The sequence below is a fragment of the Mytilus galloprovincialis genome, chromosome 7 (assembly GCF_965363235.1).
Source record: "Mytilus galloprovincialis chromosome 7, xbMytGall1.hap1.1, whole genome shotgun sequence".
Taxonomy (NCBI): domain Eukaryota; kingdom Metazoa; phylum Mollusca; class Bivalvia; order Mytilida; family Mytilidae; genus Mytilus; species Mytilus galloprovincialis.
The window spans coordinates 50,255,049-50,363,832 of NC_134844.1; the positions used below are offsets into that span (position 1 = coordinate 50,255,049).

Below are 108,784 nucleotides of genomic sequence, written 5' to 3' on the forward strand. Positions count from 1 at the left end.
ATCCGTCAACCTGGAACTTATCAATTATTGGTAATATTAATCATTTGGAAAACAAAAGGTCCTGGAATGGAGTATTTTTTAATCAACAGCATTGTGCTATATTGGATATGTAATTATTATATAAAATTGAATTCTTTGATTTGTCGTTTTTACCCAATGACTGCTGACAAATTGGACCTCGTTATTTTAGTATTACAGATGTTCCCTATGATATAATATTTCTTATTTAAATGCCAAATTAGAGTTTTTACTCCATTTTCACGGTCCACTGAACATAGAAAATGATTTCAGATGGGGCGTGTGTGTACTATGGACACATTCTTGTTTTATATATCTATACTTCTAAATCTAAAGACCGTTTTTGTGTTCACCTGATAAATGTATAACCGAAGAAAGCTACAAGTCAAACTTATATATAAGGGTATATATACTTGATAGGGTAAACTGAAAATTTCACCCCTTTACATCTAGAATGGTAAAAGTGACGCCAACAAAATTCAAGCTTAACTTGTGTTTTGTGGTTATAAGCAGTACGTATAAGTTTCATAAAATTTGGTTCAGGCAAACTAAAGTAATTTATATAAGAGAACAGAAATCAATTTTTGAATCATGTATGGACGTACATACAAATTAGGGACGTATGCGTACATACTTACAGAAAAAAAAAAGGATAAACTCCATATGTTTAGGGAATAACAATAGAAGTATGACTCAGGAATAAAAAGTTCATATACACTAGATTCATACAGTCAATGTTGATCTGAGGGGCTTATAACCCCCCAACACATTTTAGTTGCTGCTGTGTAATTACCATTGACAAAATGATTGAGGCAATGACATTTGAGATTTTTGTTTTAAGCCATTTATTTGATAGACTAGTAATTATTGTAGAACTGTAGTTAGGACGACACATTGTTGATTATAGGTCAATCTTAAATAATCATACTGCCCCAGGAATAAAGTGCGAGGATAAAAAGTTCTGGATCCGCCACTGCATTGTTATTTGCACTAAGAAAGTCATTTTGCTAGTACATGTACAAATGTTATTAAATCATTTTAATAATTTCTACAACACTTGTCTTTAGCTTGATCTCGGTCTTGATACACTGAACTATATTCTCAGAAGTAGATGATGACTCGGTTGCTTTTAAATTATACGGATGCTATGATACTAATTGTCATTAAAACGTTTTTCTGTTGTAAGTTTGATACACTTGCGCATGCTGAACGAGTGAAGGTCCTTATATCCACATTGGAATGTGAAACAGTTAGTATTTCAATAACGGAATTAAAAGTTTTCAAATGATTTTTTTGCATCAAAACTTTCAGATCGATGTCAGTTTGACAAAAGCAATGCACTTTTCTATTAAAGCTGGTATTTACCTTTACTCATTCTTGGCGTGAGACCTAAGCCAGTTAATTATTGATTATTTTATATTCTATCACCTGTGTATTGTTAAAAGAAATCAAACCATTATCATTTGTCAATTATCCGTCAACTTGGTAACTTGTTCTCGCATACCGGACTCTTTCGATACACTCGGGCTTTTACTTAAAATATTCATGAATGAAACGCTGTCTCGCGTAGATTTCTTTTGATTTTCTCTTCAGCCAATGGCCGATCCGCAAAGTAGTGTTTGTGATACTTATTTTTAAAATAAAGTTAAATTCATCTGAATTGTCGGTGAACATTCATTCCTTTTTTATTCAAGCTGTAATCTTTTCAAAAGACTTAGCGTAGCAACTCAAAATATCCAAGAATCAGAATTCGAAAACTAGTACTACATTATCTTGGAGCAGAACATTGCGATAGTCTGTCTCACCTGTAGTTGAGGCCGACGCCTATGGAAAGTAGCTATAGCAAGCTATAGCAAACTTTCCAAAAAACCAAAAAAAATCAAAAGCAGATATTAAAATTATCTTTACCTTAAAAACAGTAAAAAGCATATTTATAAGATTTCAACAAATGGAAATTTTCTTATAAATACAAAATAACATGTCATGTTTACTATACACATCTTTCATTGCTATTGTTTTTTACTTCAGTTAGCTAATGCAAAATTAACAAGACAAGTTCATCAAATTCAACTCTTGTATCTTCTTTTATTCTTATTTCGTCACCAAGGATACCAACATGCTGAGGAGTACCACTCCTCAATAAGGTTTTCCGGCTTGATCACATTTGCTAATGCCTCCATAATATGTGAATTCTAACATACTCCTAACTTAATAATGTGACTCTTAAGTCATATAATTATCTCTCACTTGGCCAGTGGATGAAGCCTTAGTGTTGCAAAGCATCAGAAATTAAAGATGACTTGCTCTTTAGATAAAGATACCATCATATCATCATTGGGTGCCATTTCATACCTTTTTTTACTATCAATCAGTTTTATTTCATTTGCTGCTCCCAGAACAACTGCTAATAGATACTGCCATCTGGGTTACTGCCTTTCCATCTCTTTAATTTAGTTTTATTCATCAATGCTTAAAAGGCCTTGTTATCTGAATCCTTACTTCATTTCCTTGTGAATTCTTCTCTATTTCATTTACTTGTAATTTTTTCCAGGTTTCATGTACTTGTAATTTCTTCTCTAATTCAATTACTTGTGACTTCTCTATTTCATTTACTTGTAATTTCTTCCCGATTTCATTTACTTGTAAATTCTTCCCGACTTTATTTCCTTGAAATTTCTTCCCAACTTCATTTCCTTGTAATTTCTGTCCGACTTCATTTACATGTAAATTCTTTACTATTTCATTTTCTTGTGATTTTTTCTCTAATTCATTCACATGTGAATTCTTCTCTATTTCATTTCCTTGTAATTTTTTCTCTATTTCATTTACTTGTGAATTTTTCTCTATTTCATTTTCTTGTAATTTTGTCCCTATTCCATTTACTTTTGACTTTTTCAATATTTCATTTACTCGTAATTTCATCTCTATTTCATTTACTTGTGAATTCTTATCTATTTCATATACTTGTAATTTCGTCTCTATTCCATGAACTTGTAATATCTTCTCTAAGTTTTTATTCTTTGCCTTCAGATCAGTTAACATAGCTGTAAGTTGTTTTAATTTTATAATTTTTTCACTTTCTGTCAAAGCTGTATTTGCCTTGGTACTTGACAACCAATTTATTTCTTCAGGTGGAACTTTTTTCTTAAGACGATTTTTCCTTTTGTGAAGAGACTTACGATAGACCTGGCAACTTTTACATCTTTCTACTCTTGACAGCAAAGTGCAGTAAGATGACCTTATGGTGCTCTTGTAGTGGAAGTTTTTATTATATGCACCCAAATCATCCTCTCTATATCCTGCAAAGGTTGAAGAAGGCTTATTACTATAGTAACCTGGAAAAGGCAAATCCATTTGAAAATCAGGTTCTGGGTTGCCAATACATACTTGGTGGCATGATGCTGTACGGAGCAGCTCCTGTACATGTTGTGTACTTAGAAACTTGACGGGTAGGCCAGGTGTGTCCCATATGGCATGACTCTTTGGTAATTGTACACCATGAACAACTATTTCAGCTTGAAAATTGTCATAAATGGTTACGCACGTTTTGACTGTTGGATTTTCTGTGTCATACAAATCAACATACCGAATATACTTTGAGTTTTTGACCAATTCAAAAGGGCCATGTTCATTTAAATTTTGCTCACAGTCTTTTTTAAGCATATCAAACAAGTGTTTAGATTTTTCAAGCACAAATTCAACCACATTAATGTTTGGTTGGTAAAGGTAACTATGGTCTAAAGCAACATAAAACTGGTGCCCTTCACTATCAACCATATCTATTCTATGATCCTCACTGGTACCATGGTGAACATTTGGAACTTCCCCGAACTTTTTGTATTTGTCATCTCTACTGCACAAACTTGTAATTGTAGTATGATGAGTATTTGGAATATTCCAGAACTTATGGTATTTGCCTAAAAAAGACATTATAAATGTTATAACAAGTACATGTATAAATAAATACTGTAAATTCAGAAATTATTGCGATATTTTTATTATTGCGAAAAATGCAATAGGGTTATAATCACAATAATTAAAACTCGCATTTTAAAATTTTTTATATGAATTGAACAGGATTTTTCTAAATATCGCAAAAATTAAAATTGCATTTTAGTCTAAAATGTCAAAATCCCAATAATAAATGCACGCAATAATTTCTGAATTTACAGTATTCATTTTAATATAAAAATTGTATAAATGTTTACAGCGAAATATAGGTCAAAAGGGACCAGGTGTTGATACATGTAATTACAATCACTTATTGATATAATGTTTAATATCATAAAACACATGTCACTATAATAAAAGATTTGGTATTGGAATTTGTGTTGGTATCGTATAAAATTTCCATGAGTACATTTTGGGTGGACACAGGACATTGTGCAATGCTATTATTTTCCATGTTTAGTTAACCATAAATTTTGGTTCAAAACCTAGGATTTATTTGATATATAATTTTAGAATAGAAATTGTTTGGACCTTATGTCAAAGAGACAATTAACCGACAACCAAAGAGCAGGGAACAGTCTAAGATCACTAATGGGTCTTGAATAGAGAGGTGGGTGTCAGGTAGCCCCTAAACAAAACTTGTAAAAGATCAATTCATAATTGACATGAAGTGTACTAGTTTTAAGTTGATATGACTTCAACTTTATTATAAATAGTTATCCACTTGTATGTTTGTCCATCTGATGAGTTAAGCCTTTTTCAACTGATTTTTATAGTTTGTTCTTATGTTGTACTGTTATACCACTGTCCCAGGTTAGAGGGAGGGTTGGGATCCCGCTAACATGATTAACCCTGCCACAATATTTATGTATGTGCCTGTCCCAAGTCAGGAGCCTGTAATTCAGTGGTTGTCGTTCGTTTATGTGTAACATATTTGTTTTTCGTTCATTTTTTTTACATAATTAAGGTCGTTAGTTTTCTCGTTTGAATACATTGTCTTATCGGGACCTTTTATAGCTCACTATGCGGTATGGGCTTTGCTCATTGTTGAAGGTCCTACAGTGACCTATAGGTGTTAATGTCTGTGTCATTTTGGTCTTTTGTGGATAGTTGTCTCATTGGCAATCATACCACATCTTCTTTTTTTATATCAAAGGTTCCAGGATTATAACCTTAAACTAACTTGACCAAAAACTGTCAGATTATATTGTATAGATTATGCATAGAAATTGGAAATAAATGAATATTATACATTTTTGGAAAACAATTCAGCGTGGTAAGTATTAAGGCACATGGTGGTAGAAACTAAATTTATTCTTGTTTTAGGTTCTATTTTCATCTTATTTAGAGTCAGAATGGGTTATTAAGGCCTCCAGATACAAGGGAATTATCTTTAACACAGTTTAAAGTTTATTTTTATATTTTATTTTTATTTATTAACCCTTACCATGCTGCGACTGTCAAACAACGGGTGTACCCAAACCACTGTTATTTGGCTCCAATTGCTTTCCATACTATTAGAAGACAACTGTATGATACTTATTTCGAATTTATGCATGTTCCCTCAACCTGAGGCTATCTACTTAAATTTTCTCATGTATAAATTGCATTTTTAGCTCAAATACAAATTTGAAAAATTGAAATCAGATAAAAATGGGTTTTCCCTTCAGTTCCTTACACAGGAAGTTCAGAAGCCTAAAACTTGCAAAAATAGTGCAAACCTGTAAGCATATTAATACTGATGTTAAATATTACTGAAATATACATAGGAATTGACTCCTTCCAGTTTCAGGTCCAGTTAAAGAAAAAATCGGAAATAGTCATGAAAATTCTGTATTTTTGGTTTAAATGATCTTCTTTAGACTGCTGAACCCAGATCCCAGATCAGATCCACTCCCAACTAACAAATGATTTTTTTCCGTCTTTTTTTCTTGACCCCTGAAGATCCACATTTCTTTGAGGTACTGTCCAAATTTTAGATTTAAAGTTTCCGAGTTTAAAGGCAGGGGGTTTAATTATCAATCAAATGCTGACAAGATTATCAACTAAAAGAAAGCAACTTTCCAACTAAACAAATTCTTTATCAAGTCATTTACATACAAGTATATGATATATTAACCTTCAACATGTGCAACTTTAATGTTCTCAGCAACCAACTGATGATTCTCATGCAAACACACTTCATCAGTTACAGTATCTTCAACAATATGATTGTCAAGCAAATCTGAAAAAAAATTAAAAAGACCAATTAGTCCCTGTTAGTCTATACAGTCGATTCCACTTAATTGCATACCGCTTATTAGCATAATTCGGTTAATTGCATACTTTTCTCCTGCACAAAATCATTTCCCATTCATCTTATGTTAAAGTGTACGGTTATATGCATAGCCCCACAAATGGCATTTCGGTTAATTGCATAGAAAATAATCGCCAGCTAGATATGCTTAGTTAAAACTGACGAGATTTTTGACCGGAAACAGAAATTTGGTAAGTATATTTTTTTTGAATGCATCATAATTTTTGATATTATTTCAGATTTACTTCTGTGTTATTTAAATAAAGTTTTTAACAGTTTCTTTCATGTTTATATGATTATAAACAAGAATGTGTCCTCAGTACACGAATGCCCCACTCGCACTATCATTTTCCATGTTCAGTGGACCGTGAAATTGGGGTTAAAACTCTAATTTGGCATTAAAATTAGAAAGATCATATCATAGGGAACATGTGTACTAAGTTTGAATTCGATTGGACTTCAACTTCATCAAAAACTACCTTGACCAAAAACTTTAACCTGGAGCGGGACAGACGGACGAACGGACAGACAGACGGACAGACGGACGAACGGACGCACAGACCAGAAAACATAATGCCCCTCTACTATCGTAGGTGGGGCATTAAAAGGCCTCAATGTGTACACAGGTAATGTTTCCCATATTCTATTTTAAGCCTCGAGGTCATAAAAATGTCAATCAGCTGATTGTTGTAAAAACACAACCATTTTATGATCTTCTATCTCAAAAGGTGTTAATTATTGATTGCATTTCAAACATTGTTCATAGATTACCTTTTGGGTGTATTTTTAAAACAATAACGCCTGCTAATTATCGATCATTATCCAATGTGCAATCTCGTAATTTGGCTAGGGGTGATCTACATTTATGTTAAATATTACAGGGCATTTATATATGGTTGAAGAATTTCATACATCAATCTTTTATTTTAAATATTTTTTGAAAAGAACATTAACTTAATTTTATTATATTTTCTCACTTTCAACACTCGTGTCCAGCAAATAACCCTTGCAGGGCCCCATTACCTGTTAACTGCTTTGCATATAAGAAACTTACGAGGTTAAAGTTACAGTGTTACATCACTGTGCAATTGGTAAATACTGCATATTAAAGGCAGTTCATTACACATTTGTTGTATCAAATGATTATAAACTGTGTAGCAGTTTAACAATTTGTTTTAATCAAAGAGTAACAATATAATTTGTACATCCGGGTCATAGAAACAAATCTATTTTTAGAACAATTTTATTTTCGTATCTCAGGTAAAGGAAAAGTTGGTACATAAATAAACTAAAACTAAATGTGTTTATAAACTTTATTGAAATAATACAGAGGCGGATTTAGGAGGGGGGCCCAGGGGGCCCGGGCCCCCCTTTTTGGGAAAAAAATTGGTTGCTTATATAGGGAATCACTGAAGCGTGACTGGAGCGGGCCCCCTCTTAGGTCAGTCAGTGGGCCCCCACTTATGAAAATTTCTGGATCCGCCACTGTAATAAACAATGAAATAAAATGCATGACACTAGACAGATAACTTTTATTAGAATAAATAATCATTCAATATGTTGTCATCTTTCTTCAGGATTTCCTTTACTGATCTGCACTATCGATGTTATTTGACTCCGTATTTTGGCATTTCGGATATAAGCATACTCCGCTTTATTGCATAATTTCGTCTGACAAATAGGCTATGCAAATAACCGGAATGTACTGTATAACCACCATTCTGTCAATTTATGTTAAATATTTCAAAATAATTCTATGACCATAATAATAACATGAATAAGAGAACAGATTTCCAATGTTCCCTGTGTTGCAATATAATTGATCTATCCAAGGTACAAGGGAAGCAACTACAAAAAAACACTTTTTTTGTTCTTGAAAAAATCTAAATGATCTTGGAGAAACGAAGTCTTCAAAGCAAATACAATTTAAATTAAATGTGAATTCATTATAATTAATATTTCCAAGAGATGTAACTTCTTGAAAACATTTGATCAGTACTTATTTTCGAAAGTGTCAAAGGCATTGCTGATATAAACCTATGATATAACATTCATGAAATTCTGACCAGAATTGAACACATAAAAGCCCTAAAAATGCAATTTTCCATAGTCAATGTTTCCAAAGTGCACATCTCTTAAAAAAAATAAAGAATCAGCACTGACTAATTCTAACTAGGCAAAAATATTGATAAAAATTTCATAAAAATTGGTCATCAAAGACAATAAGGGACATAACTCTAAAACAAATTGATACACACTGATTTTCAAGACAATGCTGATAAAAACCTTTGATATAAGTTTCATAAAAATCTGTATAATTCAAAAAATTTTGCTGCTGTAAATTTTACCATCAGTATCAAGAACATCATTATCTGGACACTCTAGTTTAACTGAAATGTCTGAAGGTGTAATCAACGTATCTGTGGGTCTCTCCCTAACCATGTGTACTGAAATACAAATGAAAACCTATCTTTTAATAATTTTATGAACTCAACATTTCTGTATAAGCAATAAATATATTCAATGAGTATTTAGTTAATAACATAAACAGTATGCTTTGCATGAGGGAGATCCATTTTTAATTTTGAATAATTTTTTCCAAATTTTTGTATTAAACAGGAAATCCATGTTGGCTAGAAGCACAAACTAGCATTTATTTAAAGCCTTTTTGACAGTGTCCAATATCTATCTAGTGTGTATTCAGAATTCTCCATAGTTAAATTTTAGAAGTTAAATCAAAATGTCTTGCTAAAGTTAGTTTCTTGGCTGAAATAATTTTTCATTTATATAGGGTTGAAGAGAGCAAAAAAAAAAAATCATACTATAGAATAAATGGCTAAAGGAGTAGGTTCGGTAAGGGCCATATTTGGCCCCAATTATAAAGTTCATGGTTACAAGACAATAATTGTTTTAAGTTGCCTTAAAGACATGTGAGAAAGTTAAACAGAGCTGTTTTTGTCAAAGTTTAATTCTAACACGTTGATTTTTACATCCCAAAAAGGTCAAGATAAGGGATTTTGGTGAAATTTGACAAAATCAGCTGGATTTCAACCAAATAAAGGACTAGGAAACATAGAGTGCAGGCGTCGACAAGCTTAATATTCAAATAAGACATGTTAAATGTCTTCACAAACATTATTTTAAAAGATCTTTGTTGTCGACGTATGCGCTCTATGTTTCCTGTCAAATAATCTTTGGAAATTTACCTATTTTCATTGACTTTTTCGTGAAAAATCAATATGAGTACAACTTGTGACGTCATAATGAATCGCAGAAACGTAAAATTTTCTACAAAATAGCTTATATCCTACCTAGTCAATGTATTAGCCATAATTTATCGTGATATTGGTCAATAAATCCGAATTTGAAATTTACGCTAAAAAAGGGGGCCATTTTAGGACCTTATCGAACATACTCCTTTAGGTATTTATCACATCTATAAATTTTACCATCAGTATCCTGGATTTCATTATCTGGACACTCTAGTTTAACTGAAATGTCTGAAGAGGTAATCAACGTCTCTGTGGGTCTCTCACTAACCATGTGTACTAAAATAAAGATTCATACATACTGTTAAATATTTTTTTTACTCATGAAACATGTACAACTCTGCTTAGTAATTAATGAATTATTACAATAAATGAATATTGAGCTCAACTAATATAGCTTTTATGTGACAGTAAACAATATCTATCTAGTATGTGTTCAAAAATCTTTAAGGAATGACTGTAATATTTTTTCTGTCTATGAAGAAATAACATAAAAAATGTGGTGCACACTGAATAACGCGCGTAGCGGGTTATTTAACAGTGTGCACCACATTTTTTATGTTATTTCGAATAGACAGAAAAAATATTTTAGTCATTTCTTATAATTTAATTCTAAATTCCATTTTAAACCGTAGAAAACCATGAAAAAACATTGATGACGTCATGGTCATATGACTAAAGGAGTAGGTCCGGTAAGGACCGATTTTGGCCTCAAATTTCAGGTTCATCTGACGAAAGATTTTGACCACTTTTTAAACACTTAAGTGTCTATTTTATTTGAATTAATTAGTTTATGTGAAAGATTTTAACAGATTTAGTCATTAAAAACGATCCGATTCAAGCTCAAATATGAAAAATCTACCTAATATGCCGAAAAATGTCACTTTTCAGATGGTTTTTGGTTAAAATGAAAGTGGCCGCATCTGTGTTCATCCTCAACCTTTATATATGTTATGTATTATCGTAATATACAACTGACATTTCAATATTAAGGATGAACACGAATGCGGCCACTTTCATTTTACACGAAAACCGTCTAAAATTTAACTAAAATGCTAGAATTATGAGGATTTTAGTAATTTAGCATGACTTAATGGTGCTAGTACCGGATATATGTGCATTGTTTTGTCAAAAATAGCCCATATTTATGTAGCAGAGGCATTCTACTGTCCAATAAATAACTTAAGGTTTACATTTTAACAATTTTGTAAAACTGCTATATTTTGGGGCCAAAAAGGGGTCTTACTGAACCTACTCCTTATGTCTATGGGCTCATAACAAAATAACATCAGCCAATCAGAAGACGCGTTACATCTAAAACTAAATTATTCATAATTAAAGTTAAGAATTTTAAGTTACTTTTTTTTAAAGTAAAGGCAACATGTCTTGCTTTGTAATCATTTACATGTAGTTGCTTGGCTGAAAATTTCTTCATTATATATAGTGCTAGGAATGGACGGAGCAAATCATTCATTAAATATTTGATATGAATGAATTTATGATCGTTTCATTTTAAAGATTATTGTCTTAATCTAGGTTTTTATCCAGTCATAAAATTTTCAAATGCAACATTATTTTTTTATTTGGTTTATAAAGAAAATTTAGAAACTTGAGGTTACATGGTTACTAAAGCTTGCACACAGATAAAAAGAGTGGAATATTTGATTAGTAGTTATTTACTTATATGCAATGAAATATTATGTGAAATTTTGTCTATAGTCATGAACAGTACTGGATAGGATAAAACTTTACTCATGCCAAGTCTTTCTTCATTGAAACAAAGAGAAATACATGTAGGGGAAATCAATGGTGTGTATTACACCTTAAAGTCATATGAAACGAGTGACTGGTCAAAAATAATGTTTATCCAATTCTTGAACCAATGCATGTTTTTTTTTCATAAACTTAGTCTTCTGTGCACGATTTTATCATCTTTTAGGTAACCACATTGTATAAATGGCAATTTTTTCCTCCCTCTGTCTGTTATGAAGTGAAAATATGGCAGCTCTTAAATGTCATCTTTAGAAGCCGAAGTTTACGGATTGACACCTTATAGTAAACAACCAACAATTAAACTTGGATATTGAGCACCTGTTTAACATGTACAATCAGATAATAGTTTATTATATAAGGACAGATCCATGCGTTACTTGGGATCACTGGATTTTTACGAGAGGGTCACGCTGAGGTCACTTTGCATACAGAAAATATATCTGCGAATTACTTCAAGTTCCTGGAAGCAAACAATTCAAATAAAGTAAATTTCTTCTAAATATGATCAAGTAAAAGTATATGTACATAAGTTTTATAATGAAAACTATACATTTAGTTATAAAAAACATATATGCATTATTTTTTCTAATTTGAGGTTTCATATGACTTTAAGGATTAATGTCTAATAAAATTAAGTATTTATCTAGTCATAAATTTTTGCATCTATAAAATTTACCATCAGTATCATGGAATTCATTATCTGCATAACACTCTAGTTTCAATGAACTGTTTGTAGAAGTAATCAACCTGTCTTTGGATCCCTCACTGATCATGCGTACTAAAATAGAGATGGAAACAAAGACAATGAAAGAGTTAAATACTTAATTTATCAACATGCACAAGTAAGTACAACTCTATATAATTAGTACATTTTTAATAAATACATTAAAAGAATATTTAGTTAAACTAGAATAATCAAAATAATTTCTTCATGTCATGCTCTATGTGCTCCTTTTAACATGGCATGGCATTATATTTGACCATATTTTACTGCTCCCTAATGCTTAGTGTATTCTCATGATTGTTAAAATGAACATAAAGCATGAAATTAAAGAATTTATTTCTTAAACAAATGCTAACAATATCAACTTTTGACGAGTTTAAAAATCTAGAGGCTCTTAAGAGCCTGTGTCGCTCACCTTGGTCTATGTGCATATTAAACAAAAGACAGAGATCCATGATTAAATTGGGTTTTGGTGATGCTGATGTGTTTGTAGATCTTACTTTACTAAATATTCTTGCTACTTACAATAATCTCTATCGATAATGAACTTGGCCCATTACATAATTAGTTACAGAGGAAAATATTTTTAAAATTTACAAAAATTTACAAAATTTATGAAAAATGCTAAAAATTGACTGTAAAGGGCAATACCTCCATAAGGGGTCAACTGACCATTTTCATCATGTTGATTTATTTTGCTGAACATTATTGCTGTTTACAGTTTATCTCTATCTATAATAATATTCAAGATAATAACCAAAGACGGCAAAATTTCCTTGAAATTACCAATAAAGGGGTAGCAACCCAACAACGGGTTTTCAGATTCATCTGAAAATTTCAGGGCAGATAGATTTTAATTTTAATACTGTCAGATTTGCTCTAAATGCTTTGGTTTCAGAGTTATAAGCCAAAATCTATATTTTACCCCTATGTTCTATTTTAAGCCATGGCGCCCATCTTGTTTGGCTGGCCGGGTCAACGGACACATTTTTCAAACTACATACCCTAATAACGATTGTGAACAAGTTTGGTTAAATTTGACTTAGTAGTTTCAGAGGAGAAGATTTTTGTAAAAGATTACAAAAATTTACGAAAAATTGTTGAAAATTGACTATAAAGGGCAATAACTCCTTAAGGGGTCAATTGACCATTTTGATCATGTTGACTTATTTGTAGATCTTACTTTACTGAACATTATTGCTGTTCACAGTTTACCTCTATCTAAAATAATATTAAGGAGTTATTGCCCTTTATAATCAATTTTTAACCATTTTTCGTAAATCTTACTAATCTTTTACAAAAATCTTCTCTTCTGAAACTACTTGGCCAAATTCAACCAAACTTGGCTATAATCATCATTCCGGTATCTAGTTAAAACAAGAGGCTCAAGAGCCTGTCTCGCTCACCTTGGTCTATGTGCATACATGTATTAAACAAAGCCCAAGTCTGAGAAAACGAAAAACGGGATCCGTTGGGATCCCAATGAAATCTCGATGAAATTGTCGGGATAAGCATCTGGAGTTGTGATCCCATCGGGATAATTATCTGAAACTGGGATCCCATTCGGGATAACTGTCTGAAGCCGGGATTCCAGTCCACTGAAGCGACACCTACCAGAAAATATATTTTAGGCTCTCTCGGGAGTTTACCACAATATGACGACGAAAGACAGTGTGTACCTAATAAATCCCACCAAATTTTACATTATTGAAATCTAAAATACCGCAGACTTCCGAAAAACATAACATTTATCCTAAACACCCGAGAGTGCTAAAAATTTATTTTCCGGTAGTTGTCGCTTTAGTACTTTTATTTTCAAATGTAGGGCCTCGATTTGCTCTATTTCAGAAATTTCGAGTTTGTTTTAAGGATTACAATAATTATAGAGGTTTCTTAAGGTAATAAATTTATGTCATTGAAGAGATAATTCAAGTGGGAACAGATTAAATATTCAGATCACAAAGTAAGTGAAAGTCTTAGAAAAATTTTACAGCAATAATTTGAAGCATTTTCGCAAATGAGCTTCCTCCCTTGTGTTTTTTAGGGGTTCCTATGGATAGTAAACCCGGCAATTGTAACAAACTGTGCCAACAGATTGCATGCAGATATTCCAATTACCTTAATTTACTCAGCAATACTAGTTGGAAGTACAGAGACAGCAAATTAATTTACAGAAAGGAGAACTTGACATGTATCCTTTTGCATAAATAATCCAGGAATCCCAGTGGCAGTGCAATTTGAATTGGTGCATGTATATCCTGCTGGGATTTATTTTTGGGATCCTGCTTTTTTTCCGGGAATCTGAGTATATTTTAATCAAAATCCCAGTATATTTCCACTGGGATTTACATTGGGATCCTGTTTCTTTTACGGGAATCCTGAAATTTTATCCCAGTATATTTACATCGGGATCTTGCTTCTTTTGCAGGAATCCTGAAATTTTATCCAAGTGGAATTAGGTGGTATCCCAATTGAAATCCCACAATATCCCAGTGGTATATTTCCACAGGGATTTACATCGGGATTCCCGTTTCTTTTGGGGGATTCCCGAAATTTAATCCCGGTTGAATTAGGTGGGTTCCCATTTGGAATCCAATAAAAATTCCAGCCGGAATTCCAGTGGAATCCCAGATTTATTTTCTCTTGGGAAGACACTGATGGATTCATGACAAAATTGTGTTTTGATGATGGTGATGTGTTTGTAGATCTTACTTTACTGAACATTCTTGCTACTGACAATTTTCTCTATCTATAACAAACTTGGCCTTTTAGTTACAAAGGAAAATATTTTGTAAAAATTACACAAATTTACCAAATTAATGACAATTGTTAAAAATTTACTATATAGGGCAATAACTCCTTAAGGGGTCAACTGACGGTTTGGGAGGTAATCTTAATATATTGAGGTAATCAAAACATAGTATCTTTGGATTAACTCTCTTACACTGCTTCAAAATTATGTATAAAGAAATGTTGCTACATATTCATCATGCCTAAATGACTATATAGTCTTGATTTCACCAAGTACAGGTGTTGATTTGACTAGGTATTGATTTGACCATACTGGATGCCATTTAACAAACATATTTAACCAGGTGCGGATTTGACTAGGTTAGTAGGTATTGATTTGACCAGCATACTGGGTGCCCTAACAAATGAAAAAACATGTTTAGCCAGGTGCTGATTTGACTAGATTGATTTTGATGCACACCAGACATGGTGTTAATATTTTACACACAACAATGAGGTCTGACGGGTCAATATGTACATGTATTGTTAATAGAAGAAATTTAGACTAATATTCAGTTTCCTTGATAATATGTATGCAGTTTATACATGCTGAAATAATAATCTTCATGATCTTATGTAGTTAAAATGTGTAACCATATGAAATACCAATTTGTGTTCATAAGATTTCCTAAATTGTTTAAAATACTTGATCCAAACATGATAACTTTAGTGCATGTACCTTTGGTCTCTTTCCTTTATCAGATTAACTGTTTCGATCCATACTGACATGATTGGTCATTAATTGTATTTTAAATTAATTGATTACCTATCAATATGTTAAACATTGACATGATTGATAAAGGGTACCTTTATTTTTTTTTTTTAATTTAATAAAATTTTCATTATCTGCGTAATTTAAGATGCCACGCTGAAAGAAATCTGCAGGCATTGGAAGAAGGCCAAAGTACCTTTATAGGAAAAAGGAGCATAAAATTTGCAAGTTTAATTTGTCAACATGCAATACATGTATGCTGTGGATTCATTATTATTCGTTGGATACCAATTTTTTTTGTTTCTTGGGTACAGCTTAGGGACGACATGATGAAGCATTATTCTTCAGCATTAGAAATGCAAATAACTCAGTGACCTACATGTATGCATAAATTAAAGGATATTGCAGTAAACTTAATTCATTGGTATTCCAAAGTCAGTTAGATATTTAAATGTTCCAAAGTCAGTTAGATATTTAAATGTTATCATGTTGAAAAATAAACTTACCAATTTTGAGCTTCTGTTCTTTTTTCATATGACTGTTCTTAGGCCTTCGTCCCAAACGGGATTTCTTTCGGTGAGGCATTCCTACAATAAATAAAATTATAATCAGTAACATTGAAAACTTATTATGCTTCTAGACTATAAACATGATAAATAGGTCTTCAACTCTTGTTTTAATGTTGCTTTATGGCTTCTTTACTTTAACAAACTAATAGCCATGGTAAATTGATTGATTTGTTTTAAATTGTGGACAAACTTGCCTTTTTCAAAATTTTCATTTTGGAGCCTTCATGAGGTAAATCCCCCACAAATGGGGACAGTTGGCAGTATGCTGGTATATCATAGTATTACAAAGTATACAAAGCTAAAATACAAAAGAATGTTTTGATTAATGCTATCTGGAAAACAAACTATTCATCTGAATTAAACCCAAGCACAACATAAATTGACTCAAAATTTCCATTTGGGAGTCTTCATCATGGGGAAATCCCTACACAAATTGGGACAGTTGGGCAGTATCAGAGGCGGATTTAGGAGGGGCCCAGGGGGTCCAGTCTCCCCTTTTTGGGAAAAAATTTGGTTGCTTATATAGGGAATCACTGAAGCGTGACTGGAGCGTGCCCCCTCTTAGGGAGTCAGTGGGCCCCCACTGATGAAAATTTCTAGATCCTCCTGGCAGTTTGTACATTTTCATGCTGGAATATCATATGATATATCATTACAAAGTAAACATCAGTACAAAGAAAAAATACAATAGAATGTTTTAATGCTATCTGGAAAACAAACTATTCATCTGAATTAAACCTAAGCACAACATAAATTGACTCAAAATTTAGATCGGCCATTTTGGAGCCTTCATGAGGTAAACAGGTAAATCCCCACAAATGGGGACAGTTGGCAGTATGCTGGTATATGAAATTATGACAAAGTATACATCAGTACAAAGAAAAAATTATAAAAGAAAGTTTTAATGCTATCTGGAAAACCAACCATTCATCTGAATTTACCGATGCGCAAAATAAATTGAGTCGGTCTAACAAACTTTTAACTCAATCGCGGTAAATTTCAGGTTTCATTTGTAAATTTACGCTTATTAATTCACTAAACAAATTAAAGCTATTGTGTACATAAACAAACAATAATCAGTCAGAGCTCAGACATAAATAAGTCTGAATCTGCTTTTGACTCATAGAGGTCTAAATTTGTAAGTTTTAGGATTTGTCTCCCTTTAATGCAAGACAAAATATCGATTTTAATAAGTCAAATATTGTTAAGCAAGAAATGATTGACCAGAATCAAAAAGTTGGAAATATCGACTCCTACAATGTCCTACAAGTCGATAAGTTACCAAAATTGGTTAACTTCAAGACCCACGCATATTTATAACCAGATGCTCCGCAGGGCGCAGCTTTATACGACCGCAGAGGTTGAACCCTGAACGGTTGGGGCAAGTATGGACACAACATTCAAGCTGGATTCAGCTCTAAATTTGGATTGTGATTAAATAGTTGACACAGCATAGGTTTCTGACACAGAATGAATGTGGTCTAATGAACTTAAAATACTTTTTTTTCCTTTGAGCAATTCACTATGCTGTTGAATATTAATCCTCTCAAAAAAATGTTTGAAGAAATTTTCTTTTTATTTATGAAATCTGAAATGAGAAAAATTTAACCCCCCCCCACCCCCATTTTTTTTTCACATCCCCCTTCCCCTTTTTCCAAAACTGATCTCAATTCAAATTTCTAATGGAGTTTGCAACAATAACTACTCATTTGAATACATCATAAAATATTAAAATGTAACAAAAGGTGCTTGTTATAGGATATAAAGAACTAAATGGTGGCCCCGTTGCCGGCAATGCTATTTTTAGCAATTATCTCCTAATAAGGCGTTTTCATTAAACTAATTATGGAAAATCTGTTGTTGTCTAATTGAAGCTCTATATCTATTTGTGATTTTACCGCACTCAAATATATATGGTCCCATGGCTTTTCTTGGTGAATTTTGGGGTTTTTCACGATACCTGACGATTTCGCAGAAAATTTTCCCTAATTTTGAGCAACATAAAAAAATTATTTTCGGCATTTCATACTATACATTTTAGGACAAATTTGTGCTTGCATGAAACTTCATTCATAATGCTTTCCAGAAGAAAAATTTATAAAAGATATAACAACCAATCACAGAGAGCCATCTATTTTTATCTCTATGTCATGTTCCCTTCATAAAATGGCTGCGCCCATGTAATTTTATTTGGTACATTGTAACCTATCAATGAATGGTAAAGATTGTTTTAATTTATCAGTTGGTAGTGAAAGTGAATATACATTGTATATTGTATAAAACAATGATTTAAGTTGATTCAACTACTATTCTGGACAAAGAAAGATAACTCCAATCAATTGAAAATTTCTTGCTATTGCACAATATTGTGCAATTAGATATTTCTTGCTATTGTGCAATACTGTGCAATTGAAAATATTTGCTATTGCACAATACTGTGCAATTGAAGATTTCTTGCTATTGTGCAATACTGTGCAATTGAAAATTTCTTGCTATTGCACAATACTGTGCAATTGAAGATTTCTTGCTATTGCTGAATACTGTGCAATTGAAAATTTCTTGCTATTGCACAATACTTAATATAATAATTTTGGATCCTGATTTGAACCAACTTGAAAACTGGGCCCATAATCAAAAATCTAAGTACATGTTTAGATTCAGCATATCAAAAAAGCTCAAGAATTCAATTTTTGTTAAAATCAAACTTAGTTTACAGGCCATTCATTAAGAGGCGGTACCCGGTACTTTTACCCTCCTGTCAGGGGTACTACTTGTACAAGTGTATTTTATTTACTTGAAGAAGTAAAAAAATATATACACATATAAGTAAATTTGTAGGATACTTATACAAGTGAATTTTATTTACTTGTATAGGTAAAAAAAAAAATTGGCTTAGTTATGTCCCTTAGGCATTCAGAATTTTTTACTTGTATAAGTAAAAAAATCATCCTTTCTTCTTTTCTTGAATTCTTCAGATTTCTTTGCTGTAATAGAATTTTAAATTGTGTACCCTTTACAGATGTCTTTACTATTCATTTAACTGTAATTTCATGGACAATTAAAATCCCATTTGTCTGTTATCTTCATAACACTGCTCATTTACAAGCCCCAAAGGAGCAATTTTTGATTACCTTGCGCAAATATACAAGATCTTTGCTCAATCAGTTTCTTTGATGAATTAATGAGATGAAACATTGAACTTAAATGAAAAAATTTGAGCAAACCTGGGAAAAATCATTAAAGGCATGATTTTACATCTCAAAACTTGAGGATTTTTGTGGAATTGTAAGAAAAATTTACTTATACAAGTAAATTTTTTAGAAAATTAAGGGGAGATTATTCAAACATTATTTATTTACTTATATGTGTATATTTTTTTTTACTTCTTCAACTAAATAAAATACACTTGTACAAGTAGTACCCCTGACTGATCATGCCTATGCTATTGACAAGTACCGCCTAAATGAAGGAATTTTTATATAAGATATTCATGGAATAAATTGAAAAGTACCACCTAGAAACGTGGAAAGTACCAGTCAACATGAAAGATAATGAAACCCCTGAGTTTAATTTTGGACCTTTTGGACCTTAATGTACATGTAGACCAATTTGAAAACGGGACTAAAAATTAAGAATCTACATACATAGTAAGATTTGGCATATCAAAGAACCCCAATTATTCAATTTTTGATGAAATCAAACAAAGTTTAATTTGGACCCGATTTGGACCAACTTGAAAACTGGGCCAATAATCAAAAATCTAAGTACATTTTTAGATTCAGCATATCAAAGAACCCCAAGGATTCAATTTTTGTCAAAATCAAACCAAGTTTAATTTTGGACCCTTTGGACCTTAATGTAGACCAATTTGAAAACTGGACCAAAAATTAAGAATCTACATACACAGTTAGATTCGGCATATCAAAGAACCCCAATTATTCAATTTTTGATGAAATCATACTAAGTTCAATTTTGGACCCTTTGGGCCCCTTATTCCTAAACTATTGGGACCAAAACTCCCAAAATCAAACCCAACCTTCCTTTAGTGGTCATAAACCTTGTGTTTAAATTTCATAGATTTCTATTTACTTAAACTAAAGTTATGGTGCGAAAACCAAGAATAATGCTTACTTGGGCCCCTAATTCCTAAACTGTTCAGACCTCAACTCCCAAAATCAATACCAACCTTCCTTTTGTGGTCATAAACCTTGTGTTTAAATTTCATTGATTTCTATTTACTTAAACTATAGTTATTGTGCGAAAACCAAGAATAATGCTTATTTGGGCCCTTTTTTGGCCCCTAATTCCTAAACTGTTAGAACCAAAACTCCCAAAATCAATCCCAACCTTCCTTTTGTGGTCATAAACCTTGTGTCAAAATTTCATAGATTTCTATTTACTTAAACTTAAGTTATTGTGCGAAAACCAAGAAAATGCTTATTTGGGCCCTTTTTGGCCCCTAATTCCTAAAATGTTGGGATCAAAACTCCCAAAATCAATCCCAACCTTCCTTTTGTGGTCATAAACCTTGTGTTAAAATTTCATAGATTTCTATTCACTTTTACTAAAGTTAGAGTGCGAAAACTAAAAGTATCCGAAGTATTCGAACGACGACGACGCCAACGTGATAGCAATATACGACGAAAACTTAAAATTTTTGCGGTCGTATAAAAAGGTCATGCATCTAAATCAAATAATGACAATATTGAAAGCCAATGCTTTGTCTTCTTAAGAAAAATATGAATGAGAGGCTAAAAAATGGGGGAATCATGTTAATTAACCTTACAATGCAACCACCTGGATCCACACTTAATGAGGTAAAACATCTGTGTTTAGTAAGGATGTTCAATTAGATAATTAAATATAGATAGCTCAAGTCCTTGTGAACTCTCAGACAGGTTTTTGCTGTCATAGGTGGTGTACTTTGGCCACCAAGTCAAGTTAAGTTTTTTCATCAACTTAAATAGACCTAAACAAGTCTGTCATTTTCTGACTTAGATAAGTCTAAAATTGAAAACACATTTTTATAATAAATACATGTTTTGACTTCTTTAAGTCAAAAACAGAAATTGACTTGTTTATGTCTGAGCTCTGACTGATAATTAACATTTTTAATCTTATTGTATTATACTTATCGATATATAAAACTCCTTAATTAGCCACATACATTTGTAGGTTAAAAAATTGTTATTATTTTGCACCTCATTTGTAACAACGGCGGATCGTCCTTCTGGTCTAATACAGTCCGTGTGCCAGCGGATCTCCTTGGACACAGTTTTAATACAATTTAACTGGCCAGTACGGAGAGTGACCAATCTCTGTGTTATAGAAAGATATTAATGCTGTAGAAAAAGTGCAGATGAGAGCAACTAAATTAATTCCTGATATACAACATTTAAGCTATGACAAATGCATGTATGAAGACAGATTAAAAATAAACTACCTCCCCTAACCATTGCTAACTCACAGAAGGTGAAGAGGTGATATGATACAAGCTTTCAAAATATTAAAATATTAAAAGGAATCGAAGATGTATCTTATGAAATGATGAAACATTTTTTACTGTCATCAGTACAAATACCAGTGGGCATAATTGGAAATTAGCAAAACCTAGATGTAAATGTAATGTTCACTTCTTTTCGATTAAGACATTTCTCACAACGAATTATTAATGATTGGAATAACCTACTAGTTGAAGTTATTTCATCAAAAACTGTGGAAGCCTTTAAAATTAGTATAAAATGTCATTGGGAGTCAGTCATGTATCAGTTAAGGTTCATCATACATGTAACAAATGGACAAATATGGCCGATTTTTTAACTCAAAAATTACTCTGTGTGCAGACTTACCTGTGCAGTTTGGAAATTTTTTAGGCCTACATGTAGCATCCACTAGATATATAAAAGTTTAATGTATTTTGCATATCAGAAAGATGAAATTTTTTTTTAGATTTTATTGGGCATTTTTCCCTTTCTGTAGAAGGTGTAAAAATAAACTAAGTTGGTATACAACTTTGAGATCCTCCCTCTAATGTAAGAACTGGTTTGTCTTGATTGATTGTCCTTAATAGGCATGGACAATAGATATCTACACATTTATAGGTGAGTTAAAGAGTTTATCTGGAAATGCCCATCAAAATTCAAAAACGATTTTATCTTTTTGGAACACAAAAAGCATTTTAACTTTCATATATTTAGTTAGTCCAAATAATTATGACGTCTTGAAAGGCTATTATATTTTTTTTTCTTTGACGCCTTACGTCGAAGTAAAGCGTCAAAGAAAAAAATTATAATAGCCTTTCAAGACGTCATAATTATTTGGACTAATATTTAGTGGATGCCAGGCCTTAACACTTTCCAAACTTCACAGGTAAGTCTGTACACTGAGTAGCTTTAGAGGTGAAAATACGGCCATATTTGTCCATTTGTTATGATGAACCTTAAGAAATTGATGACAAAATATTTAGTTTCTTTTGATTTTACTTTTTCTATATAACATTTTAATTGTATGAAATATTGCACCAAATCATGCAGGATTGATGATTGTAGCAGTTTTGAAAGTGTACCAAAATATGGTTGGCTAAAATGGATAGGGTCCTTCCATAGGAGCCCCACAACGATCTTACAGGTATCTTACAGGTATAGTAAAATGGCTGATCTCTTTTCCGGAAAAATACACATTTTAACCGATATCGATGGAAAGGTTAATGTACTACTTTTCGGGTTTAACCAATCAGTGCAAGGGACACAAGCTACCAAATGTCACAAAACAGGTCTATTGACTTCAATCAAGGAGAACAAATCATAAGGTTATTCAATCATTAAAACAATCATTAATGATCTAATCGGGGTTACAAGTAAGTAAGTAAAACTGTCTTTGGATTCGGCATATTGACAAACAATACAAACATAAGCTCGAATGAGCTTTTCACCGAATATAAAAAACACAAGTACACACCCGTGATATCGCGGGTCCGTGACTGAATTAAAGTATATATAACTATGCCTAAGCCTTATTTTAGTAATTAGTATTGTCATCTGATAAAGTCATGTCGATTATAAGATACACAGTTTTCTCTGCTTTCAAATCTTTCTGTTTGAACCCGTCGACCTGGAACTTATCAATTATTGGAAATATTAATTATTTGGAAAACAAAAGGTCCAGGCTATCCAGGAATGGGGTATTTTTTAATCAACAGCATTGTCTTATATCAGTTATCTTAGAAAGTCTTGCTGATTGCTGAATAAAGCTACAATAGGGAACAATTTGACAATGATTGAATTTAGTAGTGTCAGCCCTTTGATTATGACCCGTGTATATAGCAAAATCCTAAATACACCGTTTGGTGGTGCGCCTGTCAAATGCGGAACGTACAGATAAGGTAATAGCTAACAGGTGAATATACTATTGGTATCGGTATCGGATCAGACCCGGAACTTGTTAATTATTGGCAATATTAATTATGTGGAAAACAAAAGGGTCTGGAGTGGTGTAATTTTTAATCTACACCATTGACCCATATTAGTTATATATAGAGTTGAATTCTTTGATTTGTCGTTTTTACCCGATGACGGCTGACAAATTGGACCTCGTAATTTTAGTATTATAGATATGCAATAAGTGAATAACAAATAAAACTTCAGGAGTTTGAAATCCTATCAATAAGGGGGTAAAAATATACCAAAGTCGACTATTTGAGAGAAGCTCTACTGAGATAGTCAACTTTGGTATTTTTTACCCCTTTATTGATAGGATTTCAAACTCCTGTGATAAAACAAGGCATGCAGCATTGTAGTCCAAATAATTATGACGTCTTGAAAGGCTATTATATATCTCACAAACATGTTTAACCCCGCCGCATTTTTCGCTCCTGTCCCAAGTCAGGAGCCTCTGGCCTTTGTTAGTCTTGTATTATTTTAACTTTCATGTGTACAATTTGGAGCTTAGTATGGTGTTCATTATCACTAAACTAGTATATATTTGTTTTGGGGCCAGCTGAAGGACGACTCCGGGTGCGAGAATTTCTCTTTGCATTGAAGACCTGTTGGTGACCTTCTGTTGTTGTCTGCTCTATGGTCGGGTTGTTGTCTCTTTGACACATTCCCCATTTCCATTCTCAATTTTAGTAAATAATAAAAAGCAGCACCAAAAATTAGCTCTTAGCAAATAGCATATACATGTATCTTGCAAAATACCAAAACATATGTATGAAGCACTAATTTCTTTAAAAATTTGCAGTTTAAAAATGATTTTTTAAATAATTTATGATTTATAAAGTAAAAATTTCAAATCTTTCAAATTTTAAAATGTAAAAAACAAAATTTCAGTTGCAATGCAAATGAGCTGTTAATGCAGCATAAAAAGCATAAATATTGTAACACAAATAATCTACAGGCAGAGCAAAAACATTCTGTTCCACTCAAGGACTGAACAAGACTCTTAAAATGTGAGAAGTCCTGAAATGGTCTGGTAAGCTATTCCATAAAGAAGCAGCAGTAAAACTAAAAGATTTTTTTTCCATATGAGGTAGTTCTTACCTGTGGTATTTCTAAAATATTAGTTTATCTAAAAGAATATTAAGTGTGTTTAATTTTGAGTAAATTTTGTAAACATACAGTAGCCAAATTATTTAAAATTTTATAAGTCTCAAGTGCCATTGTCTTGATGCGTTTTACTTGTAGGGTTGGAACCTTTGCGTTCTCAAGAAGAGTTTCAGATGATGATAAGTATGTAGTCGTCATATAGAAATCTTAATACTCTCTTTTGTATTTTTTTCAAGTTTTTTAGAATTTTTCTCTCTACAAAAATTCCAAGCCAAAGGGCAAAAATTAAAATTACTCATAATAAAAGTATGTAAAATTGTAAGTTTATTTAACAAATCTGTTTAAAAATGATCCAATTCTCTTGAGAATATTGACAGCTGTTGATGCCTTTCTACACAAGTTACTTATATGTGAATCAAATTTTAGTTGGTAATCAATATCAATTCCAAGTAACTTGACTGTTTCTTCTCATGATAAAATATTTTGCTGAATTTGTATAGATGGATTTTTTGCAAAGGTTCTTTTCCCTACAGCAATAACTTGAAATTTATCAGGATTTGCCTGCATCTTATTTTCTTTAAAGTTTAAACCAATCAATAAGCACTTGAGACTCAGATTCTAATATGGATATGAGATGGTCATAATCATGATAATCCGGAATACTAAAAGACAGAGTATTGTCGTCCGCATAATTATATAATGTACTATGTTTAACAAAATAGAATATATCATTTATGAAGATATTAAATAAAAGGGGACCCAATGTAGAACCTTGGTGTACCCCTTTTTGGATGTCAGCCCAGCTACTCAGAACACTGTTTACTTTAATTTGCTGTTTTCTATCAGAAAGATATGATTTTTATAAAGATACTGAATGTGGAGAAAATCCATATGCTAGTAATCATGGTAATTTATCTAGTAAAATTTCATGAGGTAAGCAGTCAAAAGCTTTTGATAAATCCATAAGAACTGCAGCTATATATAAGTTTTTGTCTATTTATAAGCTTTACATCTGCAGTCTTCCAGTAATCTGAGCAACGTAGTCTTACATCCATGTCCTCTACGGAAATCACGTAGATAAGGATTAAAAATGGAATCAAAGACATTGTATAACTGTATTTCAAATATCATGAATATCTTTTCGTAAAATTTTGAAAAAATAGGTAGCACACTGACTGGTCTGTAATTTGATTTCAGTTGTGGGTCGCTCTTTTTATGTAAGGGTGTAACTTGGGCTTCTTTAAGTTTGTCTGGAAATATGCCCATGTCCACAGTCAAATTTGTAAGACTGGTCAGCTGAGGTGCTTTACACTTCCAAAATGTATGTCCTGGCCGATATGAAAATGCTAAATACTTTTTTGTTATTGAAAGGAATGACTTTGAACAAAGCAAGATAACAACATTTTTGAAAAAAATATAACCTTGCCTGACACCATAATTATTTTTTGCCTAGCCAGGGACATGCTATAGCAGAGGTGGATTAACAGGGTTTTTATCGGGTCCCGGGCCCCCCTTTTGTGAAAAAATGGTTGATTAGATAGCCTTTATAGGGAATCACTGAAGCATTCATCAGTGCCCCCCCCCCCCCAAACTATGACAATTTCTCATTCCACCACTGCAGAGAGATCTAAATCTGGCCCTCGATTCAACTCATGTGCATTTAACATGTTTAAAGGAGATCTGCATGATCTGGTCCCAATTCGAAAAGATATCAGGTCTATTCGCGCCCAATTTACTTTTGCATCCTACACGTTCGCACCCTACATGTACATGTTCCTGACCAATTTTTATTTGTATATATATATATATATATATACCAAATAGGTTTATTTTTTTATTAAAATTTGACGAATTATCATCATGATCATTTTTTTTTTTTTTTATTTGATGATTTGTTATTAAATGTTAACTGTATGATTACTGCTAATTCATTGTTATTAGTATTATACCATGTATACTGAAACCACTAAAATTTTGACATAATAAAATTTAAAATTTAAAAAAAGTTATGAAGATATAATGTACGATTTGTATTTCATAGTATAGGATAGTTAAAATAAAATTTGGGCGCAAACAGACTTTGGGTGCGAACGTGTAGGGTGCGAACGTGAAATGGGGCGAACGTGAATGGGCGAAAACGGATCTGGATTCATTCAAAAGCAGAAATGTGTCCAATGGCAATGATCTTATCTATATTTTCAAGGGATATAACAATTACAACGTAAGAGTATACAGTATACCAATGCAAATTAAACATTTTTTGACAGGATTTTCACCTACAGTTGTGTATGTTCATTTAGTTTACATGTATGATCCAGACAAAGGTTTCCATTGTGTGTTTATTAGGTCTTTTCACTTTTCTGTGGAAATTAAGACCTATTGGTTTTCTTCTGATTATTATTAGGTCTTTCCACTTTTCTGTGGAAAAACCTATTGTTTTTCTTCTGATTATTTTTTTTTTTTCTTCCGCCTAATTTTGTTCTTGCGATAAATATTTGTTTCGCACTATGTCGCTTAGATATTTGGTATATGATATCGAACAGTTTATGCGCTTTTGAAATTTACCCTGCGTAACCGAATACTTTTCTTTGTAGGAGTTATCTCCCCAAACACTGTTTTCCTTGTGTCCACAACTCCTTCGCAACCGTAAAAGATTACGACAAATTTATTTTATAAAATTGCTCGTTATATCCTTCACATGATTTGTCCAATTTCAACCGAAGCAATATGAACGCTCCAGATATGAGAGTTATTTCCCCTTTTGTATCTGAAATTTTGGAATGTATTTAAAACTGGAACACCATAAGTGATAGAGACCTAGGATCTTTTGATTTGAGGTCCTTGGTCCAAAAAAATGAAAATTAGGTCAAGGTCAAAGGTCAAGGTCATATTCTTATTTTTGAATTAGGCTTATTTCCACTCATTTCCAGAAACCGTATAAGATATCGACAAATTATTTTGACTAAATTGATAGTTGCGACATGTCGTAACTTAATAATTTTAGTTGAAAGGGTGCCTAGACAATGAATGGGAGTTTTTGCCCCTATCATATCTAAAATTTTGTGTAAAGTGATATAACTTATTAACCATACATATTAGAGACCTAGGGTCTTTTGATTTGAGATCCTAAGTTTGTGACCTTGAAATTGAGGTCAAGGTCATAGGTTAATTTGATGTTCTAGATTTTGACCTTTGCTCTAAATTCATATCTATACATCATAAAGCCATATGAACTGACATTTTAGACTGATTTATAAAATTTTAATATCAAAATAGATATTAACTGGTGGAAAGACCTTCAATTGTTCTCTGAACAATTGGTTTTTAATTATTATTTTTTTTTTTTTTTTCTGCCAAATTTTGTTCTTGCGATAAATGTTTGTTTTGCAATATGTCGCTTAGATATTTCTCATATGGTATCGTATAGTTTATGCGCTTTTAAATTTCAACCTGCTAAGGCGAACCATTTTATTTGTAAGAGTTATCTCCCTATTCACTGTTTATCATCTGTGTGCATCTCCTTCGTAACAAAAAAGATAGCGACAAAATTCCTTTTACAAATTGTTCGTAACATCCTCAGGAATTTTTGGCTAATTTGGATCGAAGCGATTCGATGACATTTTATAGGAGTTATCTACCTTTAAATAATAAATTTGTCGGTATGTTTTTTTAACTCATAAACAGTTAACCGTATAACCCTGGAATGTTTTTATTTGAGGCCCCTAGGTCCTAACTTAGAAAATGAGGTCAAGGTCAAAGGTCAAGGTCAAGTTCTCAATTGTGACTTTTGCTTGTTTTTGCATTTTCTCCGACACTTTGAACGATACATATAAAACAACAAGTGCAAGATGTTTGCTTTATTGTAATAAAGATATGCTACATTTGGTCTTATACAATTTAATGGCATCTTATAGGAGTTGGTTCCCCTGAAATCTCTTGATATGAGGTTATTTGATTATAACTTTAACTAAGTTCATTATATAGGCATTTGACCTTGTACAAAAGGTTATGTGACAAATGACCTTGAAAAATGACTACCAGAGTGACCTTGAGAAAATCGGAAGTAGCTTTTTTTGCAATTTTTGTCATATAAAAGTACTCAGAATCCATATCTTTTATCATAAAGATACATAAACTGATTACTGAAGACTAAAAATGACTTCCAACAAACCGGAAGTGACCAATTATCTCCCATTCTACATACAAAAGTATATAGAAACTATATATTTTTGGAATCAGTGTGAAAGAAGCTATCATATGAGACCGGAAGTGACATTCATTTCACCAGAAGTAGCATATTATCTCCTTTATATCAATCAAAAATATAATTAAACCATTATTTATCGCATCAGTATGAAGAAACTATCTTATCAAAATTTCTTTGATGTGGAAAGACTTTAATTATTATTATTTTTTTTTTCTTCTTCCGCCACTTTTTTCTGATGGTGCTTTTTTGTTTCGCAATGTGTAGGTTAGATTTTTTGCTATGATATCGAACAGTTGTTACAATTTTGAAACTGACCCCAGGACGCAGAACATTTTTTATTGTTAGTGGTATCTACTCAAACACGTTTTTTTCTTGTGTACAAATCTCCTTCGCAACCGTTAAAGATAACAACAAAATTATTTCACCAATTTGCTCATTACATGTATATCTTCAAGATATTAAAAATAATTTTGACCTTTAGCGGTTCCCAGTCTGTGCCAAATTGTTTTACGGTTTGTCTGACCCAAAAAGAAATTGGACATTTTCTTAGTACATGTACTATATGTTCAACAGAAAAATCAAAAAAAAATCTGTCTGACTTAATATTTTTGTTTGACATTTCTTCAGTCAGACAAGAGTTTGGGATACACTAATGGGTTCTGGAGACTACATATATGGGAATTATTTCCCCTTTAGTATTTTTAATAAAAAAAATTACTTGTAGCTTGTAAACCATAAGTGATAATTAAATAAAGACCTCTGAGGGTCTTTTGATTTGAGATCTTTGGTCCAAAAAAAAGAAAATAGGGTCAAGGTCACAGGTCAAGCCATATTAGTTGCGACATGTAACACATGCATTTTAGTTTAAAGTGTGCGCTTACATCAAATTAAAGTCCCCTCTTTTATTTAAAAATATGCATATGGTGATATAACTCGTCATGCTCGTGAACCAAATATAGTTAAGATCTACTAGGGTCTTTTGATTTGAGGTCCTGGGTTGATGACCTCGAAATTTAGCTATAGGTCATCATGGTCATAGCTTGAATTGATGTTCTAGTTTTTGACCTATGCTTATACCTCATATGTTTACATGATAAAGTTATGCAACTTTTTAGCTCACCTGGCCGGAAGGGCCAAGTGAGCTTTTCTTATCACTTGGCGTCTGTCGTCCATCATCGTTGTTGTTAACTTTTACAAAAATCTTCTCCTCTGAAACTACTTGGCTAAATTAAACCAAACTTGGCCACAATCATCATTGGGGTGACCCGACCAACCAACCAAGATGGCCACCATTGCTAAAAATAGAACATAGGGGTAAAATGTAGTTTTTGGTTTATCAAAAACCAAAGCATTTAGAGCAAATCTGACATGGGGTCATATTGTTTATCAGGTCAAGATTTATCTGCCCTGAAATTTTCAGATGAATCAGACAACTTGTTGTTGGGTTGCTGCCCCTGAATTGGTAATTTTAAGGAAATTTTGCTGTTTTTGGTTATTATCTTGAATATTATTATAGATAGAGATAAACTGTAAATAGCAATAATGTATAGCAAAGTAAGACCTAAAAACAAGTCAACATGACCAAAATGGTCAATTGACCCCCTAAGAAGTTATTGTCCTTTATAGTCAATTTTAACAATTTTCATAAAATTTGTAAAGTTTTACTATCATTTTCCACTGAAACTACTGGGCCAAGTTCATTATAGATAGAGATAATTGTAAGCAGCAAGAATGTTCAGTAAAGTAAGATGCACAAACACATCACCATCACCAAAACACAATTTTGTCATGAATTCATCTGCTTCCTTTGTCTGTTTGTTTAATATTCACATAGACCAAGGTGAGCAACACAGGTTCTTTAGAGCCTCTAGTTGCATTTAGGTGCAAGCTAATATTTCCTTGTAAAAAAGGGACTGGAAGTGACCCTGTGTAAACAGGAAGTAGCTGTTTTTGTAATTTTTTATTGTAAAAGTATATAGAACCATATATTTTGGGAATCAGTGTCAATCAACATGATCAAACAGTTGAATAATACTGGAAGTAACCTTTTTCAAACTGGCAGTAACAAATTATCTCCCTTATTAAAAAAATACTTTATAGAAACTATATATTTTTGGAATCAGTGTACTATAAGATATCATTTGACGCTGTTAATGGCATTTTAAACCAAATTTTCATATATTTATATCCAAATATGACAAAATACTTTTTTTTGTGGGAAGACCTTTTAAATGTTTTCTGAACATGCTGAACAATTGGTTTTTAATTTTGTAGATCTATGTATCCTTATTCACTATTATACAGTCGGGGATATAACTCTATAGGGTTATTACAGAAAAATAACATACATTTGTTATTGTAGACTAAAAAATATAAATTAAACTATTTTTGATTTATTTTACAAATAACATGAACAAGTTGCTTTTTAAAAAAAAAATCAAATATATATGTGAACCTTTTTTAATGCTAATTCTTATATAACTAAATTGTAATTTATATCTCAGTGTTTTCATTATCATGTGTGTGGAGGATAATATTTTCTTTTTATTGTAAATCATGACAATTTAGGTATGTTGAGTGGTGTTAAAAATAAAGTGACTTAAGTGAGGAGATAAATGTTGTTTTTATTTCGATATTAATTTTTACCAACGTGAAAAGTCAAACTACTACATGTACCAATAGATGACACTTCTAGGGTTCTTATTGATAGAGGTAATATATCACCCAAGTCCCTCAGTCATTTTAATGACTTTTCTGTTAAAAAAAACCCATATTAAATAGATATAGGAAGATGTGGCATGAGTGCCAATGATACAACTCTCCATCCAACTAACAATTTATAAAAGTACCGGTAAACCATTATAGGTCAAGGTACGGCATTTAACACAGAACCTTGGCTCACACCTAACAGTAAGCTATAAAGGGCCCCAAAAATTACTAGTATATACTGTATAAAAATATTCTAATGGGAAAATTAATGGTCTAATCTATATAAAAACGAGAAACGAGGAAACATGTATGAACTACATAAACAGACGACAATTACTGTACATCAGATTCCTGACTAACATGACTAAGGACAGGTGCAAACATTTGCAGCGGTATTTTGTTTCATAAAATGTGGAATATTTATTCCTACCAATAAGACAAAATCTACTTATAAATCATTTTATTTGTGCATGCAGTAAAACCCTGTTCCTCATTAGAAATGGGTTTGAATCAAGCTTATACATTCAATTTGCTGTTTATACATGTATACTTAATATACCTGTCCAAAATCAGAAGCCTGTTTTTTGTTGTTGTTTTTTTGGGGGGCTTATTATCGTGTCTGTTTTTCATTGTTTAGTACAAAAAAGTGCCATTAATTTGATGACGATTTTGCATAATTGTGAAAATATACCACCCATTGCCGCTCTTACATGTATAACTTGTTTGTATAACTGTCCATTAAACCCAAATTCATTGTTTCTTAGAAATAATTTAACAAATGCAGTTAAACCTTTTTTTTTTTTGTTGGGAATCTTTAAAAGATATTCTTGTGTATTAAAAAATATCAATTAATTCTACTGCATTGATAACCGTTTCTTTTAAATTAACAATGATTATATTTGTGTACATTTACTTTACAAAAGTGTGTGGGGGGGGGGGGGGGGGCACCTAAAACCGCCTCTGTCTATGATGGTTTTATATTGAGTCAATTAATTTCTCAATCTCAATCCATCTCGTGGGAGAGTTTCACCTATTGATGATAGTGGTAGTAAGGAACATTAATTAATGTACATTGTATCATACTTGTTCTCAATGCCTCATTAATTAGTTCTAAATTTCTTTTATGAATTTTTGAAAGACTGAGGTACATGTGTCCATGTTTTGAATCATTATCATTCTTTAAAAATTACACTTATGGATAGCTATTTCGTTTTTTTTCTATATAGATTTGCAACTATTTATTTTATTATAGCAAATACGTGAGTAAGTGACCAGTGTAAAGTTCTTTATTGTCATGTTTTAAATATAATGAATACCCCGTATGGAGGGGCTCTTTATTGCAGGAAGCTAATACAGATAAGAAGAACAAATGTTATGAATGAACAGAAAGAAAGTTTCCCAATATTCCTCCATAGACCATATTTCTAACTAATAAATATGCGTGAACCCCTGAGGGATTTTACAGATTTAGAAAATTCAAGGAATAAAGAGCATGAAGAGTAGACAACTCATGAGAGAATCTGCAATAACACACACAGATTCCCCCCCCCCCCCCCTCAGAAAATCAAATGGTTGCTGCTTTACCATTTTTAAAAACTATTGCCAATTATCTTAAAATTATAATAGATAGACAGAAATATTAGAAGCTTAAATGTTCATCAGCAAGACACATTAGTCGACAAAGTCAAAACCTTCAGAGGACTCCTTGTTAGATTTATTGTGGCCTGCACTTTAATTTTAACACATATATATATATATATATATATATACATGTCTATATTTCAGGACCACTAACTGACCCTATGTGTGAAGCTGTGCCTATTCGGATAGTGGATACAACAGAATGTCACTAGATACTTGGAGTGAAGTTTGTCTTAGCATTACCAATGATGTTCAAGACGAAGCAAGCTATGAACATGATGAAGGTACATAAAGTTATGTCGTCATTAAAAATGTTGACAAGATGAGTGAACAGAATCATGGGAATAATGATAAATATGTTATGATACATGTATATTGCCCCATTAATACATGTAATAGGGCTAAAGGAAATGCCCATGGTCAAGCAATAAGTCAATTGGCCAAGAAAATATATGCAGACATTATGATAACCAATATAATCAAAGAGATTTGTCAAGAAAGAAATAAGTTCATCTGCTTTTTTCGCTTTAAATATACTTTTAAATCATAAATATTTTTATATGATTTAGTGTATCAGCTATCACTTTCTTACATCATAAGAATTTTTTTGTGAAAAGAGTTATTGGGTCATCAAAAATCTCAATCATTGTTATCAATACAGATTAATATTTAGGTAAAAACATCAGATAGGACAGGTTAAAAAATAAATGATAACTTACCCAAATTTATCCAATGTTTTCAGTAACCGTTTCCTCCATGGATTTTTTTTTTACATACTAGATTCGCATAGGATTTTTTCAATAAAAAAAAAAATCATCAGGTTTAAAGAATTGATGCATTGTGAAAACAAATATTTCATCTATGAAATTCAATTCAGATATTCATGGATATCCTTTTCATATTGGATACAATTTTTTCTAAGTCTGATCCAGACATTTTGTAGTCCGAGCATTTCAACTGAGGTACTACACAGGCGTCAAAAGGTGTCATTATGGAGTAAAGGGGGTGGCGTCAAAAGGCGTCATTATGGAGGAAAGGGTTATGGTGGTATGGGAGTCTAAATTAAAAATGATAGAATTTGTTAATTCTTTGTAGTATCTATTGATATATGTTAAAAAATATCATAAAAATGATAGCTCATCAAGCATTTTCTCAAGCTATGTAGGTTGTGACCAAATGACACGTTTAGTATGGATTATACAGGAAGAAACACCATTATGTGATTAGAAGCTAAACAAAATGATAGAATTGTAAAATAAAATACGAGAAGATAGCTTTCAGAAAATAATTTGAGAATATCAAAAGAAAAGATAGGGTCACCGTGCATTTTTTGCAGCTAAATTACAAAATAGCAAAATTTCATGTAGATTCCTTCAGAAAACGCACTATTTCAGAGTTACCTCCCCTTAATATGCCAATTTAAAAATATTGAAAATCAAGCAGAAATAATCAACACTTGTAAAATATTAATATTTATAAGTTATAATTTTATAAATTTGTTCTTTTAAATGCAAATTTACATTAGTTATCTGCATTCCTGCTTCAAATTTTGCTAACTTGATTGAAAATCTGAACCTTAGATTCTCTGTTTTTCACAATCCAAGATGGCAAAAGACAACCATACCACCTTAAAATATTTTTTACTGACACAGTAAGAAATAATTTTGGTTTGCGACATATTTTCAAAGGACCCTTCACTATGGTAAAGTCTTGGTGTCTCAAATCTTTACTTTCATTTGATGAAATAGCAGAGTATATTAAAAAATCTACAAAAAAAGATATATGCTGCAATAAAATAAAGAACATTTGTACAGACAAAAAATAAAACTTAAAAATGAAATTATCCAGATAAATAAAAAAAAAATCAGTTGAAGATGGTGAAATTATCACCTCAAAATTATTAATATTTTGTAGGCTTAGTCTTTTAATTTATGCATGAGTATCGGTAGGTAAATATCACGACAGATTTAAGCATTAGATCTACCAAGTCAATTAGCTATATATTGAGTGCTATAAATATATCTTATTGATGAACATTTTCCAAGGGTAATAAGAATCTTAAACATTATACTTAAAAAACATAATGTCAAAATATATATATTGCAAATTTAATAACTTCTTAAAAGCTGTATTATATAGATTATCTCCCCTTCGTGTCATTCCAATTGAATGTGAATTGGGCGACTTAGTTTCTGCCCTACACCTCAATGGCTTACAAAGGCAGGATACCTGCATTTTCTTAACTCATCAACTTATTTCAACTGACAACTCTCTGATTTCCTAAAATGTATATATGGTCTTCTGACATCAGACTTGAACTTCTCTTGAATTGTATTTTAAATGTGGGTATTGTTATGCATTTACTTTTCTACATTGGCTAGAGGTATAGGGGGAGGGTTGAGATCTCATAAACATGTTTAACCCCGCCGCATTTTTGCACCTGTCCCAAGTCAGGAGCCTCTGGCCTTTGTTAGTCTTGTATTATTTTAATTTTAGTTTCTTGTGTACAATTTGGAAATTAGTATGGCGTTCATTATCACTGAACTAGTATATATTTGTTTAGGGGCCAGCTGAAGGACACCTCTGGGTGTGGGAATTTCTCGCTACATTGGTTGGTGACCTTCTGCTGTTGTTTTTTTCTGTGGTTGGGTTGTTGTCTCTTTGACACATTCCCCATTTCCATTTTCAATTTTATTACATAGAGAAAAATAACCATTCATACTAAAAATCATTCAATCTATGAAAATATATTAGAAATATTAATAAAGAAGAAGATAAAGAAAACTGTCAAGTCTGTCAATACAATATAGAATCATCACTACTCTCTTTAAATTCTCAATAGACAAAGAAAATTGGCAACTACACGCTAAAACTTTATATCAACCAATCAGATTACTTGAAATCCAAATAATCATGAACATTTAACAATAATATGTATGGAAGCGTTTCAGTGTAATCAAAGTTTATGTAAGACAATATGTTATTAAGTTTTATTTAATATTAACATAATTATACATCTTTATTTTACAATTACAATATAAACAAAATAAAGAGGCTATCACACATGTATGACATTGTATGAAATCACAAATGTTTTTAGTATCGATTATTCACATCCTTCTGAAATTAAGGTTCAAGGTATGAAGTATTTTCAGATCTATTGCTAATAAACTTACTTTCAACAGAATACTTATTGCAGAGGTACATGTACAATTAAAAGTTTTCCCCAGTTCAGCTTGCATATAACTCCTAAAACTTATAGATAAATTATATTATTATTTAAAAAGATTTAAAAAAATTAACATGTTTTAATACAGTAGCTAGATTTTAACACTTTCCATTTGTACAGATAATGAGAACCAAGCCATGGAAGTTTTTTGCAATGGACAGAATATAGAAAATGAATCCTTTGCAGATACTAGACTTGATGGAAAGTACATGATCATGATGAATGTAAAATCAAATGAAGATGATATACAAGATATGAAAAATGAATCTGTCAATGATATTGGAGAAGATACAGAAGATATATCTGAAAGAAGAGATGTGGAAGAGAAATGGATTGAGGATAAAGAAAAAGATGAATCAATTCAAGATAAAGGAGTAGATATAAAAGATGAACCAATTGAAGACAAAGAATTAGACAAAAACGATGAATCAATTCAAGATAAAGGAAAAGATATAAAAGATGAACCAATTGAAGACAAAGAATTAGACAAAAACGATGAATCAATTCAAGATAAAGGAAAAGATATAAAAGATGAACCAATTCAAGATAAAGAGAGCGATATGATAGATAAGTCCATTGAAGAGAAAGGAGAAGATATAATAGATGAATCAATTGAAGAGAAAGAAAGAGATATAAATGACGAATCGTTTGGGAACATAGCTGACAGTTCCTCTAATTCCAGTGAAAATGAAAGTACTATTGATCCCAATTGTGAAAAGTGTGGGAAAAAATTAGGAAATAGATTACACACTAAAAGTGTTTCTAAAGTTAAAAAAGTCCTTTCTAAAAAGGATTCTCAAGTTGGTGCTGAAGATACAAGTAATATGTGTATAGCTTGTAGGCAGGACCTTTTGTTCAGAAATTCTGTTGCTGAGTTCATTGACCCAGAAACTGAAGATAAAACATTTATGTGTAAAATATGTCAGAAAATATTTACAACTCGTTCTTCTATAAGGAGGCATGTTAATAGGCATGCAGGAAAAAGGAAATATCCATGTCAAATTTGTGACAAAGTATTTACTCAAAACGCAGACTTAAAAAGACATGCAAGGACACATACACAGGAAAAACCTTTCAGTTGTAGTACATGTGGGAAAAAGTTTTGCCAAGTATCAAACTTAAAAATTCATTGTCTAATACATGAAGAACAAAAACCATTTATGTGTGATCATTGTGGTAAGGGGTTTACACAGTTAGGAAACTTGCAAACCCATTTGAATGTGCACGAAGGTCATAAAATTCATGTATGTGATTCGTGTGGCAAGGGATTCTCTACAACTTCCCTGCTGAAATCTCACATACGAGTCCATACTGGTGAAAATGTTGAACGACCATTTTGTTGTAAAAAATGTGACAAAGGTTTTCCAAGCCAGTATCAACTTAAATGCCATAATCGAATACATTCTGGGGAGAAACCCTTCAAGTGCCAAGTTTGTGAGAAAGGATTTTCTCAGAGTTGTGATTTAACGAGACATAAAAAAGTACATACGGGTGAAAAACCACATAAATGTAAGAAATGTGGTTATTCCTGCTCACAGAAATCTTCACTCAAAATACACGATAGATCACATACTGGTGAAAAGCCGCACTGCTGTTATGTATGTGGTAAAGGATTCGCTCAGACTAATTCTCTTGAGAGACATATTCGAACTCATACAAAAGAGAAACCATACGTTTGCACTTTATGTGGCAGAGGGTTTGCACAATCTGCAAATCTTAAATCACATATTGCAACACACAAAAGTCGTAAAAACAGTGAAGTTGTTCCACCTAAATAAAGTTTTGATTTACATGAACATTTTTTTTTAATTACATGTTTATAGATCGTAAGATGAAGCCTTTTTATTAGCAATCTTAAGAATTTCATATTTTTTTCAGATGATCACTTTGATCATGTTGATAAAGATTTTATTTATTTAAAAGAAACAAAACTGTCTAAAATATAGTGATATCTTTGAAATATTACTATTTATATATTTGTCTGGCTATTTGAATTATTAAGTCTCTCTAGATCACAAGATGTTATTTTGTACAAATTAAGACAATGCTAGATGACTAATGTGAAAAGCATGTACGTGTAGATTGTCCAAATAAAATACTTATAATGTTCAATTTTGTCACTTCAGTTTGAAAAATCCAAATGCATAAAACATGATCTTGGCCAAAAGTATATATTTTTGAGAATTCACATTACCACAAAATCAATACATACGAGGGAAAAATCTAGTTTAAATGTAAAACAATTATCAAGGTCATGCTACTTAAAACAAACAAGATTATATAACATGTATAATCTAGAAAAAAAAATCAATTATTAAAAAACACATGCACATATATATATGTACAAGGGAGTTGGAATGAAGTGACATGTAAAGTTCATGGTTTGATTCCGTACTTATTACACAAATAATGAGGATATAAAAAAGAAGATGTGGTATGATTGGCAATGAGACAACTTTTCAGAGGCAATACATTATCAACTTCTTGCAAAAAATGTCACAATAACATTATTTGAACATTGAATCAACATTTTGCAGAACACTTAGAAAATTTAACATATATCATGTGTATATTATATACATGTACATCATGACATTACAAAAACAGTGATTTCTTTTTAAAAAGTTTTTGATGAAAATAGGGGTACTTGCTTAATAAGATGACAGCCGTTATAACTTCATACATGTAACAGAAATTACACCAATTTCATTTGTCCATGATATTTCTTCAAAAATTTGAGAAAAATTTTTAAAAATAGAATATTACAATGACAAAATGTATTTGAAAAGTTTCATCAAAAAGCTACTTTTTAGTTCAAGACAAGTAGTCTTAATGTACAGTTCTAAAAATTCTCAGCATATACATCAAAGAGGGACGAAAGATACAAGAGGGACAGTCAAACTCATAAATCGAAAATAAACTGACAATGCAATGGCTAAAAATGAAAAAGACAAACAATAGTACACATGACACAACATAGAAAAAAAAAAAAAAAACATGAACCCCACCAAAAACTAGAGGTGATCTCAGGTGCTCCGGAAGGGTAAGCAGATCCTGCTCCACATGTGGCACCCGTCGTGTTACTTATGTGATAACAAATCTGGTAAATAGTCTTATTCAGTAGGTAACATTCGTGAAAGGGAAGGGATGGTAGTTAAGATGTAAGAAACATATTCGATATCTTTTGTGAAATGGTTATTCCATAACGGTCAACCAACTCGTGAGGGCTTTCAACTTCACCATTTGGAACCTTGGTTTTATAGCTTTCTTGTGAGCAGCAACTCTCTATCAAGAAAATCATGATAGGAAATTCATGCACGGGAATAGCGTATCAATTTGCATATACACACAGTATTCAGGTTCTGCTGGAATGTTGCTACTTAGAAATGGAAAGTTTACAATTGGAAAACTGAAATCATCTCTTTTGTCGTAAAGTTTTGTTTTCAACCGACCCTCATTGTCAATTTCTATATGTAAGTCAAGCTATGAGGCCGACTTAACTGTATTTGTTGTATCCTTAATCTCTTGATGCGTTCAACATGTTTGCCAAATTTTGAATTATTTAGCGAAAGAACATCATCTAATAAGGGGAAAGTAGAGTTGAATGATATTGCTAACTTCTTATCTTTCTTCCAAAGAAGTTCCTGTATGAAGTCAGCTTCATAATAATAAAGAAACAAGTCGACAAGATGAGGGGCACAATTTGTTCCCATTGGGATGTCGACAGTCTTGAAAAACACATACTCCGAACGTAACAGATATGTTGTCAATCAAGAAATCAAGTTAAGTGATAATGTCAGTTTCAGAATTTTGTTTGTTTGAATCAGAGTGATCCTTTACAAAATAAGATTTATCCCTCCCTAAGACAAGATACTTGTATCTACGTTGGCCATTCTTTTTATGAAACAAAGCAATATCAACTCTTTTAGTTTTGAATGGGGAATACTTGTGCAAAGTGTAGAAAAGTCAAATGTTTTAATACTATTACAAGATCATGAAGATGAAAGAGTGTTAGCCTAAGATTGTATATATGTACTGTAAAAGATCTTCCTTGATTGCTGATTAAATTGATGTTACTAATTTAGAAAGAGGTTTCGTGGAGCACTTGGAAGACCCAGCAATATACCGTTCTTTGTAAGGACACTTATGTAGTTTAGGTATCCAATACAGTGATGGAAGATCCAGTTCTTCATCTTTGGTTGAAACTCCAAAGGAACATAGAACAGACCTATGATTATGCTGGATTTCCTCTTTGGTAAGATATTGAGTTTCCAAGTGAATTGTCAATACCTAATTCGTGTATAAAGTAGTTAATGTAATGAGTTTAACACACACACAAACGATGTTGTTTGGGACTTTATCTTCGGGGACAACAACGTTTTGTCACGAAGTTAGGATAAGTGTTTTGCAACATTTGGGTCTTTAAAAATTGACGTAGGATGGACATTGATAGACCTATTAGTTTCTTAATTCTGATTTGTATCAACGACCGCACTGCCTTAATCAATTCGGAAAGATGATCTACGTCTTCCTTCTCGCGCTTAGTCCATTGCCTGGTATAATCCTCGACTGAGTTCATCAAAATTTTAAATTTGTATTTCCAATTGATGGATTTAGGCTCACGATATTTCGAACCTTTCGATAACACATTTCGTTTGGTATAGGTATAAGGAATGATTGGTACAGACTGGTCTTTGAAATAAGGAGATATTTTCGATTAAACTAATTTATGATGAAGGATATTGTCTTTGTTGGCATAGGACAGATTAAGGAAAGGTCTTTTCTCTTTTTCATCTTTTCCAACGCGGACTAGCTTGAAACGTCTGTTACTTGCAATATCCGAAATTATAGTTGGAAGTATGTATTGGTTTGAGTAAGGGTTTGTGACAGTGGTTTCCAAACATAAATTGAACAGAGAATGAAATTTTGAAAGGGGGTAATAAATAAAGTTTCGTGCGAATGTGATAAATACCTAACAGGTTTTGTATAAATGGCAGCAAGTCATTAATAAAGACAGCATGCAGAGTAGGTGATGTATACTAGTAATGACTATAACCGCATGATTGCGTCCCCAGGTAGCACAAAAACATTTTTTTGATATTTTTAAAATATATTGCAAAATATCACCAAAATATCATTCAAAAACATGTTTTTGATGTGATATGTCTGGCTGTACTCATGTGAATAGCATATTTTCTGGAAATATTTGTTCTGAATGTTTAAAGAGCATTATTTTTAAATATCTTGATTATATATTGAAATAACAAAATTTTGATATAATTCAGTTTCAATTGAAAATATCCAGACAACATCTTTCAAACATCTGGACAAAATATTCTTCTAATGTCTAGGATATGTTTTATTGATGTCTACCTAATGTTTTTTTTTTTAAATACAGTCTGTCAACCTTATTCTCATTTTAATAAAAAGTTGAAGCATTGAATTGAATGATTTTAAGTCCATTCATAAATTCTACTGGTTGATATTGTAAAATATATATTCAGTTGATTAACAACTATCAATTGGAGAGTAAGAAAATTCACTCGTGTCAATGATGTGTTGATATACAAGAAAATGAAAAAAATGAAAGTATATTCAAATTGTATTTGTTGTTTTGGGCTGGTTTTAAATATTTTTTGTTTATGCATAAAATTATTCAATCATTTAGGTAAATACATTTAAATGACTACACAGATTTGAAAATGTTAGATAAAGAGAAGGAAGAGCACATTTTTTGTTAGAACATTGGAATAATATAATTTTCAAGTATGTGGTATAAAGGGGGGAGATAAGTACCCTAGTAAGTACCTAATACGTTGGCATATTGTTGGCACAATGTTGGCTTATATTTCTTTATTTGCATGAAATATCAATGATATTTTTTTTATAAACACTGTTTAAAAAACTTTGAATTAGGCAAAATATATATATAAAAATGTCCATCAGATATTGATTGAATATTGCAAAGAAATATCTCCTCGACATACAATTGTTCTCATTTATAAAACTGTCTATTTAACGTTTTAAAAACATCAGCAAAGAATATTTATTATTCATTATAAAAAATATTTACAAAAAATGTGTTTATATTAGCAATCAAACATTGGGACGAAAAATTATTGATAAAATATCATTAATGCATAATTTCTGATGTAAAAAAAATGTCTTTAAAATATATTTTGGTAAATATTTTTGAAAAACATATATATAACCAGTCAATAATATCATGAAAATATTATGTGTTAGCTGCATGGGTCTACGTCGATGAGTAGAGTTGAACATATTCATCACACTCACCGAGCTACACGAAGGACTAGATAGAATACCTGTACCATCTATTATGTCATTGCAACCATATCATGCATATGGTGTCGCAGTTCCCAATCAGGCCGTTACTACCTATGAGGCAGGGGAGGCAACTGCCTCCCCTGAATTTTCTACACCCAATTTTTTTTTATAAAGTAATAAAATGAAATATTGACAATATGTACACGAAGAACTTGAATTTATATTATAAACAACCTAAGTTTACAGTTTTAACAGTGTTCTCATGATACGTGATATATGTCATTTTCCGGATTTTTGATCGATAGTGAACCGTTTCAGTATTTGTTTTATTTTATTTTTTCGTGTGGCCTTCCGTCTGTTATTCAGTATTCGTACGAGAACACATATATGAAACTTTGCTTTCGACAATTTTGAATAAAACTTAACTATTCACATTTATTTAGTAGCTCAATTAAGCAGAGGAAGTTCCCTTTGTATTGTGGATCGGTGAATCAGCTGTTGGATCATTTTTTAACGTCTCCCGATCGTACGAGAACATTTTGATCAATGCCTTAGTAGTTAAACACTCCCATTCGTTGTAGAAGGGACTTTCTATACTAAGTATATACTAGTATAGAAACTTTCAAAGTCCCTGGTTGTAGTTGTATACATGTCTGTTCAGCTTTCAACAATATTGAAATTCAAGGTCCTCGATAAAAAAGATATCTTGCGTTCTAACACAAGTGAATAAACTAGGATCCTTTATAAAAAAAGTCAATGGAACTGAGGACAGGGGACCTTTTCATATTTACCTGAATTTGTGTATATATATTGAGTTACTTAGTTATTGTCTTTATTTGTTTTTGTTGTTGTTATATGTCACAAACTGTATAGTTTATCTGGCAATAAAACTTTGAATTGAATTATGATATCGCTTTATATGGGTTTTTTTAACTTACCAGTTTGATTTCTAACAAAAATATCTTTAAATACAGATGATAATTGTTTGCATAAAAATTGCTTCCAGGATCCAGCAATACTATTGTTTCTTAAAGTAAGGAAATCAAAGGAAAACAGGTCATTTTTAGCCACTGATTTTATTGAGAAAAAAATCTGCGGTCACAATGTATTTAATGTTAATAATTATAGGTCAAAGTACGGCCTTCAAGACGGAGCCTTGGCTCACCCCGAACAGCAATCTCAGCTTCTTTTTGCATAAAAATTGCTTCCAGGTTCAAGCAATACTGATGTTTCTTATTGAAAGGAAATCGAAGGAAAACGGGTAATTTTTAGCCATTTTACTGAGAGGAAAAAATCGACGGGGGACTGCGCCCCCCAAACCCCTGCCTCCCCTGAATTGGAACCCTTGTTACGGCCCTGCCAATTGTCTATGGATTTTTTTGGAAAAAAAATGTTTGTTTCCAGTTTTGGGAAAAAAAAATAATTTGTTTTTGACCCTGAAAAAACAAAATTGTTTGTTTCACCCTCAGCTGCCACTATGTGTAATGCTAAAATGGAAAGAAAAAAATTCTTTTCAACTTGTCGCCCAAAAAATAGATTGTTTTTCGCCGAAGGCGAATAAAAAGTTTGTCCAGAAAAAAAATCCATAGCCCCCCCCCCAGAAAATCAAATGATTGCTGCCTTAATGTCTTATTAGTCCAGTCAATCTAGCATAATTTGTAATTGCAACAGAAGATTTTTAAGTTTTAATCTTAAGCATTATACCCCAAATATACACAAAAAAAAGTCCCATAAAATGTAACTTGAGGAAGACTTCCAAAATCACCATTTAAAAATTCCTATGGATATTTGAATAAAAAAAGGGAGATAACTCTTGCAATAAAGGCAGAAATATCAATAAAAATTGATACAAAATTATAACTTTACCACTTCTATTCATCAGAATATATTGATTCTTGATTTTTTTTAGCGGTCTTTAGAGTATAACGAACAACTCTAATGTGTTTTCATATATTTTATTAAGCTATAATCTAGATTTCGTAATTCATTAGTTGACCATTTATTGAATTTTTCAACATGTCAAGGTAAAGAATCTCAAATTTAATAAAAATAATTAAGCATGTTTTCTTCTTTTTGTGGTTTAAAGTTTCTTTAGGTAAGTAATTTGCTGAAAAAATATAATATACAGATATAAACAATACCAAATTTTCACATTATTTTTTCAAAATGGTTACAAAGCTTCAAATTTTCAATTTCTTTAATGAAAAATGCATGAAAAAAATAAAACTACCAGTAACACTTCGGTTTTGTACATTTCATGAGCAAAAGATTTTATAATTTAGTCAAATACAAACTTATAACCCATGCATCAAATTGTCATACTTTACATAAATTTCAAGAAAAACAACCAAAAACTGACCAAAAAAAAGACTCTTTTTTTCAAAAGTTATCCCCCTTTCCAATGTTAATTTCCATAGGAAATTAAAAATGCTCATTTTGAGTTTTCCGCAAGTTAGATTTTATGGGACTTTTTTCTGTGTATATAAAGGGCATATACTGCTATAGATTAGAACTAAAACATTTTCTGTTGCAATTAGTTTGAGGTTAAATCTTAGTTGGACTATATCTATGAGGCACTGGGGCTACGGTTACATGGAAATGTAACAATAATAAAAATATTACTGTTACATTGGAGACTAAATACCGGAATGCATTGTTGGGTAAGGAACCGATTAATTACGAATGTAACAATAATTATTGAGGCTTTATATTGTTTCAGTTTCGTTTAAGTTTAATAATTCTAGCGTACATTGCTGTTTTTCATGTAACAATGACGCAATGTAACCGTAGCCTCAATAATTATTGTTACATTCGTAATAAATCGGTTCCTTACCCAATTTTGCATTCCGGCAATTAGTATTCAATGTAACAATTATATTTTTATTATTGTTACATTTCCATGTAACCGTAGCCAGTGCCTATTTATGACCGCACATATACGTTTTTTAGCCGTCCTTTCGTTTCACCGACGTCCGTGTACCAAATCGCATAGTTTGAACACTAATCCGTGATCTTCCATAGACGACATTTGTCGATTTACAATTCAGATCATCATAACCAGACTGGCGGATTTAGGGGGGGCAGGCCCCCCCTCCCCCTTTGGGAAAAAAATGGTTGCTTATATAGGGAATCACTGAAGCGTGACTGGAGAGGGCCCCCTCTTAGGTCAGTCCGTGGGCCCCACAAGTTATGAAAATTTCTGGATCCGCCACTGATAACTTCTGGTAAAATATGACTTCTTGGTTAAATTGCTAGGGAATTCAGTATCTGCTATTAAGACTTCACAAGTTTTGCAGCCTTTGGTCTCAGATTTCGAAATGCACTTCTGTACGTAACCAATGATAAAGCTGTATGCATGGTATATAAACTACAGCTGTGAAGCTGTATATATAAACTGAACATCTGTAAAGCTGCATATAAACTACAGCTGTAAAGTTATATATATACTGAACATCTGTAAAGCTGTATATATATAAACTGAACATCTGTAAAGTTGTATATAAGCTGAACATCTGTAAAGCTGTATATAAACTGAACATCTGTAAAGTTGTATATAAACTGAAACATAATATATGCACTTTCTTTTAGACGATAAAAAAATCGAATGATTTTGACGAATCACGTAAATTTTTTGCCAAAAATAAGGGTAACGATAATTATTTGAGACCTCTAACGAATTACGATAAGGATATTTGGACGAATCACGATAAGGATATTTTGACGAATCACTGTAATATTTTAATCAATTTGACGCTAACGGTAGCTGAAAATGACCGTTTGACGCCTGACGGCAAAGGACATTACTACCCTCGTATATATAAAACTGTAAAACTAGAGATTAAAACTATTTTATATAACTACTGCACATCTGTTAAGCTGTATATAAACTGAACTTCTGTATATAAAAAAAAAAAAAAAAAAATATAAACGATCATAAACTATAAATGTCATATCAGACAAGAATGACATGATGCAGGAAGGGGAAAAAAATGCCCATCAAAATACAAAAACGATTTTATCTTTCTGAAACACAAAATGCATTTAGCTCTTATATACATATATATAGTGGATCCCAGGCATTAAGACTTCCCAAACTGCATAGGTAAGTCTGTAGACTGTACAGATGGAAGGTTTGTTTTTTAGGTGAAACTACTTCCATATTTATCCATTTGTTATGATGTGTACCTTTGTGTACATTTTTACAGAGTTTGGCAAGTATTAACATAAGTCTATAAATGCACTTACTTTATTTATAGTGCCTATAAACAAACATTTGTATTATGGACGTTAATTACCATGATTACCATCTTAATATTTTCATACTTACTCATGTTACTGAAATATATCTCACTTTCAATAAGCTTCTGCAAGAAATCATCACATGCTTGAACTCATCTCAATAATAGCGAGCTCAGCGCGAAGGGTAGAACATTAGAAAAGCTAGAAATTAGTACACAACTAACTATTGGATGCTATAGTGCCTTGATCTGTAATTGTCAATGTAAATATGAATGCACTGACTTTCTCCATCTTGTAGAGTACATTAGTAGAAAACTTTGTTTTGCGTTGCATATTAGACGTAACACACTATTATTAACATTGCAAATAAAAAGAAAGGGTTGCTTGCAACCACTCAGTTAACATGGTTAAAGGCGTGAATATTCAAAATCTAAATCGTCTTTTGTTTTAGATTTTAAACGTGTGAGAAACATTTAGTGGGTGTTATATACACGAATATATTTATTCTACTCTGAAACCAGAGGTGTGCCTTTCAAAGACAGGATATTCATTCAGGGACAAGACAAGATAAGACAATGGGATCTCTTTTTCGGAAAAAAATACACGTTTGAACCGATATCGATAAAAACGTTAATGTACTTTTCTGTTTTAACCAATCATTGCAAGTGACACATAGCTACCATATGTCACAAAATAGGTCTATTGGCTTCGTCAAAAAGCAGAACAAACCATAGTCAAATCATAAGGTTATTTAAGCATTAAGCTTATGTTATACTACAAAACAACCATTACACATATAACAAGAGTTACACTATTGTCCTGACAAAGTCCGGACCGATATGAAAATGCTAAATACTTTTTTGGGAAAAGGTTGAAAAGCACAACACTATTTTCTGAACAAAATACACGAACACAATAAAAAAAAGCCTTGCCAGACATCATAATTAATTTATTTGGAATAGCCAGAGATATGGATTAAGAGGTTTTTTCAAGGGCCCTGGAACTCCCCCCCCCCTTTTTTTTGGGGAAAAAAATGGTTGATTACATACCTGTCAACTGACCCGTATTCTGCGGGTGTGACCCGAGATTTTCACAATTCTGAGGGATCACCTGGGACACCCGCCGGGTCATTGAATAACCCGGGAATTCTGAAAATGACCCGTTTTCGCCCGTATTTCTTAGCCTTGAGATTGAATACATAAGTAATATTCCGTTGAAATACCGGCAAATTCGTAATTCTTCCATGAACAGGAAGTTCATCTAGCTGGGTAAACTGTCAAATTAAGTGACCCATTAAGTGCATGACTTCACTTGACAGCTTTGGTGTCAAACAGACTGTTAATTAACACCAATTACCTTAGCTTTAGCTCGTAAATAAATTGCACGGTTGTTTTACAAACATATTTCAACTAGAGTTAATTCCCCTTTTTTGTCACCATTCAAAATTATTCCTAATATTTACGTTTTTTTGATGAAAAGGATTAAATTTCCAAACAAATAAAATTCAAATACATATTGAAATATTACTTTTCATTATTTTTATACCTTTATTTAATTTTTTAAAAAAAGATGAAAATTATTTTGTTCATCTATATTGTCCATTTGACTTCTATATATTTGAAGAAAAAAATTCTTAAAAATTCATTTTTATAAATTAATATTTTTTTCCTTGATGTATGTTAAAATATGATATATATAAGAACTCTGACTATTAATTTCATAATTTTTGGTCAATAATTAAAGTTTCCCATTAGGTCTCTATGTTAATTTTATTTTTTGAAGTGTTGATTACCTGATGGAGTAAGTATAAGTAGTGTAACGGCCTTCAAACCAAAACAAAAACAACATGACATTGTATACATGTGCTTTTAATGTTGTTTATTTGTACCATGTGACTATACTGATTTAAATATTGAAGGACACCAATGAAAATGATCATCACTTTATAGTTTTGATTATTGATTTTATATCATTATATAAGTTAACTTACTATACACAAGCTTTGCATGCTTTTAGCATGGTGAGTTGTATAACAATGCAAAGAGGCTCTGAAAAGTTTATTAAAAAAACAGACTAAAGTTAATATACATTCAGTTATTTATTTTAAAATGTGCAAAATGCACATCTTGGAAGCAAACAATTTTGGAAAATAAAAAAGATGTTTTTATAGTTGGTAAATTCTATCATAACTCATGTCCACTAACATAACATATGAAGGTAAACATATAAAACAATATTCATTTTCATATCCTTTGCTTATTAAGTACTATTTTATTAGTTTATACTATATATCTAATATTTTTTTAAACAGAAAATTGAAATTGCAGTTTCCTTTCATATATAGAACATTTGTGACAATCTATGTTTGTAATCTAAGTTTGGTTGATGGTCAGTAGAGGTCATCTTAATTTTTAAATATACAAAGTCACATGGTATGAATAAACAAACATTAAAAGCACATGTATGTTGTTTTTGTTTTGGTTTGAAGGCCGTTACACTACTTATACTTACTCCATCTGGTAATCAACACTTCAAAAAATAAAATTAACATAGAGACCTAATGGGAAACTTTTTTAATTATTGACCAAAAATTAAAAATTATTAAAAGTCAGAGTTCATATATTAGGCCACGTTTTTTTAATTTGTTGGTTTACAGATTTTCCCCATGAAAAAGTCTGGTCGGTCGGTCGGGAAAAAAAAACAGAAAAAAAAATCATCTTTGAAGACAGAAAAATATGCAAAATCAATATATATTTCACCTTTCTAACAATACATGTATATATATGTTTGTTATGCTATTTTATCATCATTTCTTAAATTTTAGTTTGATGCAATATTATTGCTCAGCTGTTATAAACATCGCATGACATTGTCTAATAATATACAGTAAAAAAAAGGGGGTGCACGGACAAAGACGAAATTAAATCGTCATTTCCAAAACAAGAAAAACAGATTCGCGTAGCTCTGAATCAATTCCAGAAAACTTGGTGAATAGTGATCTTCAAGCACGAAAACTGATAAAGAAAAAAATGTAAAACATTGTACAAAAATAAGTTTCAACACACGTGTCAAAAACGTAATAGACTCGTCCACTGGAAAAACGAGATTATATCTGTTGTCTCGCATTCACGTTTTTTTATCCAAATGAACGATAATTTTTTTATTATCCATGAAACAAGAAAATTTTAAATGATTTGTTAATATTCAGTACTTGAACTTGATGCCTTCATCTGTCCACATTTGGACAAGTCTATTCCTATGAGATGATGCATCTTACGGACTGGTGACAAATAAGGGAAACGCACTTATTATGTAATTTGTTTTAAACACAAGTTTCGTTTTGCAAAATTATTTGCGCAAATGACATTTCAAAGTCAGTTATCTAATCTAATAATGTCAATTTTTAGAAACGTAAATTTAAACTGGAAGTTTTATTTTTTCACAACAGAAAGTATTATAAATTTTGTCAGTGATTAATACATTTCATTTCATAAAAAAAGAATACTTCAATTATTTTTCAGGGATAATGCATTTGTTAGGGTTGGCAGGAATAAAAAAGCATGAAAAGGCAATTTTATTTTTATTCTGGAAATCGGCAAAATGGGGTCGGCGGATCCGTAAACCAACAAATTAGAAAATCATGGCCTTAGCATACAATGTACATCGATGAAAAAATTATTAATTTATAAAAATGAATTTTTAAGAATTTTTTTCTGCAAATATATAAAAGTCAAATGGACAATACCTACTTTCACTGTATTACAATATTTTATTATAGTCTAATTCCAATCATATATATATATATAGATTATCAAGACGTGTTATAAGGCTGAATAGCTGGTCTCAAATATTTTATATTACTATTGAAAAATATATTTTATTAGTATTTCATGTTTAAGGTAAAAATACATCATCACAATAAGTAAAGAACATAAGACTGATACAAAAATTCTATCAAAAGCCATGGTGTAGTGGTTAGTGCATCGGACTACTAACACAAAGGTTCCTGGTTCGATTCCCGTTTGGGATGAAAATTTCAGGAACTCAATTTTCGGCTCTCCCTTGACACCATTTGCGAGTATGGTCTTGAGGAAACGATGATAGTCCGTCGGAAGGGGACGATAAATGGCTGACCCGTGTTAAGAGAGAGCCATATCTCTTGCACGTTATAGACACCCTTGTAGATTTAAAAAAAGAGTAGGCTAATGCTGCTACAAGGCAGCACTCGCACCCGCAAAGTGGAAAGGGATTAATATAAGTTGCAAAACTTGTTTCCCAATCCACTATAAATAAATATGTTTAAACTAAACTATCAAAACTTATGAAAGTGTAATGAAGTAATAATTAATATGATATTAAATTACTTGACCAAGTGAACATGCATTGATGTTTTGGTAACTTTGATTTAAATTATAAGAAAAATGTACCCTAAATACTGAAATTCAGCTCGAAAAAGTTCGTACGCGTTATGACCTGAGATTTGATTCTTCAATGCAGGTCATGACCTGCATTTTCATTGTCACAGGTTGACAGGTATGTTGATTATACAGGGAATCACTGAAGCATGACTGGAGAAGGTCCCGTCTTTGGCAGTCAGTGTCCCATCCCTCCTTTTTATGAACATTTCTGGATCCACCACTGCAGAGTCATTTTAATCTGTCCTTCTTCTTCTTCTTTAGATTTCTAGCGTAAAGTAAAGTAAAGTAATCTTTATTTAAAGTCAGGGTTGAATATATACATAATAACAAGGAACATGAGCTCTTAAGAGCTCTTTAACCGACTGATATTTAAAATAAACAAAACATACATGTAATAACATCAGATACACACAACACAAACATATGGATTAACATATAGTGATCCTTCAATTATTGAAGATTATTGGCCGGGTTTTCGACTTTCAGTCAGGGGTACTACTTATACAAGTTAATTTTATTTACTTGAAGAAGTAAAAATATACACATATAATTAAATCATTTGTAAATTAATAATGTTTAAATTATCTCCCCTTAATTTTCTCAAACATTTACTTGTATAAGTAAATTTTTCTTACAATCCCACAAAAATCCTCAAGTTTTGAGATGTAAAATCATGCCTTTAATAATGATTTTTCCCAGGTTTGCTCCAATTTTTTATTTAAAGTTCAATATTCCATCTCATTAATTCAGCAAAGAAACTGATTGATCTTGTATATTTGTGCAAGGCCTTCAAAAATTGCTCCTTTGGGGCTTGTAAATGAGCAGTGTTATAAAGATTACAGACAAATGGGATTTTCATTGTCCATGAAATTACACTTGAATGATTAGTTAAGACATCTGCATAGGGTACATAATTTAAAATTCTATTAGAGCAAAGAAATCTTTAGAATTCAAGAAAAGAAGAAAAGATGACTTTTTACCTATAGATACAAATAAATAAAATTCACTTGTATAAGTATCCTAAAAATTTAATTATATGTGTATATTTTTTTTTACTTCTTCAAGTAAATAAAAATTTCTTGAATAAGTCGTACCCCTGACTGACTATAAAATTTATAATTTACACTTTAAATTTAGCAACAATAAATAAAAAATAACAAAATAAAAAAATCAACATAACGTATGTACATTTGAAAAAATAAATTGTGATAAAACTATATACATTTGATAACAGAATAGTTAGGGATAGAATATGGGGATGAGAGCATATTCTGAGATCCCTGTACTGTACTACATGATACTATTTGTTTTGGTAGATGATTCCTATTTATAACAGTTCGTGGATAAAATGAATATTTATAACTGTCTTTAGATGTTTGTATTTGCCTAAATGTGTGTCCCAAGTCAATCCACCCACCATTTAAAGACTATATGGTCCAATTCAAAAACAATATTTACAAGGGATAAAGATTACAACTTAGTTGTACCCATGCAAATTGAACCTATTTTGACAGAATTTTCACCTACAGTTATGTTCATTCATGATCCAGACAAAGGTTTCCTTTGTGTGTTTATTTTGTAGATGTATCCTACTATATACATGTACATGTACATGATGTAGTTCCATCAATTTTATTTTGAATCAATATTGAACATCATGAATATGTTGAATCAGAAATGGGTTTTAACTAACTGAACCTAACCAAATGAACCATAAATCTGTAATGGTATGAATGGTATGAATGAGGAGTACAATATAAATCATGATTATAGAATGTGTTGTGTATAAAAAGTGGAAAACTAGTACATTGTAGATGTCTTCACAAATTAAAAATGTAATGATGGAATGACAATGAGGTCTTGCATATATACCATGATGTTGCAGAAATACAGTGCAAACACCTATGATTAAGTACATGCTTAATTGTTACATCCATGTTTAAATTCACATGATCATCTGCCAAAATCTAATACTGATGTTTTGTTTTATTTCTTCAAATATTTCATTTTGGAATAATTTGACAAAAGTGCATGCATACTAGTAATTTCAAAGAAATAGGGCCACACTTAAAAATATTTTGGTTTGCCCAAACCCTGCCCAAAGGTTGAGACAGTGGGTAGGTAGGAAGGCATTTTCTTTTTTTTTCTTTCAAAAAAAGAAATTGAAGTATCAGATGTTTATTAGTCTTCATGCCTATCTGATAAAAAAAAAAACTTCTTCAAATCAGAACAATAAAAGAATTTGAGTAGGCAGCTTTTTTCTGGGTAGGTAGCGTTTGGGCAAACAAACCTATTATTTATTATAACCTAGATGACTGTCACATTCATGTTGCCTTTGACATATTGTAATTGCTAATTTTTAGCGCACTTTTTCTGACAGACAAAAATGATAAGATTATTGAGCACTACCTATTGTTAATTCAAGTTTGAACTGCCAGACAACTTCTGTAAGTAGTTATTACTCATTCATTTTCTAAATGATGAACTTTACCATTTTTAAAAACTTTTGCTTATTATCATGATTATCTTGAAATTATAATAGATAGACAGAAAATTTAAAAGCAAAAATGATCAGTAAGACATGAGTCAACAAAGTCAAAACCTTCAGAGGACTCCTTATTAGAGTTATTGTGGCCTGCGCTTTAATTTTAACACATATATGCATGTATATATTTCAGGACCACTAACTGACCCTTTGTGAAGCTGTGCCTATTTGGATAGTGGATACAACATAATGTCACTAGATACTTGGAGTGAAGTTTGTCTTAGCATTACCAATAATGTCCAAGATGAAGAGATCTATGAAGGTACATAAAATTATGTCATCATAAAAAATGTTGACAGGATGAGTGAACAAAATCATGAGAATAATGATAAATATGTTGTGGTACATGTATACATGTGACATGTGTATATACATCATTTACATTGCCCCATTAACCATGTTAATATGGCAAAAGTCAATGACCATGGTTAATTTGCCAAGAAAACATGCAGACATTATATTAACCAACATAAGGCCACGGTTTTTTAATTTGTTGGTTTACGGATTTTCTCCATGAAAAAGTCGGGTCGGTCGGTTGGGAAAAAAATAAAAAAAATATCTTTCAAGACAGAAAACTGATATGCAAAATAAATATATATTTCACCTTTCTATAATAATATGTTTGTTATCCTATTTTGTCATCATTTCTTAAATTTTAGTTTAATGAAATATTATTGCTCAGTTGTAATAAAAATTGCATGACATTGCCTAATAATTTCCCGTAAAAAAGGGGGTGCACGGACAAAGACGTAATTAAATTTCATAAAGGAAGACAAATTCACATAGCTCTTAATCAATTCCAGAAAACTTGGTGAATAATGATCTTCAACAACGAAAACTGATAAAGAAATAAATGTAAAAGCGTGGTAAGAAAATAATTTTCAACACATGCATCAAAAACGTAATAGACTCGTCCACTGGAAAAAATGAGAATATCGGGTTAATCTGTTGTCACGCATTCCCGTTTTTATCCAAATGGACGAAATTTTTTGATTATCTATGAAACAAGAAAATTTTAAATGATCTGTTAATATTCAGTACTTTAACTTGATGTCTGTCCACATTTGGACAAGTCTATTTCTATGAGAAGATGCATCTTACGGACTGTTGACAAATAAGAGAAACGAACTTATTGTGTAATTGGTTTTAAACACGGGTTTCGTTCCACAAAAATATTTGTCCAAACGACATGTCAAGGTCATTAATAATTGATTTATCTATTTTTAGAAACGTAAACTGGAAGTTTCATTTTTTCACAACAGAAAGTGTTATCAATTCTGTTAGTGATTAATGCATTTCATTTTATAAAAAAAGGATAATTTATTTATTTTTCAGGGATAATGCATTTGTTAGGGTCGGCGGGAATGAAAAAGCATGAAAAGTCAATTTTATTTTTATTCTGGAAATCGGCAAAATCAGGTCGGCGGATCCGTAAACCAACAAATTAAGAAATCCTGGCCTAATGAGCAAGAGATTTGTCAAGAAAAAAAGTTCAACTGCTTTTTTCGCTTTAAAATTTACTTTTAAATCATGAATATTTACACTTTCTTACCTCATAAGATTTTTTTTGTGTGAAAAGAGTTGTTGGTCTTAAAAAATCTCAATCATTGTAATCAATACAGATAGATATTTATGTAAAAATGGGGACCAGGCAAAAAAAACACATGATAACCTTCCCAAATTGGTCCAATGTTTTTCAGTTCATTTAAAATATTTTTTATTGACACAGTTTTGGTTTGCAACAAATTTTCAAACAACCCTTCACTATGTTAATCACTTCGTGTCACAAATCTTTACTGTGATTTGACGAAATAGCGGAATATATGAAAAAATCTACAAAAAAATGTAGGCTCCTATAAAAAACATTTGTACAAAAAAAAAACAACTTCAAAATGAAATTCTCGATGTTTATATATAAATCAGAATACATTCAGTTAAAGATGGTGAAATGATCACTTAAAATTGTTTGGATTTTGTAGGCTTAGCCTTTTATGCATGAGTATCGGTAGGGAGATATCAGTCTTCACGATGAACTTAAAAATCTACAGGCCCAGAGCTCAATTTTTGAAAATTTTTAGTTAGATTCTGTTGGCCTGTAGATATGATTTTTACAGGCCCGAGAGCAATTTTACCAGCCTGGGCTGCCTGGGCTGCCACTCAGTGTGAAGACTGAGATATCACTACCATATTTAATCATTAGATCTACATGTTCCAAGTCAATAAGGCAATTTTATAGCTTGAGTGCTATAAATATATCTCATACACCAAACTTTTCAAAGGGTTATAAGAATCTTAAAGAGTAAAATATACTATATTTTTGTCCATCTGATGAGTTAAGCCTTTTTCAACTGATTTTTATACGCCCGTCAAAATTTTGACGGGACGTATTATGGTATACAAATGTCCGGTGTCCGTACGTCCGTCAGTCTGTCTGTCCGTCTGTCTGTCCGGCGTAAACATGTCTGTAACTTGAGAACGACTTATCTAAATTTCATGAAACTTAATATAGTTGTTTTTTATGATGGTCAAATGATCTGTATACTTTTTGGTGAAAATAAGATTTAAACTTTTTGAGTTACGGCACTTTGTAACTAAAACAGGGGTGTGTTTTTTTTCACATGTCGCACCGTATCTCAAAAACAATTCTTGATTATTGCTTAAAACTTTACACACTAAATCTTAGTTATATTAATCTTAATATCTGTATACTTTTTGGTGATGATTCAAAATTTCATTTTTGAGTTATTGAGTATTTTGTAAAAAAGGGGGAGGGTTTTTTACATGTCGCGCCGTATCTCAAAAACAATTTATGATTATTGCTTTAAACTTCACACACTTCTTTGTTATATTAATCTTAATATCTGTATACTTTTTGGTGATGATTCAAAATTTTATTTTTGAGTTATTGAGTATTTTGTAAAAAACAGGGTGGGGGGTTTCACATGTCACGCCGTGTCTCAAAAGCAATAAATGGTAATTGCTTAAAACTTTCTCAGAAACTATTTATGATTATTGCATAAAACTTCCACACAAGACGTCTGGCGTATCATGCGCTCATGGCGCAGCTGTTTATTATAGTTCGTTCTTATGTTGTACTGTTATACCACTGTCCCAGGCTAGGGGGAGGATTGGGATCCCGCCCAACATGTTTAACCCCACCACGTTATTTAAGTATGTGCCTGTCAGAAAGCCTGTAATTCAGTGGTTGTCGTTTGTTTTATGTGTTACATATTAGTTTTTTGTTAATTTTTTTATATAAATAAGGCTGTTAGTTTTCTCGTTTGAATTGTTTTACATTGTCTTATCGGGGCCTTTTATAGCTGACTATGCGGTATGGGCTTTGTTCATTGTTGAAGGCCATTCGGTGATCTATAGTTGTTAATGTCTGTGTCATTTTGGTCTCTTGTGGACAGTTGTCTCATTGGCAATCATACCACATCTTCTTTTTTATATATACTTGACATAATGTCAAAATATATATATTGCAAATTTAATTACTTGGTGAAAGCTGTATGATATAGATTATCTCCCTTTGGTGTCTGTCCTTTATTAAATGGCAAACAATGGATGTGAATAAAGCAACTTAATTGGTTACTGCCTTTAATACAGTATTTGGTAGAAATCTTCATTTGAACATTCTACAATGTTCTATACGATAAAATTGAGAATGGAAATGGGGAATGTGTCAAAGAGACAACAACCCGACCATAGAAAAAACAACAGCAGGTCACTAACAGGTCTTCAATGTAGCGAGACATTCCCGCACCCTGAGGCGTCCTTCAGCTGGCCCCTAAACAAATATATACTAGTTCAGTGATAATGAACGCCATACTAATTTCCGAATTGTACACAAGAAACTAAAATTAAAAAAATACAAGACTAACAAAGGCCAGAGGCTCCTGACTTGGGACAGGCGCAAATTATTTCAACTTATTTCAACACTCTGTTTTCCTAAAATGTATACATTGTATATGGTCTTACACATACAATTTGTAATGAACATGTACATGAATGAAGTGTTCTTAGTACATTGTATCTATGAATCCCAGCTTTCTGAAATTTAGTTTCCAGGTGTGAAGCATTTTTAAATTTATCACTAACATGACTAAGAAGTTTACTTTCAACTGAAAACTTATTGAAGAGGTACAATTAAAAGTATTTTTATGTTCAGCTTGCAAATATTTCATACCTTTGATAACTATAATCATTAAACTGAAATTATTATTAAAAAAAGATTTTAAAAATAAACATGTTTATTATATACTTAGTAGTAAATACAGATAAATTGTATGTGTAATACAGTCAATGGCAAGCGTGCTGTATCAGCCACTCGTGATGATATAATATCAGCACGGTTGCAAAAGCTTTATCACACCTCTAATCTGTATGACGTCACGTCATCGATTGCAGTCACTGTTGCAACGGCTTTATCAAATCCGTATCAAATCCGTAATCTGTATGACGTCATGAGAGCTCTTGGGATTAAATTGGTGTCTTGGGTTGATACGGATGCGATATTGAAAAAGCCATATGATATTCTCTATTTAACACAGTCATGACAGTAGCTAGATTTAACTCTTTTTACTTGTACAGATATGGAGAAAGCAAATACTGTCCAAGCCATGGAAGTTTCTTGCAATGGACAGAATATGGAAAATGAATCCTATGAAGATACTAGACTTGATGGAAAGGATATGAATGTAAAATCCATTGAAGATGATATACAAGATATGAAAAATGAATCTGTCAATGATATTGGTGAAGATACAGAAAATATATCTGAAAGAAGAGATATGGAAGAGAATTTGATTGAAGATAAAGAAAAAGATGAAAAAGACGAATCAATCAAAGATGTAGGTAAAGATGAAACAGAAGATTCTATAGAAGAGAAAGAAAGAGATATAAAAGATGAATCAATAAAATATAAAGGAGAAGATGTTAAAGATGAATCCATCAAAGAAAAAATAAATGAAGATATAAAAGATGAATCAATTGAAGATAAAGAAGGAGATATAATGGATGAATCCATTGAAGTTAAAGGAGAAGATACTGAAGAGAAAGAAAAAGATGTAAAAGATGAATCTTTTCAAGACATAGCTGATAGTTCTTCTGATTCTAGTGAAAATGAAAGTACTGTAGATCCCCTTTGTGAAAAGTGTGGGAAAAAATTAGGAAATAGGGTCCTCACTAAAAGTGTTTCTAAAGTTGATAAAAAAAAATCTAGAGTCCTTTCTAAAAAAGATTCTCAAGTTGATGCTGAAGATACAAGTAATATGTGTATAGCTTGTAGGCAGGACCTTTTGTTCAGAAAATCTGTAACGGAGTTCATTGACCCAGAAACTGAAGATAAAACATTTATGTGTAAAATATGTCAGAAAATATTTACAACTCATTCTTATATAAGGAGGCATGTTAATAGGCATGCAGGAAAAAGGAAATATCCATGTCAAATTTGTGACAAAATATTTACTCAAAACTCAGACTTAAGAAGACATGCAAGGACACATACAAAGGAAAAACCGTTCTGTTGTAGTACATGTGGGAAAAAGTTCAACCAAGTATCAAACTTAAAAACTCATTGTCTCATACATGAAGAACAAAAGCCATTTATGTGTGATCATTGTGGTAAGGGGTATACACAGTTAGCAAACTTGCAAGCCCATCTGAATGTACATGAAGGTCATAACACTTATGTATGTGATTCCTGTGGCAAGGGATTCTCTACAACTTCTTTGCTGAAATCTCATATGCGAGTCCATACTGGTGAACGAGCATTTTGTTGTAAAAAATGTGACAAAAGTTTTCCTACCAAGTATCAACTTAAAAGCCATAATCAAATGCATTCTGGGGAAAAACCCTTCAAGTGCCAAGTTTGTGAGAAAGGGTTTTATCAGAGTTGTGACTTGACAAGACATAAAAAAGTACATACAGGTGAAAAACCATATAAATGTAAGAAATGTGGTTATACCTGCGCACAAAAGTCATCACTCAAAATACACGATAGATCACACACTGGTGAAAAGCCGCACTGCTGTGATGTATGTGGTAAAGGATTCGCTCAGTCTTATTCTCTTGTATGCCATATTCGAACTCATACAAAAGAAAAACCATTTGTTTGTAGTTTATGTGGTAGAGGGTTTGCACAATCTGCAAATCTTAATTCACATATTGCAACACACAAAAGTCGTAAAGACAGTGAAGTAGTCCCACTTAATTCCTAAATGAAGTGTGATACGTTGGAGATTTATATGAACAAGTTTGTTTTTAAATTACATGTATATACATGTATATGGTGCATATACATTTTGTACATGTAAGATGAAGCCTTTTTAATCAAAATATTTGCAATCTTAAGAATTCTCTATTGTTTTCAGATGATCACTTTGATGAAAATTTTATTTATTTAAAAAATTGGATATTCTCATTTATCGAAAAATGTATATACACTTTTCTATTATTATTGTTTCTATTACAATATAAAAAGAAATGAATTTCACCTTCAATTTGTTTGCAGTTTTGCATTATCTTTCTTCTCTTGGTAAATTAAGGTATCAAGCCTTTTCTATTAATAAATTATGGTCACTTAATCAAATGTTATCAGTTTTCTGAATTCAAATTTTGAGCATGTTAAATATTTTTCTTCTGTATTATTTATTTTTACATGTTTATAGATAGTGAGTTTGCTGTTATATACATTAAGTGCATAGAGGAATTATATTTGTATACATACTGTCAAAGAACTGTTGTACTAAAAAAATACATTTACATGCAAACACAGACAGGTACATGTAAATGACAGCCCACAGATAAAAATGAAATTATGTGATCTAGAATGAAATGTATCTATAAATAATATAGTAGATGCTTAAACTTTGTTATCAAGTGTTTCACAGCATTGTATGTGATGAATTTTACTGAAAGCTGCAAATATTATCTTCATTGTTCTTATCAATATATGATTTCAATGACAAATATTTTCAATGTTTCAGTTAAAAATATGATTTCTTCAGAAGAATTTGAGCACAAATTGGAAAAAATATAAATAGATAGACATTTATAGTAAAAAAGTCTAAATGTATTTCGTTGCACTTAATGAGAAGCAAGAAATATACTTTGAAGGCCCTTTTAACCTGTTAAACTGATTTCTTAAGTATTTTTTTAATTCAATATTTATAGTGTGTTTGAGTATTTATAAATGTATATACTATATATAAAAGTATACAAAGTCATTAAAAATGTTATAAGAGCTGTCGTTTCTACATAATTCCTTATGATTATTAGTTTCTACCAACGAGGTCACAGGGGACTTAAATAGGTTTACACTCAAATATTCAGTTTTCTGCTCTTTCTTTCTTCATGTTTTATGATATTGATTTGATAATTGGTATTTAGTGTTTACCATGACAAGTTATAGAGAAATTTCGAGTTTTGTTCTGACCAGTTGATTTTGTTCAAAGTAATAGTCCTTGGACTTGGAAAATTCACTCAAATGATCAGTTTCCACACATTGTTGCATAATGCCTGAAGATATTAACTTGGTATTTGTTATTTAAATTTAGATTACACCATGACAAGTTATAGATCATTTAGATCAAGTATAGAATTTTGTTCCAGTATAATGAAATTTTAACTGGTACTGGAATATTTGTTGCCATGCTATACTCTTTTCACCATTAAATATTGAATTGAAATTTCCATTACACATGTTTTAAAATCATCTCGTCATTAAGACCACACAGTACGATAAGTTATCATTTGTAATCCACGATTTTTCTGACAGTCGCCTTCTTGTCACTCGTTGTCTATATGAATAGGGGAAAAAATAGTATAATACAAATTTAACGTGGTGGCTTTTAAAGATTTTCTAGATTTTCGTTTGTTTTAAAAATCCAAATTAAACATGATGACTTTTTATGGTCGTCCAGATTTCAACTTGCTTTTTGGATTATTTTATGGTCCTTCAAACAACATTGACGCTGTTCCTAAAAATAGAACATACTCGTAGGGTTATTATGTAAGTTTAAATAGTTCTTTCAATTTATGTAAAATCTGTTAAGATAACAAAATTAAACAATGTCAAGACCTGCCTGTATTTTAAGCCCACATCACCGAAAGGACAAGTTCGAACTTGCCGTCCTTTAAAGATCTTTAAAATTAAAGCTTTTACAAAAAAATTCTTTAAAACTCCTTTGGACAAATTGAATGAAGTTTAAGCTTCAATTATTCTTTAGGTATCTAGTAAAAAATCTAGCAAAACAAATATGTCTGCCAATCCTGCCAGCCAACAAAATGACCACTAAGGCTATAACAAGATGATAGGGATGAAATGCAAGGACACTGCTGTCTTTAAAACCATTGACGATAGAGAAAATCAGACCATACAAAAATGTTCAGAATGTCACTCTACATACTGGTTATCTTGACTAAAATGGTGTAGGACTACTCAATATTTAGGAGTTTATGATTGACAATGTCAAACGACTCATTGTAAGGGTTATTATCCTTAACTGACTCTTTTGACCAGTGTATAGCTCGTCCAACATCAGGTAATCTTTTGCATCACTTGGCACCCGTCGTTGTTTGTCACTTGTCTTCATTTAACGTTTACAAAAATCTAATCTGAAACCAAACTAGGAACCAAACGTAGCAACATTCAGTATTAATATCTAGTTTAACAAAATGTGTCCGATGATCTTATTTGTCTACCAAGATGGCCGACACGGTAAAGTAGTAGAACGGCTTTGTTAATTTCTGTGTCATTTGGTTTCTTGTGAAGAGTTGTCTCTTTGTCAATCATACTACATCTTTTTTTTGATAGTAAACGTTTTGTTGTATCTTTGAAACTGCTATATATAGAGAACTTTTAAAACAATTTTGCCTTCTAGTATATAATGTTTTGCATGTGATTCTCCTTAGTGAAATAATACTGACGACCTACACCATCCTTAATAAGACCTGGCAGTACTAGTGAAATGATCAAACACATTTCAAACAACATTTTTTTTTGCCAATTGCTGCACTTTACAGGTAAATAGGAAAAGAAAAATTTTATGAAATGATTGGATACAATCAAGTGTCAGTACTTCAATAGAATATGTTGATACAGTTAGAACTGATTTGGCTTAACGCTGCCAAATCAACAGAATAACATCTAAAGCCAATGTTCCTTTCGAGAAATATCTACATCGTCCAAACGACATACATGTAACATAAGGCATGTAAGGCACTTAAAAGAATTCACCTTATAACCATGGTTCAGCGGTATGGGAACCAAATAGACTAGCACATATCATCCATAGGGTTTTGGTAACTAATGCACACTTTTTATATTGGAACAAACATCAGTAATATATGAATATTTTGAAAAGAGATAATGCATAGAACATCGATTTTGGAGTAGACCAAGTGGTCTCAGTATTTCAGCTATAGTATCACTAGTCTGACAACACAAATTGTGAATTTGATCATCACACGTGGTAGGTGTTTTTTTCCAGTCTAAAGTGACTAGAATGGTACGTGGTTCTCTCCAAGCACAATACCATGCCTGCTTTCTCCATCATTACATTCAAACTCCTTTGTTTAATAGGGACGATCCGAATCAGATCACCTTCCCTTGTATTTCTTTGTTCTGCATGCTTTGTTTTGTTTTGTAACATTTTGCTGGAAATGTTGAGCAATCTTTCAAAACTTATGTAAAAAAAACTCCATTATATTTACAGTGTCTATGCGGGGAATCGAATCAAGAACTTTAACATTTGAATCCAAGATCCATACCTCTAAATTATGATGACCAAATACAAACTCACTGATAATTAACCATATTCAAGGATATCCGGGTCTTATTAAGGGTAGGTAGTATAAAGAAATATATAAAGTATATGATAATAATGTACAGCAGATGTTTTGAATCTATTTGAATTTTAATGTATTGATATGTTATGCTAGGCGCCTTCAGTATCATTTTATTGAATCCATAGGTCCAAATATGTTTTATTGCAATTGGAGTGATATTTGACACTGCCGACGCACTTTTTTTTTAATTCACATATTATGTTTTAAGTGATACAGAACAAAATCTCAGGACATTTTACAAATTCGCACTGAAATATACTTACTGAATACAATATCTAATTGCAACCCCTGCTTGCCGTAAAAGACATATTGTTTGGGTCTTGATAATTACCTAATATATTACTTTGTGTTTGTCTTCATTAATTAAAAAAAAAAATCTTCTATGATACTGATGAATCAATCTTACCCAACATTTTTTGCTGAATGATGTTTAAGAAAACTAGTTCATATTTGTGTTTTCTGTTCCTGACTTTTGTCCATCATGATTTTAGAACAAGAGGATACTATGTAAATCATTGTCTTATACTTAGAAAATCATTAACAGATACTACAAATCAGAAGAGGAAAAATATTCGGGACGCAAAGAGCTATATTTTTTGTTTAATAATTACAAAATTATCAGTTGACTCATTAACAGTTGACTCATTAACAGTTGACTCATTAACAATGATTAATAGAAGAGGTATTTCGGTAATTGTAGTAATTTAGTATTGCAATAGTATTTCAAAGACAAATTGAAATACCTGGTCCAGCTTTGTTGAAAACAAAGAATGTCTAACATATTCACACGCATGTAATTGAACCAAAAAAATAAAAGCCCTGATTCAAACAAAAAAATGATCCATTAAACTGGCATTATAATGATTATCAAGATGCTTGATTTCTTGATTGACAACACAATTGTTACGTTTAGAGGAAGGGAGTTTCAACAAACGATTATAATTCCAATCATGCCCATGGTAACCAACTATTCTCCGCTTCTTGTCTTTTTGGTCCATGTTATTTAATATGAGGCTGACTTCATACAGGCGATTCCTAAGAAAATTGAATCATAATCCTTTAACATCACTTTCAGCTATATAGATAAATGACGTCTTCTCACTGGAAGTTTGGTGACTATATATATATATTAGTGTTGTCAAATCGTATACGTTTGCCTAACCGGTTACTCGTATACTCGTTCGACCGATTAACCGGTTAACCGATAGTTGAAGGCCTTATCAATAGTACCCAACATATAGATATAAGAAGATGTGTTATGAGTGTCAATGTGACTACCTTCCATTCAAGTCATACATTTACGTTTTTATAATACGACGAATTGAAGTTTGTCCTTTGGTATTATAAGGCATGTCTGTGAAGATTCCTGTCGATTGATGACTGTTAATAATCAAATACACGGTATCAACTATGGTGTTTCTACTAACTTCAGATTGAAAAATTAAAAAAAAAACCGCCTTGATCTCGTAGATTTGAATATGTCTAAAACCGATGATTCTTTTATTATCTGTTGTCTCCGAAAACGATGTGGAGTGTTTTAATCTAAATTGAAATTTTTACAGATTTTTAGTTAGCATTCCGTTTAAAGTATGACAAAGACTGCACATTTAAGATGTAGGTCTACACAATATTATGAAATGAAATAATGAAGTAAATCGTAAAATTTGATTTTAAGCTACTGTTAAAAAACATGTAACTATTTATGTTTCCTTAAGATCTTGCCCCGAGCTGAAAGACAAGTAAGTTCTAATTAATTTTATATTTTTGAATTAACAATAACAATCAATATACTGGACAATTGATCTGTTAAATTAATTACCACGACGACAATTTTTAAAGAAAACATAACTATTTAATGATTTCAATCAAAATTTATATCAAATCTATTAAAATTGAAAATAAGTCTGGTTATCCGGTTAGCGTTTTTGGTATTCGGTATTCGGTCGTTCGAACGGTTAACCGGTTAACCGTAGACAACACTAATATATATATGTAGAATGCTAATATCATATCGAACTTGAAATAAAGAATATCTTGAATAACATGAATAACCTGTGAAAAGTGACAATGAGGGTCGGTTGAGAACAAACTTTTCGACAGTAGAGATAATTTCAGCTTCCCTATTGCGAACTTTCCATTTCTATATAGTATTTAAATTCATTTAGCGCCTGCGAATGGAAATGTATGTTCCATTCCAGCAGCTCCTGCATATGGATGATATATCCCCCCCCCCGTTGATTGATATTCTAGGGCTTGGTGTTCTTATCATTATTTCCTTGATAAATGGTTGCTGCTTATGCTTAAAAGGAAACTATTGCACCAAGAATTCCAAATAATGCAGTTAAAATCATTTCTTCAAATATATTTCTGGACGCCATCGCGAGTTGATTTATTGTTAATAAATATCTGTTTCACAAATGACGACGGGTGTATGCCAGTCGTAACCAAAACTTAGTTGTCCTTTTCTCGAAGTTGCCTACCGAGTTATACCTATTACCGGGTATGTACATACACACACAACGTCCCGTATGCCACATTTGAGCAGGAACCGGTTTTCTTTACTGAGAATCGGAGATCATTTACAGTTTTTGGTTGGTTCCTTGCTTCTTAGTCTTTAGTTTTCTGTGTTGAGATTTTGAATACTGTTGTTTTGGTCTATTGGTCTATTGGTCTTCTGGTAGACTTTTCGTTGTCATATTAGTTTTGAATAGCTTTTTTGATACTTTTCGCTTCGTTTTGTTACTCTTACAGCTTTTGTTTTCATTTTGGCAAGTATTTCGCATCTTCTTTAAGAAGTATTGTTCCTTAATTATAATTTCTGTATTATTTTTTTTTGTTTTTTTGTTTTTGTATGTTTTTTTGCAAACCAAAATGATCCGAAAGATAAAATCTAAAAATAAATTACCCTGACCAACTTTGTCAATCGAATCCTTATGAATGTTTGTGCTCTTTGGTGACATTTTTCACTCTTTGCTGCGTACTTGGCAATTATCTTGAAATATTCTAAATATTCTGCAACCAGAAGTACCGTAACTGTTTTCCTCTCTTAAATTATTATTTTTTAATCAACGTTTTGCGTTGTTAACCTTTTTAAAACCATACTAGTTAAAGTAATGATGTTAACAGCAAAAATGGTCAGAAACATATATACTATTTACAAAAATAAACAAGTTTATCAACAAGAGAGACATTTTCGTAATTGTCACCGACCCGTTAGTCCCGCAGTCCTTATGTCCATGCGTCAGTCAAATTCATTTCCAAATGCTAAATCAAATATTATATATCTAATTGCAAATAAAAGAACAGATTAACAATGAAAATCATTTATTTCAAATAAACATTATTTGTGTATTCATTGCCAAGTCTTAATCTTTAACAACTACCGCTTCCATCACAACATAAACCGTCGTCATATTTAGGCAGACCTTCACATGTACACTGTACCTGTCCTTTCATTGTTACAGGACATACCATGGGTATGTTACATCCTACTTCTACAAATATACATTCATATTTTCTATAGATGTGTTCTTTTATTTGTCTTTGTAATTATTATCGTTTACTGTCCATTTTTGGTAATATACTTTTTTTTTTGCGTAGCTCGGTATTTATACATCTCGCTATTGTTTTACATTGGTATGGTCATTTTGGTTTATTCTTGCCTTTCGTGTTTGCTGAGTCTGTATGCCATTTTGTTTTACTATTTTGATATAGTTGTTTTATCTTTATAGTGATTAAGATGATAACACAATGTTGACTGTTGTACCCCTCTTTTATTTACATTTTATCTATTATATAAAAAACAAGATGAGGTATGATTACCAATGACACAACTATCCACAAGAGACCAAATTACATAGAAATTAACAACTATAGGTCACCTTACTGCACTATTAAGTGGCTGTCTCATTGATGTTTATGTGTCTACCTTTATAAATATTAATTGAAAACAGATGGCAATGATCAAGCGACATCGGAGATGAAGTGTAGATAAATTGAAGACAGTTTTAAGTACGTCTTCATATTATAGATTGGTAGAATAATGTCCAAATTTTTAAAATGAAAATTGTTATTTTTTACATACCCGGTTTCTTCACTGAAATGTAAGTGACATTTTTATTTCGTTAAAAAGTTGCTTTTCTTTATTAAATATAGATTCTTCCTCTGCATCAAGTATGAAACGATATGTATTCACTCGCGATAGTTAAATTTTCAAATTTAAAGAACGACAGTGGATAAATATAATATAACGCTTGTTATATTTTCCATGTGCTTTTTCTTTAAGATAAGTTGGCGTTTGGTGGTTTGTCTTGTCTGTTGTGCTGTGCAATGCTTTATGTAGTCACTGTAATTCCTTTGTGAAGTATACGAATTATTCTAAAACATGTATGACTTCATTCATCAAAACATAAATCTAACCTTAACTGCAACAATTTGTAATTGTTATCTTCTTACAAAAAGCATAAATTACAAAATAAGATTTTTATTGAATTAAGATTCTTTTTGAAATTTTCAAATGTAAACGGGAAGCTTCCTTTTCTACGCTTGAAAAACATATCAATTTCATAAGTTCGTTTGTTTGAAATAAGTATTTTAAATCCATGCAACCGAGTGAGTAAGGAAGATGGTATAAAAGGCAAATTTTATCTCATATAGTGCAAAATCAAAATGTCGACTATTATTTAGTCTAATCAGAGAAAAATACCTAATGACAATAATGATTGTATAAAAGAGGGACGAGAGATGCCAAAGGGAAAGTCAAACTCATAAATCGAAAATAAACTGACAACGCCATGGCCTTAATGAAAACAAACAGACAACAATAGCTCACACAACATAGAAAACTAAGGAATCAGCAACACGAACCCCATTTAAAAACTAGGGGTGATCTCTTGTGCTCCGTAAGGGTAAGCAGACCCTGCTCCACATGCGGAACAATATATTTGATTTATTTATTAAAAAAAAGACTTCATGCAAAAATATTAAAATGTATATGTTTGATCATTGGACATTTAGTAAAACCTGAAGTTTTTTAAGACTGACAAAAATTAGAGATATAGTGATATCAAAATTTAAAATTCAAGGACATTTTGAAGTAGAATCAAAATATTATTGATATATAAAGGACACTTAGTTTAGAGGGTGATTAAGCAGATTGTTACCCCGAGAAAACATTGTCTACTGATGCAAACACAAGATTGACAACGTTTTTTTATGTGTAAATAAACTCATTATAGATACCAGAATAAAAAATTTATAATTACGCCAGACGCAAGTTTCGTCTACAAAAGACTCATCAATGACGCTCGAATAAAAAAATGTCTAAAAGGCCAAATAAAGTACGAAGTTGGAGAGCATTGAGGACCAAAAATTCCTAAAAGTGTTGCAAGTCTGCTCTATCACCCTCTCACACATTTGTTATTTAATTTATTATTAATACTGAATGTTCTGTTATTACTGTCTACCAATCTTTTAACTCAAAGTAATAAACTATGTCGTCTTGTACCAAGCAACTGTTGGCATGTAGTAAAGCTCACTTGATCAAGCGTCTCTGTGAAGGAATATTGAGTATTTGTCACGGGTAGAGTACATTATCACCCTCTCATTAACCAATGTTTGGCATTTTGACTTGAAGTATAATAAAATGTATTATCTGTCGAAATATTTCTTTTCTAAATCAAGATATAGTGTAGTATTTTGTTGAAAAGTTTTCCTGTCAATGCATATAGGAATAGATGCTTCATAGATGTTGGGTAAGTTTTTGACAAACTTTTATCAATCACAATCTTTAATATTAAAAATTCTCCTAGGTTGCAGAAAGTATTAATTCACATACTTAAAAATGTTACCCAAAGCAGATGACAAAAATGAAATTTACTTACCAATTGCACATTCAACTAAAACAAAATATGAAGTAAATACAACAATGACGTCAATTATGACCTACAACCAATTGAACAAGCGAACTGTGTGCGAAAATTTGATATATACATTACAGATAAACATTAGAATACCCAAATTGTTGACTACGATATAGAAATACGATTGTCTCCAGACTTCTATATTAAATAAGGGCGTTCGTTTGGCAGTAAGTGATGTACTGAAATGTATTTATGTAAGATAGGAATTGTGGAATTGGAACCTTGAATTGGACCCCATGTGAAGTATGAATATTTGTAACAACATTGCGGTACTCAAGGAGAAAGTATTTTTTTTAATTTAGATACAAATTCTGAAAGGAAAACCTATCTACTTTTCAGTGCATATACTATTGCAGATGTACGAGTAAGCGTTATGTTGGGGTATTAACTATTTTCCCTCGATCTGATATTATATTATATACTCCTCGACCTACAGTAGCATTCCAAAGTTAACGATATACAGTTGATTGGTAATGTGTTCTCGTCCTGACTTTACATGAAATGATTGCGACTGAAAATAACTGTCATTAAATTGGTGAGGCTAAAATGAGATACAATCTATAATGTATCACAAACAACAATGCAAACATAAATACATGTAGCCGATAAGAGTAACAAGTTACAACTTACCGACTGCTATATCTACAATTTAACAATAATATTTATAGATTACGGTATGTTACATTTTAGCAATTGAACAACTGCGATCATTCTTTGATTCGAGGTTTTCTTCTTTTTGTCCACGTTTCTTGTAAGCGCATAAACGTTAATTTTGAAGTCATGTATATGAGGAGATGTTGCTAAAACTTTCATAAGAATATACCTAGACGATCCAGGAAAACCAAGATAATAATAAGTATATATATATACATGATATAAGTTCAGCATATTACGGTTTTAAAACATATACAAGTTTCTTTGCAAAACATTATGCTTACAATATCAACTCAAAACTTAGGCTAATCTATAAGAAATGCAATTCAAATGACGAGTGATCGCAAGTGCTCGTACTAATTTATTTCGCAATCGTTGCATGTGACACTTTACTTTATACCGTATAATGGCGAGTGTTATCGGTGTTTTAACAAGGTTGTTTGTAATTTACGTTACTGTAATACCTATCATTGCACGTGTCTCTTGCAAGTCAATGCCAATGCACACATCACATAATGTTGGGTTGTTTGGAAACACTTCTGCAAATAATCATAAAGTAATAATTGTAAATATTCATGGAATAATAGTCTGCATATCTAAACACTACTATAATATCTCCGATAATGAATCATGCTTTATTTTTTCCTCTTTGGTTTGCATCATAAATAGAAAATTGAAAACTTTAATGTAACAAAAACACAATAATCCGACAATAGAGCAGAAAATTGCATTAGCCACCTGTGGGTATTACACTCAACGATGTCATCCTGCACCCGGAGGCGGGCAAAACCAGAATATATGTTATCGCTATTTTACGTAAGTACTGACTTATAATTTCCTTTCTCAACACAGTACAGTAATATGAAAAATAATCGCTAGGAGGGCACGTGCCATTTTCTATGAAATTAAAAACGTGGTCATTGGTAAATTAGCGATAAACATATTATCATTGGTTATCTTAACCTCTACCGAGTCAAGCGAAAAAATCAATCTCGTTTAGATTCCAACTATCATCCATAATTACTAGTAGTTCAATGAAATGGACGCCTCATGAAACATCGGTACACTTAAATGAACCAAAATTTAAAACAAAATATTGGACTAACAAAGACTAGAGATTTCTTATGTTTGTAGGGATATATATGTCACAAATAGTACCTTTCACAGATGCTTTATAAATAAATAGTACAACTAAGCAAAATGTAATAATGTTAAATTGTCATTCATTTACTTACTAAAAGGACTCATATGAAGGATTCGAATATCGTTGCTTGGATTATAGAAGGCATCTTTTCTACATGCATATAACGAATGTGTGTCATTACCTGGAATCACCTGTCTAATAACAATGATATAAAAAAAAATTGTAAGCTAGACAATCATTTTGTCTGCACTGACGCTCGGAAAAAAAACTATAAAAAAAAGAGAATTAAGACCCAAATATTACGAAATACAACTGAGCTATTCTCTTATTTGCTGGGTTAGAAAAAAACAGTCAACTTACAATTATGATTATTCATGTCAACAAATACGTGCTGACTACCAGGCTGGTGATACCCTGGGGATAACAAAAAAAAGAGAAATGTTCCGGTTGATATAGGTTTAAACATTTTTTTTTTTTATTTTTTTTTTTTATATTTTTGTGGTTGATTTTGGCTATTTATAATGATTGAAATGGAATTGTATGTGTTTAATTTGTCATTCAATTTCTAAGGGTAATTAGAGTCATTTATTCGATAACAGCGTGACATTTATTTTAAGTCAATGCTTACCGTAAAGACACGGTTTTTTGTTTGAAAGAGTTCTATTTTTTCCGTCATAGATATGCAACTTAAGCTTCATTGTTCCTAAATTATTACAACACTATACATGAAGCGCATTTGATAGTATCGTCGAAACAGTCTCTCTGCTATTGCGATAAGTTGTAGGTTGGTCCTCGTCCAACTCAATCCAAAAATTGAAATGTCAATACGTATTATACTGCTTCTTGAGTGAGAGAGACAAAGACATCAAATACTTACCTCAATGCAAGAAAATGTCCTTGTCTAATATAACATTCATTTATTCTTTTAACTGTTCCATTATTGGTCGCTATCAATAACGTCGGGTCTTCACTGCTGAAACGTGTAAAATCACCACCTTCTGTACCTTCTCTGAGGTAGGCTCTATTTTGCTTGTTACACGAGAAAGCACACATACCTTTATAGTTTACCGGCGAACCTAGGAATGAGTGGAAATAAAAATGCATCTGATAAATGTTTGATTGGATTTGCTATATAAAACATTAAACAATTACCGGTATTTAATTCATAATGTTTTGATAATGTTTTCGCTTACTTTAATATTTGGTACATTATAATGACTTTTCCAGTCTTCAGTGTTGTGTTTCAAATTCAACGAATAATAAGTTAGTTTTTGTTTCATTTATCGGAATCTGTTTTTTTAAATGAGGCATTGAAAACGGTCATTAATGTGAAAAGAATTAGGGTAAAAAATCTTGTTGAGCAAAACAACACTCGTATCTATTTGTTTAACTCTTTTAATTGACCCATTTTTTTTATAGTCCCTGCAATTTGATATTTTGCTTGGAAATTTTTGTTCAGTTATTTTCTCTAGTATGTTTTTATTTATCAAAATGAAACTAGGAATTCACGTAAAAAAAGGAAAAATTCCAGTCGTAAATAAACTCATCGTAGAGTAAGACTCATTATAGTAAAAATCAAAATATTAAACTTATCATAGTAAGACTCATCATAAATTCATTAGGGTAAAACGCATCAAAGTAAGAGATAAAGGAAAATAAGTCAAAACTTGAAGCAGCATAAAGTTAGAAAATGCGATCAAAGACCACGTTGAACCTAGTCAAGAATGTGTAATTGTATGAATAGTTATCTAAGGTACCAGGATTATAATTTAATACGCCAGACTCGCGTTTCGTCTTCATTAGATTCATCAGTGACGCTCATATGAAACCAGTTAAAAAGGCAAACAAGTACAGAGTTCAAGAGCATTTAGGACCCAAAATTCCCCCAAAAATGTGTCAAATACGGCTAAGGTAATATATTCATTGGAAAAGAAAAACTTTTAGTTTTTTGTGATTATATGAAATTGGAATAACATTTCATACACAGTGAGCATAACTTGAAATGACATAATGTCAATATTGTTGTCAGTTAAAGCTTTAAAATTTCAAATGTTAATCTTGTATCTTCAATTGGTATACTAGTATATAGTACAAATTACATAATGAAGAAATGAACTGAATGTGTTCATCTCCTAGCTACATATATATCAAAACCAAATGTGTAGAACACATTTCATCATTTTAATCATTAATTTTTGTAATCAAAGCAATTAGTATCTCCTCCATGAAAGTATTGAACATTGAAACAAAGTATTAAATAAACAATACTGCTAATGTTTAGTGTTTAGTTCAGGTAAGCTGTCATTGTCATTGATTGTGCAACAGTTTAATATATAGAGAACCCCTTGTAAGCAAACACTGTCAAACATTCAAACATACTATCCACACTGATCTGTGTCCACACTTGTACATAGATAAAAAAATAAACAAATTATTGCAACAGCAGTGGATAGAGTCAATAAAATATATAAATCATAGAAAAAGATTAAATATACTGGTACAGTATGATGCGTGAGCGTAGTAATAACAAAGATAATATTGTCAAGTATCTTGTTTTATGTTTATTTATACTAAAAACAGGGCGAAATTAAATGGCGAATGAATTTTTCACAACAGAATGGGACCTCAAAATGTCAGAAAGTTGGTGCTAGATTGGTAAAATGTAAATATGCCTACCTGCTTTAATTAGTGACTGAAATGAACAAATTTATGCATCAATATGTTTTCTCCTAGATGGATAGAGTGGTAGTTGATTTATTTCAATCGTGTTTGCCCAAGATGATGTGTTTTCAACTAATAGTTGTATTTTCGCTGAGTTGGTGGTCACTAATTAAAGCAGGTAGGCGTATTTACATTTTACCAATCTAGCACCAACTTTCTGACATTTTGAGGTCCCATTCTGTTGTGAAAAATTCATTCGCCATTTAATTTCGCCCTGTTTTTAGTATAAATAAACATAAAACAAGATACTTGACAATATTATCTTTGTTATTACTACGCTCACGCATCATACTGTACCAGTATATTTAATCTTTTTCTATGATTTATATATTTTATTGACTCTATCCACTGCTGTTGCAATAATTTGTTTATTTTTTATCTATGTACAAGTGTGGACACAGATCAGTGTGGATAGTATGTTTGACAGTGTTTGCTTACATGGGGTTCTATATATATTAAACTGTTGCATAATCAATGACAATGACAGCTTACCTGAACTTAACACTAAACATTAGCAGTATTGTTTATTTAATACTTTGTTTCAATGTTCAATACTTTCATGGATGAGATACTAATTGCTTTGATTACAAAAATTAATGATTAAAATGATGAAATGTGTTCTACACATTTGGTTTGGATACATATGTAGCTAGGAGAGGAACACATTCAGTTCATTTCTTCATGATGTAATTTTTACTATATATTAGTATACCTATTGAAGATACAAGATCTAAACAAAGGAGTAGGTCCAGTAAGACCCCTTTTTGGTCCCAAAATATAGCAGTTTTACAAAATTGTTAAAATGTAAACTTTTAGTTATTTATTGGACAGTAGAATGCTTCTGCTACATAAATATAGCCTCTTTTTGACGATACGATGCATATATATCGGGTACTAGCACCATTAAGTCATGCTAAATTACTGAAATCTTCACAATTTTAGCATTTTAGTTAAATTTTAGACGGTTTTCGTGTAAAACAAAAGTGGCCGCATTCGTGTTCATCCTTAATATTCAAATGTAAGTTGTATTTTATGATAATACATAACATATATAAAGTTTGAGGATGAACACGGATGCGGCCACTTTCATTTTTGACAAAAACCATCTGAAAAGTGACATTTTTCGGGATATTTGGTACATTTTTCATATTTGAGCTTGAATCGGATCGTTTTTAATGACCAAATCAGTGAAAATCTTTCACATAACCTAATTGATTCAAATGAAATAGACACTTAAGTGTTTTAAAAGTGGTCAAAATCTTTCGTCAGATGAACCTGAAATTTGAGGCCAAAATCCGTCCTTACCGGACCTACTCCCTTATAATAAAGTATAAAATTTGAAATTTTAAAGCTTTAACTGACAACAATATTGACATTATGTCATTTCAAGTTATGCTCACTGTGTATGAAATGTTATTCCAATTTCATATAATCACAAAAAACTAAAAGTTTTTCTTTTCCAATGAATATATTACCTTAGCCGTATTTGACACATTTTTGGGGGAATTTTGGGTCCTAAATGCTCTTGAACTTTGTACTTGTTTGCCTTTTTAACTGGTTTCATATGAGCGTCACTGATGAATCTAATGAAGACGAAACGCGAGTCTGGCGTATTGAATTATAATCCTGGTACCTTAGATAACTATTCATACAATCACACATTCTCGACAAGGTTCAACGTGGTCTTTGATCGCATTTTCTAACTTTATGTTGCTTCCAGTTTTGACTTATTTTCCTTTATCTCTTACTTTGATGTGTTTTATCCTAATGAGTTTACTATGATGAGTTTTACTATGATAAGTTTAATATTTTGATTTTTACTATAATGAGTCTTACTCTACGATGAGTTTATTTACGACTGAAATTTTACCTGTTTTTACGTGAATTCCTAGTTTCATTTTGATAAATAAAAACATACTAGAGAAAATAACTGAACAAAAATTTCCAAGCAAAATATCAAATTGCGGGGACTATAAAAAAAATGGGTCAATTAAAAGAGTTAAACAAATAGATACGAGTGTTGTTTTGCTCAACAAGATTTTTTACCCTAATTCTTTTCACATTAATGACCGTTTTCAATGCCTCATTTAAAAAAAACAACTTCCGATAAATGAAACAAAAACTAACTTATTATTCGTTGAATTTGAAACACAACAATGAAGACTGGAAAGGTCATTATAATGTACCAAATATTAAAGTAAGCGAAAACATTATCAAAACATTATGAATTAAATACCGGTAATTGTTTAATGTTTTATATAGCAAATCCAATCAAACATTTATCAGATGCACTTTTATTTCCACTCATTCCTAGGTTCGCCAGTAAACTATAAAGGTATGTGTGCTTTCTCGTGTAACAAGCAAAATAGAGCCTACCTCAGAGAAGGTACAGAAGGTGGTGATTTTACACGTTTCAGCAGTGAAGACCCGACGTTATTGATAGCGAATAAATGAATGTTATATTAGACAAGGACATTTTCTTGCATTGAGGTAAGTATTTGATGTCTTTGTCTCTCTCACTCAAGAAGCAGTATAATACGTATTGACATTTCAATTTTTGGATTGAGTTGGCCGAGGATCAACCTACAACTTATCGCAATAGGAGAGAGACTGTTTCGACGATACTATCAAATGCGCTACATATATGGTGATGTAATAATTTAGGAACAATGAAACATAAGTTGCATCTCTATGACGGAAAAAATAGAACTCTTTCAAACAAAAAAAACGTGTCTTTACGGTAAGCATTGACTTAAAATAAATGTCACGCTGTTATCGAATAAATGACTCTAATTACCCTTAGAAATCGAAAGACAAATTTAACACATACAATTCCATTTCAATCATTATTAATAGCCAAAATCAACCACAAAAATATATAAAAACCCTAAAAATGTTTAAACCTATATCAACCGGAACATTTCTCTTTTTTTTGTTATCCCCAGGGTATCACCAGCCCGGTAGTCAGCACGTATTTGTTGACATGAATAATCATTAATATGATCATAATTGTAAGTTGACTGTTTTTCGAAATACTTAGGATTTTCTAACCCAGGAAATAAGAAAACAGCTGAGTTGTATTTCGGAATATGTGGGTCTTAATTCTCTTTTTTTTCCGAGCGTCAGTGCAGACAAAATGATTGTCTAGCTTACAACATTTTTAACTTGATATCTATGAACTGTTCATTGTTATTAGACAGGTGATTCCAGGTAATGACACACATTCGTTATATGCATGTAAAAGATGCCTTCCATAATCCAAGCAACGATATTCGAATCCTTCATATGAGTCCTTTTAGTAAGTAAATGAATGACAATTTAACATTATTACATTTTGCTTAGTTGTACTATTTATTTATAAAGAATCTGTGAAAGGTACTGTTTGTGACTCATATATATCCCTACCAACATAAGAAATCTCTAGTCTTTGTTAGTCCAATATTTTGTTTTAAATTTTGGTTCATTTAAGTGTACCGATGTTTCATAAGGCGTCCATTTCATTGAACTACTAGTAATTATGGATTATAGCTGGAATCTCAACGAGATTCATTTTTTCGCTTGACTCGGTACAGGTTAAGATAACCAATGATGATATGTTTATCGCTAATTTACCAATGACGACGTTTTAAATTTCAGAGAAAATGGCACGTGCCCTCCTAGCGATTATTTTTCATATTACTGTACTGTGTTGAGAAAGGAAATTATAAGTCAGTACTTACGTAAAATAGCGATAACATATATTCTGGTTTTGCCCGCCTCCGGGTGCAGGATGACATCGTTGAGTTTAATACCCATAGGGGGCTAATGCAGTTTTCTTCTCTATTGTCGGATTATTGTCCTTTTGTCACATTAAAGTTTTCAATTTTCTATTTATGATGCAAACCAAAGAGGAAAAAATGAAGCATGATTCATTATCGGAGATATTACAGAAGTGTTTAGATATGCAGACTATTATTCCATGAATATTTACAATTATTACTTTATGATTATTTGCAGAAGTGTTTCCAAACAACCCAACATTATGTGATGTGTGCATTGGCATTGACTTGCAAGAGACACGTGCAATGATAGGTATTACAGTAACGTAAATTACAAACAACCTGGTTAAAACACTGATAACACTCGCCATTATACGGTTATAAAGTAAAGCGTCACATGCAACAATTGCAAAATAAATTAGTACGAGCACTTGCTATCACTCGTCATTTGAATTGCATTTCTTATAAGATTAGCCTAAGTTTTGAGTCGATATTGTAAGCATAGTGTTTTGCAAAGAAACTTGTATATGTTTTAATACCGTAATATGCTGAACTTATATATATATATACTTATTATTAACTTGGTTTTCCTGGATCGTCTGGTTATATTCTTATGAACGTTTTAGCAACATCTCCTCATATACATGACTTCAAAATTAACGTGTATGCGCTTATAGAAGAAACGTAGACAATAGGAAGAAACCTCGAATCAAAGAATGATTGCAGTTGTTCAATTGCTAAAATGTAACATACCGTAATCTATAAATATTATTGTTAAATTGTAGATATAGCAGTCGGTAAGTTGTAACTTGTTACTCTTATCGGCTACATGTATTTATGTTTGCATTGTTGTTTGTGATACATTATAGATTGTATCTCATTTTAGCCTCACCAATTTAATGACAGTTATTTTCAGTCGCAGTCATTTCATGTATATTCAGGACGAGAACACATTAACAATCAACTGTATGTCGTTAACTTTGGAATGCTACTGTAGGTCGAGGAGTATATAATATAATATCAGATCGAGGGAAAAAAGTTAATACCCCAACATAACGCTTACTCGTACATCTGCAATAGTATATGCACTGAAAAGTAGATAGGTTTTCCTTTCAGAATTTGTATCTAAATTTTAAAAAATACTTTCTCCTTGAGTATCGCAATGTTGTTACAAATATTCATACTTTACATGGGGTCCAATTCAAGGTTCCAAGTCCACAATTCCTATCTTACATACATACATTTCAGAACAGCACTTACTGCCAAACGAACGCCCTTATTTAATATAAAAGTCTGGAGACAATCGTATTTCTATATCTTAGTCAACAATTTGGGTGTTCGAATGTTTATCTGTAATGTATATATCAAATTTTCGCACACAGTTCGCTTGTTCAATTGGTTGTAAGTCATAATTGACGTCATAATTGTATTTACTTCATATTTTGTTTTAGTTGAATGTGCAATTGGTAGGTAAACTTCATTTTTGTCATCTGCTTTGGGTAACATTTTTCAGTATGTGAATTAATATTTTCTGCAACCTATGAGAATTTTTAATATTAAAGATTGTGATTGATAAAAGTTTGTCAACAAGTTACCCAACATCTATGAAGCATCTATTCTTATATGCATTGACAGGAAAACTTTTCAACAAAATACTACACTAAATCCGGATTTAAAAAGAAATATTTCGACAGATAATACATTTTATTATACTTCAAGTCAAAATGCCAAACATTGGTTAATGAGAGGGAGATAATGTACTCTATCCGTGACAAATACTCAATATTCCTTCACAGAGACGCTTGATCAAGTGAGCTTTACTACATGCCAACAGTTGCTTGGTACAAGACGACATAGTTTATTACTTTGAGTTAAAAGATTGGTAAACAGTAATAACAGAACATTCAGTATTAATAATAAATTAAATAACAAATGTGTGAGAGGGTGATAGAGTAGACTTGCAACACTTTTAGGAATTTTTGGTCCTCAATGCTCTCCAACTTCGTACTTTATTTGGCCTTTTAGACATTTTTTTATTCGAGCGTCATTGATGAGTCTTTTGTAGACGAAACGCGCGTCTGGCGTAATTATAAAATTTTAATCCTGGTATCTATAATGAGTTTATTTACACATAAAAAAAAACGTTGTCAATCTTGTGTTTGCATCAGTAGACAATGTTTTCTCGGGGTAACAATCTGCTTAATCACCCTCTAAACTAAGTGTCCTTTATATATCAATGATATTTTGATTCTACTTCAAAATGTCCTTGAATTTTAAATTTTGATAACACTATACCTCTAATTTTTCTCAGTCTTAAAAAACTTCAGGTTTTACTAGATGCCCAATGATCAAACATATAAATTTTATTATTTTTGCATGAAGTCTTTTTTTTAATAAATAAATCGAATTTATTGTTACGCATGTGGAGCAGGATCTGCTTACCCTTACGGAGCACAAGAGATCACCCCTAGTTTTTAAATGGGGTTCGTGTTGCTTATTCCTTAATTTTCTATGTTGTGTGAGCTATTGCTGTCTGTTTGTTTTCATTAAGGCCATGGCGTTGTCAGTTTATTTTCGATTTATGAGTTTGACTTTCCCTTTGGCATCTCTCGTCCCTCTTTTTTACAATCATTATTGTCATTAGGTATTTTTCTCTGATTAGACTAAATAATAGTCGACATTTTGATTTTGCACTATATGAGATAAAATTTGCCTTTTATACCATCTTCCTTACTCACTCGGTTGCATGGATTTAACATACTTATTTCAAACGAACTTATGAAATTGATATGTTTTTCAAGCGTAAAAAAGGAAGCTTCCCGTTTACATTTGAAAATTTCAAAAAAAATCTTAATTCAATAAAAATCTTATTTTGTAATTTATGCTTTTTGTAAGAAGATAACAATTACAAATTGTTGCATTTAAGGTTAGATTTATGTTTGATGAATGAAGTCATACATGTTTTAGAATAATTCGTATACTTCACAAAGGGATTACAGTGACTACATAAAACATTGCACTGTGAGCACAACAGACAAGACAAACCACCAAACGTAAACTTATCCTAATATAACAAGCGTTATATTATATTTATCCACTCTTGTCCTTTAAATTTGAAAATTTAACTGTCGCGAGTGAATACATATCGTATCATACTTGTTGCAGAGGAAGAATCTATATTTAATAAAGAAAAGCAACTTTTTAACGAAATAAAAATGTCACTTACATTTCAGTGAAGAAACCGGGTATGTAAAAAATAACAATTTTCTTTTTTAAAATTTGGAAATTATTCTACCAATCTATAATATGAAGACGTACTTAAAACTGTCTTCAATTTATCTACACTTCATCTCCGATGTTGCTTGATCATTGCCATCTGTTTTCAATTAATATTCATAAAGGTAGACACATTAACATCGATGAGACAGCCACTTAATAGTGCAGTAAGGTGACTTATAGTTGTTAATTTCTATGTAATTTGGTCTCTTGTGGAGAGTTGTGTTATTGGTAATCATACTTCATTTTGTTTTTTTATATAATAGATAAAATGTAAATAAAAGAGGGGTACAACAGTCAATATTGTGTTATCATCTTAATCACTATTAAAATAAACAACTATATCAAAATAGTAAAACAAAATGGCATACAGACTCAGCAAAAACGAAAGGCAAAAATACACAAAATGGCCATACCAATGTAAAACAATGGCGAGATGTATAAATACCGAGCTACGCAAAAAAGTATATTACCAAAAATCGACAGTAAAGGATAATAATTTACAAAGACAAATAAAAGAACACTAGTACTATATATAACACGTGATTAAGATGATTAAGAACGTCAATTCATAGAATCTATACTTCAAGACCATCATGTATTATTTGTGAAGTTGATACGGAATAAATCATGTCGATACATCTATAGATATTATTAATGTATATTTGTAGAAGTAGGATGTAACATACCCATGGTATGTCCTGTAACAATGAAAGGACAGGTACAGTGTACATGTGAAGGTCTGCCTAAATATGACGACGGTTTGTGTTGTGATAGAAGCGGTAGTTCTTAAAAATTAAGACTTGGCAATGAATACACAAATAATGTTTAATTTGAAATAAATTATTTTCATTGTTAATCTGTTCTTTTATTTGAAATTAGATATACAATATTTGATTTAGCATTTGGAAATGAATTTGACTGACGTATGGACAGAAGGACTGCGGGACTAACGGATCGGTGACAATTACGAAAATGTCTCTCTTGTTGATAAACTTGTTTATTTTTGTAAATAGTACATATGTTTCTGACCATTTTTGCTGTTAACATCATTACTTTAACTAGTATGATTTTAAAAAGGTTAACAACGCAAAACATTGATTAAAAAATAATAATTTAAGAGAGAAAAACATCGACAGCTACGGTACTTCTGGTTTTAGAATATTTAGAATATTTCAAGATAATTGCCAAGTACGCAGCAAAGAGTGAAAAATGTCACCAAAGAGCACAAACATTCATAAGGATTCGATTGACAAAGTTGGTCAGGGTAATTTATTTTTAGATTTTATCTTTCGGATCATTTTGGTTTGCAACAAAACAGACAAAAACAAAAAAACAAATACAGAAATTATAATTACGAATAAAGAAGATGCAAAATACTTGCCAAAATGAAAACAAAAGCTGTAAGAGTAACAAAAGGAAGCGAAAAGTATCAAAAAAGCTATTCAAAACTAACGTGACAACGAAAAGTCTACCAATAGACCAATAGACCAATAGACCAAAACAACAGTATTCAAAACCTGAACACAGAAAACTAAAGACTAAGAAGCAAGGAACCAACCAAAAACTGTAAATGATCTCCGATTCTCAGTAAAGAAAACCGGATCCTGCTCAAATGTGACATACGGGACGTTGCATATGTATGTGCATACCCGGTAATAGGTATAACTCGGTAGGCAACTTCGAGAAAAGGACAAATGAGTTTTGGTTACGACTGGCATACACCCGTCGTCCTTTGTGAAACAGATATTTATTAATAATGTGCCAAATCATACATTGTGGGTACCACAAATGAAAAGAAATTGAAAAGTAGATCACTACTGGTTAGAAATAATATAAAAACAATTTTGTAATAGTTCTTTCAAATATTTATGTAAATGAAATTCATTGCGTATGCAGTGGTTGTTTTTTGAATTCAGATTTCACAAGTGTCAGTCTATTAAAATATATGGAAACAAGAATGTGTCCTAAGTACACGGAGGCCCCACTCGCACTATCATTTTCCATGTTTAATGGACCGTGCAATTGGGTAAAAAATCTAATTTGGCATTAAAATTAGAAAGATCATACCATATAGGGATTATGTGTACTAAGTTTCAAGTTGTTTGGTCTTCAACTTCATCAAAAACTACCTTGACCAAAAAATTTAACCTGAAACTCTCACTTTCATTTTCTGTGTTCAGTAGACCGTGAAATGGGATCAAAACTCTAATTTAGCTTGAAAATTAGAAAGATCATAAGCAACAAGTTTATTAAGTTTCAAGTTGATTGGACTTCAGCTTCATCACAAACTACCGTGACCAAAAACTTTAACCTGAAACTGCCACTTTCATTTCTATATTCAGTGACCGTGAAATTGGAGCAAAAAGTCTAATTTGGCTTTGAAATTAGAAAGATCATATCATAAGCATCAAGTGCACTAAGTTTAAAGTTGATTGGACTTCAGCTTCATCAAAAACTACCTTGACCGAAAACTTTAACCTGAAGTGGGGCGAACGGACGCACGGACGAACGGACGCACGGACGAACGACCGAACGGAGGCACCGACAAGAAAACATAATGACCCTGTACTATCGTAGGTGGGGCATTAAAATATGAACATGGGCAATTACTTGCTGTTAATTACTTAATAGTTATTTGAAATGCATCTCATTTTGAATAGTTAGGCCTTGACTGGTCCTTCTATTTTTTGCGTTTTGTTTCTAAACCTATTTGAAGCCCTATAATTTAGGAAATACACCAGTTTAATTCAACTATCCAATCTCGTCTATTTCAGACAACTAGACAATAAAAAAATCAAATCTCAATCGGGTGCAAAACAAAAACAAAAACGTTTTTTAATAACTCCAATCTTTTTCATCCTTGATTTGTATTTTCAAAATGGATTTATGAGATTTAGACATATATCGAGAAAAAATACAATAATAATTGCCTCTTTACTACAACGGAAACGGAACTTACATGAATGTTCTTAATTTATATATTATTTTTTGGATGAATCAAATGTTTTCCCTTCCAAGTATAAAAAGTAAACCAAGTGCATGTTTACTCATTTACTTGTTCCTACTAAACTGCATTGATCAGAAGTTTTATTGTCTGTTTAGTTGTTATTTCATCGACCTGTACCTGACTATCTTTACATTCCTATGAACTGTAAAGAGAACAGGGCTCATCAAGCAACATCTTAAAATATATGTAAATAACTCAAAAATATAGTTTAAATGAAACTGATTTTTGAAAATAGTTTCAAATATGTAAAATACATATCAATACATGCAATATTTGTTACTTACCCGGTTTCGTCACTGGAATATTAGCAATATTTCTATTTCATTACAAAATACGTACTTTTTATTGTTAAATCTTTTTCAATAATCAACTAAGGATAAAGTAAGTTGACTGTGTATACGTACTTTTCATTATGATTAATATCTATGCCTTTTTTATGTTCTTTTTTGTCATATAAGTCGGTGTTTAACGGTGTGTCTTATCTGTAATTTTTGATAATTACTCTTAACTCTTTGCACAGTATAAGGTTTATTTCAAATCATATACAAAAATCAATTAACAGACCACACAATTTGTTCTGTTCATTTAAAAAAAAATATAGAAGAGACGTATAGATTATCGGGGTTTCTACACATTTATATTGTAAAATATCAGCCGCGAAACACAATGTGAACCTTTTTGGGGAGTGAGCGTAGTGAACGAGCTAAAAAGTTTCACATTGTGTCGAGCGGCTGATATTTTATGATATCTATACGAAGGAAAACCCGATTATCTGTTTATCGGTCAATATATAACTGGTCTTTTTACCTCTCCGTACACAGTGTTACGCTTGACGAAAGCAAGCTTGACAACGTCTCCTCTCGCATTGTGACGTCGCTGATGACTTCTCCCCTCACATTGTGTCGTCGCTGATAATGCCGGATCTCGTTTTGAAGTCTTGATACGAGAATTACTGATCGAGAGATCATGATGATATAGGCGTAGGGGAGGACGATAAAATAGAATATTACGCCACTGTCATTGGTTAGGGAACTATCATGTTTGAATAAAACACTACAAGCTAAACTGCTGCAATTTATTTGTTTGATCACTGATATGTATTAAAAAAAATGCAGTTTGTTTAGACTGTGAACATTTAAAGATATTTAAATATAAAAATTTAATATAAAAAAGATATTCAGGTAGAATCAAAATACTATTAATATGTATTGAATGAGGCAGGAATATGACAGTTTACCCATTCGTTTTATGTGTTTCAGCCAGTTTCTGAGGAAGTTTCTGTTTACATTTTTTCTGGGAGTTTGACATTGAATTTTTTACTAGCAAATAGAAATTAACAATGTTTACAGGCATTAGTGAATCACATTTTTTTTAATTCAATGCCAGCTAATCTGAATATTAAGCGAACTTTGACGGTTTGAAGTAAAATACCAAATATAGCGGACTCAAAGCAAAATTGAAATGACACAATCAAAAACGAAAACATATTAAACAAATGAGAAACAATCGTCATATTTCGTATGTAGAAAATTGCTAATAAATGCATCATAAAATAGTTTCTTCTTAAATGTTAGCATAACTGTTGATAAAGTATTTATAAGTCAAAATCTTTTTTAGCGACTCTTCGTTTAATATTTTCCTCGGAGTTCGATATTTTTGTCATTTTACTTTTAAGATCATATTATCGATATTATCATTAACAGACGAGACAAATATATTTACCTACCTTTTCCACAATCATCTATAAACAAAACAGGAAGTATAACACATGATGGTATACAATCAATTCAACAATAGATCTGTGTTCGAAGATTTGATATATACAATACAGATAATAATTATTTCATTCAAGGGGCTGACATATTTGGGTTACATATTTGTTCCTCGTTCATTATTTCGTACATAAAATAGTTACTTTCCTCGTTTGAATTGTTTAACAGTTGTCATTTTGAGGTCTTTTATTGCTGACTTTGCGGTATGGGCTTTGTTCATTGTGGAAGGCCGTACGATGACTTAAAGATGTTAATTTCTGTGTCATTTGGTCTCTTGTGAAGGGTTGTCTCATTAGTAACCATAAAGCAATTTATTTTATAGTTTATTGAAATATGCGTATTTTTTTTTAGACTTTCTGATAGTTATAGAAAGGAGTTCGTTTGTCGATTAGTAATGTACAAATAAGCAGGTACGTCAGGTTGGAGTTAAAGGGATAATTCGCGATTTTTCACTTTTCATCTTATTATGTTCATAATACCATAAAAAAACATATTCACCAAGTTTTATTTTGATATGAAATATAATAAAGAAGAAAATTGGGAATTATTAATTTTATTTTTTGAAACTTCCTGACTTATGTGACGTAGTTTAAGTCTTTGATGCATGCCGGGAGTGAAAATATCTCATTTAAGTCTTGTTCGTTAACCATCTAATAACGCGATTTAAAGCGCATCGACGACTTTTGGTGTAGCTATTAACCAATGAAAAATAAGTGATAGCCATGCAACTTTTAAAATTAGAGCGTGTGGATTTTTTAAAACGAATTTTAATAATAAAAGTAAATCATACAATAGAACATTTTTATGAATTTTTTTTCTAAAAATACTTTAAACAAACATATGAAACTGACATGATCGATAGTGTATTAAAAATACATGTTTGTATTCTGACCTTTTTGCTTCATTCCAGCAATCATTTTCACTTACTTGTACGGTGGAAACAATAAAATGTGTATTGTTTTGTGACACCTAAAGAATGTGGAATGCGTAGTTTAACTCAAGGTAATTAAAAGATTAGCATTATGTAATTCTAATCTTTTGATCATCATTCAGTGAAATCTAGGCGTCACGGTTCACTGGCATTTCAGGTGTGAATAACATTTCGTATCAATTGTAAACGGGAGTCGGACAAAGTTTCAGACACATGAATGTAAAAAAAAAAAAAATTAATTAACGGGAATAATAAGATCGCACAATAACTGGATAGCTGTTGTATATTTTTATATTTTGCATAAGATCACTTTTAATGAATTATGACTTTTGAATACTTTAGTAACGATAAAATACTGAATTATTTTAATTGAAGTATTTATAAATAAAAATAGCCTTCTAAACACGAGTTTATGAACTAAAAATTGTACTATTTCAAATTAGGATCGGCAGCCTTAAATATTTCAAACAGATCATTAACAATTGCAATTATATATTTTAGTCAATCCAAAGTTATCTTTAATTACCTATTTAGGAATTAATGTGCTCATCAAAATATTTTAAATCTCACAATACATGAATACTTCAGATATTTGAAAAAAGATGTTTTAAAAAATTGACAGGAAATTAAAGGATCTAATTGGAATGGAATCAACAAATTACGAACAGATATGCTTTTCAAGTGTGAAAAACATCAACAAAATTTATACATAATCGGGAATGTCCTTCTTAAAATACTCCTCGTCTCACACCGTAACTATATATAATACTTTAGCTATTTGACCAACGATGTATAAAAAAAAAATGAACGAATTAAATGTCATCTTTCCCTATTTTTTAATGTAATTATAATTAAGTCTGTTTCAACTGGTAAGAATACCAGTAAAGCGGACAAGCAGTTTATTCTGCAAATTGCTGTCATTGAATATCAAGAGAGAAAATAAATCCCGAAATTGATTTGAAACTTTGATACTCTATAGTTTTCCTGGAAAATATTCACATCCCTCGGTATTAGTGTACTTCCAGTTGCGTATATGTATTACATACATGTCGGAACAATTGTGATGATGGCGAATTTCTTCCTTTTTTCGAGAACAATCTAATTGATATATAAATGTCCATAACTTCGATGAGCCAAATACAGTTATATATCGACCAGTATTTAAATCTCTTCTTCTTCTTCTGTTGGTACACAATAGTCTATCGACATTTGATGATAACATACTGTTGGCATAAGTGAACTTGTCATTTTACAAAACTTTTACCCCAATTTACGCAAAATGTATGTTTCTTTCTTATGTTCTATGTATACATGTATATATTTTAATTTGCGCTATAGTTCCGTAACTTATAATCCAGGCGTATATACGAATTGTCGACAAGTGCGTACATTTTTTTAAATCAATATTTCTGGCCTTCACCATTGACAACGAGTATATATTACATTTTACCAAATTTACACTTGGAAAAAATACGTATATAGATTTTTATTTCATCAAATCTTTTTTTTTTGTTGTTTTTTTTGGTATTATTTATATTTTATAAATAAATTTCTTTTCACCAGAAATGTTATTCATAAACAAGCGTATGAGTTTAGTAATATCACTTTCGGACACGCAAGATAGAGATGTATATTATACACCTAATAGTTCAAAATGGAAAGTTATAAGTTATCGGCCGTGTACACTTATCAATACTCTAAGAAGTGAAACGATGCATGAATTTGCAAACTCGACAGGAAATCGCTTGAATACCTGGACGTGTCACCTCACACCCCCTCCAATACCTTTGGGAGTAATACCTTTAGCCATGCGGGTGATCAGTGGAGCGAAGATCCTAATTTATTTGAATAAAGTTTATTACATAAAAGAATTATGAACTAATTAGATTTTCGAAAACAATTCAAGTTTCACGGAAGACTTATTATTTAAGCACTGTAAATAATAATTTATGATTTGAAATTTTGACTTTTTCACTAATTCCTATATTATCAGTCTAAAAATAACAGATCCTGGTTATTTAAAAAAAAAAAAATTAAATTTTCCGTATCAAGTTAGTTAACTAGTCGGATAAAACAACCGTACGATTGAAGAGATATCGACACGCAATTACGACTACATCGGGTTATTGTAGTTTTGGTCCTTAGACATATCTTGACTGCAAATCGGAGAAGGTGACAAAATGCCCGACCGCAGAGAATTGATACTCTAAATTTAAAATCGATGGTGATCTCTTATCTAGCAGAATAAAACTTAAATATCTATGAATTTGAGAATTTTTATACAGAATAAACATAATATCAATTTTTGATTTTTTTGCGAAGTTTCCCTTTAAGACTTTTAAAAGCACGCCACGAAAAGAGAGAGTATTGATAACAATTTGGAGATAGATACTCTAGACGAATTATTTAAAGGAGCACTAGCTGTCAAAGTTATGGTCACCGATTTGACTCAAATTCTCATATTTGATTTATAACAATGTAAAACATATATCCAAACTATCAAAAGTCTAAAATAAACAGTTTATAGAGCATGTGGTAGATAATATATAGATTCGTTTCGTGTGTATTTTAGTCCAGACGCCATCTAATTAACTATCGATTTGACCTCATATGACTATATAAGCGATGTAAACATAAATAAAGATAGGAATAGATTAAACAAACACGTGCTATTATATTTTTATAGGTCTGTTTGATTTTATTTTATAGATTAGAAATAGATGTTTCTCATTGCTTTTAACCGTATAAGAATGGATTTATGTGCATCAAATTAGTAATCAAATGATTTACCGTAGTTTCACTTTTATTGTTGACATTCTTTTTCTTTAAATAACCAGTACACGTACAATGCATGCGTTGTCAATCTCTAGCATGGGGTTAAATTGAAGTTCACATGAATACGGATTTAAAGAGGTCGACTCATTCACTTGCAATTGAATTACTAATTATCAATGTTTCTTAGCGTAATTTGACAAAATTTAACCTTTTTGGCTGCAAAAAGTGAATTGGTATTTCACTATTTCACTTTTATAATTGATTGAACAAAAAAAAAAATCAAACTTAAGATTTTTTATATATCTCGTAGCTAGTGCCCCTTTAATACAAGACATTTATAACTTCCATTTCAGATAAATAAAAAAAAAATAATATTTAGAATCTGACAAAAATATGTTTTCGTTGCTTACCTTATGTATGAGTAAAGGCGTTGTAGTCAGTTTAAAAAAATCTCGAATAAGATATAACAGATTAATGAATTTAATGGTAAGCCAAAACAAATAAGCGCTCTGGATTCGAATTAAATGTTCTTTGAGCGATTTATATGATACTGTTACAAGACAAAGATTCATTCTAATCTGATCTTATAGTATCATTAAACTCTCCGGTCTAGTAACAATCAAAGTTAACGGCCTACTTTGCATTTTTTGTAATTAATTGGTGATTTCGTCTCGTCCTGAATATGCATGAACCATTTGCCACTGAAATTAAGAGAGCTATTTTGTTTCAATGGCTAAGCTAAAAGGAGACGTAACTTTAAAGGTATCAGAAACCGCCATGCAGGAATGACTTTCACAAAAAATGTATGACTGAACTTAATTGTTAGTCTTCCACAATTCAGTTTACGTGCAATCGATTTAAGTTGTCAGGTTTTTTCTTGTGAAACTCATTCCCAAGCAATAACTCATGAAGCCTCATTTTGGAGAAAAATATTAAAACTTACCGATTTGAACATCTGCAATTAAACAATAATAAGCCTTTATAATTTCTGCTACGTTAAATTTTAGCCGATATATAATCTGCCTAAATTCATTGAAAAGGCTTGGGATACGTGCATAAAGGCGGCATAATCAAGATGTGTTATTTGGTCACATCCCCATACATCTAAACAAAGTTAAATATACAACCATTACATAATACTCACTGAGATGCCAAATCCAAGACCTCAACTAAACTGATCGAAAGATCATATCGTCATAATATGATAATTGACCACGATCCTTTAAACAACTTTGTAATTTTTAACCAAAAATTGTACAATACAAACCTAACCTTTAAGATGCCAACAACTGGTTTTAAAATCGTTCCCTTTCGGAGCACCTCAATATAGATCTTACGTCCAACAAAAGTGATATTTTTTGCAACTTTATCAACTTGGGACGAAAACAAATTCATTGCCGAGTTCTTTTATCTGATGTTCAATACGATAAAAAGGGCTATTATTGTTTTATTTCAAAGTTATTGGTTGATAGCGTCACTGTTTTACAGATAAATGGAGTGATAACACGTATTTCTGACCAATGCACCTTACACTGGTTGTTGTTTGCATTACTTGTTAATTATTATTGCTAGCTGGAGGTGTTTCTGGCCAATGTGTTTCACAATATTTTTTCTATATAAACGTTACTGTTACCCTTTAATTACAATGCCGAATCTTTCATGGTTTTCTGTTAATTTCATCTCACAAATTTGTATTCTATAAACATTACTGTATTACCTATTAATGCACGTGTCGCTTGAAAGTCAACGCCAATGCACACATCACATATCGTTGGGTAGTTACATAGTACTCCTGTAAAAAAATCATAATCATGGAAGAAAAAAATGAAATAACAAAAAAACTCCCAGAAAAAATCTCAATGAAAAGTCCCTAAACAAATGACAAATTAAAATGCTCATACTCATCAAACAACTGTTATGTTTCTGACTTAGTACAGGTATTTTCACATATGGAATTGGTGTATTAAACCTTGTTTTAAAGCTAGCTTAACCTCTTACTTGCATAGTAGTCGCATTTACTTCCATTTTCTTGACAACGATGTGTGAACAAAACAAACAGACAAATGTCTATACCTGCATCTTCACCTTGCACAAGGTCTTGTTTTCTTTAACTGTTGATGACGTCTTTACACTAAATCCATTGTATGTTGGATGTGTACGGATTAATAATTTAGTCATAGATGCATGATTTTTATTAGTTGTTAGTGGCTTTGAACTCGCTGTCAGTTAACTGCGAGTACACTCAGATATGTACCTAGTGTCTTTTTGTTGTTAGGATGTACAAGTCTACGTACAGTTGTAGTTTTATTGATCTGATGAGTTAAGCCTTTTTTAACTGATTTTGTTTAGTTCGTTCTTATGTTGTACTGTTATACCACTGTCCCTAGTAAGAGTGAGGGTTGGGATCCCGTTCACATGTTTAACCCCGCCACATTCTCTGTGCATGTGCCTGTCCTAAGCCAGGAGCCTGTAATTCAGTGGTTATCGTCTATTTCTGCTATATAATTGTTTTTCGTTCATTTTTGTCGAGCGTTTGACTTTTGTCACAGAAAGCTCGACAAAGGGATAGTGATCCGGCGGCGTTAGCTAACTTCTTAAAAGCTTTATATTTGGATGGATGACATGGATGCTTCATACTTTGTATATGGATGCCTCATGTTACGAAGTTTCCGTCAGTCTCATGTCCAATGTCCTTGACATCATTTTCATGGTTCAGTAAGTACTTGAAAAAAACTTGTAGATTTTTAGCTATATTAAATTTTCTCTTATTATAAGTAATAGGATCATTATATTTCGTATGTGCATACCTTGCAAGGCCCTCATGCTCGTCAGACAGTTTTCACTTGACATCGCCCTTATTTCATGGATCAGTGAACAAGGTTAAGTTTTGGTGGTCAAGTCAATATATCAGATTCTATAAACAATAGGTCTTGTATATTCGGAGTGTGGAAGGACTGTAAGGTGAACATGTCCAACTGGCAGGTGGCATCTGACCTTGACCTCATGTTCATGGTTTAGTCGTCAAAGTTAAGTTTTTGAGTTTTGGTCTTTTTTTTCAAATACTGTATGCAATAGGTCAACTATATATGTTGAATGGAAATATTTCATGATTTATATGTCATTCGCGCAAGTTTTATTTGACCTTGACCTAATTTTCATGGTTCATTACTCAGTGTTAGTTTTTGTGTTTTGGTCTGTTTTTCTTAAACTATAAGCAATAGGTCAACTATATTTGTTGTACGGAGGAATGTTTAGCTGTACATACCTGACTGGCATGGTTCATTTGACCTTGACCTCATTTTCATGGTTCATTGGTCAATGTTTAGTTTTCTTGGTTAATGTGACAGTTGTAATAAAGCTCTATATGTAGGACTATCAACATAATATCAATGATTAGTAAAGAAGGCAAGACATTTCAGCATGTGCACTCTTGTTTACACAAATTAGGCCGTTAGTTTTCTCGTTTGAATTGTTTAACATTGTCATGTGTGTGTCTTTTAAAGCTGACTATGGGGTAAGAGCTTTAATCAATGTTGAAGGCCGTTCGGTGACATATAAGTAAATTTCTGTGTCATTTTGGTCTATTGTGGAGAGTTGTGTCATTGGCAATAATACCACATCTTCTTCTTTTATATAGTCATAATAGCTTAAAATGTCAAATATAGGGGTACATTAGTCAAAATTGTCACGTAATCTTATTCAGAATACAAACTTTACCATAGCACAATAACACAATGACGGAATGTATAAAAACCGAGCCACATCAAATGGATATTGCCAAAACTAGACCAAACAGTAACAGCAATAATTAACAAAGACAAATTAAGGAATAACGTAACACGTTATTAGGAATATAAACAACGACAATACCTAAAATCTAGACTTCAAAAATAGTATGAATATGTTAACAGATATTTATAATATCATATGGAACATTTTTTAAATCTTGTGTATTTTAATTCCTGTTTATAAATTTTGTTTAGTTTTCAAATCAATACATTATCAGCCACTTGTTACTGTATGCCAAAATTTGGAACGTTCGTTGGCAGTGATTATTATCGCTTAATATTTCATAAAAAAATAATTTACATTGATTGCATGTGCTCGCTGACTATGCATCGTGTTAGATGTGTTCTTCGTTTTTTGCATCATAGCATTTATTAAAATTCACACAAATTTAAAAAGTGTTTGTTACATACGTTTAATAAATATTTAATCATAACAATTATTAGCAAAATGAATAGATGTTATTTTTATTGATTTACTTACTCCAGGGACTAAAATGAAGGATTCTAATGTCGTTGTTTGCATCATAGTAAGCATCTTTTCTGCATGCATATAATGAATGAATGTGTTTCATTACCTGGAATTTCCTGTCTATTTACAAAGAAGAGAGAGAATAAAACAATGTCGGCAAAAATAAGTTCAAATTCAGGGGGAAAAAGGGGGGTTAATAATTGATCATGTTGATTTATAACAACTAAATCTGAATTATATTTATTAAGTTTGACAGATATGTTTCCAGCTTTAGTAGGGTTATAAGTTCGATAACAACGTGACGAAATTTCCATGTTTGTGTTAGAGTGAACATTGTTCTTATTCTTTGAACTAGCTATCTTCCTTTGGAAAAAAAATATGTAAATTCATCTTTTTTCTTTCAAAGCGTTAAATTTTTCAGTTGAATTAGGTACTTTCTGATGTGATTTTTCTTTTTTCTTTTCGGTATTTTAAATATTTTACTTTTTGATATGATGCTGGTCTTTTGCATTAGGTTTTGAGACGTATGAATTTCAAATTGACAACCGATGGTAAACTGAGTAGACTGCAACTATTGTTGCACTACTTTCATTGAAAAGTACAATTCTTCTTGTAAATATATGTTTCTTGTGAATTTTACTAATTTTTCAATATTTCAATTTGCAAATTCAACCAAACTCGTCAGTAAAGCAGACTTGCTTTCTGTTCTTTTTCTCTCCGGAAACTTGGATATATAGTAGCAAATAAATGGGGTATAAACAGGGCATAAACATAAAAGAGGGTGATAAAAGGGGAAAAGGGGGGGGGGGGTGCTTGCACGAAAAAAACGTGAAATAAGACATAATTTCACGTTGAACGTGAAATAATTTCTGTAATGAACGTTGCACGAAAAATAAATACTTTTATGTGAACCTTTTGTGACTGAGTCACTGTCTTCTTGTATATATTAACTCTTTGTTTTACTTGATATTCCCGATTTAGTATACACATTTATGATATAATTGGTTTACGGCTTCTAAAAAGGTATTTCTTGACGATCCCTGCCAAGTGTTTGAATTTTATTTGAAAAATACCGAGCACGCAAAATAAGACTTTGAAAAATACGATGCACGTAAAATTAAATAAGCAGAACACGTTGAACGAGGCACCCGTCTTGCACGACTGAACGTCAAATAAAAAAAGTAAAAACACGTTGAATGTGAAATAAAAAACGGCGATCACGTTGCACGAAAATAACCCTTTACCACCCTCATAAAACAAAAGTGGAGAAATGTGTATTTTTTTGAAAGTATATATAAGAACACGAATATTGAAAAAATTTAATACGAGTAAAGCGTTTTATTAGTTTAAAAGTTAAGACTTATTCCTGTGCCTGTTTTTGAGAGAAAAAAGAAGCTATTGAATGCTAAGTCTTAAAGAGACAGATATTACCTCATTACAATAAAAGGTCCCTGCCTAGTAAAACATTCATTTTTCAGTTTTATTTTTCCATCGTTAGTTGTCACTATTGCTATCGTCGGTTCATCACTACTAAAATGTACAATATCTCCACCATGTCTTCCCTCATATCTGTATGCTCAATCTTGCTGATTACACTGGTAAGCATACAGACCTTTATAGTTAACCGGCGAACCTAGAAAAAATAAAATAACAAAAAACTCAGAGGGAAGTTAAATGCAAAATCAAAAGCACAAACACATCAAACGAATAGAAATTAACTGTTATATTACTCAGTGTATATAAAGTGCGAATCCAGCTAGTTCATTTTCACTGTCATATGCGGGTATGTCTATTGTAGAATAAAGGATCATGGGAAAACTGTATTTGTTTACGTTTTGAAAATACCAAATTAATTGATTTGAAGGAAAGTTTTTACATATTTTCATTGTGATAAGTCTTTATTATGTACAAACATAGCATTAAAGTTCAAATAAGTGTTATAAAAGCAACATAATATAGCATATCGATTTTTGAAAGCGATCCATTTTAACTATAGATGCGATGAATTATCACTGTTAGTGGAGTCATTTCTGATGTGGAATTTTCGAAGATGCGAGGAATTTTTATTGTAGAATTATGTGATAAATGCACTTGAAACAAATGAAAAAACTTAGTTGATGACTTTAGAATTTATGAGAAATGTATTTTCAAATTGAAATACAAACTCCTCATTCATTCTTTATCAAATATATAGCTTTTCAAACTTGTAACAAGAACGCTTCTCAAAATGTCATATTGTATTCTTCAAATTACGTTTTTCCTTGATTTAAAAAAAAAATTAAAAGATATTTCTGTATTTTTTTTTAAGTCAAAGATTGATATTGCGGAGTTTAAGTGCAGTCTGTGTAAAATAGAGACGAGTACATTTGAGGACGTTATCTTCCACGCAATAAATACACTTGCGAACAGAGAAATATGCATCTTGAAACGCAATGGTGACAGTAAAGCTTATAAAAGATTAACTTTCCCCAGTTGTACCCTCAACTGCTTCAATTTCCATATTCTGAAAAAGACAGTTTTGGTAGGACAAATGTTCTTGACTCGATTGTTGCTTGCATGATTTTAACTGTATAAGGTGAAACGGTATGTGACATAAATTATCCACAGTCATTAAAACATGAAATGTAAGGTGTGGGCGAACTTTTTTGTTTGCATTGGTACGTGAAGTAGAGCACCCTTGATACAAAAAGAATTATCCGTAATGAACAGCTCGATACCAGAGGAGGATTTAGGAGGACAGGGGGTTGCCCCCTTTTGGGGAAAACATTTGGTTACTTTTATATGGAATCACTGGAGCGGGCCCCCTCTTAGGTAGTCATTGGACCCCTACTTATAAAAATTTCTAGATCCGCGAGTGGATACTACCACAGAGGTCAAACAATGCACATTTGGGTAATTGTACACAACATGCATGCTACAATTCATGTTTGATGATCTTAGACCCTTTGGACCTCTATGTGGGCTATTTCGGTAACTTGGTAAAAATCCCCAAACTGGATACAAGGTTAGATTCAGCATGTCAAAGAACCCCAAATATCCATAAGGTCTTTTGTCTATAAAAATGCATGCATGGGATACATTTGTTATTGAAGGCATGACTGTATAAACAATAGGATGAAGATAAAAAAATCTTATTCTGGGGTCTCATGGGGGGGGAGGGGGGGGGTCTGATCCCTGATCCCGCTTACTGCTTTATCAGATTCCCGTATCCCGCTTATACTATGCAGTTCTCATTTTTTTTAAATCTTCCGTGTCCCGCTATACTTTATTTCTCGTTTTCACGACACAATCATTAGACTATCACGTGTCACGCTTACAAAAAAATCGGCAATTCCGCGTCACGCTTATACCCCAACGCGACCCACTATTCTACTCTTTTCTGACTCATATTAAGCCCTTTATAAATATATTAAAGAAGTGTGTTGTTTTATCTCTTTTTTAATATCCTGTCTCGTTTCGGGTTGAGCCACAGATAGATAAGATGTCATATGTGACAATGAGACAACTCTCAAAACGAGTCACAATTTATAAAAGTATACCTTTATACGTCAAAATACGGTCTTCAACATGGAGTCTTAGTTCACACCGAACAGCAAGTCAGCAAGTTATAAAGGACCCCAGTGTAAAACCTTTTAAACGGGAAAACCAACGATTCAATCTTTATCAAGATGTACGTAATTAGTGGTGAAGTGTCATGGAAATGGATAAAAAAAACAAGGATATGGAAATGGATAAAAAAAAAAAACAAGGATAAAGATCCCTATACGATTCATAAGAAATTTTAAAAATGGAATACATTTGAAATAAATGTTATTTCTATTGAATTTATTTAGAGTGTTTTAAAACCAAACTTTCCTCCGTAAGTTAAATTTTATCAAATCCGTCTCTTATTTTATCTATTGTTTGAGCAAGTCGGCTAAATTAAGGCTTTACAGCTAATTTCATAATGCATGTAAAGCAAAACTTTGGTTGACTTTATTGCTTAGTTTGTATAATTGTTTTTACAAACTTTGTAAATAAGATTGACATCTTTAAACAATATGTATCGGCATAGTTTAACCTGTATTTATATAATTATTATATTTGAATTAAATTGGGTGTTATCATAATGATTGTACAAAAAAAAAAACAAAGCAAGCACGCTAACTAAAGTCTTGCTTTACATGCTTAAAAAAATACGCTGTAATAGATAAAAAAAATAAATATATCATACAGTGAAAATGCGCCGCATATACAATACTAATGAATCGCTCTACAGTGAAAATGAAACAATAGTATCATTATTCGACAGTAAACATGACTCGCATAAAGAAAGCATTATAGTGGAATTCAGTTCAATATGAAGAAACTGAATGACAAATAAAATTGAGAATGGAAATGGGGAATGTGTCAAAGAGACAACAACCCGCCCAAATAAAAAACAACAGCAGAGGGTCACCAACAGGTCTTCAATGTAGCGAGAAATTCCCGCACCCGGAGGCGTCCTTCAGCTGGCCCCTAAACAAATATATACTAGTCCAGTGATAATGAACGCCATACTAATTTCCAAATTGTACACAAGAAACTAAAATTAAAATAATACAAGACTAACAAAGGCCAGAGGCTCCTGACTTGGGATAGGCGCAAAAATGCGGCGGGGTTAAACATGTTTGTGAGATCTCAACCCTCCCCCTATACCTCTAACCAATGTAGTAAAGTAAACGCATAACAATACGCACATTAAAATTCAGTTCAAGAGAAATCCGAGTCTGATGTCAGAAGATGTAACCAAAGAAAATAAACAAAATGACAATAATACATAAATAACAACAGACTACTAGCAGTTAACTGACATGCCAGCTCCAGACTTCAACTAAACTGACTGAAAGATTATGATTTCATCATATGAACATCAGGCACAATCCTTCCCGTTAGGGGTTTAGTATCATACCATCATAACATATATGAGAAGAACATAACCCGTGTCATGCCAACAACTGTTTTTAGAATAAATGTGTTTAGTTCCGATGCAAAGACCTTATCAGTGACTCAATATTAACGCCAAAATATGCAATCTTTAATGACTTGACAACAGTATCGTAATTATATCCCTTCTTAATAAGTCTATTCAAAGGTTTTGTAAGTTTCTGAGGTGAATACTGACACCTTTGTGCTTTATAAAGAATATTACCATAAAAAATTGGATGTGAAATACCTGAACGTATTAGTCTGCATGTTGAGCTATATTTACGAATGATGTCTTTATACCGATGATAAAATTTAGTAAAAACCTATTCTACGTTATACAACTTTAATAATTGTGTTGAAATTAATATTTTTTCTGCAACAACATCTTACCTGTTAGTTATAAAACACGAGCACGATCTGTTCGTGAAATGTCCTAAATATTCACCTATTTTGGTATATATTTCACAGCTATTTGGATTTAGGCGCGAAAAACCCCCGTTCGCATCTCTTACTTTGTTTTATTGTTACACAATTGTGTAACAATACCCTGAAGCCAATAAATGACCATGTCTACTGTGAAATAACATGTATCCGTCAGGGGTTAATTTCATAGTTTGACAATTAACCACAGACTAGTGATTACTCAATAACCAGACGACTACGTAACCGGCCTACAGCTATGGACCGTTTGTAAGGACCACTGGACTATATAAGATCTCTCAATGGACTTCAAGGACAGAATTCGATTAGACGAGAATTAGATTAGGACAGATTGGTACCGGAGATTCCGCCAAGGTCTCCCCCCTCGTGGGTAGGCTGGAACTCATGTGCTTAATATCCGAAGTACTCTAACAGGAACGAACAGTTATTCCACTATACGATCACGTGCCCGTGTGAGATATTGAACATTCGAACAATTCAAATTTAAAGACAGTTTGTGAACATTCGAATATTTGAACTTTAGAATCTTTCTTGACTTTGTAATTACATAATAAAATATATTTAATCATTATTGACTTCGTCACATAAGTCACGATTTGATGCCGTTTGACCAGGATCGACTTAGATTGTCTAAAATAACGCGAAGGAATATAAAAGGTAAGAACTCAGTTACTTTCATTTTTCTTAATGGACAATCAAGATATTTCTATGTCAGTACAAAAAGTAGAAATGGCTTTTCAAGGGATGGCACACATATTCAGTAAAGTTTTTAATTCTAAAGGGAGTAAGGCCGTATTTTTTTAAAAGGCTTAAAATCTGAAGTTTACAAGTAGAAATGGCTTTTCAAGGGATGGTGTCACACATATTAAGTAAAGTTTTTGATTTTAAAGGAATTGAGGCCGTATTTTTAAAAGGCTGAAAATCTGAAGTTTGTTCACGAGATGTGGTTCAAATAAAACTTTTTATTGAGTGTTTTAAGGTATTATAGGTCAATTCAAAAATTATGAATATTATACACATTTTTTTTATCAGAATGAAAGGTTATTTTTTTGTGTTATTTTTTGTGAGGTACGTGTTGTTTAAGAGATAGGATAGATTACACATATGATTCTTAAAAAAAAAAAAAAAACTTTTTTTTTTGTGAAGTTATAGAGAAGCTAGTTTTTCGTTTAAAGTAAATTTGTAAAAAGATAAAATGTCTGATACATTAGCATTTTTTGTTCCGTATTTAATGGTGGTTTTTGGTCATATTATGGGTTGTTTTTTTGAAGATACACTCAATTATTCTAGAAAACATATGTATTACGCAAAATTAGTAGAGCACCGGTGTAAATGAAGGTTGAATTAGTACCTTTGGTAGATGAAGTTAAGGGTACATTGAGGATACATTGTTTGCGTGTTATTGCCATTGATTATTATGGGTTTGCGCAGTTGGGTAGTGTGTACGCACATTTGTTTAGAGAAAACAAATAGTCTATAATTTTAGATTCCAACCCCTTCTTCGGTTGATTAACATAAGTGATGTTAGTAATTAAATGGTGCAAGTTTTTTTATGGTGTTAGATTACGCCATATTTACATATTGTTAATAGGAAAAGAGAAAATAGCACATAAATATGTTTTGCCCTATGGGATTTACATACTAGTATTGTTGTGGTAGATTGATATTAATAAAAAAAAGAAAGAGACATACGAACGTAATGAGAAAATTTAAGTGAAATAGATAATTGATATTAAAGGAAAACTAGCTTTAAAGTAAAAAAAATTTTTTTTTCATAAGCAATCATGAGGACTATTATTATAAATTAAGATAAGAATAAGGAAATAATTAATTAAGGAGTTGAAAAAAACAATCTTAACGATGTGTTTTGTTCATTAGTAGGCATAGATTTTTGTTAATTGTTCTAGTTTTTAAGATGTTAGTTAAGTTTTAAAATCAGATTTCAACTTATACCCTAACACTGAACCGTATTGAAATGTATAAAGAGGATAGGCAGTAGGTTTGAAATTTTAAAACAAATGAAAAAAAATTAGATATATAAAAAAAGAAGGAATCATTATGATGAGGAAACTATATACTAATTTTGGAAAAATGTAATAGATTACAGAGAACGACATTTGTTTTCTCAACAACGTGTTGTTGCTGTCAAATATGAAATATAGTCAGTAACCAATTGCGCAAGATATATCTAAATTTTGTCAATGGAATCTTAATTTTCTTTTAAGAGTGATGAGAATAAATCTGTGGTCTGTATTTTATGTTTAGCGTTAAAATTAATTAATGAGGCACTAAGGTTAAAGAAATAAAAGTATTACAATTGCTAACAAGGTAAAATATAATTTTTTATTAAAAAAATTTCATGTGTATCATGTAGGTGTAGGGGTTACATTAAGTGATTGATTAACTTATTTGATTGTAAATTTATATATAAATGTATATCTTAAGTAATGAATAAATAAACATATCTTGTTTTTATTAGGTAGATTTTCTCAAAATTGTAGAAGTTGTATACAAGATTTAGTTATTTTTATTTATGTTGTTTTTGTTTTAACCAGATAACTTGATAGTTTTTTTTGATTTATACAAAGAAAGTGTTTTTGTACTGTTAATTTATTAAGAATATATCTTGGTTAGCCAAAAAGAAAGGTGCGAGTTCTGGTTCTAATGCCACGAACAGTTGGCACAACATGGTGTCAACGCAATTGGTTGGAACAGATGTTACTGCTTCCAGAGAGACTGATGTTTTCCTCTGCGCCATTGCTCAAGGACGAAACTTAACCCAATGACGATGTTATTAACAGCCTCTTAAGAAGGACAAACCAACCAGCTAGATGCACCAACTACTTCGTAATGGAGATGATGATGACAGACAATTGTATAAAGACTTGCGTTCCTAACCAATATTGAGGAACAACATACTATGATGGTGACGGAAATAAAACTTGAACTATGTATACCGAATTATTGAACTTATGAATCAAATGAACTATGTGTAAATATATCCAGCTATAGGACTGGATGAAATTACTGAACTTATTATATTCCGATATTGGACTTATAGAACTTTATAAACTTAGATGTGTGGTGATGGTTACCGGAAACCTTACTATAAACTATTAAAATAACCTACAGGAAGAAAAATACCGTATTTTATTGAACTTTCGTTCTATTAGGATTGAAGGCATTATGTTACACAATTGTGTAACAATACCCTGAAGCCAATAAATGACCATGTCTACTGTGAAATAACATGTATCCGTCAGGGGTTAATTTCATAGTTTGACAATTAACCACAGACTAGTGATTACTCAATAACCAGACGACTACGTAACCGGCCTACAGCTATGGACCGTTTGTAAGGACCACTGGACTATATAAGATCTCTCAATGGACTTCAAGGACAGAATTCGATTAGACGAGAATTAGATTAGGACAGATTGGTACCGGAGATTCCGCCAAGGTCTCCCCCCTCGTGGGTAGGCTGGAACTCATGTGCTTAATATCCGAAGTACTCTAACAGGAACGAACAGTTATTCCACTATACGATCACGTGCCCGTGTGAGATATTGAACATTCGAACAATTCAAATTTAAAGACAGTTTGTGAACATTCGAACATTTGAACTTTAGAATCTTTCTTGACTTTGTAATTACATAATAAAATATATTTAATCATTATTGACTTCGTCACATTATTAGTATTATGCGTTTCTTAACAAATACTTTTTAACTAATTTTCTTCATTTTCTTCAAAAATAAAAAAAAAGTCGTCTGTTTATTTATCATTCTACATCAAAAATTTCTGGCATATACAGTGAAAATGATATTTTAGGATCCGCACTTTACATACACTGTTACTGACTTGGTCCAAGAATTTTCCTATGTAGAAAATGAAGGATTAAACTTGAATTTGTACTATTAGTGGAAATATATGTTCCTGAGATGAATGTTTAAATTTGATTGCTATTTTAAACATTTATTTAATTGAATAATCGTAAAGCAATATTTTCCAGATCTTATAATTTTCCGACTTTCATTTCTTATCATATATGTAATTGCTGTCAATACTCAGAAACGTTCATTGTAGCAAAAATATATGCGAGTTCTTTAAAGACTGTTTTGTATTCCTTTATTATATTTTCCGCTGGGAAAGTTTCGTACATTGATGTTCATGTAACCGTTATCCTTTATGATTAATAAGATTAAGATTAGGAAGGCATGCAAATCACGTATCCTTTTTTTAAGTACTCAGAGTTCAGAACAGTAATTTATGCAAATCTGTTAAAACCTTTGCTTTTTCTCAAGTACTCAGAGTTCAGACCAGTAATTTATGCAAATCAGTTGAAACCATTGTTATTTTTAAAGTACTCAGAGTTCAGACCAGGAATTCATGCAAATCAGGTAAAACGTTTTTTTTTTATGTATTTTAAGAAAACACGGAAATCAAAAGGTAAAAAGTTGGTTAATGGGATCAATGACTTAGTTGAAATGTGTATAATCTTTTTCTTTTATGATTTTGATATATCATTGCAAATACTGAAAATGCTTTGCATGTCTCAGTTTTGTTACTTACGCTTTTTTTTAATATTTTGTTCATTTGTTTTTCTATAAACTCGTTTGTCAACAATAACGTATGAATACATAATCAATGTGTTTTAGCTAAATGTCAATACTTTTCAAGTTAGATTTTGATACGTTATTTATATAAATCAGACCTTACCTGCAAAATTTCTGGGTTAATGGACATATTTATATTGATATCACAGAAAGATATTATTATTTTACTTTGTAGTTTAAAAGCATAATGGAAATTATTCTCTGATAATTAAGGATAAACTCAAATTATTCATGCAAAGGATATATTGCTTGGCAAACCGAAGTATGTCACTACATGAATCAAAATGATATGACAACTTGATTTTTAGTTTCGTAATTTCAACCTATGTACTACAAACAAGTGGTTTTATATAAATAAAATAAAATTGAAAATCGAATTGGGTAAATATTCAAGGAGACCACAGCCACCAAAACAGCAGAAAGCAGTCGGATGCCACCAATGAATCTTCAACACAGCGAAAAAATCTAGTCCCTAAATGTAATAGTTTTAGAAGATAGAAGAATGAAAATAAGCATCCCTAAACTGAACTATCTATGTAACTTTGATATTTTGCCCTTCATTTAATTACTGTTAGTCATGAAAAAAAGTGTTTTAGCCCATATTAAATTGATTGTTATATTCTTTTTTATTTTATCATAAATTGGAATTATACTTGAACACATGATATGATAAACATTGCTTGTTAGAATAAAATATTCACGACAATAATAAAAATAGTAACTATAATTTCGACACCCGTTTAACATATAAGAGTGTATGATCTGGTGATATAGTCACCTTTTATTATATTTATCTGTAACTTTTATTTTGATTAATACATGTTGACATATTTGATCTAGCAATTTGATATATACCTAAAGTCTGCAATGTCATAACCATAATCATACTATTCATTTTGCTAACCAATAAAACAAATCAAGATCTTTCATTTTTATAAACTGAATCATGCCTTAGAAATAAAGTTAAAAGGACAACCTCCACCCCAAATCAACCAATGTTACTAGAATTGTAAGTTTAGTCTGTCAAAAGAACCATGAAAATTACAATTTTACAGTATTGACCACTTTACGAGTTTTGTCCTTGGCGGTAAATAGAAATATCACTGGTAGATACCGCCCAGACTTGGTTATCCGAAATTATAAACATAACAGATGCATCACCAGTAATAACAGCAACGACGTTAACTACAGTGAAGAAGACAAATGAAACTATAAACGCATAATCAAACAGTGATCAAAAATATTCACCGAGACAAACGATGACGTCAGTAGATTTAGTGTAATCTTATTAACTACCCAGCAACACCCACATGAATGCATATCCCTGAATGTATAACGTGTTGCCAGTTGCAGGTCAGCAGTTTTATTTCAATAGTGTATCTGTAATGTATATGATTGGGATGTTATTTGAAAAATATTTCTTCTATTAGATATGTTTATCATTGTTAATTTTTAATGGAAAAACAGTTTGACAGATACGATAAAACGACACGTGGACAGCACACGGAATAATGTGTACATAGACATCATGTCAAAGTACTTAGTTTTACGAGGGGTTGATTTTTATATAACATCGCTTGGGATCAGGCATAAGGTAATGCAAATTCGTAATTGTAATGAATGATAATGCATTACATTTTTCCAAGTAATTGCATGTAATGTGAAATGCAGCAATTTTTGCATTACATGTAATTGTAGTTTAATGCATTACTTTAGCAAAAAGTTGTGTAATTTCATGCATTACATTGCATTACGAGCATTACTTTTTCACATGATAATGTTGGAGATTTACCTAAACCAGACTTTAAGGTATCTTGATTAACTAAGAACATAATCATGTGACTATTTTTTTTCTATTTTCCATTTATTTTTCCAAGTCCAAGTTTAGTAGAAATCTAAAACTTTAACAACAGAGTGAATGCAATGTTAACTGGCAGAAAAAACTAAGTCCATTCATAAGTCAATTACGGAAAAACAGGATTTATTTATAAAATTTATTTCTTGATACTATTTTATGATCATAAACAAGCTTCTGTCAAAGTTTGTTAGAAATCAAGGTTAGTTTTAGAAAGTAGTTAAAATTATTAAAAACTTTAACCACAGAGGAAATATTTGTGGACACTGCCGCTGACACCGACGCCGACGACGGAATGTAGGATTGCCATGTCTCGCTTTTTCGAAAAAAAAGTCGAAGGCTCGACAAAAAGGTTAAAGCCGTATTGAATTTCTTTTACATGTATATTTAAATTAACAGTTACTGCATATGCTAGAATCTATTGTGACTCCATGTTGTTTTTCAAAATGTTTGATTTTTCCATTCACGTGATAATAAATTCACAAATTTAGTTTGTAATTCAATGCCTTTCTTATTTTATTGCAATGTAATTCGCCCCATGCCTGCTTGGGATATTTGGACATCACAAAGTTTTTTGTTAAAGGATCACTTCTAAAATAGAGTGACCATACCATGTTTTGTTTGTTTAAGGAATTTAAATGATTATATGCCTACCTGCTTTAATTAGTGACAGCCAACTCAGCAAAATTACAACTATTCGTTGAAGAAACATTATCTTTAGCAATAACAGTTGACTCTAATCTACTTTTACTGGATAAGTGTAGGGAAACAACTTTGTTATATAACATTTTTGTATTTTACCATAATCTGCGACAGATGTAGCCACATCAAAACGACTGACGACTTTTTTCAAGTGCAAACGATTTAAACGTATTATATCGATTCGATAGTTGTACTAAGTAGTCAAGAGTGCATAATAGAACACGCGACATAAATTAGTGAGGGTAGATATACGAACCATGCATAATTTTAATGGAATGTTATAATGTTTGATTACACACAAATAATAGTTAGATAGTAAGTAATACTTTTTTTTCCATAGCAATGTACAAGAAAAGTTCCTGAATCGTTAGAGGCATTTCCTTTAGTATAAATACAGGCTCTTCTATATGCAAATCTAGGTTTGGTCAGCTATAAAACTAGGTTTAATCCATCACGTTTCTACAAAAGAAAAAGCTTGTAGCAAGTCAGGAATAGGACAGTTGTTCTCAATTCGTTTGGTGTGTCTGAGGTTATGATTTTGCCATTTGATTTGGGACTATCTTTCTGAACTTTCCTCGGAATATTATTTTTACGATTTTTCTTTAAAGTATTCATGCCTTGGACGGATCTTGACATTGATGTTTTTCTCAATAATTTGTTTTTGTATTGCGCAAATACCAGGTTTTTGTCAACGTGTTCTAAACATAACAACAATCATATATCAAATTGAAAAATGTACTTTAACATGTTAACATTTTTATTAACATAATAAGATGTACTGGGTCTAGTTGTAATATCGTTCGATTCCCGATCACACTGAATATAAAGTGTTTCATCAACAAACATCTTTATACTGACGAAATACTAGTAATTGGCATACTATAATTCTTCCGGCAACAGAGGAAAGGTGGGTTATGAATTTCAATGTTCTTGTCAGGACAATGAATAGTGGGCTCTCATTTCAATTTTTTAACGCTAAAGTAATAACGGGCAGTTGAAATGGTGATGAATACTAAAGGGATAAATCAAATACATAAGAGAGAAAGGAACCATAACCAAAAACGAAAAACGACGAAGATAAAAACAACAGTCTTCAAAACCCAATTTAAAACAACTCAATACTGATAATTTATCAACGCCCATATATTCAATAAGCTCATCATAGATACCATGATTAAATTTTGTAATTTATTTTTTAGAGACTCATTAGTTACGCTCGAATCCAAAAAAGTTAAAAAGGCCAAATAAAGTACGAAGTTGAAAAGCATTGATGACCAAATTCCTAAAAGTTTTGCCAAATACAGCTACAAATAACAGCCAATTAGAAAATACGACAGATACTACAATGACTTGACTGTTAGTATTGCTCTCCACCAATTGCAACTCATTCAAAATGTTGACCAAATTGCAAATTCATAAGAACCAGATATCATTTTTAATAAAACATCACATATTTAGTAAAATATGTATGAAATAACAATGTGAAGTTTCCATGGGGAGATTAAAATATTATTCTTTTAAATAAAGACTTTTTGAAAGAAAACAATATTATCTCTCCATGGAAAATTCCTTCAAACATATTGCAATTTTATACATATTTTTCTAAATATAAAATGTTTTAATTCACACAATGTCTGATTCTTATGAATGTAGAAGACTTTTCGATAAAAAAAATTATATGAAAGCTTAGTTTGGACATATTTACAGCCTTTCAAAATAACAAGTTCATCTTAAGCCTGGTAATGACAATAATATGCATATAGACTAAGTTTGTCACAACATCATTAAGGTGAAGTTAAAGTCTTATAGGATTGTAAGTATGTTTTATTTTATCACCTTGCACTTTCACATTTTGACCGAACAATTTCTTCAATATTCTGACCAATTGAACAATTTGGTTTAATAAAACAAATTGTAATTTGGTCAAAATTTTGAATTAGTTGTAATTGGTGGAGAGCAACACTAACAATCAAGTCACTGTAACAGAACAATCCAACGCATTAGTAAAAGAGGGACAACAACCATGGACTAAAACAAAAACCCACATAATAACGATAAACACTGAACACTACCAACCACAAAAACAACCAAGGAATATTTCAACACTCCAGAAACTTGAGCACATCCACATGAGGTACTAGTTAGGAACAGTATGATTTAAAGAAGTCAAAGAGCATTGTATGTGATTGTATTTGTCTTCTTATAAAGAAAAGAGGAGGATATAGAAATGT

At 31.6% G+C, this 108,784-nt stretch overlaps 4 protein-coding genes across 7 annotated transcripts; 2 read left to right on the forward strand and 2 right to left on the reverse strand.

The window, feature by feature from the left end:
* Positions 1–1,903: 1,903 nt before the first annotated feature.
* Positions 1,904–22,694, reverse strand: LOC143083208 (uncharacterized). Its single transcript, XM_076259454.1, has 7 exons — positions 22,668–22,694; positions 16,040–16,120; positions 11,984–12,085; positions 9,715–9,813; positions 8,614–8,712; positions 6,089–6,193; positions 1,904–3,935 (listed from the first exon to the last, which is right to left on the reverse strand). Exons 2-7 carry the CDS (start codon positions 16,116–16,118, stop codon positions 2,482–2,484), a joined length of 1,938 nt encoding a protein of 645 aa, XP_076115569.1. The 5' UTR covers positions 16,119–16,120; positions 22,668–22,694; the 3' UTR covers positions 1,904–2,481.
* Positions 22,695–22,721: 27 nt separating this feature from the next.
* LOC143083209 (uncharacterized) lies at positions 22,722–38,543 on the forward strand. Of its 3 annotated transcripts, none has more exons than XM_076259457.1 (3): positions 22,722–22,740; positions 33,347–33,486; positions 36,552–38,543. In XM_076259457.1, the coding sequence occupies exons 2-3, from the start codon at positions 33,405–33,407 to the stop codon at positions 38,207–38,209; spliced, it is 1,740 nt and encodes a 579-aa protein (XP_076115572.1). In that variant the 5' UTR covers positions 22,722–22,740; positions 33,347–33,404; the 3' UTR covers positions 38,210–38,543. The 3 variants fall into 3 exon arrangements, with proteins under 3 accessions (XP_076115572.1, XP_076115570.1, XP_076115571.1); XM_076259455.1 differs by lacking the exon at positions 22,722–22,740 and adding an exon at positions 22,844–22,958; XM_076259456.1 differs by lacking the exon at positions 22,722–22,740 and adding an exon at positions 22,871–22,962.
* On the forward strand, positions 22,811–61,168 carry LOC143083210 (uncharacterized). 2 transcript variants are annotated; one of them, XM_076259459.1, is made up of 3 exons: positions 22,811–22,910; positions 54,055–54,183; positions 58,515–61,168. In XM_076259459.1, exons 2-3 carry the CDS (start codon positions 54,111–54,113, stop codon positions 60,140–60,142), a joined length of 1,701 nt encoding a protein of 566 aa, XP_076115574.1. In that variant the 5' UTR covers positions 22,811–22,910; positions 54,055–54,110; the 3' UTR covers positions 60,143–61,168. The 2 variants fall into 2 exon arrangements, with proteins under 2 accessions (XP_076115574.1, XP_076115573.1); XM_076259458.1 differs by lacking the exon at positions 22,811–22,910 and adding an exon at positions 47,624–47,704.
* Positions 61,169–70,795: 9,627 nt separating this feature from the next.
* On the reverse strand, positions 70,796–72,564 carry LOC143084211 (uncharacterized). The gene is made up of 3 exons (XM_076260622.1): positions 72,370–72,564; positions 71,584–71,687; positions 70,796–70,887 (listed from the first exon to the last, which is right to left on the reverse strand). The coding sequence occupies exons 1-3, from the start codon at positions 72,543–72,545 to the stop codon at positions 70,796–70,798; spliced, it is 372 nt and encodes a 123-aa protein (XP_076116737.1). The 5' UTR covers positions 72,546–72,564.
* Positions 72,565–108,784: the final 36,220 nt, after the last annotated feature.

Coding starts and splice junctions, on each gene's coding strand:
- LOC143083208 (XM_076259454.1), bottom strand. CDS start 16,118: ATGCCTCACCGAAAGAAATCCCGTTTGGGACGAAGGCCTAAGAACAGT. Junction 12,086..16,039: donor AGAACAGAAGCTCAAAATTG/GTAAGTTTATTT, acceptor TCTCTATTTTAG/TACGCATGATCAGTGAGGGA. Junction 8,713..9,714: donor TGAAATCCAGGATACTGATG/GTAAAATTTATA, acceptor TTTGTATTTCAG/TACACATGGTTAGGGAGAGA.
- LOC143083209 (XM_076259457.1), top strand. CDS start 33,405: ATGTCACTAGATACTTGGAGTGAAGTTTGTCTTAGCATTACCAATGAT. Junction 33,487..36,551: donor AAGCTATGAACATGATGAAG/GTACATAAAGTT, acceptor CCATTTGTACAG/ATAATGAGAACCAAGCCATG.
- LOC143083210 (XM_076259459.1), top strand. CDS start 54,111: ATGTCACTAGATACTTGGAGTGAAGTTTGTCTTAGCATTACCAATAAT. Junction 54,184..58,514: donor AGATGAAGAGATCTATGAAG/GTACATAAAATT, acceptor TTACTTGTACAG/ATATGGAGAAAGCAAATACT.
- LOC143084211 (XM_076260622.1), bottom strand. CDS start 72,545: ATGTGTGCTTTCTCGTGTAACAAGCAAAATAGAGCCTACCTCAGAGAA. Junction 71,688..72,369: donor GGACATTTTCTTGCATTGAG/GTAAGTATTTGA, acceptor CATTGTTATTAG/ACAGGTGATTCCAGGTAATG. Junction 70,888..71,583: donor CCTTCATATGAGTCCTTTTA/GTAAGTAAATGA, acceptor GATTATTTGCAG/AAGTGTTTCCAAACAACCCA.